Source organism: Drosophila sechellia, chromosome 3R (assembly GCF_004382195.2).
Source record: "Drosophila sechellia strain sech25 chromosome 3R, ASM438219v1, whole genome shotgun sequence".
Lineage (NCBI taxonomy): Eukaryota > Metazoa > Arthropoda > Insecta > Diptera > Drosophilidae > Drosophila > Drosophila sechellia.
Genome location: NC_045952.1, coordinates 25,721,807 through 25,823,209, shown reverse-complemented (window position 1 = coordinate 25,823,209; position 101,403 = coordinate 25,721,807). Strand labels below are relative to the sequence as shown.

Here is a 101,403-nt window from a genome sequence, read left to right as displayed (position 1 = left end):
TGTACTTGCGGTAATTGCAGAGCGTTTTAACTATGCTGGCTGGCCCTTTGTTGCAATCGCAACTGCAACTGCAACAGCAACAACTTGCTGCTCTTACTTGACATATGTCAGTCACTCACTCACAGCGCTTGAGTTTCGAGGTAGTGGGTGCGGAAAGGATAACCAGGATGTGCTGCCATAAATTGCACTATTTGTGATGCACTGACTGCTGCTGCTTGGCACTGCTGATGACTTGGCACTTAAACTGCCAAGGGGACAAGTGCCAGGACATTCGATCAGCTGCGCCCATTAAGCATACGCCGTGTTGGACGCTGAAAATTAGCAACGCCGCAACATCATTTGCATGCAGCGCGGTCTTAACCAAAACCATCTGATGTTGACTTATGAGCAGCCCGTTCTGGGCCGAGAACTTTCTGAAAAACGGAAATTACATTTCGCTCACTTCGTGCGCAATTAAAGTTGGCCAGGTGGAATGGTCGGGTGGCGGGCTCAACTTTGCCCTCTTGCATTTCGCATTTGAAATAGCTGCGCGAGCACACACTTTAAAGTGTTTTTCCCGTTAATGCGAATTTGAAGTTTGATCGATATGTGGGGCGTGGTTGGCGCCGCGTCCACCGCCCACTGGCCACCCGGCATTAGAGGTCACACGACGCGGGCCCATCATCATTTCAACGCCAGTTGCCGCGGCGAACTGTTTGATTTGCCGCATCGCAGCCGCCGGTACACGTATCCGTCGATTGCCACCAACGCATTCCTCTGACCGATGTCCGATGCGGCGGCAATGGCCAGCAGCGATGAGGAGGGCGTGCCCGCCGGGAGCACCAGCGGTCGCCAGCGCGTCCAGCGCGACTACAGCGATGCCAGGTTAGAGCGGGTGGCCGCCTACACAACGACCACAATGCGCCTCAAGCCGGATAAATGGACCAAAATGATGGCCTGCGATGACCTGCGGGTGAGTTGCCACTATAACACAGGGGTGAAATAACGGGAATCAAGGAAAAAACAATACCATCACCAACTTTAAAAATTATTGTACATTAAATAATATCTGAAACTATGAAAGTGAATCAAGTTGTCATTGTTTTCACCACTTTGCGTGCAGCGCATTGTTGTGGAGTGGCAGCATGGCCACAGTCGCGTCCTGGTAATGACTCTCAGTCCTGGCGGAGATCTGGTTCCCAGGAGCTGCCTCAGCGACTTGTACCTGCCGTATTCGGTGCAGAGTGCCCGTGGCTCCGTTCCATCCGCCATGTTGCCCGCCGAAGATGAGGCGATGGCCACAGTTACGGCCGCCGTGTCCGCCGTGGTGTCTGTCACGCCCGGTGCTCTGCTCATCCCGCTGCCGCCCGCCTCCTCCAGCTTCACGACTCTGGACGGCGTGCCACGTGGCAAGTGCGCCTACTTTGTGCGCTGCAATACTTCCGACGGACCCTTGACGGCATCCAATTTTGCGGAGAGCGTGCTGTACGGCGACTTCCCGGTGCACAGCAAAATCGAGACCATGTCGCTGCTGTTCGACGACGTTCTGCAGCCGCTCCTGGAGCAGGCTCAAAGTCAGTGGCCCGCCATTGTGCGCAAGGATATGCAGGCGCGCATCAAGGAAGTGCGGAACACACTGACCGAGGTGGGTCATTCTGGTGGTGCACTCAGGAAAAAGTCGAGCTTACAGCCGGAAATTATCATTTATATTTTATTTTTATTCAATTGAGTTCTAAGTGCAGCGCGATTATGATTTAGTATTTACAACTTTGAGGAAATATCACCCATTAAGAAGATACATTTTTTCCTGAGTGCAGCTGGCAGCTGCGGTATCTCATCAAATTAATCTAATTGAGTGCAGTGGGGCGGAGGCTTCGAGTGGGAACGGAGGAGGCGCGTGCCCAACCGATCCCATTTGGAGCGACTCCGACTCCCGACCATTGTCTTGGAAGTATTTCGCTTAATTCGCAAAACTTTTCATGTGTCTACGGGCGATACGTATACATTCTGTCTGTATATACTTTATTGTTATCCCAACAGATTAAGGGCAAAACCAACAATCGCACAATTTTATCGTTATTAGTTTCGCCAACAATCGTCGAGGAAGTGTTTGCCCACGTGAGTCAAGGGTAAGTTCCGGCCATCGGAGGATGGCCATTGTCTTAGAGTTCCGCCCTGGCCTCCAGCTCCTTGGAGTGCAAGATGTCGCCCCAGAAGCTATCTGGTATTGTTTATGTGGCCAGAGAGAGAAAGGCTTATTCATGATACCAAATTGATTTTCATTGGCATAACTTTTCGCATGAATTGGTCGAAATTTATTTAGCCAGCAATTCCGGGAAAATTCAAGTTGTTTGCCCCTTGGTCATACATACACAACTGGTGGTGTACTTCGATTATTTTCCCATCGTACAAATGCTTTTAATTAAATTACAACTATTAAAAGAAATAGCAATCGTGAGCTGGCCATCAGCATTGTTAAGAAAATTGTCCAGAATTTAGCCAAAATTGCCATCGGTACACACGTCAAGAGCCTTTAAAGTGTATTAAGCTTGAGATTTTTGGTCCAACAACTCACAATGTTCGATTCGATTCAATAAAGACAAAATTGAAAGCAAAAATCAAAATAAACCATCAAGCCATTTTGATTGGTATCAGTTAGCTATTGAAAACTAACTACGGAAAAATGCTAAAAACAAATGGCAACATAAAAAGGGGAAGTCAAGTGCAAATTTTTTGCGAATTAGGTCAATAAATGTTTCCGCTCATTACACAAGTTTTCGCCATGAACCAAAGTTAGTTGTAATAAAATTGGAAATAAAACCAATTTGGGAACTTTAAATCATTGAAGAACAAGTAGAGTATAACCAAACTTCAAATTAGAGTACTAAAATTTAAAGTGCGGACATCTAACAAAAAATAACTATATTTAATTTAACTTTTGCGATGTTTAATGAAGTCTTGATATTTACAGTCACTTAAGACCGGCGCTAGATCCTAAATTCCGAAACCTACTGGAGGAGATGTTCATAAATTGGACTACCCAAATGCACGACATTGTCTTGGAGCACTCCGAGTGCCAGCCACTGGGTTCGGCCAACCAGTCACCCGGACATCAGCCAAAGTACATAACACTGGTTTCCCTGCCCGCCCAGGAGATTGGATTTTGGACGAACCGGAAGCTCAACTTACAGAACATCTACGAACAGCTGCGAGAGTCCACGCACAAGACTCTGGCGCAGATTTTGGAGCGAATCGAGTCGGTTTACTATGAGCCATATGCTACCGCTTTCCGGAAACTGGTGGCAGCCTGGCTGGAGGCACAGGATGTGTCCCTTTGGCTGCAGCCGCTGCTTCGTCAGACTGCCGCATTTAATTCGGTTCAGTTCAGCAATGGTCACGATTTGGTGGCGCCACTCGTCCACATCGTGCATCTGGTATGGAGCAATGCCAGATACTATCGAAGCACCCAGAGGATGAGTGTCCTGCTGCGCTGCATCTGCAACATGCTGGTACATCGAGCCGCTGAGGATCTCGAGCTGCAGCTGCTATTCCAGGGCGATGCCGATGAGGGATTACTGAAAATCAATCGAACCACCGAGGTTCTGGAACTTTTCAAGTAAGATTGCTTTACTTTACGTGATGTTTTATCATAAATTGCATCATTTGGCAACATTTCCAGAGTAATTATTTAATCAATTCATGATTTGTGTAGAAATTAAACAAACTGAAAACATTCATCTCCGTTAAACATTAGCACAATTTGAATAGTATGCAATCCATTCTCCATTATATTCAACTAATCTTCCGCAGGCAACGAATGCTGGACTACAAGGAGCGCTATGCCGGCAGCCAGATCCTTCTGCCCGCTCTTCCCGAAGGAGCAGCTGCGGTGGCTTCATCTCCATCGCCAGATGACCAGCAGCAGTTGTGGCGCTTCTGCCACGAGGATGTATTTGGCCAAACACTCGACGGCTTCTCGCTCCAACTGTTGGAGCTGCGCCAGGTTTTCGAGGCAGCGGTGCAGTTCCAGCAGCTGGAGAAGCTGGAAGTGGGCGGATTGCGGGGCAAACTACTGACTGAGCGCGTCAGAGAGGTGAGCTCAGAACTTGGGTATAAGTTTAATGTGCGATTTTTCTACCCTAGATTTTCGGCGAGTTTAAAGTGCTCTTTGAGCAGTGGAGCAACGTGGACATCGATCTCACCGCCACGGTGGCCAGCAAATGGAAATGCTTTCGACGGGAGCAAAGCCTTTTCTTTAGCCGAATGCAGCTGCTGGAGCAGAAGCTGGCCACAGTTTTGCTGCAGGCCTTTGAACAATGTCACAGCTGGATGCACTTGCTCCGGCTGACTTTGATGTTTGGCTCCCTGCTGCAACGCGAAGCTGTGAGACCGGAATTGGCCCGAGTCCTGCCGCATATCCTCTTCATCTACGACACTGAAATGGAGCAGCTGGAGGATAGCGTGGGGGAGGTGCTGCTGGGCTACGAAATACGTGGCTTGGCCGCATTACCTTTGGCCAACAACTTTCCACCCATTGCGAATGCCATGATGTGGCTGGAGCAGCATATAAGTCGATGCGATGAATTTGGAGCGAAGGAGTTAAGCCAACTCGTTGAGCAGTTGTAAGTACACTCGAAGAAATCATCTAAGCTATGTTATATACACTGAAAATATTAGATTGAAGGAGAAATCGGAGCTGCAGACGCTGCCAATTCAGTGGAATTCCCTGCTCTCGCGTCGCAATATTCTGACCACCAAGCTGAGTAATCTGCAAATGAAAATCTGGACCACATGGCATGAGTGCGTTGATAAGCTCATCGTCCAGGGACTTGATGAATCCGTGCTCTCACGATCTCAAGATCTTAGCCAGCTCCATCTGAACTTCTCGCCAGTGCTGTTTACCCTGCTAAAGGAAACCAAATATTTGTTGGCTCTCCAAGCTACTGGCAGCTTATCCTGCGATCTCTTCCAGCTACCGGAGCCACTGCTCACACTCTATGGCCACCGAGATGCCTATTGGGAACGTCGCATTCGGCTCATCAAGATTGGTGAGTTCTACAATGGCATCCGCTCCGGAGAATGTGCCGCAGCTGAGCTTCAATTAATTCGCAATGACCTGGCGACCATCGACGAGCACGTGGAAGTGGCCTGTCGGCAACTCACATGGCGCAACTACGGTAGGAGCAATCAATATACTGAAGAGAATCGCTGCAGAAATTTATTTAAATAACAGATGATCAACTTGTGGCGGTCATTTTTGAGCAGTGTCGCGACTTATTCGCCCGACTGCAGCAATCGCACGGCAACCTGGATGCCATCCTGGCCAGCATGCGTCGCTGGAGCCGGGAGCCACTGCATCAGCGCAGCTTATACGGTCGCAATCTCCTTGATCTGCGCCACCAGCAGGACCGAGTGCGTCTGCGGTTGCTGCAGTGCGATGAGACCAAGATGCTGCTCAATCGCCTGCTGATTGCCAACTTCTGTCTGTTCTTCAACTATGAGTCGCAGGAGTTTCAGCTGTACTCCAGGGATCTGAGTGTGCAGGAGGTGGGTTTTAAGCACTTTGAAGGGTTTTAAGGTATTCTGTCTTATGTTATTTGAAATGATTATCCTCTATGGCCTTCGTTGCAGTTTGTTCGTGAATTTCCGGAGGAGCAGCGGCGGCAGTACAACAAGTATTTGGCCAGCGTGGATGAGCTGATCTGCCGCGAAGTCCGCGAGGCGATGAGAATAAGGTTTTTAAGCAGCCCGACCCGAACTAGCACTTGAATTTCCCACTACCATCATCATCATCATCATTGTCAGTAGCACTCATCGCCAATCAATTGCACTTCTTCACCAGACAGCCAACTATTTCATTACATTTCGGCACGCTGGCAGCTCCTTTCATGTCTCATCAGAACTAATCAAGTAAATGAGCACGAAATCGCACAACTGCAACCGCAAAAATGAAAGACACCTGCAGGTGCAAGTGCAAGTTGCAAGTTGCAAGTGCAATTGGAATTGCAACTGCAACAACCACACTTTGCGACCGCAGCAATATGGGGGCAAACAATGCCAACAACAAATTGCCGGGGGCCGAGCATTCATGCGTCAATTGCATGTTTCACTTAGCGGCACTTTTCGTGATTGCATGCAGACAACGTCGGCCAAAAATGAAGAGGGGATGGGGCAGGGGGGCACATTGGGGGCGTGGCTGGCTCAGCCTGCAAACGAAATAAGCTGCAAAGCAAACTGAACACTGAATTTAATTTTCACATTACTCATACGCCGTGTAATTCAGTTTAGAGTATTTGTACAAAGAAATGACAGCAACAGCAACGACGACGCCAACAACTCCACCAGTGGATCCTGGCTGTTCAGCCGGCATGGCGAGGTTAGTCCTTCAGCAAATCACAACGCCACAGGCGACATCCACGGCGGGAGCGGGTGCTGGTGGGGCACCGCCCACAGCCAACGATGCTCCACTCTTCGAAGTAAAATTGGAACTGACGGAAACGGAAATACGCTTTTCGCCCGCCTTTGATGCAAGTGTGGAAAATAATTTTCAACAAATTGTGGAGCAGCTGTTGCTCGATATAAAACAGACATGCGACTGCATGCCAAGAATTGTGGCTGACAATGCCCCGTCAGAGGATGATGAAGACGACGACACGGCGACGGTGGACTACGAACAGGAGCTGAGGCGGGAGCCAAAAGAGGACCGAGCACAGGAACTGCAGGAAAGGAAGAACAAGGAGCTGGAGCTGGAGCAGGAGCAAGGAGATCCGAAGCCGCAGGCCGTGCAATTCAACCTGCTGGCTGCCGCCAAGGCGTATAGTCAAAAAATGGAATGCACTGGTAAGGATTTCGCCACCCCGATAAGTGGTCGCATTGCGATATACCCTTTTTCAGGGCATATCTATACTTCCGTATATTTTGTTCCCCTTTTATATTCAATAAATTATTGATAAGTTTATTTTTATGAGTTAAAGACCACAGCTTAGTTCTACATATTCCACCAGGCTTCTTTAGTTACAGTATGGCTCCATGTTTTGCTCAGATCTCAGTTCCTTTCATCCTCTTCTTTTCCACATCCCAGCCGATGGCCTGGAAATGCTCGAGAGGGCGATACGCGATGCCCTGGCGGATACGGTGGCGGCGGCATCGGCTTACGCTGCCAAATTCCAGGCCTATGCATTCCTGTGGACCCAGCAGAGCGGCGAGGTGCTGGCCGCGTGCATGCAAACAGCCAGGGAGCAGACGCACCACGTCAGCGCCGGCGGCTATGCCATCATGGAGACGTTCAAAAAGGAGGTAGGCCGGAAAAGGCAAAGGAAATGCCCCCGGGGTGCCGAATGCCAACAGCTTTAGTGGCTGCGACACTCACACCCCAGTTCTGGGAGCAGATAAGAAGTGGTTGGTGGGAGGAGGAGGCGGACGGACAGACGGAGGCAGACTGGGTCGCTCAATTGGCAGCCACACAATTTACGCCATGTAGCCCCTGAGACCAATAACGCTTGATAAATGCCAACCATTTAGGGTCAAATGTGTGGCAACTGACCGAGCCAAGAAGGAAATAAGCGAAAAAAGGCACAGGATCCCCGAACGAAACAAAGCAAAACACCAAACAACTGCTTAACCACCACATGGCGTCGTTGACTTATGTTCTGGGGGCAATTGGAAGCCACTTCCTGCAGCACAGCAGGCAAATCGCCGACGTATGCGTAATATTTTCTTTAAACAATTATCAAACGCCCCGAAAAGTATGCAATAAATTACCCAACAGGCACACACACACGCAACAACAAATCATGGTCAAAGTGCACGGACATGGCGGGAAATTGGGTGTTGCCCAATAAGATGAGGGAAAGTGGCCAGCAGGAAAGCCTCGAACCGCAAATGGTCTAATCTTAAGCACAAAAGGTTTCAAACTTAACTTCCTGAAAGTTATCAAATGTATAGATAAAAGAGGCACGAGTTTCAATAGATAATTTCCCATCAATAGTTTGTTTTTAATATTGAAATTCCAGCAAAAGCTTCATTTCTTCTGTAATGCCACACGATGATTTTCAACATATTTTTGACATAGAATCTTCCCAGACATAAGTTCAGTGATGCCCCACTTCCGGCATAGGGCACGAAAAATCACTGGCCGGCATTTTATTTATGACTACCCATTGTGTTGCCTCTGAAGCAGCTGGTGCTCTTAATAAACCGACGGCAGCGATAGAACCCACTGTAATATATACACAGCACATAGGGACTTATCCATACGAGAAACACCCATGTGTGGCAAATTAGCAAATAAATTAGGGTAGGGCCAGTCAAAGAAAGTTGTCACTCCATAAACATTCACATTTTCCATAGATCGAGAACTACAACGAAGTGCACGATGCCATTGACCAGTGCGAGAACAGGGAGTGCATCAACGGATGGCTGGCCCTCGATCTCAAGCCCCTCAAGTATGGACTTCTCAATCTGGCCTGCAAGTGGTCACACATGTGCAAGAAGTGGCTACTCCGCTACGTCCAGGGAACTCTGAAGGTGAGACGCACCCGAAGAACTTGGAATTCACTTTAAATGGGGGAAACACTCCATTTGCAGGAGTTGAATGCCTTCATTGCTCGCGGCTACGAGACGCTCCAGCTGCACATCGCTCGCCAGGACTTCGCCACCCTGCTCCGCGTCCTGGCCATCATGTCGGAGATTCGGGAGAGGGAACCCTATGCGGACAATGTGTTCAAGCCGCTCAAGGAGATCATGGGCCTACTGAAGTCCTACAATGTGGAGTTCGAGCCGCAGCTGCTGCGTGGAATTGAGCAGTTGCCGCAACAGTGGCAGCAGCTGAAGCACTCGAGCACCGTTAAGCAGGAGGCGCTGCAGGACACCCGCTTCCACCAGCAACAACGAGTGACCGCTCTCATCGGCCTGCACACCTGCCACCTGCAGCACTATGCCCGGCAGTTCCAAAAGATGCCCGTGAGTGGCGAATGAAATGTGGCTTCCATTATATATATAAATTGGTTCTTACTTCCAGTTCTTTCGCGTGCCCTGCCCGCAAGTCTACGATGTCTGCGATGAAGTCTACCTTCGGTTGCACCGCTTCCGCCGACAGCAGCGCCTCTACACCCGCTGGGCCCGACTTCTTGACATCCAGCCACCCGATCCTGCAACCCTGCAGTTCTGCGAGGTGGAGCTGAGAAGGGTCAAGGTGGGTACATGGGGCACTTAACCATTTTATTTATATGGGAAATATAATCTGTTATCGGTTGGCAACATTTAGTACTTAACAATATTAATGTAATTTTAAGCCAACTGCCTTTGTGGCTCCATAAGCTAGCGCTATAAATGGGGTTGTCTTAACCATATCCTTGTTAGCACAGCAAAACTAATAATTGACCCATCGCCGGCAGCAATTGTGGGACTTTGTGCGCGTCATCGAGTCGTGCATCGTGGCGTGGCACGCCACGCCCTGGCTGCTCATCGACACCGATGACATGGAGCACGAGTGCAAGAAGTTCACCCGCGACCTGCGCACCCTGGACAAGTGCATCCGCGAGTGGGCGCCATACGTTCACATAGTGGGCGTGCTCCGCGAACTGGTCGCCTCGCTAAGGGCCATCACGGAGCTGCAGAATCCGGCAATTACGGAGCGCCACTGGATGGAGCTGATGCAGCTAACAAAGGTGAGCACAATGGGAATGGCGAATGGGGTTGGGGATGTGTGTGTGTCTTTCCAAATGATTGAGCGTGCCAACAGTGGAGCAATGGAGCCGGCAATCTGCCCGCCGGCTGATGTCTCTTTGTGCCCAGTTTACATGGCGGTCACAATGGCGCACATTGGGCAAACACATTAGCGCAGGTGATGTGTTGTTAAACAGCGAGCTGAAAACCTCGGGAGCTGGTGGAGCTGGATCTGCAGGGCCTGTCACAGGTTATGGACACATCTGGTGATGGCCTGTGCTTTAGCCCAAACAAAGGAGCACTGATTACGGGCAGTGCGAATCTTTCAAACTATCCCAGCAATTAGATTGAATCACACAGATCACAGGTCGCATAAATAACTGAAACCTAATCAAAATTCCCGCTTATCTCTTCGTGCTCAGCTGAGTGGACAGCATTCCATGGAGGAGCTGGTAAGTGTAAATCATAATCAGAAGTGTAATACGAAACCGAATCAGTCTTCCTCATTCGGAATCATGTATTAAAATGTAGTTATCGCATTTGCTCATCTAAGTCCAATCAGAAAACGGCCACTAGGCATCGGTCATCCTGGGTTCCGGATTATGTGCATTGTTGAATGGCATTCCTCAAGTTTATGGGGCGTTTGCTCTCCATTACATAATAGCACTAACAACTAACAATTGGCTGATGGAAAGCATAGCTCAGTACTGTTAATTAAATTTGCCAAAATTCGGTCGAAATGTGTGATTAATATTGTGTGCCGAGAGCAACGAGCAAACTTCTAAGTGACATTCAAAGCAATCAATTACACTAGTCTACAAAAATATAGCCATTTTAATATTAGTACCAAATTTCTTAGTCCTAAAAAGTTTTTGGTATGTTAATGATTCTTATCTAACTTATAAATTGCCCGCACAAAATATTTTTTAATTTTTTTTTGTGACAAACAACACAGTGTTTTGCTATTGAATTAATCCCCTGACTTTTGAGACATCCATAAATCCATTGAAATGCATTCAAATTTCGAAATAATTAGACCGACTTGGCGTGTGCGTAATATATGCTTTCCACACTGCAGCTGTCGTACAAATGCAACAAATCCACAAGATTGGCCCAACTGCTGACCCTGCAGCTGCAGCATCACGAGGAGGACATCAAGAACACTGTGGACCGTGCCATCAAGGAGATGACGGTGACCAAAGTGCTCGACGAGATCAGGGCCACGTGGGCGCACCTGGAATTCGAGCTGGAGCAGCACCACACCCGTCCACATATACAGTTGCTGAAGGTATCCGAGGAGCTTATCGAAACCCTGGACGACAACCAGATGCAGCTGCAGAATATCTCAACTTCCAAGCACATTGAGTACCTCCTGGACAAGCTCACCCACTGGCAAAAAGTCCTGGGAGGCATCGATACTCTGATTGTCAACTGGTTCGAGGTGCAGCGCAAGTGGATCTACCTAGAATGTATCTTTATCGGATCAGCGGATATACGCGCCCAGTTGCCAGCGGATGCGGCAAACTTTGAGAGGATCGATGAGGACTTTACGGCACTTCTAGCCAAGGTGGGTCATCACATGGAACATTAATGAACATTTAAGGATTTAGGATTCTGCTACAGGTGCAGGAAGTTCGAGTGGTCATGCAGGTGGTGTTGCGCTACGAGGATGTCCTTGCCCAATTGCTGCAGTTACAACATCGACTGGCAGTTTGCGAGAAGGCCCTAAATGATTACCTGGAGACCAAGAGATTGGCCTTTCCACGCTTCTACTTCATCTCCGCCGCCGATCTGCTGGACATCTTGTCCAACGGTAACAATCCGCAGGTGATTGACCGACACCTAATCAAATTGTTCGATTCCATCCTGCGGCTGCAGTACGAGACCAATACCCCGAATGCCTTGGGCATGCACTCCAAGGAGAACGATGAGTATGTGCCCTTCGTTTCCTCCGATCCGGATCAACCATCGTTTATCGTTTGCGGCGGAAGAGTAGAATTGTGGCTGAGGGCCATTATCCAGCAAATGAGGAGCACCCTGCACGAATTATTCCGACGTGCCCTGCGCGTTTTTGGGGAGAAGCCGCGGGAACTCTGGCTCTACGACTGGCCCGCCCAGGTGGCGCTGTGCTGCAGCCAAATCAGCTGGACGGCGGACGTGAACCGATCCTTTGGCTGCATGGAGGAGGGCTACGAGGGTGTAATGAAGGAGCTGCACAAGCGGCAGATTGCCCAGCTGAACGCTTTGATCAATCTCCTGCTGGGCGAACTGTCGCCCGGGGATCGCCAGAAGATCATGACCATCTGCACGATCGATGTGCATTCCCGCGATGTTGTGGGCAAGATCATAGCCTCCAAGGTGGACAACTCGCTGGCCTTCCAGTGGCAGAGCCAACTGCGCCACAGATGGGACGATGACCAGGCGGGTAGCTCCAGTGGCCGGGCCAGCACGGCCATAAGTTGTGGAGGAGGCGATGAGGATTGCTTCGCAAACATTTGCGATGCGGAGTTTCGGTATGCCTACGAGTATCTGGGAAATACCTCCCGACTAGTCATTACCCCGCTAACGGATCGTTGTTATATCACCTTGACGCAGGTAAGTGAAACGGAAACCACGTGGCGTATACGCAATTCTAATTGAATAAAGGCAAATAACTTGCAAATCCTTTCTAACGAGTCCTGAATTAAATATAAACCTTTTCAACGCCTGCCAGGGGGCGTTAATGGATTTAGCAGCGGAAATCCGCTACAAATGTAAAGTCCATAGCCCGGCATTGAATAATTGAAAGCCAATGTCCCGTGGCTTGAATATATTAAAACCAGCAGCTAGTTAAAGCCAGTTGAGACAAAAACCCACTGATAGCTGTGAGTGACAAGAATGAGAAAGGGCGGAAATTCAATAAATTAAGTGAATTTGCGTGTGCAATAAGCGCAGATTATTGCATTGACAGTCGAATATTTCATGCACGACTGCTGCCATATCAGATGTTATATCATTGACACCCGCGAATCATATTGTTAAAAATGTGTCGGAAAGTTTCACAAAATTAAGGTGTGAAAACTAACATCGAGGGAAATCCAATCACACATGTCAAATGCAATCATGTTCATATTTCACATTACAATAAATATCATATTTCCGAATCATTGGCATCAAGAGCACTTCTCATTGCATTCAGTTATGCTATATCCAACATGTCGCAGCTCATCTCAATTAGGATAGTTTTAATAAATACACATTGGTTACTATAATTACTTTCAAAGAAAAAACACCTATTGATGAGGTAAAAAATCCGTATAGGCAATATATGTTGCAATCCATCTGCGTAGCTCAGAATATCTTGCAGTATCTTCAGTAAACGCCCTATTTCCAAGTCAAGAACATAACATCCTTCAGGCAGCCATTCTCGACAATTGAGAAATACGTTTAAATTGAATGCAGCATAACCAGGTGATTGCACAAAACCGCATCGCATCAGTTTGTGCGGAGCAGTATTCATCGCCGCCTGCAGCAAATTAAACAACTCGTTAGTGGAAAATAAATGTAGCTACCAATTTACATATGCCACCTCTACCAACGAATATCTCTGGGCTTCTTTCCAGTCCCTGCGATTGCGATTGGCCGGAGCGACCGCTGGGCCGGCTGGAACGGGGAAAACGGAAACCACCAAGGACCTGGGACGCGCCCTGGGCGTAATGGTTTATGTCTTCAACTGCTCGGAGCAAATGGACTACAAATCTTGTGGCAACATTTACAAAGGACTCGCCCAGACGGGAGCCTGGGGCTGCTTTGACGAGTTCAATCGCATCTGCGTGGAGGTCCTGTCCGTGGTTGCCGTCCAGGTGAAGACCATACAGGAGGCGATAAAGGTACGCCGCCCGCTTGCAAATTGATTTCAGTCACCTTTCCTCTGTTTCGCCATCCTGCACCGTTCTGCATTGATTGCTCTACCAGGACCTCGCAGTCCGGTAGTGTCCTGTCCTCTACTGCTCCTTCTCCTCTTCCTTGTTTACAGATGCATAAAACCCAATTTATCTTTATGGGCGAGCGCATTTCGCTGGAGCCGTCGGTCGGAATTTTTATCACCATGAATCCCGGCTACGCCGGCCGAACTGAGCTGCCGGAGAACCTGAAGACCCTGTTCCGGCCATGCGCCATGATTGTGCCGGACTTCGCCTTGATTTGTGAGATTATGCTAATGGCCGAAGGCTTCCAGGATGCCCGTCTGCTGGCCCGCAAATTTATCACCCTGTACACGCTGTGCAAGGAGCTGTTGTCCAAGCAGGATCACTACGATTGGGGTCTGCGGGCCATTAAGTCCGTCCTGGTTGTGGCGGGCACCCTCAAGCGGGATGACCACAGTCGGCCGGAGGATCAGGTCCTGATGCGAGCGCTGCGCGACTTCAACATACCCAAGATTGTCACGGAGGATGTGCCCATATTTATGGGTCTCATCGGTGACCTCTTCCCGGCTCTGGATGTCCCACGCAAGCGGGTCTTTGAGTTCGAGAAAACCATCCGGAGGGCGGTGAATGAAATTAAACTGCAGCCGGAGGAGGGATTCCTCATGAAGGTGGTGCAACTGCAGGAGCTCCTCGATGTGCGACACTCGGTTTTCATAGTGGGCAATGCGGGCACTGGAAAGACTAAGATCTGGCAAACCCTACGAGAGACCTATCGCATCCAGAAGCTGAAGCCCGTGTGTCATGTCCTCAATCCGAAAGCTTTGTCCAATGATGAGCTCTTCGGCATCGTTAATCCCACGACGAGGGAGTGGAAGGATGGCTTGTTCTCCTCCATTATGAGGGAGCAGGCCAACATGCCACCTGGCAATCCCAAGTGGATAGTCCTCGACGGCGACATTGACCCCATGTGGATCGAGAGTCTTAACACGCTGATGGACGACAACAAGATTTTGACCCTGGCCAGCAATGAGAGGATATCTCTGAAGCGCGAGATGCGTCTCCTCTTCGAGGTGGGACACCTAAAAGCAGCGACTCCAGCCACTGTTTCCCGCGCGGGCATTTTGTACATCAATCCGCAGGATTTGGGCTGGTCGCCGTGAGTAATCCAAAATAGTCTGGCATTGTAAAAAATATATAAATACTTAAAAAACGGTTTAACACCGTTATTTTCAATTTTTACAATATGCAATAAAATATACAACCAAATTAATTGGACAACCGAATTAATTGGAATGCCAACAGATTTTTATATTATTTTTTACATTTTTTACAATCCTTGCCTTTTTCTTTCATTAGCTACGTATCCTCCTGGCTGGAAACTAGGGTGGACATGATTGAGAGGGGCATCCTCACCACCCTTTTTGAGAAGTACTTTCCCTGCCTGATGCAGCGGCAACGCGACTTCCGGCGCATTACTCCCATCACGGACATGGCCATGATCCAGATGACCTGCCACTTGCTGGAGTGCCTCTTGGACAGCGATGAAGGAAATGCGGATGGTCGAGGGCGAGGAACTGCAGCCGGAGGAGCAGCAAATCCGCACAGTCTGCATCACGGCGAGCTGTCCCATGAGGCGATGGTCTTGGCGCTGGAAACGATCTTTGTGTACGCTACCGTTTGGAGTTTTGGTTCGGCTCTAAGTCAGGATGTAATCATCGACTGGCATCGCGAGTTCCACAAGTGGTGGATTGGCGAGTTCAAGGACATCAAGTTGCCCAGCCAAGGCACTGTCTTTGATTATCAACTAAATGTGCAGACACTAAAGTTTCAGCCTTGGTCTGAGTTGGCCGCCCATCAGTCCCTGGAGGGGCAAATTGATTCAGAGACTCCCTTGCAGGTAATAAATATTATTTTGTAATGTACTGGGGATAGAAGTACCTTATAATCCGTACTTACCAAATAGAATGTACTGATTTCCACTGCGGAGACCATTCGACTGGCCTACTTCCTTAAGTTGCTCATCGACCGCAACCTGGCTTGCATGCTGGTGGGCAACTCCGGTTGCGGCAAAGGTGCCATCTTCCGGGAGCTGTTCGGTCAGTATGCCAACGACCAGGAGCTGCTCGAAGTGGCCGTGTCGGCGGCAACAGCTGGTGACAGCCATCAGCAGCAGTCGGGGAATCCAGCAGGAGGCGGAGTTGTGCGCCGCAAGGCATCCTCCTCAGCCACGCCACTGCTGACCACCGTGCAGGCCACGCACTTCAACTTCTACACCAGCTCGGAGATATTCCAGAAGATGCTCGACCGACCGCTGGAGAAGAAGTCGGGACGCTGCTATGCTCCAAGTGGACCGAAGCGCAGGCTCATCTACTTTGTCAACGATTTGAACATGCCGGAGGTGGATGCCTACGGCACAGTTCAGCCGCACACGATAATGCGGCAGTTCATGGACTACAGGCAATGGTGAGTTTACGCCAGTGTGCCGGCTGTGGTTAATGATTCAGAGTCATCTCCCGACCAGGTACGACCGCCAGCGTCTGCAGCTAAAGGACATCCGGCACTGTCAGTTCGCAGCCTGCATGAATCCTACAGCCGGCTCCTTTACCATCGATCCACGTTTGCAGAGGCACTTTTGTGTCTTTTCTGTGGCACCGCCGGGCGAGGATACACTGCATCACATCTATGGCAGCATCCTGAGCAGTCACTTGGAGAGTCCAATCCAAGGATTTACCAAAGAGATTCGGTCCATTGGTAGCCTACTGGTGCGAGTGGGCATTGCCTTGCACCGTCGTGTGGAATATGCCTTTCTGCCCACCGCCCTCAAGTTCCACTATCTGTTCAATCTGCGGGATCTCACGGGAATCTATCAGGGATTGATGAATAGCATGGGTGCTCCGGCATCGGCGGGTGGTGGTGGTGCATCCGGTTTTGGCGGCACCATATGTAGCAGACCCTCTGAACTGATGAGGCTTTACGTGCACGAGGCCTTTCGCGTCTACCACGATCGCTTGGTGGATCCCTACGACATCAAGTCGTTCAAGTCGTCCATACGAGACATTTTCAAGAAGGACTTCGAGGACTTTGATGAGGATTTTGTGTTTGCCGAGCCGCTGATATATAGCCACTTTGCTCAATCGCTGGTGGACCAGAAGTATATGCCACTGAAGAGCTGGGACTCCTTGTACCAATTGCTAATTGAGGCACAAGCAAGTTACAACGAGGTGGTGGGCTACATGAACCTCGTTCTCTTCGAGGATGCCATGATACACGTTTGCCGGTAAGCAAAACATAGTTTATTCGATTTATTTAATATATTTTTATTTCATTATTGACAGAATCAATCGCATCTTGGAGAGTCCCCGGGGAAATGCCCTTCTTATTGGAGTCGGAGGTTCCGGAAAGCAAACTTTGGCCCGTCTGGCGGCCTTTATATCGTCCTTGAATGTATCCCAAATCCAAATCAAGCGAGGATTCGGACTGCTCGATATGCGTGAGGAAATCGGCAACCTTTACATGAAGGTGGGCCTCAAAAATCTGGCCTCCGTGTTTCTCATCTCGGATGCACAGATTCCCGACGAGTCCATACTGATGCTGATTAATGATCTACTGGCATCCGGTGAAATTCCCGAGCTCTTCAACGACGACCAACTGGACACCATCACAAATGGCATCCGCAACGAGGTGAAACAGAGCGGTACGCTGGACACCAAGGAGAACTGCTGGCGCTATTTTGTGGAGAAGGTAAGGCGGCTGCTCAAAGTGGTGCTCTGTTTCTCGCCGGTCGGCCAAACTTTACGGGTTCGGGCCCGAAAATTCCCGGCCATCATTAGTCGCACGGCCATTGACTGGTTCCATGAGTGGCCCAAAAGTGCCCTGGAATCCGTTTCCCAGAAGTTCCTCAACGAAATCAGCGGTATTCTGGAGGTAAGTGTGACTTGGTATAAAATACTAGAAAATCACTTTTAAGTTGGTTTTTAAAATGTGCCGGGCTCTAATTTTTCGAGTGCACTGGTAGCCCGTTCTCTTATTTATGCGTCTGTCGGGCGCAATTTACAACTGCAAACCGTCAGGCCGGACAGTTTAAGTCCTGGCAACCAGGACGAGTGCCGACTGACCTGATCCATGTGCTCTTTCCGTTTCGCCCAACCGAAATTTCCACACAGCCCGCTCTGGTGCCGCCCATCGGTTGCTTTATGGCTTACGTCCACGGCACCGTGAATCAGATATCGAGAATTTATCTGCAGAATGAAAAACGCTACAACTACACGACCCCGAAAACTTTTCTGGAATACATTTTCCTCTACCGCAAACTGTTGGTGGACAAAAATGGCGAGTTCGCCGAACGCATCGCTCGTCTGCAGAGCGGAATGTCCAAGCTGGCGGAGTGCGCCCGTCAGGTGGACACGCTGAAGGTGAGTAAATGATGGAGTGGACGACCGGCGAATGCGGCACGGCGTCCATATGGCATATGAGAATGAAATGTGCATGCGGTGAATCCGGTTCGCGGGTGCTAATACACTGTGACATCAATTTGGATTGGGGATGAAAATTCATCATATAAATGATATAAAGGATTTCATTATAAGTTGATATTATTGATATTATTAAGTATGTTTTACATAAACGAACGCGTAAAGTACAGCAAAATCGGTAATGAACCACATTGTATATTGATCCCTTAATGTTCAGAGCTCAAGAATCTCATCGAAATCAAATTAATTGCTCATTTGAGATTCAGGCGACTTATTTTCCACTCTGCTCACACAGCAGATTGCGCACACGAATGTGTGTGCGTGTGCCTTCAAATAATACCTCCTGCCTGGATGCCAACAAAAAATACAAATAAAAAGTATTACAATCTCGGCAGAGTTAAAAATTGTGTCTGTCTGCTATCAAATATTAATTAAACACGAACGCAGGGTGCCCGCAAAATCGATCATCATTGGGCATCGGCTTTAAATGGTACACTGCCATTCGATCCGGTGGCGAAGCGTTCGCCATTCAATTAGTGCGCTTAATTGAATTGTTGTTGCAGCAAATCTGCTGTCCACTTGTCCAACTCCAGGCAACATCAATGGCGGAAACCGGAGAGGCGGAAGGTCGCTGCCATTCTTTGAGTTTTTAACGCCGTTTCCGGTTACGTCGCGTATACGCAGTGGTGGCCCAGCGGCATCACGTTTATTTCGTATCGTACTCCTCGCCGCTAAACAACATCCAGTCGACTGCGATGGCGGTGGAGGGAGCAGGCCAAATGTTATTTAAACTAATTGAATTAATTGAATTCGTTTCCCTCGAACAAAAGCCGCTTCATTTTCCCTAGTTTTCACTACTGTTTTACAGCGCTTCTGCCCTTCTAGTGATGGGGTTCACCTGTAGAAATGGTATAGGAATGGGTAAAAAAAGCATATCTTCGACATTGAAAGGAATTTCTAAGCAGTGTTTATTTTTAAAAGAACTTAAAGGCAATAGATTCATTTTAGAATATACTTTTGAAAAGTAAATTTGCTTGATATCTTGCTCATTTCGGTTTAGCCAAGTCTTAAAATCATTATATAACCTACCGATTCCTCTCATCACTTCCTCAATTCACTTGTATTTGTGTGGCTGTGCCCCCAATTTGTGCGCCAAAGTTGCTCTGCGTAAATATTGAGCCATCGTGCCGGGGCTTTAATTATTTTCGCCAGGCGTAAAAGTTTTCAGCTCACTTTGATTTTGGCTTTGAGTTTCAATTGACGCAATTCAGCGGATTTTCTAATTCCACACGCAGCACCAACTGGCCATCCAGGAGGTTCAATTGGCGGCCAAAAACGCGGCGGCCGACAAACTGATTGTGATCGTTAGTGCCGAAAGTGAGAAGGTGAAGCGGGAAAGGTACATCGCATCGGAGGAGGAAAAGCGAGTCCGTATCATCGAGGAGGATGTGTCGATCAAAACCAAGATGTGCGAGGAGGATCTGCGTCAGGCGGAACCCGCCTTGGTGGCCGCCCAAGCAGCTCTGAATACCCTAAACAAGAACAATCTCACCGAACTCAAGTCCTTTGGGTCGCCACCCAAAGCGGTGGTGAATGTCTGTGCCGCCGTCATGGTTCTGCTGGCCAGTAATGGTAAGATTCCGAGGGATCGCAGCTGGAAGGCATCCAAGTTGATGATGGTGCGCGTGGACCAGTTCCTCAACGATCTGCTCAACTACAACAAGGATAACATACATCCTAATATCATTGAGACGCTGCAAGAGTATCTAAAGGTGGGGCAACATATGATTTTACCATTTAAACTATATTTCAATTGATATTACCTTCAGGATCCCGAGTTCAATCCCGATAAGGTGGTGCAAAAATCGGTGGCTGCCGCTGGTCTATGTGCCTGGGTGATCAATCTACACCGCTATCACCAGGTCTTCCTAATCGTGGGACCCAAGCAGCAGGCTCTACAAGACTCCCATCAGGAGCTGCTGGAGGCCAGGGAGCGGCTGCAGTACCTCAAGGCCAAGATCAATAATCTGGAGGCCAAGCTGGCCGAGATCCAGGCCGAGTTCGAGAACGCGGTGGGCGAGAAGCAGAGGTGCCAACGGGAGGCGGACAAGACCGCCTTTACCATCGACCTGGCCCATCGGCTGGTCAATGGGCTGGCCAACGAGAATGTCCGCTGGAAGGAGTCCGTCCAGAGGTGAGTCCTTCGGCCATGTGGTTGCGGGCGTTTGGTTATAGCACTGCATTTATGCGTAATCAATTATTAAATTTAATTTACATTCTGTGTGCGTTCGCCATGGCTGTAATTGCTTCGCCAGCCACTTGACGACGGGGTGGAGAAGTGGTTTTGCACTGAAAAAAAGTATATATCGATTAAGTAGCTTAAGTTAGGAAAGTCATAAAAGAGTGTTCTTATTAAGTTTTATGCTGGGAAATCACTTACTTGCCCTAAACCTTTTGTTTATAAACGTTTATTGCTAATATCACCAGTTAATGTTGAAAAAGCTTTCATAGAGCAATAGCCAATTAAATACTCCCCTGTCATTACTTTCTTTTTCCCAAAGTGCATGAGAACTCCGCTCACTGGCGGGCCATGGCGGCAATAAAGGTCCATAAATTTTATTTATCCGCTCCCATTTGGCGCAGAGTGCTCCGGGGTCCCCGAACCCGGCTCATTCACTCGATTGCGCACTCGTCGGAAGGCAATGAACCGCCAGGAGTGACGGCAATTTGCAAAAATCATTGGCAGTTAACCGAAATGCATTTAAGCAGCTCCACGCCGGAGGCACGTACTCCAAATAGGGGTATGCAAACTTGTCATACCAAGTGGGTTGTGCTGGGCTGTCGCTAATCCCATCTGTTGCAGCTCCTTCTCGTGCTGCTTGGTGCTGCTCCGTGCAGCTCCGATGATGTGAGCCACGAAAATATCGAGCCAAGGTGCCAGGCACCTGCCTAACAAGCCAACAATTGCAGTTGACAAGTGTTAAAGTTGCCACAATGGTGGGTGGTTATGGCGAAAGGGACGAAACCCGAAGAAACGTGGCAGGCAGCGTGTGAGCAGGAGGCAAAGCCTATTAGGATTTCCAAGGACATGGGTGATGGAAACGTGGGCTTTGTGCATCTACCCTTGGGAATCACTGATGCAGACCTTTTTTTTTTTTTTCAGTATTTGAACGATGATGTTTTTATTATTTGATCAACGCACTGTTACCCATGCGGCAACTTAATTTGATCTGCTTAAATTATTTTATTTTACAATATGTCTTGGTTACTTAAGACTAACAGATTTTTAATCCTAAAAATGATAGGGAGAATTATAATAGTTGATATAACATAATAATTACTATTTATTTGATTATTCTAATGAATTTTTAAAACTAAGACTTTCTAGGTCAAAACCAGGTCAGGGAGGTCATGAGGGTGGTGTCGCTTGAGTCTTCTTTTGACTCTAGTCCGAGGGTCAGCATTGACCACAGCTGCAGTTCCTAGCTTCCTTGCTAGGCTGTTGGGGTGTAAACTGATGCAGCCCATGAAATGTACATGATATATCCAAGCGCCTTAAGGTATGCAACATGTCATCATGCGTGTCATAGGGATAATTTACTTTTACAGCTGAACTTCCTTGTGAAATATGTATGAAACGATTGAAAAATATTCTGCATTTAGTTAAATCATCACTACTATTATTTATTAGCAATCGAGTCAGGCAGAAAATAAATAAGTAATCAAATCTTTGAACGGAAACTTCATATTCTTCAAAGTCACAAAAAGCAGAAATACTAATTTGCTTTCTTTTTTATAAAATATTTCACAACTTTTGGCTACAACCCAAAAACACAAAATATTTCATATGTGCATTTAGTTAAAGATCTTTTTACTTTTTGCGGTTTGCATTCATTTGTTAGCTCATGTGACTTTTATATAATTATTTCTAATTAACTGAAAAAAAACTGGTGACAACAACCAAGTTGTTAGTTAATAATGTTACTAGATAATGTTGGTCCGATATATTACGTTGCCAGTTCAATGAGAATTCTGTTTGATCTCGGTCAAAATCAAAAATTACCAAATTTAATGGAAAAACATGCAAGGCAAAAGCAGAGCTCGTGGCAATATTCCTATCAAAGCCATCGCCAGGTGCCAACACCATTTCCACAAAATATGGTTTATCTTTGCCGATTCAAAGGGCCAAAATTATCAGTAATCACCAAACTTGTGCCAAAAACGTTACGATTTAATGGCACCTGAATGGCGAAACTAATGAAAACGCAACCGTTTTGGGGTCATGAATATCCTGAATTTTCATTCAAAGCCCAAAGGATCCAAAAAGCAGTGGGGCGCCCCAACTATCAATTATATAAACCATCAGGCCACATGCAATAAGCATTGGGCAAAAACTTAATCAAATTCATATAGATGTCAATGGCAATATAGCATTCGAACATTCAAACATTCGTACATTCGAACATTCGTGCATTCAAACATTCAAACATTCGTACAACACGCAGAGCACTCCGACACCTTTGGCTGCCCATTGACGACTGGTTGCATTCATTGAAATTCAATTGAGTGCGCGTGCAAGCCAAAAAAAAATCCGTAAAGGGCGTCCATCGATGCTGATGATGATGATGATGATGGTGTGGGTTTTGGGTGTTTTCGGGTGGGCAAAGTACTACATTTTTCGCACCTAAACAACTGCAGAGTCCGCCCACAAACTGACCAACTGAACAACTGAACAGCTGAACAACCCATACAAAATGGGCTGCGTCAGCAGCTAAATCGCCGAGGGATCCGGGTCCGAATATAAATGCATATGAAATACGTATGGAATTACGAAAAATGAAAAATTTCCCAACTGTGTGTGTGTGTGTATGTGTAGGTGTGAGCCTGGGCGATCCTTGGAAATTGAATGCATTGCTGGCAAAGGAGCAACAGCCTCGATTCTGGACTTTGCCAGTGAGAATTGTTCAAATATTTATGAAAATATTATTTGACCCGCTACGGCAAATTGTTTGTACCTTCGGTGGGTGGTGGGTGGCGATGGGCTGCCTTTTTCGGACAGGTGTGTGTGTATGTGTGTGTAAGCTGCTCTGACTTGCATATAAATTTCTGCATATTTGACAATGACATTACACACGCACACACACATTTAAAGGGATCCTCCTGCAGGATACTCGCATTTGTTTGCCAACTTATTGTTGTTATTGTTGGAGCTGTTGGCATAGTTGGTCGTGCTGCCTTCGAAAAATACTATCCGCTCTAAATGAGAATGCTCTTATGTCACCTGACAGGTATTTCAACAAAATTCAACACAATATTTTCAGCAAAAAACAATTATGCCACACACACACACAAATGAAAATGGCAGGCAGTGGCGTGCATATAAATTCACAGCGAGGGGTTTAAATCAAGCATTTTTGATATCATTTTAGGACCCTTCTATCGCAGATGTCTCTGATCCTCCAGCAATTATCAGATTATTCAATTACAAAGCATTACTCGTGTGACTCTTTTAAACATATGAATGTGCTTATAAATGAGCATAAATCATTGTCGTTTTCAGTTTTTAGCAGAGACGTCTGGCGGAGCAGAGTGGTGGCCACTGGGGCTTACTAATTGAAAATAGCTTAAGCAAGCACTACAAAAAGTTGTCCTGCGAGGAGTCTGCCCTTTGCCAGGCAGCAGCTTTGACATAATAAGCTCAAATATTTCAATAAGAGTTGGCATGCAGCAATTTCCGATAATTTATGCAACCACTTCAGCTGCATCTGCAGCTAGAGCTCACCCAACGCCTGTGAGCCCACCCATCATCATCCAGCTTGGTTGGGAATGTCAGCAACAAAGGCAGGAACAACAACTCCTCCTACTTCCTCCTCCTCCTCCGACATCATTATTTTTTCAATTTCCCCTCATTTAAATTTAAATGCAGCGAAGGAGGCGAAGAGGCAGGCTGCAGCGGAAGTCGGGTGATGGTGCAACCTTAAGCTTCCTGCTGCTACTGTAATTTATACGATTTGTTATCATCAAGAGCAGGGGATACCACTTACACTTGTCTCGCCCCCCATCCCTTTATTTCATCCGTAGCCTGCTGGCCAAGATTGGTACCCTGCCCGGAGATATCCTGCTAATTTCCTCGTTCCTGTCGTACGTGGGCTGCTTCACGCGCCGCTATCGTGAGGAACTGCAGCACAAGATGTGGCTGCCCAACTTTCGCAAAATCGATGTGAGTTCGCACTTTCACTTTGCCACGGTTGCAGGAGGTTAAACTTCGTTTCATTTCGGGTGAATAGCCCCACATACCGCACACCGAGGGCGTGGATACCCTGGCCCTATTCTCGGACGACGCCCAGATAGCCGCCTGGAACAACGAGGGTCTGCCCATGGACCGAATGTCGACGGAGAATGCCACCATATTGCAATACTCCACCAGATGGCCGCTGATGATTGATCCCCAACTGTAAGTGTAGGCATTACCAACTATGTTCCCAAAATCTAGATATCATCTCCAGGCAGGGCATCAAGTGGATCAAAAATCGCTTTGGAACCGCCCTGGTGGTGCTGCGCCTGCGCCAGAAGGGCTTCCTGGAGGCTCTTGAGAAGAGCATCTCACAGGGGGACACGGTGCTCATCGAGCAGATTGAGGAATCAATGGATACGGTTCTGGAGCCCCTGCTCAGCCGGGCACTGATCAAGAAAGGACGCTATCTGCGCATCGGCGACAAGGAGATCGAGTTCCATGCCAGCTTCCGGCTCATCCTGCACACCAAAATGGCCAATCCGCACTACAAACCGGAAATGCAGGCGCAGACCACCTTGATCAACTTTACGGTCACGCCAGATGGTCTAGAGGAACAGCTACTGGCCGAGGTGGTCAAGATTGAGAGGCCGGATCTGGAGCAGATGAAAACAGAGGTCACCGTGCAGCAGAACAAATTTAAGATATCCCTAAAGGCTCTCGAGGATGAGCTGCTGGCCAGACTGGCATCATCGGGTGAAAATGTCCTGGACGATCACGCCTTGGTAATCAATTTGGAGAACACCAAGCGAACCGTGGACGAAATCGAAGCGAAGGTGCGGGAGGCCAGGGTTACGACTCTGCAGATCGATGATACCCGGAATATATACCGATCGGCTGCAAAGAGAGCGGCTATATTGTACTTCGTACTCACCGATCTGAGTCGCATTAATCCGATCTACAAGTTCTCGCTGAAGTCCTTTATGAACGTATTCCGGCAAGCTATTGCCATGGCCGCCGAATCCAAGAACTACGAGAAGCGGGTGTTCCACCTCGTGGAATCCATTACCTTGCAGACTTATCGCTATACGTTGCGCGGTCTCTTCGAGGCGGACAAGCTGACCTTCACCTCGCACATGACCCTTCGCATCCTCATAGCCGCCGAGCAGGTGGCCAAAGATGAGACGGACTTTCTGCTGAGATTCCCCCACGATCCCACTACCTTGTCGCCCTTGGATTTCGTGGGTCGGAGCGCCTGGGGCGGCATTAAATCCCTGACCCTGATCGAACATTTCTACGGTATTGACAAGGACATGGAGAACTACACGAAGCGCTGGCGCAAATTCATGGCCAGCGATACTCCCGAACGAGAGCAGTTTCCCGGCGAATGGAAGCACCGCACTCCGCTCCAGAAATTGTGCATCATACGGTCACTCAGGCCGGATCGCATGACCTACGCCATGCGGCAGTTTGTGGAGCAGACGATGGGTCGATCGTATGCCGAGATCCAAACGCCGCCCTTTGGAGCCATCTTTCAGGAGCTGAATGCTGCCACACCGGCGTTCTTTATCCTTTCACCGGGTGTGGATCCCATTAGGGATGTGGAGCGTTATGGCAAGCGACAGGGCTTTCATTCGGAGTCCGATACGCTGGTCAACATCTCACTGGGCCAGGGACAGGAGCCGCTGGCCGAGCAGGCGATAATAGGTGCTCTGGAATCCGGTCAGCAGTGGGTCATCCTGCAAAATATTCACCTGGTGGTTAACTGGCTGCCCACGCTGGAGAAGCTAATCGAACGGATTGTGCTGCAGAGCGAGTCGAAGGGGGAGTCCAATTTCCGTCTGTTCATCAGCGCAGAACCTGCTCCGGATCCACAGTACCACGTGATTCCACAGGGCATCCTTGAGTCCTCGTTGAAGGTACATATTTTTCCGTATCCTATTCAGCTAGATAAATCAAAGTTTAATGTCCAGGTGGTTAATGAACCTCCATCTGGAATGGCAGCCAATCTGCACAAGGCGTGGGACAACTTCTCGCAGGATGCCTTGGAAACGTGCACCCAGGAGGCGGAGTTTAAGTCAATCCTGTTCGCCCTCTGTTACTTTCATGCGGTGGCCGGTGAAAGGCGCAAGTTTGGACCACAGGGCTGGAACAAGGTGTACCCCTTCAACATTGGTGACCTGACCATCTCGTCCAATGTCCTGCACAACTATCTGGAGGGTAGCAATCGGATTCCGTGGGAGGATCTGCGCTATCTCTTTGGGGAGATCATGTACGGTGGTCACATTACCGATGACTGGGACCGCCGGCTGTGCCAGACCTATCTGGAGGAGCTCCTGCAGCAGGATCTCATAGACGGTGACTTTGAGCTGTGTCCCGGTTTTCCGGCACCGCCGAATCTCGACTTCGAGGGCTATCACTCGTACATTACGGAAATGCTGCCGGAGGAGAGTCCCCTGCTTTATGGCCTGCATCCGAATGCGGAGATTGGCTTCCTGACCACCGCATCCGAGCAGCTGCTGCGCACCATTTTCGAGCTGCAGCCGCGGGAGTCGGAACTGAGCTCCCATTGCGGAGCACCGCGCGAGGAGCTGGTCAAGATCATGATCGACGACTTCCTGGACAAGCTGCAGGATGAGTTCAATCTGCAGGCTCTGCTCAATCGCGTGGAACGCAAGACGCCCTTCGTGGTGGTGGCCCTCCAAGAATGCGAAAGGATGAACGCTCTGATCAGGGAAATCAAGCGATCCCTGCGTGAACTGATGCTGGGATTGAGGGGCGAACTCACCATTACCCAGGAGATGGAGCGACTGGATCATGCTATATTTTATGACCATGTGCCGGCTGCATGGGCCCGACTGGCCTATCCCAGCATGTTGGGCCTGCAATCCTGGTTTGCGGATCTGCTGCATCGCATCAAGGAGCTGGCCGGTTGGCTCAACGATTTCAAGTTGCCCTGCGCCATCTGGCTGGGTGGACTCTTTAATCCGCAGAGTTTCCTCACCGCCATCATGCAGGAGAGTGCCCGGAAACACGACTTGCCGCTGGACAGGATGCTCATAAGCTGCGATGTCACCAAGAAGCAGAAGGACGACGTCACGTAAGTTGCTTATTCTGGCTTTTTAATTTTCCAAGAAACTAAAAATTAAGTTTTATATAGATGATAAATATAGAACAGCTTAAATCCCTACTAATCCCTTCAAGATTTATGTATCTATACGATTTTAAACTGCATCTTTGCTTGCCCCTCTCCTGGCACATCCTTCGAATAGCCTGCCGCCCATGGAGGGCGCCTTTGTCCACGACCTGTACATGGATGGCGCCAGCTGGGACTGCCAGCTGAACTCCATTGTGGCCCTGCGGCCCAAAGAGATGCTCTGCGCCATGCCCGTCATCTACATCAAGTCCATTGTCCAGGAGAAGCAGGAGCTGCAGCGCGTCTACGAGTGTCCTTTGTACAAGACCAGGTGGGTGACATTCCCCAAGATGCACCCCAGTCTCCTTTGTCCACACCGACTTCTAATTGACTGGTGCTTTTAGGTCGCGGGGCAATACCTACGTGTGGACCTTTAACCTTAAGACTCGCGAACGCCCCTCGCGATGGATTCTGGGGGGCGTGGCGCTGCTGCTGCAGCCATAGGAAATCAACAATGGAAACTCATATCTTCAAATACGAAGCACACAGCTTAATCTATTGTACTTGTATACCCACCGCATATAAATACATATATACCCGCAAAAATCGACGTCATTCCACAAACTACTCAACGCACGAGAGGCGAGAAAGCCCCCAATTTCACGATATACCCCCATGTATGACTAATCAATTAGTGGATATTTATAACCTTCGGCACATCGATGGACGCGCAACTCACGTGCCTCTGGCTAAATGGTGACGAAATGGAAAAATATTGCTTATCTAATGTTTCAAACATCATGTGCTAAACTAGTTTCTAGTAGCCATGTGGAATATATCGTCCATAAATTGAAATAACTTGTTCGTATCGTGGGCGTAAATGTTCATTCACATTAGCACTTCTAACTGGTTACAGCCAGTTTTATATTTTATTTCTAATAAAATTATTAAATAAATATGATTAAACTATTCCAATAAATAGCAATACAAAATGGCTCATATAATTGTGTCGTCTCATTGTGACGTATCATCTAAAGGTCATTTGCACATATTCATTGGATGAGTCTTTATAGATAGCCTCTTATTTCATTCATTTCAAGAAATGTAGACAATGTCTAGCAGAAATTTCGTATGGAATATTCTCTTTCGAGTTCAGTGGCGTACTTAAAATATATTCGTTTTTAATGAGACTTTTCAAAAATTGCCCGTGAGAAACTGAAATTATTCCAGTTGGAATTTAGTTTTGAATGAGATTAGCAGCTGAACTTAATTTTTAGCAATTGTAAAAGAGCATTGTGAAATATATTTTGCGATTTCAGTGACGAACTAACCAAAGTCCATTCAATGTTAGAGTTAGAATGAAAGAAAGTCATCTAATCAGCGAAGTAGAATTTTAAATTTCTTTATAATCTGATAACGATTATGAAATACTTTCGAGATAACACGTTCTCTCCATTTCGTGAAATTTCAGAGTCATGCGAGAGATATTCCCCTTGAAGTCCACTGGCGATCCCCCACACGATCGTGATTTCTTTTTTTTTATAGACACACATAACTCACATCGAGCACGTCTCGATCGCCAGACCGACCTGGAAGCTCGTGCTCCGTAGGCCCCGGCGACTTTGACCACCAGCTGCCCACGTGCGCATAATCGCCAGACAGCCAACTAATTCCAGATGGCTGTGCCTCTTCGCTGCGATGGGTCAAGCCATTTAGTGCCCAAAGAAATCCAACCACCGCGTGATCACGTGAATGAAGTTCGCCAATCAATTAATGTCCCGTACGCCCACGAAACCGGAGTAAAAAACGTCTGGGCTTGGAGCTGATTACCTCGTTAGGCGAGATAAGGTGTCGCTGCTGGCGGCAAATGCCTTCATTTATTGCGAAAAGGTGACACATGGACACCAGCCGAGGGGAAAGTTACTGACTAGCGGCTAGATTGAGGGGCTCGTCATGCGAACCACACGGCGGATGCGTGATCTGGCCGCTAGTCGACGCGGCTTACGGGCTAAGCACCTCCAACTACTCGATTGCTGGGGTTTATTGACAGTCGATTCAAGTGTGTGCCAACTATGTATATATATGCATTTGTTGACATTTTCCGTTGGCGTCATTGCTCAGAGGAATCTGTGACCCCTCAACCCTTGGAAACGAGCTACGTTTATTTTTCTCAGTGCACTAAGAGGTTTCAACCTGCGAGCGTGTTACCTAATTTTTTCTCCAAATATGTTTGCGCTCGTTTTTTGTGCGAAATTTACGGCATACCGACAGTCTGCTGCGCTGGGAGTATTCCCCCGACCACGACGACGACACGTGACCACGACCGGGCATCGGGTGGCCAGGCGGTCTTAGCCACCCAGAGACCGACCCGCACCCACCCTTTGGGTCGCCTCAAGATCAAGGCGATTCAGTGCAAATTCGTGGGCCGCATACATAGATACATAGATACAAAGTGCTCGTTGCCCGACAACGAAAAGGCGTAGGAATCGGATCGGGAATCGGCCCTCGAGCCAGAGACCAGCAACGCTATCTATGCCCAAAGCAGCGGACGGCGGCGTCGACGTCGTCCGACGGAATGGTATTTAAGCGGGAATTGATTCGGTATGACAAATCAGAAGTGAAATAACTTAGCAACAGCGCGCAACAGGCTGCTAGCCGTTAAAAATAACTAATGACCAAGAAATAGCACAAGGTAAGCGAAAAGGGAGAGTTTAATTCAGTAAAATATGTGGGGCAAATGCCTGTGCCAAGAATTTTAGTCATTTTTATGCGGCGATCACGCTCTGACATCGTGGACTAATGCTCAGTTCCGGTTTTGATTTCAGAACTCCCCCCAAGAAAAACCCAATCACTTGAAGAAGATGGCCACCGCATCAGCACATCTGCCCATTCAGAAGCGCCGGCCGCACGAGCACAATGGCGAGCCCAGCTGCCAGGGTCTGGATGAGGTGAACCGCATGTTCCGCAACTACTGGGATCCCACGGCCTACTGGGTGTGCGATAAGCAGGGCACACGGGCTCGTCTCCAGCGCTGTCCGCAGGCGCAGCTCTACTCCGAGGAACTGGGCCGTTGCGTCCACTATGCCGATTGGGCCTGGACGGATCCCAAGGAGCCGGCTGGCCGAGCCAAGATCAGTCAATCGGTGTCCACAAATTAGTGATAGCTTACGGCTAAACTTAATTTAATGCTAGTCTAAGACAACCAACCTCATTAGGCTTACGTCTATTTTTACAAAATACCTTTATTTTTAATGAAAATAAGAAAAAATCAGTACAAAATCAAAAGTTGCTCGAGTTTAACAATTTTGGGGCATTGTTTACTATTAACTTAGGAATTAACTTGGAATGCACTTCCGGTTGGGAAAAAAGGAATGGAATGTATATAGTGCCTAAGCAAAACAGAATTATATGGTAGTCTAAAACATATAAAGCGTTGCCCGTCGAGGATCATGTGAGCTAGGCCCTCGGCTAGTCTGAATTTAGCTACCTTTCGACTAAAATTAACTGGCCTCGACAGCCTGAGTTGGGGCATGATAAATAAGAAAACTTTGAACATTCCCCAGAAATGGTTGAGATGTTGGAGGGAAAAGATAATAATCAGAATAGGTTTTGACTACGTGAAGAAACTAATCTCGCGTCCGGGAATATGCCCGATAAACTCAGGGGAAGCTGATGCGTCTGCGATCTTAGAGCTCCACATTGACGCCTTGCTTGTTGATGACCTTGAGCTTCTCCTTCTTGGGTGGCTGTGTGTCCGAGGGGATCTCCTCCTCGACGGGCGCGGGTTTCTCAGGCACTGTGCGCTTGACCTTCGGCTTAGAAGGCGCTGGAGTAGTAGTAGTAGTTGGCTTAGGAGTAGTGGTGGTTGTTGTAGTCGTAGATGGCTTAGTTGTCGGCGGCTTAGTAGTGGTTGGCTTCGGCGTGGTTGTCGTGGTGGTGGTAGTTGTCGTTGGCTTCTTGGTTGTCGTTGTGGTAGTGGGTTTTGGCGTGGTTGTTGTAGTTGTCGTTGTGGTAGTGGGTTTCGGCGTGGTAGTTGTCGTTGTGGGTTTTGGAGTGGTGGTGCTGGGAGCCGCCTTAGGTTTAGGAGTGGCTGTGCTGGGTGGCACACCAATGGACGCCTCCAACCCCTCGCCCTCGACGCGAACATTGCGCACCTTCAGCGTGGGCTGTTTGGCCTTTGGCGACTTGACACGCGCCAGGTACTGATTGGTGGGAGAGCCCAGGAACAAGAAGTCTTGGAACTCCAGGACGTGTGATACCGTGGCGGCCGACTTGTCGAAGCCATGCAGCGAGCCCACAATGTTGCCGTTCCAGTCCACACGCACGACAGTCGTTCGCTTGGGCGCCAGCACAGTGATGCTCTCCATGTGTCCAACGAAGTGAACGAATCGCTGTGAGAACTTGTTCGGATATAAGCTGTTCAGGTAGCGGAAGGGCAGCTCGAACAAAGCCAGCATACGGGCCAGGAACAGGCGCACGCTGGGGAAGCGAGTGAACAGGGTGAAGCCGTTGGGATGCTCGCTATCCGCGCTCTGGACCAATGGCACCCAAATGCCCTCGGCGTCGGGCGTCAGGTTATCGGGCAAACCGGGCAGTCCGTCGACGAACACCTCGCTCTGACCGGCCTTCGCACCCTTCAGGTGATACTTGGTCAGACGCATCGCTCCGGTCTCGGCTACCACGATGAAGTCCTCGTTGGGACTGAGGGCCAATCCGTTGGCGAAGGCCAGTTCGTCCAGCAGCACCTCGCTAACATTTTTCGAGCGGTTGTATTTGAAAAGACTGAAAGGTAGAAGAAAGCAAAGGCCGTTAGAGTAACCATTAGACCCGATCGAGAAACCGGTTTGCGTTCGTCTTACAGTCATACTTCTGTAACTTGTCCCTTAATTATAAGAATTAAGCTAACTGAAGTAAGCTAATTGAATTAATCTTAATTGAGATTAATTAGGCGAATCACTCGTGTCCGCTACAAGCGTTTTAAATAATCTTAAATGGGTCACAAAACTCGTTTTGTATAGAAATACAATGTAATGGGCTACCACTGTAGCCCTATTCCGAATAGCTATCACTTTGAAAACTAGCAATATTAGACAGTTGCGCTATAATTTGCGATGAACTCACCGGCCGGAGGGGTTAGCAAAGCTGGCAAAGACGAGGTCTTCGATGGTGAAGTCCGACGAGGAGTCCGTCCAGTAGACGTCGCCCTGTTTGCTCACGGTCACACCGTTGAAAATCTTGGCAGGGCGGTTGATGGACTTGCCGGCAAGCTCCTGGGCGGGCGAGACCAGCAAAGTCTTCTTATTGGTGCCCAGGTCCACCTGCCACAGGCCGTAGTAGGCATCAGCGACGATGAGGTTGTTGCCCTGTGTATCAAAGGCCAGTCCCAGAGGACGGCCGCACCTGGACTCCTCGTAGATATCCTCTGCAAGGGGATTACTATTATAAAATGAAACTCCCTTTATAGGACTCGAAAATACGCACCGCAGGGCTGGCCGATCTTGGTGACATGCGTGACATGGTTGGACGTTAGCTTGATGACCTCACCGCCGTGGATGCCGGTGTAGATCTCGTTGTTGCGGGCTATCAGACACTCCGGGCCGTAGACCCGCCCCTCCAGCAGTCGCTCCGCTCCCTCCAGGTGAAAGTTCGATTCCAGCGCACCCTTCAGGTCTTTGGGCGGGGTCACACTGTACGAAGGGAGATTTCTCCAAGGATTAGCACGGGAATTACGTCAATTGGAACGGCAGGCACTTACATATAGTCCTTGAAGGGGAAGGTGGTGCGCGGCGGAAGACCGGGCATTAGGATGATGAGGAGGAAGAAAATCATGAAGTTCATGATCCTCACGCGCAGCGCGTATAGCAGGCCCATGATTGATTCCTTGTGCGTCCGCCGATCACAAATTGCAGCCGAAAAACCCGCTTAATTTAAGCAATAACCCCGAAGAAAGCGACACGACGGCAAAGTTCAACAAGAAAAAAACGCGAATGTCATCATCCGGACCGGTAGAGGTGGCCGAAATATCGATACAAATATCGTTCGTTGATTGAACGTACCACAACTTACACTCTGCTACAAAAAATTAATTAAATTGAGTTTCTGAAAACTTTGTTATTATGGCTGAACATTTTACTTAATGAAAATAATAACAAGTATAGTTGGTTGCATAACATTATAATTAAGTTACCTTAAATCAGAAAAAATATTTCTTATAAAAATACGATGTTTTAAAGATTCTTTAAAACTATCGCACAATGTTACATGTGACCGTCATATAACGAAGGCTTTTCGCGCTACCTCGCGACGGTCACACCGCTGCTGGTGTTTTTGTTTTGGGAATTCCAAAACGTCGCAGTTGACGATGAGCGATAATAACAACGTGGGGGCCACCAAGGAAGACGTTTTCGGCATGGAGCACGACCAGGACCACAGCAGCAAGCACTACTCGCGGTGCAGCAGTGCGGGCAGCACGCACACTCCGAACTCCTCGGCGCACAATTCAGGTGGGCGAACGCTGGTCAAGATCGGTCACGCTAGCGAAGAGTGCGGGGCGGGGGCAGCTGATAAAGCAGTGGCATTGAATTACTCGCTATCAGCAGCATTTTATTACATTGTACTGTGTCCGCGTCTCATGTTTCGGTTCTGTATCGCAGACGACGACGACGATAGCGGCGATGCGCGCCATTCCACTGCCGCCAATTCCACGCTGAGTTACAAGGAGCGGAGAAGGGAAGCGCACACCCAGGCGGAGCAGAAGCGGCGCGATGCCATCAAGAAGGGCTACGACAGCCTGCAGGAGCTGGTGCCGCGCTGCCAGACCAACGACTCCTCCGGCTACAAGCTCAGCAAGGCCCTGATTCTGCAGAAGTCCATCGAGTACATTGGCTACCTTAACCAGCAGAAGCTCAAGCAGGAGGACGAGGGATCGGCGCTACAGAAGGAGGTAACAGCGTTGCGGATCATTAAGAACGGCTACGAGAACATGCTGCAGCATCAGCAGGCGAATCCAGGACCAGAGGAGGCACGCCTGACCGATGAGGCCAAGTTTCAAGTGGTAAGTATGGAGCTATTAGCTCTATTATAATCTCTAGAATCCCTTCCCCTCCTCCGTAGTTCCAGGCCATCATGGAGGAAATGTTTGAGACCTTTCAGCACATACCCATGGAGAACTTTAAGCAGCTGACCACCGGCATTATTCCCTGGCTGGAGGAGCACTGCAAGCCGCACATACTGCGCAACATACTCAGTCGCACCTTGCAGCAAATGGCGCAGGAGGCTATGGAAAAACAGGAACTGCAGGCCATGGAGCAGGAGTCGAGCGAGGGCTTCAGCTGATCGCGCGGTTAGTTCATTTTCTCATTCGTTATTTTATGGTAGAAATCCCTGTTTGGTAGATACTTTCGTTACGTTTACTGCGTACAAACATTAAATGCGTCATTTGAATAGTTGTAAAAGCGTTGACAAGGAAAGATAACTTTTTGGCTTAATGATTAAAGATTAGATAAAACTAGATTTGCTAATGCTAGCCGAGGGACTCGACGAGGGCCGCTTTATCCGCACTACCCAGCTGTCCTAGCAGTTCCAGCAGCACGTTCCGTGTGTACGGCTTGAAGCGACGAACTCGCTCCGTGACATCCAGCGCGGTGAGCAGCTCTTCAAGGAATCCCTCCAGACGTCCCGCGCTCCACACATGACGTGCTTCGTGTTTTAGTTTGAGCACGCCGGATGTCAGCGTGTAAATCAGTCCCTCGTAGAAGTTCTCCTCCTCCAGATTCGCGGCCAACTTGGCGCTGGCCAGCAGCGCCGCCGGCAGATCGCAGCGGAATTCGTGCGAGCGTACAAAGCAGGTGGCCGCCAGTTGGCGGACCTGATCACATTTGTGCCGCAACAAATGCCAACTGAGTCGGCGGAAGCGAATGAGCAGGGGATTCGGCTCTTTGCCGCCCGAAGTACGCAAGTGCTCGACCTTGGACAAGAACGCCAGAAATAGTATGATGGATGACGTGATCTCCTGGCGGTCACAGCAACTCAGCATGTGCTCGCAAGCCTTGGGCAGCAAACAGCCCAATTCGTCGTAATCCAGCTCACTGGGTTCCCAGGCGGGTCGTGTATCAAACTCGGTAGCCTGGCGCTGTCCCACCAGCTTGCCCAGATTGGCGCCGAAGAGTTGAAGTGCCGCATTCGAAATGGTCCATTCGGGGTTGGTGATGTGCTCCATGGCCACCAGGAGAATCTCATTGTAGTACTTGCTCATAGCTGGCCTCAGTTCTGTGTCGCGCACGAGAACGCAAAGGTAATGCAGTACCAGTGCCTCCCAGCGATCGTGTTTGCTATCGAGGGAAACGGTCTCCGCGGTTTGGTTTTCATTTAGCCTCTTAAGAATTTGCTGCACAGCGCGATGGAGCAGCAGCCGCTGTCGTGGATTGTCGTTCTTCAGCACGTGAAGGAACATTATGGCAAAGCCGGCACCACGCCGTGTAGTGCTCACTTGACGGCTTTCCGTTAGCAGCTCCCGCTCTAGGCAATCGTGAAGCATTTGGAATCCCGAATCGCCGCTATCCAAGCTACTGGTGATGGCACGGGTAAGTCTGCCAATGCTCAAGCCGGCCGCCTCTATGGCTCCTTTGTGCCGGCAAAGCGTCAAAACGGAAACATTAATGTTGAGGCAACGACGCAGAGTCTCGGTGTTGACTGTTTTGGCAGAGGTTTGCAATTGGAAACACCCAATGCTGGTGGCCAGATCGCAACATCCCTGCAGAAGGTTAAACAAATTATTAGTTTATCAACGGTTAAGAATTATATCTACCCACCTTCAACGTCAACCAGAAGCTCATCAGTAAGTACTTTCGACAAGCCTCTTCCTGCCCATCAGACTTGAAAGAGCTTTCGCTGACCAGCAGCTGGAGACTCTCGTCCATGTCCTGAAAACTGGCTGCTGTGGCTGCGTCTTCCTGTCGCCGGGCGTTGGCCACATTGAGGAACTTGAGAATGCCGCTGAGGATTCTCTCTAGCAATGGCAACAAATCCTCCAGAGGCGTCCTCAATGCCAAGCCAGCCTTGACCACCTCGTCCAAGGCGCAAAGATAGCCAAAGAGATGTCCTCCGCTCTTGGCAGTCTGCAAAGGATCTTCAAAGAAGGGATCTAATTTACCCGTAAGCTGCTTCAGGCACTCATCAAATATCTTTGATCCAGCTTGCTCTTTTGTAACCGCCAGTTGTGCGTAGAGGGAAACCAAGGAGCATTCGTCCATATCCGACGTGCGGAACAGTTCGAAGCAACGCTCCACGCACTTTTCACTGTCCACATGGCCCATCTGAATCAACAGGGAGACCGTCAGGTCCAAAGCATCATCGAAACCTTGTGGATTGTTGAGGGTTTCGAAGAGCTGTTGCGCCATTTCCTTCGGACGAAAGACGCCGTGCTCCAGAAGAAATATGCCCATTCGCTGATTTTGCTGGGGACTGCACATTTTCGCATTTTTTGCGACTTGTTCAGCATATAGCGATCGATTCAGGATTTCCAACAACTTGAGGGCAAAGATCTTGGGTTGATAAACCTCGCTGTGGATGTCCCGCTCAATCTGATGCTGAAGATGTGAGAAGAATCGCTTAATATTCTGAGCCAATGCATGCCCACCCACTCCGATGTCCGCCTTGAGCACCTTATGAAAGTGCTTGGCCGTGTGATTGATAATCGTGGGCATCTTGCCCAGCATCGTGTTCCGGAACTCTGAGCTTTCCAGGCAGCGATGTCGCTCTACAAAGCTGTGAAAGAAATCCAGACAGTCTTCGACGGCAAAGTTTCCCAGATTGTCAACCAGAAAGCGAAAGATCAACAGCTGCGCCTCCGTCTCCATCTGGCTGCAGTTGGTTAACAGCTCGGTGCTGATCTTAAAGAAGTGCAGCTTGGAGGTAGCATATATCTCCTTGGCGAACATGCTGAAGATCAGAATCAGACGCAATTGATCGCCCGGCGATCTTTCCTCCTCGGTGGCCAGGAACTCCACAATCTGAGGATTTGCTTGCAGCAGCTCAAACAATTCCTCCCGCTGTTGGATGCGCAGGAACCACTGCGAATGAAAGTTCTGGATCTCGGCCACACTGCCATTAAGCAAAAGCTTTACACTGGCAGCAAGTAGTGCAGAAGAGCGCTGGTTGCTCAAGCTTTTCACGGGATATTGACTAGCGGCCCGAAGTCCCTTATAGCTCAGGCTGAGCATCAGGCCATTGAAGAACTCCTCTTCGCTTTGGTTAGTGGCCGCCAAGAGATCAGGCAGGGAATGCGAGTTGAGAGCGCCGCTCAGCAAATAGTACTTGTTGCGATTCGTCCACGGCCAGAACTCCACAATCAAGCGGAAGTAGGAGAATGCTCTTTCCGGCTGTTTGCAGCAGTGGTTGTACAGCGTCAGCGTTTCCTCGCGGGATCCCGTTTGCGTCTGGCGTTGCAGGCAATGATAGAAGTGCTCCAGCTTCAGCGGAAGGAGTTGCAGCTTGGGGAACTTCTTTACCAGCAAGTTTGTGGCCTTGAGCACGGCCATCAGGCTGGGATTGTTCCGCTGCAGAGCCTCAATTATGGCAGTGGTGCATTTTTCCTCCAGCAGCGCACCATCCAGACGCTTCCAGTGGTCGGTGAGCAGAATGGATTGGAGCATCAGGAAGGCAGTGGGTTGCTCGCTAGTCAAACGCTGGAATAGATCAGCGAAGTGCGAATCTTGCAGCTCGTATTTGTGCACTATGTGGTAGTACACACGAAAGCTGATGTTCAGGGCGGCTTGATTGGCACCACTGCACGTGTCCGCCTGCGCCGCCTCATCCTCCTCCGTCTGGATTCGTTGGGCCAGCTGCAGTGCGGCATCCTCCGGGCGGACATCTCCCAGGCCCTGGAAAGAACACAATATGTTAGAGTTCAGTCCCCGTGCTGCACTCAATTCACCTGCAGGTAGCAGAGGCAATCGCTGGGTCCGATTTTCGGCCGTTTTCCCGGAGACTCCGACATGCCCAATCTCAATTCTCACAACTTTCGTCTTACCCCAACCAGGGCTCCACCAAACCGGCCACTACACTGCGATAATTGCGCGGTAATCGATAATCGATAGCTCTTCGTTATCTAAAAACTTGAAACGCCCAACCGTTATGGATTAGAAATTAAGTTTCTAATTAATGTGATATATTATTTATATATTTATCATGTATAGCGGTACCAAGTACCTAGGTAAGGGACTCAGTTAGTGTTTAAATTTTTAAAACATTTTTGTTATGTTTTGTGCGGGATGGCTGGTAATGTTAACTAGGTACAGGGTACTGTATTCTGGTAAATGAATTTAGAATTTTTTACGGTGTTTTTGAATATTAAACAGATGTTCAATATTATCTTCTATTTTTTAAATAAATTTTATTAACAACAATCTGTTAATATAAAGCTTTCATAAAGCAGCTGTTTAATACAACCGATAAAATTAATTCGATAGCAGAAATTGCAGATAAGTAAGTTCAAAAGTCTTCTTGACAACCAAAGTGTGTACGGTTAACAAAATAAATATATTATTTTATTTTATACAATCGGATATAATAACCCGAAGACCAAATTGGCTCTTTGTTCAAGTGAGTGCTCCCTACAAAAATTTGTTCCATCAAACTGTACTATTAATTCAAAGTTCGATACGATAAGAAAATGCATGTGTTTGTGCAACGAATCCCAGCGTTGCTTGCAAGGTTTGCCTCGCGTTTTGTTTATTTATTTACATACATGAAATTCAGATAAAACGTGAATTTTCCTAGAACTGGTGCAATGCGTAATTAATGCAAAGAAGAGGCTTTCCGCATTTCCCAGCGCTGCGCTGCTCATCCATAGAGCATAGCTGCAGCCGAGTTCAAGTTTCCTGTTCTGGCACCGCTCCCAGTTTGAAAAACTCCAGCTTCCCCGCAACCCATCTTTTCGGTCCGCCCAATACTTGTAAATCTAGTTTCGTCTGACTTCAGCACATGGCTTTCAGATACGATACGAGATACAACCTCTTCGCATTCTCGGCATCTGCCTCCCGGAAAACTTCAAGGAAGCTCGGCTGAATGCGAATTTTTTGAACCAGTATTCAGCGGGTCGCCTATGTACTCGGTGTACATGGAGTTCTTATGCCGCAAAGGGGTAGTTTCTCACCTGTAAGAGGATTCACGAAAACCTTGTTTACCACACAGCTTGCCAGAAGCTCGATTTCCTACTAAGAATCCAATTTACAGTAGGCTCCCGTCGACAGGAACCTGAAATCGAATACCCAAAGGCCTAAGGAAATTCGATGTCTTTGCTATTACACAAAAAAGCAAGTTATTACAGTGGAGTGCGATTATCTGCGTTCACTTTGACTACAGTGCGCACCAAAAGTAATCTCCCGCAAGAACTTTAAAAAACTATAGTTAAATAAATTAAGTCGTGAGTTTAGCTTTATTTTTAAATACTATTACACACAATGAATAGGTTTCTCAGTTGTCAAACGGGTTTAAGTCTCCAAAGTTTCGAACCTGAGCTAATTCTCAATAACTTTATCTACATTATTGAATTTGAAGATTAAAGATAGTCTGAAACTTTCCGCTCGTGTCTTCTTCACTTCACGGTGAATGGCAGTGGACGAGCGGAAAACAGAACTTGAAAAATCATTATACTTTTTGCATCATTAGCTTTTTGCAGTTTTTATTTGCTATGTGTGTGTGTGCGCGCGAACCCATAAATTTATATATTCCCCGAAATAACCCCGTTCTTAAAAAAAGAGCGGAATAAAAACGTAAATGGCAGCGAAAGAAGAAAAGGCGAAATAAAAAATAATAGGCAACTGTCTCTCCGGCAATCTCTCGCAATCTCAAAAACAACTAGCGACCATAACCATTATTTGTACCTTCCGAATACGAATACGAATACAAGTACGAACACGAATATATAACGTCGCAGCGCACACGCACACCAACACAGGTGGCCGTGTATATAGTTGGGTTTTTGTAGGCCCGTTCGTCGCTTTTTCGAGTTTAAAAAATTAGTATTGAAATCGTCGTTAACGGCGACGGTTTGCCTCAGTTTTGACGCTTGAAAACGGTCGTATTTTCCACTCTCTCGCTGGTAAGTGTGTGTGCGGTGAGCGAGCGCGTGCATGTGTTGGTTTGCAAGGTGTTGCTCTGCTTGGGAAATAAATAGTTCAAGTCGAACTATTTGAAACTTATTGGCAGGCATGTGCATTAAGTTATCAACCGTTGCCATTAGCCGATTAGCGAAAAATGCCACACAAAATATCACTTGTCAATATAATGAATGTTAGTCACTGTGAAGGAAAGTTACGTTCTGTTTCTTTTTCTTGAAAAATTCTCAACTGCACATAACAAGCGTAAATTCGTTTGTCCCCGTGCGTGTGTGTGTGTGTGTGGGTGAGCCGAGCTGTGGCGAGAGCAAGACAGCGAGTTTAGTTTACTCTCTCGGCTCTCGCCAACCTGCACACCACCCCCCGCTCCATCTATCGGCTTATTATCGTATCTTTTTCATTACAGTGCTCTGCAGGCGATTTAAATTAAGTTGGCAATTACATTTTCATCTGGGAATTCAGTGGTTAGTGTGCCAGTTTGGAATTAGTTGGTTAATTGGGGCTGCCAAGGAAGAAGTCGCCTAGCAGAGCACACATCATGTGATATGTCATTTTGAAAGCTGCTTTTCTAACAACCCCCAACCACTGTGCGAATCTTGAGCCGTCGCCGTCGTCGTTGCTGGAAAAATACTCAAAATTTGAGATTCGATTCTAGTTTCAACCCGCCACTATGAATCTTTATATGTAACTTGCCCGCTTTCATTCATATTCGTTGTTCTGTACTGGCGGCGTATCATCCTCCGAATTGTACGATGCGTAATCGCTTCTTAATTTCTATTTCTAGGCTGTATTCGGTTTTCGGCATTCGACGCTATCTTGTTTACTTGCATTTGGAAATCACTATCTCGAAAATGTTCTGTTATTGAGCGTGTTCCACTTGCCACTTTGTCGCAGTGTATCTGTGTGCGGGAGAGTTCGTTTTTTACGTTCGCTTTTTGCTGCCATTATTCGTTTTGAAATAATCAAAATCGATAAAAATTATATATATATATATATATATATATACATATAAGTTTCCTCGCTTTAGATTTGTAAGCTCTTTTTCGTGCATTTATTTGGCTACGGTGAGCGTGTCGGTGAGCTGCCACCTTTGATGGGTTTCGATTTCGATTTCGGTTTCGGTTTGGTTTCGGAATGTGTTAAACAGTTGGAAACACGTCAACTTTAGACAACAAATGTGTATGTGCCAGTAAATATCGAGTTGGTGGTGGATTCTGAAGACGAAAACCGAAACCCAACCGAATCCAAGTCTGCCTAACTTTTGACACAAAAAGTCCAAAACTGGATTTTTTCGTTGGCTCGTAGCCAGCATTTTTTTTTAACCATCTGCCAAGTGAACTTCCAGTGGGCAGAAGTATACATATCAAACGGAAGTCGATTTGCTGATTGAAAAGTTCGAATCCGAATTAATCAAGTTTTCCTGCAGTAGTGTTTATAATACATATGTGGTTTATGTAGCCTGCTTTTAGTATAAATAAAATTTGATTACTAAAACAAGATTGAAGTTGTAGTAATGTTTAGTCATAGAATGCCTACTATATGTATATGACTGACAAGGTGTTCAATGTCTAAAACCTGAATTTTCGAGTTTTCTAATACTGGTTATGACAACGGTTGTCAAATCAATATTTCGTGGTTTTCGAAAACAAATTTTAAAACTAATATTGGAATATTTTTTCGCTTGTTTTCCAACAGCATCGGGAATTTCGAACCTTGATCAAAGGGTCTACCTTGAGAGTCACATCCATGTTAATGCCACGCTACTTGGATAGCTCCTCGTCGTCTGGCAGTCACGGAGCTGCAGGAGCGACCAGCACCTCCACCTCTCCGCCGACGACGGTGGCCGCTCACACGAAGATGCGGCTGCTGAGCAAAGTGGAGCACAACATGCGTCAGAGCCAAGGTCACATCCAGAGCAACCAGAGCAACGCGAGCGGCCAGGACGTCAACCACCTCCTGCACACGGCCTCCACGGGCAACGGCGTGGTAGACGATGTCGACGGACTGCTGACGCCCATGCGCATTAAGGCGCACATGTCGCCACCCTACTCCGCCGGCAGTTCGGTGAAGAGCGATTGCCTCGGCTATAGCCCTCGGCCGGAACGCAACCTGTGGAGCCGGGCAGAAATGCTGGAGATGCTGAGCATTATGCAGAATTTAAACGCCCTGGAGCAGCTAAGCGACCGGAACATGAAGAGCGAGCAGGTCTTCCGGCAGATCGAGGAGGTGATGCGCAGCAAGGGCTACGTGAAGAAGTCCAGCATTCAGATCTGGACAAAGTGGAAGTTCCTAAAGTCCACGTATAACACTACAACGCGCCAGGGTACGGGTGTGCCGAAGGTGGTGCCGGAGGAGGTTTACCGCGTGCTCTGCCGGATGTTAAGTGATGCAAATCATGGCGGCAGCAGCAGCAATGTCAACGGCAGCCTAAGTGAATGCGGCAATTCGATGGACAGTTCCAAGACGGCGGGCGATGATAACAAGGAGGATATTCTCGGAGTGGAGCATCCCATATTCGGCTTCCGACTGGGACCCATTAAACCGGAACCAATTGATATAGGTAAGTGGGCTTGTCAAAATGAAAGTATATTAAGAAAGTCATTACTGAGAACACGTACCATTCAATATTTGCAGGCTATGAGACGACCGAAAAACATGATATGGTTTCCGAGCCCGACATGGAGTCGTTCGACTACGAGGCTGGAAGCTCCCATGCCGACAACGCCGACCAGGAGGATGTGCCCCACTTGCCGTTTATAGTGTCCGTTAAGCATGAGCCCGACGTGGATCTGGGCATGGACACCACCAACACACCACCGCCCACAGCGCCAGCCTCGCCTTCGCCGCCACCAGTAACTCTGGATGAGACCGAAGATGACAGCGTCTACTCATCCACGCCGGTGGCACCGCCTCCCCTGCGTGTGGCCTCCTTTGCTAAGGGCGAGTTGAGACGACCCACCCACGGCATACTGCAGATCGACCGCCCGCCACCGACGCTCACCAAGATGGGACAGCAGCAGCCATCCAATCCGGGCCAGATGAGCCGATCCGTGCCGCTCCAGAGCACCAGCAGCATCAACTTTGTCCACCCACACAGCAAGTTAATGCTACCCAGAAGGCAGAATCCGACTAGCAGTCAATCCGGGCTGCGACTGCCCAGGGATATCAGTGCCCAGTCGACAGGAATGCGCATGAAGACGGTGCCAATGAGGGATACGGGCTACTCGCTGCGTCCGGAGCGTATGATTCACGACATCGATCAGTCCACGTCCAGTCCACCGCAGTCGCCGTCCCCAATGTCCAGTCTTCTGGGTCGCGGACCGCCACCAAAGTATCAGATGGCTGGGCAGCAGGCAGGTGCTTCCACCAGCAGACAGGCCCACATGATGTCTTCCCACCAGCTGACACCGCTGCAGCACCAACAGCTCCAGCCGCGAAAGCGTCGATTAGGCCAAAGTCCGGTGATGGGAATGCCCGTGCCGGTGAAACTGCAGCGCAGTAGTAATATGTACGGCTCAGCACCGAAAGACATCCGATCTCACCCTGCGGTTGGTGAGGAGAGCAAAAAGAAGTCCAGCGAGGAGGACACAAAGCAGCGCAGGAAGCGTCAGGACGAGCTGCTGGCCAAGGAACTCAGCCAACTGGCGTCTGCCATGCGCACGGCACAGAAGGAGATGTTGCAGGACTTCTTCCTGCAGCAGAAGGAGATCGCACGGCGGGAGCACGAGTTCCAGATGAAGCAGGACTCGTTGGTAATGCGGACGCTGCGCAGACAAACAGATGCGCTTGTGAGAACCGCTAACGAGCTGGTCAGTGGAGTTTCCGTGGCAGCTAAAATGGAGCCCGACGATAAGGATGGTGTCATTCCCGAAACTCAGATGCCGTTCGAGCCAGAAACCGAGCTTCAGACTCCGGAAAGCGAGGAGGACAATGAAGATGGAGAAGGGTATGCGGACGATGATGTGCAGGAAACTATGGGAGAGCCAGAATATGAAGATGATGATTATGAGCACGATGAGGATGAGGAAGACGAAGGCGACGACGACGAGAACATGGCCAATGAGAGCGACCTGGAAATGTCCAATCTAGCCATGTCCGAGAGCTCCAACAATGCCGAAATCATTAGCGGAGAGCACTAGATGGCTAACTCCCAACTTCCTAACACATCGCCAAGTATTACCCCAAAAAGACAAACACCATTGTTAATACCGATTCATTCCAATCGCATTCCTTAAGCTATATATACTAAACATATATATATATATATTCCTAGAGCCCGCGCATGGTTAAAAGACTTGATTATATTTAAGCATTAATACATAAATGAAACATAAAGTAAATTAAAATGTATTTATTGTTCATCAACCGTCTATGCCCCAAAGTGCTGTAAAGTTATTGAAACCACAAAATACTTAGGTAACCATATGATATATATCAAAATATATATGTACATTGTACATGAACAGAAAAAGTGTTAATTTGTTCGGGTATCGAAAGAGGGCTTTGAATCCATAGTTAAAAAACACATATTTTCGAAATAACTAAATTTCCTAACTCGAAATTTATTAAATAGTATTGCATTAGTTTGGGAAACAAATAAGAAAATACAACTAAACGAAAAACAGAAAAAGTAGAGCGCCCTAAAGTTACGAGAAATTTGATTATAAACCGAACATGAAATAGTTACTAGCTTAAAATGACAATCTGCGAGTGCACTAAATTTGGTAATGCCCAGTTTGTGTGCTGTGCCTGCGCCTGTCCTGTCCTATGGATTAGTGTACCTATACTCTCTGCTGATTAGCACGATCCGTAAACGCCTAAAGCAAAGTGTTAGCAGCTAGTGTTTATTTTACAATTACCATTACGACAACCCCGCGACCCTGTGGATACCACGCCCGTCCTCCCCCTCGACGTCACTTAGTCGGGCCGGTAGATGGGCGTTTTGGGTATAAATTCAATTAAAATAACATACTCCATCATGGAATTGGAATCACATTGTTGCTTATGCAGTCGCCAGTGCAGGCCCAGCTTATGATATAGATGATTGTTCTCCCATTCGAACAGCTTGTCCAGTGTGAGTTGTGTCTGCAAAAGTGAAAAAAGAGTTTAGGCTGGGATCATCACAGATTTTCCAGATTAATCTGAGGCTTACGCGCTTGCTGAGACAGATGACGGGCCAGAGGGAACAACCGAGCGTGCAGCAACAGCAGACGCAGCCGCAGAAGAGCCATTTGACGTTGACGGGCAGGGATTTCTTCAGCACTCCGTTGATCCGGCCCACCGTCGCCTTGAACTCCTCGGGAGCCACGCGCGACAGCAGACCGCAGGGAAACTCCGCGTTGAAGCGGTTGCTCAGCCCAAATCTGCAAGTGTGCGTGTGAGAAAGTTACAATTCGTGTGCAGTGCAAGTGCAATTATTCTGCCCTGACTCATCTCTTATGCAACCTTCCTGTAATTGACTGCTGGGCAGCAAAGGCGCTCCCCCGAAAATGGGGTCAAATAGCAGGACAGGGCCTAGATCGAAATTGGGTGGCGTTAACCTTGAATTACTTTTTAAATAGGCTCATGCTTGTTTCAGACAAAACACTAATTCGTTATCTTTTCTGTATCTGTATAATATTCTATAAGATAGTCTGTTTGGGGCATGTAGATAATCTAAAGGATCTCTGTGGCAACCTTTACTTTACAAAATGAAATACGTAATTCATTGTTTCACTACAGAACTATGGCGTTTTAAAAGTTCTTTCACTATTACTTTGGCCCCAATTGTGATGATAATGGTGTTGTCTTGCTGAATGAGTTTACATTCTTAACTGCTCTAGCTATCTGCTTTTCCGCTTATCACTCAGTCCATAGACCCACTTACACCGTCATGTTGCCCGCGCCGCGTATGATGATGGGCTCCTGGACCGGCGCCACCGTTTGGTCCTGGAAGTGCTCCAGCTCGTCCAACTGCTCATCCTCGTAGATGGCGTCGAAGTCGGAGAAGGACATGGTTGGCCGTGCCTGCGGAGTTTGTACCTATTATGGCGGGCTGATGGGGCGATGCCGCGAGAACGGATGACTAGGTGACCAGGGGGAACAGAGAAGAGCAGCGGGCGCTCCAGCTGTGCCGAGTGGGAGGTCAAAACATGTTGCTGTCTGCCGTCGCTGGCGGGGATCTGGAAGTTCCTTTAGAGCTGTCCTTCAATCTCAGATTGACACTGCTACTTCCGCCATAAAATGTCGACGTCTGCCGCGTTTCCCAGTGATGCGATTATGACGTCTAGCCTCCTCTGTTGACGCAAATGAGTGGGAGAAGCGGTCGGCGGGGCGTTGGTGGGTGGCATTCAAAATAAAGTGCATATTAAAAAACAATAAATGCAACGCGTGTGCGTGTGTGTGTGTGGGGTCTTTCACAACACTGGCCGCAGTCTGCACTTTGTTGTTGCTTTTATCAACAAGACCGAGCGGGAGGGGAAGATACAAAATACAAACTGCAAATACAAAGGAAGGCCAGCTAAATGTTTGCGTCCCATTAATGGCCACTAAAATTGGAATTTCCCACTCAAACAAATATCGTTAAAAGTAAAAACCACAGCGCAAATGTTTTGTTTTTCCCCACACACACACGCACAGATAGAGCACCAAATCACACACACACACACCTTGCAGCTTATTTCGCAATCACTTTTGTTGCACGTTCAGCTGTTCTGGTTTAAGCACGATCGGTTTTCTTGATTTTCCTGTAGTTTGGGACTGGTTTTGAAATGTTCCGAGCAGAGACTACGACTTATACACGCTTTCTACTTTTTCCGAATACGAAAACTCACTGCTCAATTTGTTGTTGCACGACCACGACGAACAGCTGGCCGACCAAAGTTGCCAATCCGTTGCGTTGGTGGCAGCTCAAAATTTTCAAATAAAGTGTACGCAGGTGTTTTTCTAATAATTGCTAAGAATTATACAAATAGACACATTTTATTATTTAATTAAAATGTCACTCTGTTGTAAGTTATGCAATTTGATCATGGCTATTAAGTTAATCGACCTCTAAAAGCAGCTGGATTGGCAGTGCTGCCATCACGTTTTTCTTTTCAAATCCTTTAATTGCGTGGGGTATTATTGATTTATTAATTATCTATATAAATTAATTACTTCTATGTATAAAATACATAGAGCGCCATAAGCTTAAGCCTAAACAAATACAAATTCGACGATCGAGCAACTGAAATAACATTGCAATAGCTTAATTTCGAGTGTTACAGATTAAAATATACATATGTAGCTCTAGCGTGAACGAGAAGGCATATTTGAGAAGGTTTTTGGTTTCCAGTACCGGTGGGTCGATTGACTATAGAAGATTACTTCTTTTTGGCCGCACTGGGACTGGTGGACTGGAACACCGATGAAGCCGACATCAGGTTCTCGATGTACTGGCCGAGCACCTGGTTCTCGGAGCGCAGCTTGAGATTTTCCTCCTTGACCGAATCGACGCGTTGCGACAGGTCGTCCAGGGTGTTCTGCAGCTCCAGGACCTGTGTGATGAGGCGGGCCTTCTCCTCCCGATCGTCCTGGGCCATTTCCATGGCCTCCAGCGAATTGTGCGATGAATCTGGCGTGGAACTGCGGTTGGTGAACGAGGAGCGCAACGAGTCCATGGACCTCCCACTGGGCATTCGTCCCGTCGCCGGGGGCTCATCGTCCGGAATGACCACTGCATTTTTGGGGCGGATTAGCAATTGATAACATCATCACTCGGGGGACTCCACCCACTCCCTCCAATTTTCACTCACCCTGTGGATCCTCGTCCATGTTGGGAATGCTGTCGTCATTGTTTAACAGGGACATGGCTGGCAGTGTTCAAGGGTACTCTTTATTCTATAAAACTTTAACTCTATTAACTCTTGCCAAATTTCTCTTAACAATTGACACGAAAAATAAAACTACCCTTTGGAAAGTTGGCCAACACTAGCTGCCGGCGCTGCCGTTGTTTGGTATGTGCGGCGTTTTCCAGTACTAGTAGAAGTTTAAGGAGAAGAAGAAGAAGCTGTATTTTGTAATCTGTTAACCAATATTTTAGATAAAGTTACTAAGTTAATGTGCAGTTTTAAATATCTACAACTATTCAAAGGATAAACTTTTTTCGTTAAAAGTGTTCCGAGAAGGTAAGCAGCTGTGCTGGATATTGCAAAAATTTTCCTCTTCAGTTTTTTATAATTTTAAGCACACGTAAAGCCGTTGTTTGATATTTATTTAAGAATTTAAGGCTTTTAAGTAGCGTATTTATAAAATAGTTTACACCAAACATGAAAGTCCGCGTTTATTGACCATTTTATTTCCGCCTTTTCAAAATAACCGACAACAGGCGCCCAAAATTCAACGAACAGAGTTGCCACCTGAGCCGTTCGATCATAGAAATTAAAATACACACATGCTTTTGCAGTTTTTAATATTGTTGAACGACAGAACGCTTCCGTTTCGCTGGCAGTGCGTAATGTTTTGAGCTGCCTTAGTTTGCTTACCTGGTGAAAAATGTGCTTAAATTGTTAAGATTTTCCGCCCGATTTTGTTGGCCATTCGTTTATACGCCTGCATTGACGAGGTCGAACGAGCATTAACACCCTCGCAGCAACAAACTGCACTTCATACGGATAAAGCAGGTAAGCCTACATATCCTGGCCCACCTTTCGACACTCGCGACCTGACTTTCTGAACTTCTATCATTCCAGCCGTGTCCGGCAAGCCAACAGCATCTCGATATCCTGGTTTCCGCCTCCTCCGCGGCTGTACATTTCATTTCGCTCCGCGGGCAAAAACGAATCGCGTGCGGGTAAGTCAACAGTTGGATCCTGGCAGCGGAACCTGTAGACTCGCTGAAAGTGAAAAATGTAGAAGCATTCCATGGGCTCTTGTCCAAATTCCTTTCGAACCAAGATAAGGGGTTTCTGTTATTGTGACATTGGGTGGGCTGCTACGTAACATGGGACTGGGAGATCGGATCGGTTTGGCCATCAAGGGCTTGTATATGTGGTCATGAGGTGGGATTCAAAGCCCCAAGGAGCTATTTATAGGGTCAGGTAGTTTTTGAGATAACATAAATCTTTGGGCAGCATAACTAAAAATGGTATCAAAATTCAATATACGTGCAGTGTGGCCGTACCAGGGCAACGGGGTTTTGCCCAATGGCCGCGGGTAAATTGTAAAAGATATAAAAGAAAAAGTAAGCGCGATAAACAGAAATATTAAGGAAAGAGAATAACACAGGTATAGTAACTAATAACTTTTAGCTGCTAAATATTTCCCCTTTTATTGGGCCAGATGGTGATTGGCATTCAACAGCATATATGCATACAAGTTGCAAATCAACTGCTACCGGATAGATATTTTCTGATTACCATGCTTTTGCAGCTTTAAAACCCTTTTATTGCACCCAAAACTAAATCCAACTTAACCTTTTCCAGGTAATAACAAACCCAAGTAACCGTAAATATTTAAAACTAATTCGCAATCTGCGCACTTAAATACCTGTTGGTATATTATCAGAACCGAGAAACACGAACAAGGAAACGCGCGAAACAATAACATTAATTCAAAAACTTAAAAATTTCTGCGATTTCGATTAAAACAAAAGTGATCGAAGAATATACATATATAAAGCACAAATCGGTCCATCCATAACATTACAAATTGCCAAATAGTTTTGTGAAAAGGGGGAATACAAAAAAATACTAAAGCCGGTGCAGAGTGTAAAATGCCAAAAACTTTTGTGCGCCTCAACGTACAAACATTGTAAAGACTAGAATATAAATTCGATTTCCGCTGGTAAAAAATAAGAAACACAAATCCATAGCTCTAAGCCTAAACGATTCAAAATGCTGCCATTGTCGATGGCCAGTGCGGAGGCCAAGCAGCTCCAGCGCAATATATCATTGTCCATGTCGCCAGCGAATGGAGGAGCCATCTCTCCATCTACTGTGAATGGCAATGGTGTTGCCTGCGCCTCCGGCGGAAATCCAAATCCCAACAGCCTCCTCACACTGGCTCCGCGCAAGGAGGAGCTGCGCTTCCTGCCCCTCGCACCCATGGGCGGCAACAAGACCTGCAACATCACCATCAGCAATGTCCAGCCAATGAAAACTAAACTGAAGACGGTCAACATAGTGCCAAATTCCATAAAATCCGCTGGAACTGGTGCCACTGCCGGATCAACAGAAGCTCCCCTGTTCCAGCTGTTGCCATCGCCCATTAATTCCAGCCAACCGTTGGTGGCCATACTGGCCCCCAATCGCAAGACCACGCTGCTCGGCGGAGGTGCATCCAATGCCCAACCGGTGGTCATACGCTCCGGAACACCTATGCACAAGAACAGCCTTACCGTTGACACCAGCAAGAAGCCCATCCAGCCAGGAGGATCGGCTGCAGCAGTCGCCGTGGGAGGCGGAACTGGAGGAGCACCTTTAACGCTCGTGGGCAAAACGGCCGTTCCACCGAAAATACAAACGGGTGAGTGTAGGGTTTCGGTTTCCCCTTCTTCCGAGTTATGTAAGTTATGAGTTACAAGTCGGTTTCTCCAGTCTGAGAGGAAGAGGAAGAACAGATCCCCAGATCCGAGGCCAGTCGGAAAATGGGAAACACTCTTGCAGATGTGTGTGTGTGTGCTCGCGCGAGTGTGTGTGTGTGGGGTGCGGGGCAATCTTTATAGTTTACTTTCGTTGTTCACATCGCTCTGCGGGTTTAGTTTTTAGTTGTTGTTCGACTGCTGCACATTTCATAACACCAATTTAATAGGGTTTGTGTGCGTGTGCCATTTTCGGAAAATATGTTCCAAGCATCGAATTGGGTGGTTGCCATGTTTCATGGCTGGGGCGGTACAAATCGGAGAAGCAACTCGAAGAACTTATTGCTATTTCCAATATATATGATGTATATATGCTGGCTTTATCAGTAGCAGTATGCAAAAGGCGGGGTGCCAGCGAAAACAGCAACAACAACAGCAGCACCAGCAAAGCGACACTGATGATGACGATCAGGTTTTTGCAGCTGCAATAAGAGGAGAAGATTTTGGATCAGCAGTGCCAGAGCGAAGTCGATCGGTGCGGTGGAGGTGCGGCGGTGCGGTGATCGGGTTCGGGTTCGGGTTCAATGGAGGATCCAATCGGATTGCCTTCGGGTGACTAATTAAAGAAAACTCAAAGCTAATTCGTGTCTTTATCTTTCTGCTTTTCTGCTCTCCATTTGGATGCAACCGTACAGCGGCACCTGTCCAGATTCCCAGCACGGGTCCGGGTGCGCAGGTCTCCCTGCTGGCCAATCCCCTCAAGCCACGTGCTCCACTCATACTCAGCAAGGTGGCGGTGGACAAGCTGCGCCTAAAGTTCAGCCAGGTCAAGAGCAATCCGAATGCACTCGTTCTCGGCAAGGCGAATAATGTGAAGAAACTTCTGACATCGCCGAACTCCAGTGGCGAGGATAAGACCAGGAGCACCCAGAACAACAACAAACTGAATACTAGTGCCAGCCAACTAAAGCCAGTTGTGGCACCCAAAGCGGCGATGCCCATTGGCACGGAGGAGCCGACCACTAATAATAACAAAATGAGTCTGATTAAGGCGAAGCCCGCGGCCATCAAGACAGTGCCGCTGCCCAACCAGGAATCGCCCATTGTGCCGGCAGTGGCGCCTGTTGTTACAGCTCCAGAGAAAGTCGACGTTAAGCCCACTGCAAAGCCCTCAATCAAGACAACACCCAAACCAACTCCTAAACCTTTGGAGATTTCCGTAAATGGGCCAGCCAAGGAGAAAAAGGGGCCTGCCAAGGAGCAGAAACAGAAGGCAATGGACAAACCACCAGTGGTCAAGGAAATCACTCAACGCCTGCCATCTGGGCCCAAGGAATTGCCCAAACTGAAGCGCTCGAAGTCCTTTGTGTCCAACCATCCCACTTCGTTAGTGGCCAACAACGAGCGACGTCACTCGGTGGCCATTATGGCCAAGGAGGTGGATGTGATCGAGCAGCCCAATGCGCCAATCGAGACCATCACCATTGAAGATGATGATGAGAGCGAGGAAGAGCAGCAGAAGCCGACGAAGGAGACGCCGAAGCAGAAGCTGGAAAAGGAGACGCCGAAGCAGAAGCAGATCACCATGCCCATTCTGCCCGCAGGGATAACCATTTCCACCACCACCAGTACGGCCAAGAAGAAGGCCGTGAGGAAGAACTCCTCCGTGACGACAATCTCTTCTAGTTCCAGCGACAGTTCGTCCAACAGCGATGTGGAGGAGGTGCCGGCCAGGAAAACCGAGAAGGAACTCAGCCGGCTGCCTGGCATGAGCATCATCAAGGCGGAATCTCTGCCACTGAGCAGGGAGGACTTTGAGCGCTCGTTGCGCTGCGATGAGCAGGTGCCCCATACTCCGCCCAAGTCCTCCGCCTCATCCTCTTGCGGCTCTTACGCATCGGAAACGTCGCCGCCGCCCAAACTCGCCGATCCGAAGCCATCAAGTCCACCTGCAAGGAATAGCAAGAAAGCCAACGACCATGATGCGTACCCACCTCCTGGCAGCAAGACCAATGACTTTAAAAAGAGCATGATTCAGAACCTGAACATGCTGAAATGGCGCGGCCAGCAGCCGGCCAACCTGCAGAACTCCACCGTCCGGTTCGAGCTGAATGAGTTTAATTTTCTGCAGATAAACGAACGCTGCCCGCCACGCCAGGGTCCAGCTTCATACTTCGAGCGGCCTCTGTATGATCGTCCCGGCCGCAGGCCCTCGGGCTGCATCCACCCGCTGCTATACTTGTGCCAGCGTTGCAATTGCCACGGACCCGCCGCCGACTTCCTGGCACCACGTGAGTAAAGAGAGCAGCTTCCAAATCCCTAAACTCTATATATATTATATATTATTTTCTACCACAGATTTCTGCTCCGTTAACTGTGTGCGTCGATCGCAGAAGCGTCGTCTGCCGCAGAGTACGCAGAAGGAGAGCAAGATAAGCCGTACCCAACTAGAGCAAACAGCTGGAACAGCGCCAGATTTGCCACAAAAGCAGCAAACCAGCTACAAACCCCACAAATCTCTGTCTGCCATACAGGAACAGCTGCAGCAACGTCAAAAGGATAAGCCCAGAAAGCAATTCCGCTGGAGCGAGTACCTCAAGTCAAAGGGCAAGGATGTGGCAGCGCCCATCCACCTGTTCCTCAATCCGTTCCCCATCAGTCCCAACTGCTTCGAGTTCGGCATGAAGCTGGAGGCCATCGATCCGGAGAACTGCTCGCTCTTCTGTGTCTGCAGCATTGTCGAGGTTCGTGGCTATCGGCTGAAGCTAAGCTTCGACGGCTACTCCTCCATGTACGACTTCTGGGTGAACGCCGACTCGCAGGACATCTTTCCGCCAGGCTGGTGTGACGAGACAGCACGCGTTCTGCAGGCGCCCAAGGACTACAACTCGGAGCGGTTCAGTTGGAGCCGCTATTTGGTGAAAACGGGCTGCAAGGCAGCTCCGCGGGCGCTCTTTGGTCATCTGAATATGCAGCAGCAGATGGATGTGCGCAACGGCTTTGCTGTGGGCATGCATCTCGAGGCGGAGGACCTGAACGACACGGGAAAGATTTGTGTGGCCACAGTGACGGATATTCTGGACGAGCGCATTCGAGTCCACTTCGACGGCTGGGATGACTGCTACGACCTGTGGGTACACATCACCTCACCGTACATCCATCCCTGCGGCTGGCACGAGGGACGCCAGCAGTTGATCGTTCCGCCGAACTACCAGAGGTCTGTCTTCATTTGGGATGACTACATATCAGAGGTTGGTGGAATGGCCGCCTCCAAGGAGCTGTTCACACCACGCCAGCCAATGGAGTACCAGGAACGCATGAAACTGGAGGTGGTGGACCAGCGTAATCCCTGCCTGATTCGTCCGGCCACAGTGGTGATGCGGAAGGGCTACCGGGTTCAGCTGCACCTGGACTGCTGGCCCACGGAGTACTACTTCTGGCTGGAGGACGACAGTCCCGATCTGCACCCCATCGGCTGGTGCGAGGCCACCTCGCACGAACTGGAAACACCGCCTGGCTATCTTCAGCCCAAGTCCGTGATGCCCTGCGATGTGGAGGGATGTCGGGGCTTTGGCAACGCCAAGCGCTTCAACCTCAACGTCCATGCTTTGCGGGAATGCTGTCCGTATGCGCCGGAGAATTGGCGTCAGTGGCGCTCCAAGACGGTGAAGCCGCCGCGTGTGGCGCCCGAGAATATCAGACGTGGATGGGCGAAGAAAGCAAAGCGAGCCAGTTCGGAGGCCAAGCAAGCAATTAAGGAGGACTCCCAGCTAGAGATTGTCCAGCCGAAGGTCGCGGAAAAGGTGCAAGCCAAGCGAAAGACGCCTCCATGTGAGGAGAAGGTTGTGAAAAAGCAGAAGCAGGAGGATGCGGAGCAGGTGCCGGATGAACGCTCCCTGGCCATAGCCAGATCCTTTGTGAAGGACTACGGACCACAGTTCCTGCCAAACTATCGCCTCTGGCAGCTCAACAGCGGCTTCCAATTGGACGACTTGCGAACCAATCCGCTCCACTGGACCAGCTGGGATGTGTGCGAGTACTTAGAGCGTGCCCTGGATTCCACTGACATTGCCAAGCTGATCTTCGAGCAGGACATCGACGGCAAGGCGTTGCTGATGCTGGGGCGCAAGGAGTTGGAAAAGTACCTGAAACTCAAAGTGGGCCCGGCCGTGAAGCTCTACTCCCTGATTCTGAATCTGCGTATCGCGGTCATCTGCAAGTTTGATTCCAATAACATCGAACTGGATAGCAATACTGCTGATCCGATTCTGAGGGAGATGAATACACCTGTTCCTGCGATAAAGCAGCTGCCGGAGCAGTCCCAGAGCAACGGCTACAAGGCGGACCACGACCTGGAGCTCTCCGAGAGCGCGGACGACGAGGACGACGAAGACGAGATGCTTGACAGCGATGACTTTCTCAGCGTTAAGCCGAGCTCCCTGGTCATTGACGAGGACGCCGATGGCGATGGCGATTGTGAATCCGACGGCGATGTGGAGATGGTGCCGCTGGAAGTGCGCACGCCCTTGCGCACGTCCTCCTAGGACTCCTACGATACCAGGCATACCGCTTCCGTTGATTGATTTATAAGATTATTTTGTTGCACCGGCCTCGGCCCCTTCGGGTATTATGTTTATAGGTAGTATTTATTCTTTAAGCCGATATGAATTCGATTTGTTTGTTTTTCGATCCCTATCCAATAAATGATCCCTCTAGATATGTACACCATCCTGACTATTTTCTTGGGTAAACAAACTCCTACCTATTCCTCCGGCGAAGGTTCGGGTTCTTCGGGCACAACTATGGTGCCATCCACTTCGAAGAGAACGTGGCCGAACAACTGGGTCACCTCAACGAGCTGCTGGAACTGCTCCATGTTCTCGTAGCGCAGGTTGTTCACCTCCTGGTAGTTCTTCAGCGAGGTCAGCAGCTCGTGATCGGAGAGATCTCCATCCTTTTTCAGGATTATCATCAGAGCCTTCAGCTCCTTTACACTCAGCTTGAGGAACGAGTTGTCCTCGAGCACCTGGGTGGCTACAGGGAGGATTTTCTGGAAAGGCATGGGGATTAAGCGAGATAAAAGTGTGGAAATTCATACTTTCGCCACGAGATCCATCAGTGCCGGATGGTGGTGCTCGCTGGCCAGGTGGAAGACCTGCAGAACCACCTCCATGGGCCATTCCTGGTGGGCCAGCTTGTCGATGTAGCAGTCGATGAAGTCCAGCATCTCGTAGCGCTCGGCCAGCAGCATGAGGTCACCGCACATGTCAATGGTCAACGCATTGCACACCTCGTACGTGTAGATGTAGAGGAGCAGCGCCTCGTAGGCGGTGGGAGAGGCGTCGTCCACGCTGATCACTCGCTTGTTCTTCTGGAACTCGGGATCCCTGATCAGGCGCTCGAACTCCGCGGAGGCGGAGATGAGCATCACCTGGTGGCAGCGGAAGATGCATGGACAACGCTTGCCCTCCTTCAACTTGTCCGGTTGCGAAACATGGAGCTCGCAGTCCGACTTTTGGCCATTTCGCAACAGGTCCAGGCGACGTAGCTTGCAGTTCATAGTGACTGGGGATTTTTTGGGGGCTTTGCTCTTACATAGCACAAAATTTGGAATTCGAAATTGGGGTTTCCCTGGCAGGAATGTCAGACTCTGAGAAGGAGGCCGCCGGCAAAGCCCACCAGGGAAGCACCAATCGGTGGGCAGACCTGGAGGAGGAGGATGAGGCGGACGCCCAGGGAGGGATCCAGAACTTGAAACCAGTGCGCAGTTCCAGCTTGGGACCGGAACTCGTGGTGCCCAGAACGACAGCTGCATCGAATGTTGAGGAGGATTTCCCATTGGGTTCTTCAAATGATGGATCCAAGCGCGCGACAAGTAGAAACCGCCGACTGGAATACTTTCGCAGTGGAGCCGATGCCGATTGCCAGGTGCACGTCCTGAGCAACTGCCCTCAATCCGATGAGCCGGCGGTCAGTGTCTGCTACAAGAAGTTTGGCTGCCATCGGATCTTCCTGGCCACCGCCTCCGACAAACTGGAGCAGGACGTGTACCAGAACAAAGACTGGAACGGCGTACTTCAGATAAATGGGGTTTCGCCCGAGAGCGTGGAGATCTTCCTGGAGTTCATATACACCTTCGAGGTGACCTCGCCGCTGGTCCAGCTGAAGCTGGTGGGGGATATATTCATCCTGTCCTGCGCCTACAACATGCCGGAGCTCCTCCGGTCCTTTGCCGAGAAACTGAAGGAGCAGGAATGGCCTCTGGATGACATCTTCCCGGCCTTCGACCTGGCATTCCGGCATAACATCATCGATGTGGAGCGCGTTTGCATCGAGGTGAGTAGATTGGAATACAATATGGAGTCTTACTAACTTAGTTATCTTTTAGAAAATCATAGAGGAAGGCGCATCTTTGATCCAGGAACCCAGTTTGATGAAACTCCCGGTCTATGCCCTAAACTACGCCATCCAGCACTGGCTGGTGACGGATGCAGTGCCTCCAGATGAGCTCATCAATATTTTGAAGCAGTACCAGGAGATGAATGAGATTACATTCGCCAACACGCAAAAATTTTCGCACTTCACCAAGATTATTAAGTATTTCCCCAATGTTCTACTGGATGCCGAAGGATTCATCAATCAAAACTAGAAAACTAAGTGGAACCCCCAAAGCTTCGCGCATAAAACCAAACAATTTTTGAAAATAATGCAATAAAATATTAGCTCTCAAAAGCTTTGTATTGCGTATCTTTTGCATATGGCAAACTGGAAGCTCATCTAAGGAGAAGCTTGAAACAGCTGACTATGTTATAATTTTCAATAATTTCCTATTGAACAAAAGCGACCAAAATTATAGACGCATTTTTCAAAAAGTTAAACGGGCAGTGCTGCCAACCGGTTGCACCACCCACGACGGTATTTTCGAATGCGCCATTTTCGGTATTTTCCGGCAGATACCAGCCAAGAAGCGAACGCGTTATGCGAGGGCCGCATTTGGTACACTGGTGCGCCATTTTACTCGCATAAAGCCGAAAATTCACACAGTGGCCAGAAAGCGAAAAATTGCACAGTGCAAAAAGGTGTTTGGTAATTGATGAAAAGTTTTGCGCGTACCGTGAACCGACCGTTAATGATGTGCCCGCACGCGCAGCGGTGAAAGGCAGTTAATTCGCCTGTGGAGACGCGCTCACCACAACAAACTCGTGCTGTCCGAAAAAAAAAGTCGGCGCTCGGATTGCGGATTATCGAAGTACCGTACGGCAAGGCAGCAAAAAAAGTACGGAAAAGCCGCCCATGCAACGCGGCCAAAAAAGATAATGCAAGTGCAGTAATATTAATTGCCTGGCAGAGCGGCGCATACAGACACACTCCTCCTTTTTTTCCCCCCTTTTTTTTCTCTCTGGAGGCGCATGTTTTGTTTTTTCGTGCACTGTACCGTGGGCTCGGTGTGTGTTTGTGTGCGTCGGTGTGCCTGTGCGTGTGTGTGTACACATTTTAGGCGGCAATGGTGTGGGGCCCTGGCCAGCCGATAGTCCGCCGCGCCGCGAATGTTATCGATAGAAGAGCCCTAACCATTTGTTGTTTGTTTTCCTTTTGTTGCAGTTTTCATGTCTATATAAACAAACGCATAGCGAAAGTCGGTTAAAAAATCAAGCAGCGAAATGGAGGAGATATCCAGTTTGGACTCGTTCGGCGCCGAACAACAGGATCAAGATCGAGAACAGACTACGGCGACAGCCAGTGAAACTCTGGATACGCCCGCCTCGCCGCCAGCGGAGGATGCAGCTGCGCAGGAAAGCAAACCGCCAACGGGCGACGCTGCCAAGGAGGGGGATGACGACTTCGAACAGATCTCCGAGGGATCACTTGACGCCGATGATAACCAGTCGCGGGATAAGGCGGCCAGTACACCAGCGGATCCCGTGGATGTGGAGGAGCCTGCCGAGGAGCCAACGCCCAACGAGGAGCCTCAAGGCTGTGAGGATGAGCAGCCACAAACAGAAGCCGTCAGGGTAGATCCACAGGAAGAGCCAGAGGAGGCGGAGGAGGAGACTGATGCCCTCCAGGCCACTGCGGAGGAGGTGGAGGCAGCTGCCGCCGAAGCAGACGCTGTCGACGGGGGTCAGGCTTCACCGGAGGCAATGGATGTGGATGAAGGGGAAGGCGAGGCGGATGCAGAAGGTGAAGCTGAGCAGGAAGCAGAAGACGACGCAGCTCTGGAGCGAGAGGCGGCAGATGATGTAGATATGCAGTCCGTAGGCGCAGACTCACACCAAGCGGAGGATGCAGAGCCACCGGAGGACCGGGATGAGGTGGACACAAGCCTAGAGGAACAGGACAATGGCCACGATCCTGAGAAAGATGCGCCCGCCGATGAAGATGATCCGGATGCAGAAGGAGATGCGGAATCTGAGCAGGTGGATGAAAATGCGGAGGAAACCGGTGAAGCCGAACATGGGGATGGTAAGTCTTAGTACTTCTTTGATGCATGTTTATGAAAAGACTTAATGAATGAACTATCTACATTACAGACACAGTGGAAAATGTTTTGGAGCCAGAGGAATCAGATGTTTGCCTCATTCCCGACGATCAAGAGACGGAAGTGACTGAAGCTGAAAAGGAACTGGCCCGCGAGAACGCCGAGAAGGCCGCCGAAGAGGAGGAAGCCGAGGAGCGGCAAGCCAAGACTCCCGATAACGATGGAAAGTCCCCTGCAGATGCCGCCGACGATGCAGAAGACGACAGTGCAGCTGCCGTTGACGCCACCGACGAATCCCCAACCACGCCAACTGGTAAGTGCTCCACACTTAGACTTGAAATGCCCTATCCCACATCTACTCTATCCATTTTGCCTGCAGATGCTCAAGCTGGAGCTAAGTCGGCGGCAACAGGCATTGCAGAAGGTGAGCAGATTGGGTTCATTCCTGGGCAAAACTCACTAACTGCTTTATTCGACTGCATTCTATTGTTTTAATTCTTGCTTTAAATTTAGTTTGTTATTACAAAATTGGCTTCGAGCATACGGAATAATTGCTTTTGAAAAAAAAAAATTCAGTTTGACCCTTAGTTTGTAGTTTATCTATGAATTCGCATTTATGGTGGTTGCCTATGATTATTTGCAACACGAAATTGAATGATCCACCTGTTGCTTGTGCCTAAACTAATGTAAATCCCCTTTTCCTGCCAGCAGATGGAGTAGATGCAGCAGCTAACGAAGAGGAGGCCGGTGGCGATGTTCCCGATCCCGACGAGCCAACAGCCGAGGAATCCTCCAGTGCTGGAGCGGGTGAACCTGGTTCCACGCCGAAAATCATCATTAGTTGGATCGTTGGCAGCGTACAGAAGTGCAAACAGTGCGGCGATGAAAAGAATTGTGGGTTCCGGTATAGGAGTCTAGAGGAGACAGAAGAAAATGATAAGGAGAAGGAAAAGGATAAGGCAGAGGAGAACGCTGAGGAGGAGGAGGAGGAGGCTCGGCAAAAGCCTGCTGCTCCCAGAGGGTTCGAGTACATCTGCGACACCGCCTGTGTCGACGCCCTGCTAGACGATCAACCCGGCAAATACTTTGTACGCCGCAAGAAGTTCCTGGTCGAGGAAGTGGTTCGAGAAGAAGGCGCCGACGAAGCGGAGGCGAGCGCTGATGGCGAGGGCGAAGATGTCGAGGAGGAAGCTACTCCAGCCAACACGCAAGATTGCCTGCAATGCAAGGATAAGATGCGGTGCAAGTACTTCATCAAGCAGGACCAGGACTGCTTCTACATCTGCAATGACGATTGTTTCAATCTGCTCAACGCTGAGGAGCCAGAGAAATTCAAGCTGAAGCGGCATTCGATTCGAGTGCGCAACATTGGGGCCACAACGCTACAGCCACCACAAAACTCGCCCAGCAAACGGACCGACGGCAGCGTGGTGGCGCGGACGGTGGAGGAGGCAGAGACGGCGCGCCTGGACAGGATCGAAAGCTTTCGAAGGCGCTGCGCCGACTGCGAGGCGGATATCAATACGGACGAGAAGCAGCTCATGTGGGAGACCATGGACTTCTGCAATGAGGTGTGCCTGGGCAGCTATCAGCGCACCATTGGCTCCACCTGCGAGACCTGCAAGCAGGAGGTGAGCTCCATAGCGCTTGGCAAGTACTGCGTGCGATTCGGTTTCGATGTGCGGCAGTTCTGCTGCGCCGGCTGCCTTAACACCTTTAAGAAGGGTCTAAAGACGTGCTCCTGCTGCCAGAAGGACATCAGCGGCGGGCAGGAGGGCTTCCTCGCCCCGGTGGGTGACAAGGATCAGTTTAAGGACTTCTGCTCGCAACCCTGCCTCCGTCGCTACGAAAGCATGTGCAATCCCCGACGAAAACTGCGCACCGATGTCTGCGGTGTGTGCAACAACCAGAAACCAGTGAGGGTGGAGATGCTGCTGGAGGACAGAGAGCACTACTTCTGCTCGAATCCCTGCTTCTCGGCCTTTAAGTTTGTGAGCAACGTGAACGCCGATCCGTGCGCCATGTGCTCCAAATACTTTGAGCGGCGGAGCGCCGAGTCCTACACCATCTACAACGAACAGCAGTCACCGAAGGTCTTCTGCTCTCGGGTCTGCATCAACGTGTACATCATCGTCAACAGGCACATCGTCTCCTGCCAGTGGTGCAAGGTGAAGAAGTACAACTTTGACATGATCTACCAGATTGGTGGGCCGCACGATCAGGAGACGCTCACCTGCTCCATCAACTGCCTGACCATGCACGGCGTTAGCTGCAACATCTCCGCCAGGGCGGTGACCAAATGCGACAATTGTTCCAACTTCAATACGCCCCAGTATCATTTGACCATGTCGGATGCTTCCATGCGCAACTTCTGCACCTACCAGTGTGTGATGCAGTTCCAGAATCAGTTCGCCCGCGCTCCCCTCACACTGGACAGCGACCTGCCGCCCAGCAGCAGCCCCGGCAGCTCCAAGTCCCAGCAGCAATCCAATCGGGGCAGCAAGAACGCGGCACCATTTCCCACGGGTCTGCCCAAACGTGTCAAACTGAAGCTCTCCCACGTGAGTCAAAAACTAAATTATAAACTTAAAGGGTATACACTCTGTGTTTTTTTTAATTTTACAAACTAATAGTAGCCATGCAATAAGTGTTAAAATATTAAACATAAACGAAGTGTTTTTTGGAGTTACCTGCTCGCTTGATTATTAATCCATTTACTTCAATTTGGCTTTCAATTCAAGTTTCAATTGCAATCTTAATTTCATTCAATGCACATTAAAATAAAAAATAACGTAAATTAATTAATTATCATACCTACGTTTTATATAATTAATGTCCCCCGGTAATTGCAGACTGGAAAAGGTGGCGTTGGAGGCAAGAAATCCGGCTCGGGCACCATGCTACCGGTTATATCCACGGTGCAATCGCTCGCCAGCGGCGAAACCGAAGCCCGGATTGGCAATCTAACGGTTCGTCGGAAGCGTGGACGTCCCCGGGAATCGGGAACCTCATCCCCGCCGCTGTCCATGCCGGGTGTCCATCCGCCAGCACCGCGAGGAAGGCCACGCAAGCACGTTGTGGACTACGCGGCTCGTTCACCATCGCCCACTATGTCAGGCGGCAGCTCCCACATGGGCATTCCAGGCAGGCGAAATACTACCACGACTATGGACTTCGGGCCGGCTACGGTAACGGAGACCAAGATCATCACAGTGCCACCATATCCCAAGTCTGTGCGAAACGTGAACATAAGCTGTAAGCCCTTAACGGTGACCCAGGGCGAGCAGTGTAGTCCGGATGTGCGGGATTGCGCCACCCAGACGGAGAAGGACTACTCCAACAAGGTGCTCATCCCGGTTCCGGTGCCCATCTTCGTGCCGCAACCCATGTACATGTACTCGGCTCCGTTCCCCGTACCAGTGCCCATTCCGCTGCCAATCCCTGTGCCTATTTTCATACCCACCACGCGCAACACGGCGCAAGGTATTCTTAAGGAGATCAAAAAGATACAGGACAAGATGCCAGAGGATCCGCTGGAGGCGGAGTTGCTTATGATGGCCGAGATGGTGGCAGAGGAGAAGCACGAATCGGACTCCGATTCGGACAACGAGATCAAGCCGGATCCGGGCCTGGTCAATCTGCAGTACCAGAACACCCTCGAGTCCGTCGCCCAGCAGCAGCAACAACAGCAAGTGGTGGACGTCAGCGGAGCCGGACATAATCCCTACGGCGACGATATGCTGCAGATAGCCCTCAAGATGGCCACAGGCGACTACGACAATCATCACCAGACCTCGACGGTGGATCTGGAAACGTCGATGACGGCGAATACGATCAGCAGCCAGTCGCCGATGGGTCACGACGGCATGGGTCAAATGGGAGTACATCATCTCGACCAGCAGCATCACATGCTTGATGCCACGCAGCGGTGAGTTAAGAGGGATGGCAATCAGAGATCAATACTCATGTACTTACTTCAATTGTATTACTTTCAGAACACCACGTGGACGCAAGCGGGGCGTAGGCGTCGTCATGGACACACCCAACCGCAATAGCCGCTCGCCGGTGAAGAGGCAGCGCGGCGGCGAGATGGATCACTCGGCCCTGCAGCAGCAGTCCCAGCAGGCACAGCAGCCGCAGGAGAAGCCCGACGCCCAAATGTTCCTGAAGTACACTTTCGGGGTGAACGCATGGAAGCAGTGGGTGATGACCAAGAACGCAGACATCGAGAAGAGCTCCATGCGCCGACGGCCCTTCAAGACGGAGCTGCTTCAAATGACCGCCGACGAGTTGAACTACTCGCTTTGCCTCTTCGTCAAGGAAGTGCGCAAGCCCAACGGGACGGAATACGCGCCGGACACCATCTACTACCTTGTGTTGGGTATGTAGTTACTCCGGGCTTACATATGTACCATTTGATTTTATTCGAATCTCTTTCTTCAGGCATTCAGCAATATCTGTATGTGAATGGACGCATAGACAACATATTCTATGATCCGTACTACGAGCGGTTTACCGAGTGCCTTGACGAGGTGGCGCGCAAGTTCTCCGTGCTTTACAACGATTCGCGTAAGTTGAATCAACTTGAAATGAGCCAGTTCCAGCGTAATCGCATCTTTATACACCTTCACAGAATACATTGTCACTCGCGTGGAGGAGGAGCACTTGTGGGAGTGCAAGCAACTGGGCGCCCATTCGCCGCATGTTCTGCTGAGCACGCTGATGTTCTTTAACACCAAGCACTTCAATCTGACGGTAGGAGTAAATGATGCAGCGTTTGTTGACCTGCTCTAAATTCCGTTTGGCTTTTCAGACCGTGGAGGAGCACATGCAGTTATCCTTCTCGCACATAATGAAGCACTGGAAGCGCTCGTCACAGAATTCAAAAGTTCCTGGCTCACGAAACGTGCTCTTACGATTCTATCCACCGCAGGCGGGTCTGGGTAAGTCCTCAACATTGCTTGGGATGCACAGAAACTGAGCTCTTTCTTGCCTTTTTTCAAACAGATGCCAATCCGCGGAAGAAGAAAGTCTACGAGCAGCAGGAGAATGAGGAGAATCCGCTGCGCTGTCCCGTCCGCCTTTACGAATTTTATCTCTCCAAATGGTTAGTTAGTATGCTTGAACACCTAATGGAATTGATTGCTAATCGTGTACGTACGTTTGTTTAACAGCCCGGAGAGCGTGAAGACCCGCAACGATGTCTTTTATCTGCAGCCGGAGCGCTCGTGTGTGCCCGACTCGCCGGTTTGGTATTCGACGCAGGCTCTGGGGCAGGACGCACTGCAGCGGATGCTGCACCGCGTCAAGATGGTCAAGGAAATCAACATAGCGCTACTAACGACTTAATGTTTAGTTAGGCAGTTATATCATTGTGTACGCGCACGGCTTGTCCTGCAATGACACCCGGAGGACGATTCTTCGGCTTGGTGCTTAGCACATGTTTGTTTGCGGGCAAAACCAAATAGGACTAACCTAGGAGCGAGAGTTGTGCTATATTATAAATTGTTTTAAACTTATTTGTACGCCTATTTCGATTGTCTCCAGTTGCGATAACGTTGATGGAGGTGACCTTGTATAAAATGTGAACGCCAACCAAGCACATCTCACTTTCGATTGACTAAACTTAATCTAGGAATCAACAAATACGAGCAGCAATACACACAACTAAACTTAACACCCACTCACACACGCACACGCACACTCATGTAGACACCCGAGACATTTTCATTAGTTTTAGGATGGTAAGATCGTAAGCCAGACAACCAGGCATCTTTAGTCATTACTTAGATTGTTTAGGCGATAAGGCAAGAGCGATGTGGTGCCCGGCCGGATAAACGGATGCGGATGCGGATAAGTGCATGTATGTATGTACATAGATTGACGATGGATGACCAGACAATGTGTACCATGTGGGCTGTACATAGGATGCGAACCTTAACAATTAGCCGCGCTGTTGTTGTAAGTGTTGAATTGTAAAATGCTGTACACCTTAACTGCAAGATCGAAGTGCATGTACATGTCTATATATAAATACATACATACTTTCAATGAATCAAGATGGTTTTTAATTGCCCAAAATTGGCGTATTTCCCGATTTATATCTGTAGTATACCCATTCAAATCCCGCACTTGTTTGTGAGAACCGCAAGCTCGCAACTTTCACAAATGATTTCAGTTTATTGACACAAAAGTTATGCAGCACTTTAATACATATAATTTAGATGGTTGGTTGCAACACACCCTTTAGCTATCGTAATACAAAACAGATGGAACTAAAATAAGATACAGTGTCGGCCCGAGTACGTTGTTGCTTTCTGTGCAGACGGTGTCGCTTGGTCATGTGGCCCAGTGATGCAGAGACCGGTCTGGTTAGCCATTGTCGTCCAGGGCTGAAGGCGCATTCGATGAGGCTTTTTGTTTGATGTCTTTTGTTAATATATATTCGCTCGCTCAACTGCCATCCATTACCACTCGGCGTCGCCATTCGATTTCTGGAACACGTAGTCCTTGCCCCGCATGTTCATGATGCCATCTTTGAGATAGAATTTCCATTTGTTTCGCGACCTGGTGATCTGCGGAGCAGAGTTCAGACAGACATATAAGCTGCAACTCATTGGAACGAATCTGCGAACTTACCTTATCGTACTGACAAACAATCACGTTATCTGTGTCAAACATTTCGGCAGAGTCTTCGTCGGTGACATCGTCTTCGCTGTTGAGCGGCTCCTCCTCGGCAGCATCCTCGTGCTCCGCATCCTCGTCATCGTCTTTGTCTAGGTCATCGTCGTCGTCGTTGTCGATGTTGTCGTCGCTCTCCTCGCTTTCATCCTCATCGGAGGAGTCCAGGGCACCGTCCAGTTGCTTGGCAGCGGCAAGACTTTCTAATATCACAGAATAATTGTTATAAGTAGGCGGGCGGCTGGAAAGGATTTGAGTCTGCTTACTCTGGTGATTGGCGCTGCTCAGTGCTGCGTTCACATGCTGCTGCAGCACAGACGAGGCCAACGTGGTGGGCAAGGACATAATGGATGAAATCAGGTGGGCCGTCAGTATTTGAGTCAACTGATTCTCTTGCAGCGCTGAGGCAGGCACTTGTATGGTGAGCACTCGAGATTCCGAACTGGCAGAGCCGGCTGGCGATGGCAGCGTGATCTGTGAAGTTAAGTGAATTAAGCTCGATTCCCATGTTGTAATCTGCCATTAACTCACGTTAACTGGCATAATGCGGTTGGGGTCCAGCGTGGCCACAATTGGAATGGAACCCTGTCCACTGCTCGCCGCCTGCTGCTGTTTCTGCATCATGGCTGCTCCCGAGGTAGGATGCAGTGGCGGCGGATTCTGTGAGTTAACTTCCTGCTTGATGGGCACCAGCCCGTTCCTCATGCCGCTGCCGGCGGCCATACCAGCGGACGACTTGAGCCCCACCATCGAGGACATAGAGCTACTGCCGCCCATATGTTGGTGTGATGTGACCGCGGTTGCGGCGGCGGCCTTCTTAGCCTTGGCATTCGCTGCCTGCAAATGAATAGAGCATTAGTGGACTTGATTCTGGAAATTCTCCCGCAGACAGATGGCTTTACCTTGTGGCTCTGCATTCGAAACTTGCGTTTGGATGTGAGGGCGCATGAATATGAATGGTTTTTTGAATGGATTTTGATGATGTGCAAATAGCAGCGCATTAGTCGATGTTGTTGGTGAGGCGCGTTGCATTGTAGTGGTTTAAGTGGTTGAGCATACGGAAGATAAAGCAAGATATCTTAGTTGGAAATGTCATTGGGATGAAGATATCACACATTGTAAGGACCCACTTAAGGACTATGTTAGACAGACACAAGGATTCTCGACCCTAACCCTAGGGCTCCGTTTCGCTTACCTTTGGATTGTTGGCCACGATGGGCGGCGGATGGGAGCCATCGCCGGAGTCCGGGCTCAGCTCGACGGCCTTGCTGGCGAGCAACTTGTTGCGCCAGACCTGCTTCATCTCCTGCAGCACCTGCTCGTCGACGCCCTCGTCCAGGAACGCGTCCCGCACATTTGTGATGACGTCCTCGATCACGGCATGGTACACCTTCAGCTGCGGGCGAGAGGGGATGCGGTTAATTGTGTATAATTAAATCTGAAATGCACGACAAATCTGGGTTTGTGTTGACTTAAACACTCATTATATTATCGCGGCTCAACTCCACGCTATTAGCGCCTAAACAGTTGAGGGTAAAACAATAGGGATTGCTTCGGATACAACCCAAAAAATCCACGGAGAAAGTAAGGGCAAGACGCTATAGAAGTTTAAAATGTGGCGCACAGTATGTGGTGTGCCTTTTGAGCTCCCATTAAAATTCAGACGCAGCTGTAATGTGAATATGCAAAACGCTAATGAGGTATGTAAATTATTTGTTTGCGAAGAATGTTGCAGTGCACATATGTATATACATAGATACCATGCATATACATATATATATGTACAATGTACATATATGTACACCGGTACGCCAATCGCTTGTTTTACTAGTAGTTCGTTTTGCGTTATCAGCGGGCGATAAGGAAGGAGGCCCCGACTTGCAGATAATAGCACAAGCTACGCAGCGTGTATTACTGCTAAATATAACCCCCCGCCATGGGAGTTCCAAGTGCTCCGCGGAAAAGCCGAAAATCGAAAAATCCAGAGGGCAACAAGACTGCAAGGCAACGAACGCACCAATACAACGACAGCCAGACAGATACGCACTCGCACGCACACACATGCACACTCGAGAGGTTGCAGTTTCGGTATCTCGGATTTCAGCAGTAGTAACTATCGTTTTGTAGTAACTACCATGATCACTGGGAAAGCTTTCACTTTCCCGCGTGGGCGGCGAAAGGAGGTGGAGCTGGAGAAAACGGAGAAACTCCTTGGTAGGATGCCATCCATATGTCGGATGCAATGGAGCCACAGCCGCTGACACAATTACCGGATCTCGGGGATCTCGACGGACACTCACCACCGATGTCTGGCACAGCGCCATTTGGACCTTTTTCTCCGCCAGCTTGAGGCTTTTCCGTTCGCTGGTGGTGGGCTAATTGACGTATTTGATGAATTATAAATGGGCGAAGCGAAGAAATAGCGATAGCGATGCGTTCGTGACGGTGGTAGGCGGAGAAGTGTGGCCAGCTGGAGGGACGCCTGAAAACGACGCAAGACCAGCAAACTGCACGGCGCATTTGGTCACACCATGCTTGCATTTGGTCTTCTTTAAAGATATTTTGATAAACAAAATAATGTGCATATTAAAGAAAATATGTAGAAAATATGTAGATAAACCAAAAATCGAGCATTGTAAATAGTTCATCTGCTTTCTATTAAGTTATGAATTTTAAGTTAAGTTCTATTAAGTTATGAATTTAAGTACCTACAACTGTTTCCAGTGTATAATTTGCCAGACATTGGCAGCGTTGCCAGACTGCTTCGCTCTGTTAAGCTGCCATCACTTGTTGCGTTGCTGTAAGCCGCACTGTTAACAAGTCATCCGCAGGTTTTCATCGAATCGAGTTGGGAATTTACCCAAAAGCGATTTTCGTTTCGCTGCAACAGGTTACCACCGTCGCCAACCCCTCATCCCACGGGCACTCTTGCATCCGGAGCCGCATGAATCAGTCGCAACCGGTTGAACCGCTCGCCCAACAGTGAAAGATGAGTGGCGTCCAGACCGCCGAAGCTGAGGCGCAGGCCCAAAACCAAGCGAATGGCAACAGGACCAGGTCGCGCTCCCACTTGGACAACACAATGGCCATCCGACTGCTGCCGTTGCCCGTGCGAGCCCAGCTATGTGCCCACTTGGATGCCCTGGACGTGTGGCAGCAGCTGGCCACGGCCGTTAAACTCTATCCCGACCAGGTGGAGCAGATAAGCAGCCAGAAACAGCGCGGCCGCTCAGCCTCCAATGAGTTTCTCAACATTTGGGGAGGCCAGTACAATCACACAGTGCAAACTTTGTTTGCTTTGTTCAAAAAGTGAGTCAGTTTGAGATAATAACCGCCGAGATACCAGAAATGACTTCTCTTTCCTTAGATTGAAGCTGCACAATGCCATGCGTCTGATCAAAGACTACGTTAGCGAGGATCTGCACAAGTACATACCCAGGAGCGTGCCCACCATCAGCGAGCTGCGCGCTGCTCCCGATTCCAGTGCCAAAGTGGACAATGGCCCGCCGTTTCCCTCCTCCTCGGGTGTCAGCAACTCAAACAACAATCGCACCAGCACAACGGCAACGGAGGAGATTCCCAGTCTGGAGTCCCTGGGCAATATACACATTAGCACGGTCCAGAGGGCAGCCGAATCCTTGCTGGAGATCGATTATGCGGAGCTGGAAAACGCCACGGACGGCTGGAGCCCGGATAATCGACTGGGACAGGGCGGATTTGGCGACGTGTACCGCGGCAAATGGAAGCAACTGGACGTGGCCATTAAGGTGATGAACTACCGCAGTCCCAACATCGACCAGAAAATGGTGGAGCTGCAGCAGAGCTACAACGAACTCAAGTATTTAAACAGCATCCGGCACGACAACATCCTGGCCCTCTACGGATACAGCATCAAAGGTGGAAAGCCGTGTCTTGTCTACCAGCTAATGAAGGGCGGCTCCCTGGAGGCTCGTCTACGAGCTCATAAGGCACAAAACCCACTACCAGCACTCACCTGGCAGCAGCGGTTTAGCATCAGTCTTGGCACAGCTAGGTGGGATTTATCGTATCTTTAGTCGTAACAACCTACTTTAACTTTTCATTTCGTGTCCACAGAGGCATCTACTTCCTGCACACGGCGCGAGGTACTCCGCTGATCCATGGAGACATCAAGCCGGCCAACATCTTGCTCGATCAATGTCTGCTGCCAAAAATCGGAGACTTTGGGCTGGTGCGCGAGGGTCCCAAGTCCTTGGACGCTGTGGTGGAAGTGAACAAAGTTTTCGGCACCAAGATCTACCTGCCACCGGAGTTCCGCAACTTCAGACAACTCAGCACGGGCGTGGACGTCTACAGCTTCGGCATTGTGCTGTTGGAGGTGTTCACGGGTCGTCAGGTGACGGATCGTGTGCCGGAAAACGAGACGAAGAAGAATTTGCTGGACTACGTCAAACAGCAGTGGCGGCAAAACCGGAAGGAGCTGCTGGAGAAGCACTTGGCAGCACCGATGGGCAAGGAGCTGGACATGTGCATGTGCGCCATCGAGGCGGGCTTGCACTGTACAGCCCTGGATCCGCAGGACCGTCCATCCATGCACGCGGTGCTCAAGCGTTTCGAGCCATTTGTTACCGACTAGATGTGCCTTATTATAATGTAACCATTTTATTGACGAACTTAAAATGCTCGAAGGACCATTTACACATTTTGTGATCAATCGCAATATATGTTTTTAACTTTAACATTCCGAAGAAAATTCCATAAAGACTTATTGTTATGATAAAATTGTAAATGCTTAAACTATTGTTAATTACAATTTTTTTACACTTAATTATTAGTTTGATGTTAAAAAAAACTAAATTTAAGATATGCCCGAAATCGGTGATTTAAAACTCAAACGACTCAAGCGACGTGGCCAGTGGAGCTAAGTTTTGATTTTAGCGTCATTTCGGTTATAACTATTTTCATTTTCGCAACACAATCATCGCAAAATAATATTGTTTTTATTCGTGGCGAAGAATTCCGGCTCTACCCATTGACACGAATCAATTTTATAGATATAGCTTTTAGCACGTGATAAATTTTCAATTTTTAATCAAGGACGACCAGCAGACAAGGCAATGAATTTAAAAAATTCCAAGTTTTTCAAGAGGATTCAGGAGCTGCGCCACTTCTCCAAGGAGAAAATTCGGAAGGATCGCGAAAAGAGGACACACGTTGCTCGCGCCCTGGACATGGCTCTTAATGAGCAGCCGTGCTTGGACCGGGAATGGTTCAGTCCGGAGCAATCACCGCCACTGCAGCCCATGTCCCCACGCCGCCGGATGAAGAAGACCCGGTGCCTCAAGAGGAGGGCAGCCGCCGGCAAGCAAGTGGGTGACAACTCCCCATATTACGGACCATCTTCTGGCGAAAACAGTCCAAAGCCTGCTGACGAAGCCAAACTGCAGGGCTTCATTCAACTGAACAACAAGACCTACCGAGTGGAATGCCCCACTCGGGTGCTCAATCCTCCCATGAACGTCGACGAGGAGCGGCCAGCCAGGTGATCTTCCTTAGCTTTGGCTTTGTATAAAGCTTCTAACATAATCCTCCAGCGAAACCAAGAGTACCATCTGCGTGTCCAACTCGCGCTACGCCATGATTGGGAAGATCTCCAAGACGCTGGGCTACAAGTTGGTCAAGGAGTCCAAGATGTGGAACATCCTCTGGTCGGATTCGTTTCCCGGCGTGGAGCTATTCAAGAACATGAAGCGCTTCCAGCAGATTAATCACTTTCCGGGCATGATCGAGATCTGTCGCAAGGATCTCCTCTCGCGGAATCTAAACCGGATGCTAAAGATCTTTCCGCAGGACTACAAAATATTTCCCAAGACCTGGATGCTGCCGGCGGAGTGAGTAAACCCCAACCTCACACTGAGGGTGCTAATCATTGATTGCAACGATTTCAGCTATGGAGATGCCATGAACTACGCGCTCAATCACAAGCGCACGTTCATCCTGAAACCGGATTCTGGTGCCCAGGGTCGTGGCATCTGGCTGACAAACGACCTGAAGACCATAGGTCCTCACGAGCGCCTCATCTGCCAAACGTACATAAACAGGGTAAAGTAGCCCCTGTACCTCCGGAATCCTAACCATCGCATCCACTTTTTCAGCCCCTGCTCATCGATGGCTACAAGTTCGATCTGCGTGTCTACACATTGATTACCTCCGTGGATCCCCTGCGCATCTTCGTGTACAACGAGGGATTGGCCAGATTTGCCACGAACAAGTACGTGGAGCCCACGCCCGGAAACGCCAACGATCTGTACATGCACTTGACCAACTACTCGGTGAACAAGCGGAACTCGCATTACGAACTGTGCGACAACGATGACTGTGGCAGCAAGAGGAAGCTGAGCGCCATCAACACTTGGATGCGGCGGCACAACTACGATGTGGAGGAGTTCTGGAGCAATGTGGACGACGTGATCATTAAGACGGTGCTGAGCGCGTGGCCAGTGCTGAAACACAACTACCATGCCTGCTTTCCGGGTCACGACAAGATCCAGGCCTGCTTCGAGATCCTCGGCTTCGACATCCTGGTGGACTGGAAGCTGAAGCCCTACATCCTCGAGGTCAACCACTCGCCCAGTTTCCATACCAACGAGCAGGTGGACAGGGAGGTAAAGCGACCGCTCATCCGGGACACCTTGAACTTGGTTAGCACGGTCCTGGCGGACAAGAGGCAGATTCTGAAGGAGGATCGCAAGCGGGTCAAGCAGCGACTGCTCAAGATCAGGGGAGACCCGTAAGGAGACTCGATCATCATCATCGGTAACCCACATATGTACATATTTTCAATTTCCAGACCAGTACAACGTCCGCGTCTTGGTGGCGGCACCTCCAAGCCCAAAATTGATGTCCAGAAGGGCAGTCCGGATGCCCAGCCCGTGGATGTTGAACCCGAAGCTGAGGACCATGGCCCACTGGCCCAGCAAATCGCCTGGGAGGAGAGTCATTTGGGCAATTTCAGGAAGATAATGCCGCCACCAGACCTGAGCAAGCTGGACTACTACACTCGCTTCTATGCGCAGTCGAACCAGGTGTCCATCTTTGCGGAGACGGCGGCCAGTAAAAAGCGCGAGGATCTCGCGCGCAAGATGCGCATCCAGATCGAGGAGAAGAAAGCCAAGCAGCAGCAGATGCTGAACGGGAAGGCCAAGCGGGATGCTAGGAAACGACACACCGTGCTGCTGCCGCGGGCGGTGCGCGAGAGGAACCGGATGAACCTCTTCCGGCTGAGGGAGAACTGGTCGCCGGGCTTCATATCGGATGCGGAGGAGCGACTGCGCCACACCTGGCTGCACATGCGGGCGGAGGCGATACGAACGCTCAAGATCACCGAAAATGTAAGTCGGTTCACTTCCAAAAAAAAAAAGATACATTTACATTTAAGGAAGATACTCGTCCGCAGATCTACAGCAATCTCTACGAAACTGGACTCCTGACCAACACGGACATGGTCGTCTATCCGCATCTCTACCACAACTTGCAGCACGGCTACGACATCAAACATGTTCCATAGTCAGTCATTTGGCCCAACTCCAGCCACACAGACTACTCACACTCATCCACAATGTGTTATTAAAATTCGTTGATTAAATTTAAATTGCTGCTCGTCACAAGAAATGTAATAAAATGCTTTCGAATCTTTAAAATAAATATTTTTTTAAATATTCGGCGCGGGTAGATTTTTAAGCACATTCCATGGGATTTCTAGTTTTTTAACCTTCAATAATGCGTGTTAATTTGGAGATTCACATTAAAATTTCTTCGATTCATAACAATTTAGATACTCTCCTGTTTGGATTGGAATCGCATCTGGCGGATATTTGCATCTATATCGTGTGTATTTGGCTGGCTGCCCGGCACACAAGCATCGTAAACATTTGCCTCAATCGGATGGGGAGAGCTCCGCCGTCGCGGAGATCGAGAATCTGGCATTCCGAGAGCATTGAGATGGAGAGCAGCGAGTTCAGTCGGTCGAAGGAGCACGCCCCGGGCAGTCGCCAATTAAATTGGGGGAAACTATTTGGAAAATTCTTTAAAAAGCGATTGAAATTCCAATTGGAGAAAACATCAGCGGCATGTTCAAAGTGTCACAGGAGATGCGTCTGAACACGCAGGCCGCCTCCTCCGCCTCCGCCTGCAGTTCGAGTGGGAGTGGTCTTGAGGGCCATAGTCCGAAAGAGGGCGGTATTTTTGGACGCTACCAGCGGACGCCCGATGCGGGTGAGTAGCGTCGAAAGAGGAAATAAACATCGAACCGGCTATTTATACACTACGAATCTCGCGCGCCCCCTCCTCCTTAGATGCCTATCCCTCGGAATCGCCGCGCGTCTATGTGGCACCCGAGCTGACCGACGCCGGCAAGGTGCAGTTGCTCCACTTTCCCAGCGGCGCGTTGAGGGTGAACAGCCCGCTGGGATTCATCATCAAGCGGAACGGGGTCAAGGGAAACTTCGAGGTGCGCGTCGAGGGTCCCAGTGGCCAGCCCATCCAGCCCGTTCGGCAGCAGCAGTTGGATCCGGAGCGCTTCCAGATCGATTGCCAGCTGGCCGCCGGAGCGGGTCTCTACAAGGTGCACATCAAGTGCAATTCCGTGACCCTGCCCCGCTCCCCGTTCATCATCGTGGCCATAGCAGGAGCTACCGAATCCATCGAGGGCAAACCAGCGAGTTCTTCAGGTAGGATATGCCAAGAAAAGTGCACCCAAGCTGGGATAATCAATTGGCATCTTGTGTGCTTTAGTCGCCATCTCGGACTCGGATGCCAGTCGAGTACAGAGCCGTGGCCTGGGCCTCACCCATGTCAGCTTGGTGGAGCGCAACGAGTTCACCGTGGACTGCGGCCAGGCGGGTAGCAACATGCTCCTGGTGGGCGTGCTGGGGCAACGCGGTCCCTGCGAGGAGGTGGTGGTCAGGCATCTGGGACGCGGCATACACAGTGTCAGTTACCGCGTATGCGATCCCGGTGACTACATCCTGGTGGTCAAGTGGGGGGAGCAGAACGTACCCGGATCCCCGTTCAGCTTAAGTGCGGATTAGCCGTAGAAAGTAAATGTGCCTGCATAAATCAGCTGACCTTGATGGGGAGCTACTGCCACCCATATGCCTCCCTGCTCAATGGAATCCTGCGCAGCTCCTCCGGCGATGTCTCCCCACCTAATGATGATTGCCGATGATAGCGTTATGGGTGCTCCAGCCATGCTCCTTGCTGCTCTTTCACCGCCACTAATGACGTTCGCATTTGGAAGCTGATGCTCTTGGCGCCTCACAACCTAATGATGATGACCGGCGAATGTGGAGAATGTGGGTAAGCTGAGTATGACGGGGGCCAATATGTTGTAGTAATGTGTACACTCGAGGTTAGTGCAATAGTCACAAGTTTGGTAAGCAGTGTAATATACTTAAGTAAAAGTAATAATACATTTTAAACACTAGCATGCATTTACCAATAAAAATATATTATAGCTTATGATGCACTAATATACAAAATAACAATTATATAAGAGAGGTGCCATCTTAAAATTATATTGAAAATGTTATATGCACAATAAAGTAAGATAATTACTAAACATATGATTGTAAAATATGATATGATTTTAAGGGTAAATATCAAACTGCCCATCATTGTTTATAGAAATGATAAAAGGTGGGGGCTGCACGATGTTGTTGTTTGTAGCTATTAAAATGTTGCGTTCTCGAAGATGATGACATATTCATTTTGTATTCCTAAACAACCTGTGCTAAGTAACAAAAGAAAAACATATTTGCATTATAGAAACTTCCAAACACTAAGGAAATAATTGATGTAAAATAATGCATTGAAGGTGTGAAAATAGATTGATATTCAACTAAAACCTATTTGAAAGTAAAAATATGTGTCAATAACTAGCAATTTACGTAATATATTTTTCAAAATACAAATAAACAATATTAGTTTGTATGTCTATTATTAATTATCTCAAAGTTTACTATTTATATAGTTGTCTAGGTTTGTAGATAGATTTTCAAATATTTGGTGACCTTGTTATTGGGATTTCGCTTCTCCCAAGTTCTTCTTCTTCCGCCTTGCCCCGCCCCCACCGACCACCGCCCCGCCCTCTATCACTTTTTCAACGAGACGATGTGCAATTTAATGATGATTACCCCAACTGACGACGACTTTGTGGCAGGCAGCGACATTATCATTTTTTGTTATTTAGCCCGCTAATGACGTTCGCTTTTGTTGTTGTTGCTCCATCGCACAACCTAATGATGATGATGATGACCGGCACATACGTGTCGGTGTGACTGTGCCAGTGTGTGTGTGCATTATGCTCCAAGAAAAGCGATTTGTTGAACGGGATGGGGGTAAGGTGGTGATGATGATGATGAGCGATGAAATGCGCTTGCTTTGTTGCGCCCTAACGAGCCGAGATTGAAGCAAGAGTACTGTATTGAGCACGATAAATGGCAGATGACTTGGTTCTATTTCCCTAAAGCCGCAATAAAAATTTTCAATTTCCCACCTTTTGGCGCTGTTCGAAACCCCAACGCACTGCACCAGCGACAGTCTGGCAACGCCATGGCACAATAGCTGCACCGCTCACACCATGTTGCTCTTGCCCTGCCCTGTCTCGCTCGCGCGGAGAACATCATTATAGAGTCGATTGGCGAGAGCTGCGCAGCGGAGGAGCTACAAACTACGTTTTTCGTGTGTTTCCCTCTTGAAGATAATTAAAATTTAATTATTTGAGTTATTATTAAGTTTTGTGCCCCCGCTGTTGGCGTCGCAGTGTTGTTGTTTCGCCCGTTGGTGCATGGAGCAAAGCGAGAAACGTAACAATAGAACGCAATCAACGCAAGAAAATCGGATGTGGCTGCGATGTGAGTGTGTGTATCTCTGAAATGGGAAAAGTGTGTGCGTGTGTGTATTTGAGAAATGTAACCTCTCACCCCCCCCGCGAACTTACATATATGTACATAGGCTCCAAATGCTGCTACCCCGCTGCCGCGGTCGCCGTCGCCGTCGACGTCGGCGGAGCATCTTCATCCGCATCTGAGCCCAACTCCCTTGTACACTTGAGTTACCGCTTCACTTCGATTCCAAACGTCGCCGCATCCACTTCTCATCTTCTGCTGCTGCCGCTGCTGCTGCATGCAAATCGCAACTTGTTTCGCTCGCACAATTAATATTTGTTTACCGTTTACCGTTCGGTTTGCATTGCATGCGTGTGTGTTTGTGCGGGAGCGGCTGAGCTGCGTCGGTGTGTGTGAACCGGCTTAATGAGAATTGAAAGCTAGAAAAGATACAATGTACAACGACTAGTGGATACCCTTTAGTGCCAGAAAATGTGTTGTAAGCCATTGGGATTACTGATGGGCTTTACCATTTACGGTACAAACAACATGGGATCGACAAAACCATTGGCTGCCAAATTTAAAACAATTCCTATTGCATTTTAAAAACACTTGTGTTTTAAACGTTCAAGCTGAATTTCTTTGAATCCAAACTGTGCTGCAGATTATTAGAATGTTATTATATATTGAATGTATTGCCACAATATACCCTTTAACTGCCGCGAGAACCCAGTAAACTCAGAAATGCAATCTTTCGTAATACCTTTGTGGGAAGGTATTGGGATTCAAAAGATTAATTACCATTTCAATGCAATTAAATAGTCGTCAAATAGGTTGCAGACCATATGTTGGGTAGTTTATTTAAGTGTGGTTCGCACTTTTTAGGAAATCCCTGAAAATCATAGGGATTGCGATATTAATACTAATACAAATAGTAAACAATGGCACCTGCACGGTAACTAATCATTTGATTTATTTCAGGAGCGAATCCGTGTACAATATGCCAGCCCACTAGATAAACCGCTTCATGTCCTCCATCAGCTGGCAGACGAAGATTGTCGGGCAATCCCAGTTGTCGGCAGCAAGACCCATGTGAAATGCCTGTAAGTTATCTTCGGAATCAGTATCTTTGTCACCCATATAATGGTATACCTATTCGCAGTATGAAAAATTCAACAAAAAGCGCCGACAATGGGAGGATAGTGGTGTTCTAGAGCTGATCAAACTATGGAAAGTCTGCGCCTATGAGCTGCGCACCATTAAACGCAATGGCCATCTGTATGTGGCAATGGCCAAGCAGCTAACCTCGCTGGGCGTCCCTGTTACCGCACTCGAGGTTCACTTCAAAGTCAACAATCTAACGCAGCGCTACCGACAGGAGCAAAAGACCTTCGAGACCACAGGCATCATCAGCACCTGGAAGTTCTACAGTCAAGTGGATGATGTGTTTAAGAGTCTGGCCGCACACACCGGTTACAAGTCAGTTGAGATGAATAAATATTTGCAAGATGGCAATTTCGAACTAACAAAATATCTTATTATTCCGCAGAGACAAACGCATGACAAGTGCGTCCAATACGAGCAGCTTACCATCTACATCCGAGTCACCAGTTTGGAAGAATCCAATGTCTCAGCAAGAGTTTAATAGCAACAACACGGAGGGGTTCTATAAGTAAGCACTAGCATTGCAACCCCTAGCTCACAACATGTTTAAATAACGATTGGGATTTGCAGGACCGAGTACGGCATGCATCGGCACTTTATGGACCACTCCCAGCCACCACCCAATGCCGGCAGCGTGGACAACTTCATGGCCTCCTCGGCGGCCGTGGCGGCGGTAGCTGCCGCTGCCTCGGCCCGCCTGGCGGATAATAACATGGATCAGCAAATGAACACGGCTGCCGGTGGAAGCGGCGGCAGTGGTGGTGGCGGTGGCAACACCAATGGAGGCGTGGCCAACTACCAGAAGATCAAAAAGTCGCACGAGGACTACGACAAGTTCGTGGACATTGTGAAGAACATCGTGGACACGCACAAGAGCACTCCGGACAAGGTGGACACCTTCGGCGACTTTATTAAATCGTACATGAAGCGCTGGCCGGAGCGGCTGCAGGACGAGGCCATTAACCACATCACCAACTACGTGATCGTGAAGAACATGGAGCACAGCATGGTCAGCAGCCACAATCCCGAGGGGGTGAACAACCGACAATAACAATACAAGCAGGAGCCCAACAACTGAACGAGTTGTTGGACGACGCAGCTCCAGGAACCAGGCACAGAAGCCGAACAAAGTGAGACGTCAGGCGAAGATTACTTAAGTTGGCGCGCAGTTACTTAACCGCATCTGAGTTGCGGCCAAGTTCGTTGGACACACACCCGGCATACAGTATTTTTTGTATAGTTAAAATATACATTGGAGTTTTAGTTCTCGACGATCGCGCCCTCGATACAGAGTTGACTTCCGTAAAGAGGGGCAGGATCGATCAATCCGTGCATAGAGATCCTAGGGAGTACATTACATTTAGACACCATTTCCTACTGTTAGCTGTAAACTATTATATATAAATTAATAAATGCTTTAATTTAACAATGCACTATTGTAACAAGTTTTCTCACGAAAATTTTACACTTTACAATTTGAGCACATAGTCTAATTACTTCTTGCTACTCTTGCAGATCTTGAGATTACCTAGTGTCCGTCTAACTCCACAAGGTTTTCATCCGTGTAATCCAAAACGCGACTCTGCATACGGCGGATGTATTGGTTATGCATGAGGTACATTTTCAAGATTCCCTTAATCGCTATGAAAGTCAATCCTCCAAAAAGAGTTTGTTGCAACTTATCGTCGACAGAGCTGTAAAGAACCCTACCCACGTACATGGATATGGTGGGCAAGAGGATGGCTCCACAGAACACACGCGATCCCGAATTTTCCTTCATTGGCGCAGGAGGAGGGTATGGTTCGGTCTGGTCATATTCCGGTCCTAGGCAGATCCTTGGAAGACTTATAATGAAGCGCAACAGGGCATCTTCCCAGGGAATCATGCGTCCAAGTATCAGAACTACCGATATACATGGGAATACGATCAGAATATGCAACAGGTCTCCCGACTGAATTATTTGATGAACGCGACCTTCCTGACCAGTGATCTGCATATATGTTATTGCTCCGAATGAAGTCGCTGACAAATAGGCAAAGGCCACCGTGAAGACAATGGCCAGGCAATTATAAAAGTGTTTTAGGATAAGACCGTTGGTCAGCTTCAAAGCCCTGTCGAAAATCCCGAGATTTGGGTATGAAATGTTGTACTCCGTTACGCAAAAGGGGCAGGAAACGGGTTGCAGATCGTTGTCGACTGTTCGGGTCATCTCGTCGATCATGAGGGAAACGCAGCTCTCGTGCACCCACTTATCGCAGAGACATGGATTCACCCAAGCCAGGCCACCGTCCTCCTTATCGGTCTGAAAACACATCCAGCAACGGCGCTCCACTTCCATAGAATCTCCTCCAGCTAAAGCTTGTGGCGCAGCAACGTTTCTAGCCATTGCTGATCTTGTTGTATATAAAACTTAAGTCTGAGAATACTCCAGGGCATATGTTTAATGTTTACAAACAATACAATACCTACTTTGGCACAAAATAACTAATGCTAGTTTGTGGGGTTGGTTGAATGAAAAAAAAAAATGACTTTTATGAAAAGTTATGACAAAGTAGTGTTTATTATATTAACTAATAATATTGTACTGATCTTATTACCCTACTCAATGCAAAATGAACGATAGCGATATTTTCCACTATCCTATCCTTATCATCATCACAAAGTGGTCAGGTTAGATGCGTTGGACTTGGCACGCCACACTGTTGAACATGTTGGCTGGCTTTCCCGGCACCGAAGGCGCCACCAGGAAGCGGGCGAAAGTGCCGCCCTTCTTGTCCGCGACACGGCCGGGATTGATCACCAGGCAGTCGTTGACCAAGCGTACGAAGTGCCGCTGGTCGCTGGGCAGGATGAGCACATTTGGCAGCTGTTTGAGCTGTGCATATTTCAACGCCAGCTGGGAATCGTAGGCCATGTCTTCGTCCGCCGGAGGATACAAAGGATAGAAGGAGCCCTGGTGGAACAAGTGGTTGATGGCCCTGTGCATCCGCTCGCCGGCATTTACAGCAAACTCGTGACTCAGCAGGTGATCCACCACGTCGGTTGAGGTAACGCCCAGCGTAAGGCCATCCAAGTCCACCAGAGATGGATCGGGCAGCATGTATAGATTTGGATAGGTTCTGCGCAGAGTGGGTGGCGGCGTTGGATATACGGAGAGCGCCATGGCGTCCTTCTGACTGGTCACCACCAGCACTGCGGTGTGACTACCAATCGCCTCCATTATTCCCCCAATCATCTTCTCGAAGAATGTATCGAAGGTCTCGGCCAGTTCGCCGACCATCTTGTGGTCCGCATCCAGGAAGGGTCCCGTAAGCACCAGCACGTCAGGTCTGTGATCCTTGAGGTACTTAAGCAGGTCGTGCAGCGGTTCGTAGAAGAGATCCGTACTGTCCGTAAAGGGTCCGGAGGCCACCACAAACTGAAGCTCCCTGTCTATTTGCAGAGGCGTTGCTGGCGTCAGTTTGCGCTCTGTGTGAATCTCCTCTACCATGAAGGTTTTGCCCCTGGGTATGAACCCTTTGGCGAGCACCACTTGACCTGGGAATATGCTGGCAGACTTGACCCTGGAGAAGTTGAGCGTGAGCGTTGGGTCCATTTCATCTTCTATATCGTCATCTAAAACAGCCATAAATGCGGAGTGGGCGTCCAGTGGGCCATCGTCCTCGGAATGAATCATTCCCAACGCGTGGAGTCCACCTGCGGACTGCAATACCTGCCTATCCTGCGGATACCAAATGCACTCGGCTGCGCCTGCTTGTCCAAGTTTCTTGTCCACCAGTGCAGGCCCAGTTTGGTCAAAGCGGACGCGCAGGTTGTGACATCGGTCGGTCAGCAAGTCGTTCATGTAGCCCAAATTGGCGATGGTCAGCGAGGCTTCGTTGTGCAGCAGTTTTTGGGTTACTGGCACCGTGTGCTCCATTTGCGACTGCCAGCTGGAGCCAGCCAGGAGTTTGGGATGTCCGAAGGTGTCGACTATGTCGCCCGGCTTGCCGGCCACTGAGTTGGATGGTGTTTCTAAACCTGCTTTCCTCTTTGCCGATTGGGGTGTATAGCTGGCGGGGCTAAAGAGCACACCGCCCTTGAGATTGGAGCTTCGAACCGACTCCTTCTTGGCCTTGGGCGTATGCAGAGCGGAGGAGTCCACTGCCGATTCGCTGACATAGTCATCAAGCATGCGATCGTCCTCCATGACGCCATATGTAACCAGTGAGTTCGTATCCTGTACAGAGGGCGAACCATATGATTTCACCGTCTGGCCAGTTGTTTTGGAGCACGCCTTGTCCTTCCGCAGCTGGAGCACCTTCCGCTCGAAGTCGCCCAGATTCTCGATCGCAGGATCTTCGCCATGAAGGTGCGACAAGCTGAAGGCCATCCACTGCTCCACGAACTCTGTGGCGTCGTGGATGTTGTACGTAATGGCCAGCTCCGCACACCTGCCCAAAACTGAGTCCGCTGGCTCCACGCCCATCTCGTCGAACTGCTGCTTCAATTCCTCCTCCATTCGTTGTCCTTTCGCTCGGCGTGTAATTTTCGTAAATAAACCTAGCAATTTATTTTGGCGGTAAAACTGGACACAGTGTTGCCAGATTACGATGCTTTTAGCACCTGCTTGAGTTTTCTTATCGATAACAAAGTCAGCAAATGTGTATAGTTTTGATATAGCTTCAACTAAAGCTTAAAAATGTGTTTAATAAACGTCTTTAATAAACGTTATGTATGTGGTTGCTTTTTAAATGTGTTTACTAGAGTTCGATAACATAACATACCCGTCAAGCTGCCATAACCGTGATCTGTGACCAGTGATTGTTATCGCCCATCCCCAATCGCAGTGCAACAGCTGTTTTAATTTTGTATTGACAAAATTTTTTGTTTACTCCGCGTTCAAGTGCAAAACAAGCGAAATTAGCGCCTTTAATCGCGTCGTTTTGATTCATGTGAGCCCGCATAAGTGTCCCAATAATCGTCGCGAAGCAAGTAATTCGCCATGAGCACGGACGATCTGCTGGTGCGCCGCGAGAGGAGTGAAGACTCCCAATCCTCGAGTGTCTCCATTCCGGTTACGCCCACCATCGGAGGTGCCGCGCCTGCGCCCAGCGTCTCTACATCATCGCTGGACCGCCTGCGGAACACCTTCTGGCGCACGGAGAGCATCTCCTCGCAGATCTTCAGCCACATATCCACGCAGTTCTCGAATGCGGCCGCAGCAGCCGCCTCCTCCGAGGTAATCGATGGCACCACCACGTACCCGTATCCCGACGAGCCCGAACCACCTGTTGTACCTGTTGCGCCGGACACGGTAGCGAGCGCCAATGCTTCATCCCCGTCGCCATCGAAACTGAAAGCAAAACGACTGAAACGCGGTGAGTCCGAATTATTATTCATTTGATGATAAGCAGCTTTGGTTTCCATTGTACGCTATCAATAAAAACTATTAAACAAAGGAAAATAAATATATATATAATATTTAGAAACACAAAAACCATTGTAAAATTTTTTTAATAATTAGTATAAGCAATTTCGTGGTTTGTGCTGTCGTTTAAATATTTCGGTACTTGTATAAATAATATAATTAAAACTAATATAAAAGTGCATTGGGAAAGTGTCAAAGGTGATTTACGCACCACATACAGCGTGACCATCGAGAACACCCCCAACGAAAGCTCGCGAGGAGCTTTGCGCACTGGACAAATCAATAGGATAAAGAACTTTTTGCCAGTCTTACTCAACGCGTACACAACAGGATAACGGTGCAAACTCAAAGCGGCGAGAATTTTCGGTTATTTGGTTATTTTAGAAGGAAAACCCTCTGGAAAAGAGGCTTACAAAAGGAAAAACCCCTCTAAGGTAAAGAAAAAACAATTGAGGGAAAGCGGCAGCAAAGGAAACTCCGAACTTATTGAACAGCTAATATCGATATATGTATATATCTGTATTTTTATGGACGCCCACGCACACACTCAGGCGTACTTTGAAGCAGCAGCGAAATGCGTGGACTCGTCGAGGATACGAAAAGGACCAAGTTGTCGTCGGCGAACAACAACAACCTGAGCAGCACCAGCGGCAGCAGTCGCATCAAGTCAAGCAGCCTGGCAACAGGATCAAGTGCCAGCGGCAGCAGCTCGAAGCCCTTGAGGAGTTCGGCGAAAACGCCAACCACGGGCAGCGCGACGTCAGTGGCGGCAGGAACAATGGCGGCCAAGAAGGCGCCTCAAACGGGTCAACAACAAGTAGGCAAGTCCGCAAAGTCATCGACGTCAGCAACTCCAATTGGCACAACAGCAGCAGCAACTGTTGGAACGGCAACAACAAAGGCGCAAGCAGCAGCGGCGAAGAGCCAAAAGGGTCAGAATCCACCCCCACAGCAAGTGCAGCCGAAACAGCAGCCGCCACAACCACAACAGACACAGCAGCAACCTCTGGTGTTGCAGCAACAACAGGCGAGCAACAGCAGCAACACGATTGCTTTGCCAAAGGCCTCGCATGCCAACACCAGCGAGGAGCTGGCCGGCGGTGTCCAGGACACCATTTACCTGTGCAATTTCCGGGTATCCGTCGATGGCGAGTGGTTGTGCCTCAAGGAGCTGCAGGACATTGATGTGGCCGGCGGAACGGCCAACCAGGCAGCTCAGACCAGTGAGAAACTGGCAGGCGGCAGTAGTTCCCAAACAGGCTTCGGGTCCAACTACAATGTGGGCTCCAGCTCCAGCAAGCGCAACAGCAAGCGCTTCTCCGGACTGTCCACCGGCAGTGGAAGTGGCGGCAACGCCGGTGGAGGAGGCGCCTTGGACATCACCGACAATGGTATTATGGCAATTGAAAACCTTATCGGCCGCCGGCTGTGCGACATGGTCCACAGTGGCTCCGCGGCACTCGGCCAGTCCCAGTCGCACTCCCAGTCGCAGCACCAGAGTGTTGGCCTCTTCGCCGAGTGGTCGCATCTCTGTAGGTCGCTTCTTGATGCCTCTGTTGCCCAGCACGCTTCTACTTTGTAGTTTCTCTTCATTTCTCGTTAGATTGCAAGGGCCATAAAAATCATAAGAACTCGAAGATTCAAGTCATCATATTCTAGAGGCTTTAGATTTTTCTACGTTATTACTTTGCTTAAAATATTGTTTTTTTTTAACATCTAAGTATGTTTAGACAATAGCTTTTGCTTTGCTGTTCTAAGTTATAGAACACGACCGATTCTTATCTAGCCGAAAGTCTTTAAAATGTGTGAGTGGATAGATCTTGGTTCTCGATTATATTGGCCTTTGTAATCTTCCATCTAGTTGCATGCCTCTTTGCATTGTTGCACATTTAGTTGCTTGCTCTTGGTTAAAAGTTACGTGATTTACTTAGGAAATACTTAAATCTCAGCTTTGATGGAGGATATCAGTGTTAGGTGTCCATTAGGCAGATATATCTAATATCTCGCTTATGATTTTATTGCGAACTTCATTTTCCTTTCAATGGAGAAATGCAAAAGTTAAAAATCAAAGGGTTTATTAAATCTTATCAAAAAATATACACTTAAGAAATAGGTAGTTAAAAAACAAAACAGGTTAAAAAATTGCCAACTAGTTATCGTCAAAAGTCGTTTCCCAGCTGGGAGAGTCCTTTAAAGACTGAAAAACCTTCAAGATCAATATTTTGGCATATTGCATATTGCAAATCCCACTCACCTCTGCACCGCCCCTCTGGCGACCGGCAGGGACATCTGGTTTCTCCTGCGACTTCTTCCTGTGCAGAAGAGGATCATCGGATGTATCGTGCTTTTCCGGCGTTGCTTTGTGGCAGTATCAAAGGATTAAGTGAATGAGTCGATTAGACCTAGGAAACAAGCAGTCATCCACTTACCTATCCTAACTTGTTTGGACGATCGCCTTTCAGGTGATGATGGCTTTTTGTCTTCTGAGGATTTGGTCTGCTGGTGACTCTGGGTTCAGGATCTCAAAAGCAGGCGGAGCACTGATAACTTACCTCTTTCTTTCGACCCGTCTCGAAGTCCGTATGCTTCTTCCGCCTGGCTTCTTCGCGGTCATGCCTATGTCGATGTCTATTCTCTCTGCTGTCCAGTTCGCTGTCCGACGAGGGAATGACGGATAGGGTTGACTTGAGTGCGGGCTTAGAAACGTCCCTGTACGGCGCTCGGCTAGGAGACGAATCATCGGAAAGAAGTTTGAGGGGAGAGACCTGCTTTCCCACCGGATCCCGGCTCTTGTCCGGTGCATAGTATTCCCCTCCTTTCGCTCGGGAGAACTTCAGAGGCATGCACTTCCTGTTGAACTGACATCCCAGCGACGAGGATGAGGTGAAGGAATCTAGCTCGGGATTATTCGCATATCCTGTAAGCTCGAGCGGTTAGATTTAGTTGGCACAAACTTATTTGACTTACGATTGCTCGGCACCGATCTTTGTGAGGTGGAGCGACCAGAACCGGAGTAGTAGTACCTGCGAGAAGCATCAGTTTCGTCTTTTTCGTTCTTTTTTTCTCTTTCCTTTTCTGGCTCCTTGGCTTTCAGCGGCTCCTTTTCTTTCCTGGGCCTCTCCTTCGGCGGAGGAGCCTCTGCATCCGTTGGGGCAACCCTCTTCTTCTTGCCCCTTCGCATGCAACAGCAGATGATGAGCAGAATGAGGAGAAGGAGCAGGGTCAGAAAGGCGGCAATGCACCAGATCAGTGTCTCATCGTTGTCGCACTCGCGGCACTCTTCCACTTCCTCCGGCAGATTCTGAACCTTATTCAATCCGGTGAGCCATTCGTCCTGGTGCTCTGACTCCTGCCCCGGCTCCTGAACTGGTTCCGACATCTCCTGCCAGTGAATGGCGGAGCGACTCATCTTGCGGGAGTCCTCTTTGGGACAGGGTGGTGATCCCTTCCCGTCATCCTTATTGCATGGTGCCCGGGCCTCCTCCTCCGCACTCTTCGCCTCTCTCGACAGCCTCTCCTGGATCTGCAGTATTCCGCCCAGACCCGGGTAGAATACATCATCGCTGTAGTGCATTTCTAGATTTTCCTTTATCCAGGCGAGCAACTGGCGATTGTAATTAGCCTGGCTGATTCCCTGAAACCGATGGCAGTTGGTTAGGGTTTGGAAGAACTTCACCACGATGAACTCCGATCTGGGAGATCGAAGATTGTAGATGCGTCGCTTTCGAAAGGGCAGGTATATGTTGCCCATATAGCCATTCTCATCGAGCGTCTCCAGTCGAGGCAGGCTCACAATCATGCTCCCTTGATCCGGCTCTTGGGAAATGCAAGTCTGATCCAGTTGAGCACAGCTGGAGGCATCCTCCTCGGAATGGCAGCTCTTGGGCAGCTTGACCGGTTCGATTTTTCGCACCTTGAACTGCGACAATACATCCTTGTCCGGAGCTCTCCACCCATTTCCATTCGTATTGAGTGTCGTTTTGCACTGCTGATATATGTTCACCAAGCGCTCCACGGTGTTCAGCTTGATGCGTCCGGCATAGTAGGATAACTGGGCCATGGGCACCAGATAGTAGCGCAGGTAGCCACCCAGGGCATCGTAGAATGCTCTCTGCATGATGAGCCGCGTATCATCGTCTGACATACGCTTCACGATCTGGTTAACAGTATTGAAGTACCGCAGCAGCATGTAGACAAGGCTGTCGGTGAGGAGGCACTGCGGAAAGGATTTGGGCACCAGCAGCTCGAAGTCCTTGCGCGCGGATATCATAGCAATGTCCTCCGTGGAAAAGCAATTCTTGCGGTAGTTGCCAAACAGATTGGTGCCCAGGAATGAGTCCGATTCTGTGGCCCTCCTCCTCGTCGCCTTTTGCAGCTCGCTGGGCAGATCCTTAAACCATTCATGCTCTTGGTATTTGGGCGGCGGGGAATAGGGAGGATTGGTCACCTGGTCATCGACCCTATCGATCAGGCCATTGCGGTAATCCCGCAGCTCCGAACTGAGCATGGATTGCAGGGTCAGTTCGTTTTGGAAATCGTTTGTGGGCACCTCCAAAGTAGCCAGGTCGATGCTGTATATGGGACAACCCCCGGGTGCCAGAAAGAAAAGCAGCCAGGAGAGCACATGAAGTTTCATTACTCAGTTAATCAGTTGTCAGTTGTTTTGAAGCAAATTTCTGCGCCGGCCGAGTCTTTAATCTGGGAACCACCGTTCCTCCTTTTGCAGCTCGGGACACGGCGGAAATCGAGCGCAGCAATCTGGTGAACATCTGCAAGCTGGTGGTCAAGGAGCTGTTGGAGCAGTCGCTGCGATATGGTCGCATGCTGGACTCGGATCACCTGCCGCTGCAGCATTTCTTCATCGTCATCGAGCACGTCCTGGGGCACGGATTGCGGCCCAAGAAGGGTCTGCTGGGACCGAGGAAGGAACTCTGGGACCTGCTGCAGAGCGTCGAGCACTACTGTCCGGAGGCGCAGGATATTACGGCGAGTGTAAGGGATCTGCCCACCGTCCGTACCCACATTGGCCGCGCTCGTGCCTGGCTGAGGATCGCTTTGATGCAAAAGAAGCTATCGGATTACCTGCAGGCGCTCATCGAGCACCGGGAGGATTCACTCTTCGACTACTATGAGCCACATGCTCTGATGATGAGCGATGAGGTTAGGCTGCAAGCAATCTTCTTAAGGAACCCCTTTAACCCATCTCTTCCTGCTTCAGATCGTTGTGATAATGGGCATGTTGGTGGGCTTAAACGTGATCGATTGCAATCTGTGCGTGAAGGAGGAGGATCTGGACTCACAGCAGGGCGTCATCGACTTCTCGTTGTACCTGCGTTCCAGTTCGAGAAACGCCGATGCCGCTCCAGAAGACAGTGCTCCGCCAGCTCTGCTGGATGCCACTGGGCAGGGCAACATGATTGCGGTGCTGGATCAGAAGAACTACATTGAGGAGCTCAACAGGCATCTAAAGTGGGTTTCGCCTGTTGTTATGAAGTGCCCCCAGCTAAGTTATTCCTAATTTTTCAGCGCCACTGTCGGCAATCTGCAGGCCAAAGTGGAGTCCCTAACGACCACAAATGCCCTGATGAAAGAGGATTTGGCAATCGCTCGGAACAGCCTGTTGGCCCTGCAGGCCGAGAACCAGGCCATGCGGCAGTCCACGCCGGCAGCGGACAACCATTCAACTGGTTCGGGTGGTTCCTCCGACAAGGACAAGGAGAAGGCGTCCGAGGAGCTGGCTGAGGAGCGTCGCAAGAACAGCGAGCTTGAGAAGGAGCTCAAATTGCAGGTGTCCCTCAAGGCGGAATCGGACATGGCCATGAAATTGCTGGAGAAGGACATCCACGAAAAGCAGGACACGATAGTCTCACTGCGCCGCCAACTGGACGACATCAAGCAGATCAACCTGGAGATGTACCGAAAACTGCAGGTTAGTAGACTTCATCAAAATGGGTCAATTTTGGTTGACTGCTGGGTAATCTGCACTCGATTCCTTGGCAGGACAACCAAAATGACTTAGTCAAACACTCATTACACTGCTCACAACTCATCTGTCCACATTCATTCGCTTATCTGGTTCGTAGCTCTGGTATCATTTCACTTTATGTTTTAAGCTTTGGTTTATAGTTTAGTCATTTGCTCCAAGTAAATCGGTTTAAGCCCTTAAGTCAAAAAGTAATCCCGTCTAAAATTTAACCAGGAATGTGAAGATGAACTCACACAGAAGGGCGAGATGGTCTCGCGTCTGCAAACGAAAGCCTCACAAATTGGTAACATTTTACAATCGCTAGAAAAGAAATACGAATCGAAGCTCATCGACCAGCAACACCATGGACCGGGATCGGGATCGGGATCTGGAGCTGGAGCTGGGAACGCAGCCATTGGCGGAGACCGATCGCCGAACACGCGGCGACAGCAGAATCTGGAAAAGTTCGAGGCGCTCACCAAGAAGCACAAACAGGACACTGGCCCGCCCATGAAGCGTATGCACCTCAAGATGGACGCCTTTCCGCCCTTCGATCCCAGCAAGTATCGCAAGTCACCGCGCCAGCCGGATGCGCCCCATCCGGAGGAGCAACAGGAGAGCAAGGATGCCAAGACGCCCACGTCCGCCAAGTCCCTGAACGATGAGCTAGCCGAGGCGGCGGCTGCGGTGACCCAGCACTTTGGCGTGGATGCATCCCAAAGCGATTATGTCCTGTGCCGGGAGCAGGCCGCCGATGGAGAAACTTAAGCTCTAAGCAGCTAAATAAGAATACTTAGGATACTTAATTTATAAGGCCAGTTTCGGTTTTCACAAAATGAGTTCTACATAAATGTATTAACTTGTTTGTCTTTTTCTGAAATGACCCCTAATCTGAAACTAGTTTAATATATTTACTCAATGTATTTAGTGCCTGACTGCATTTAAACCTAAGCTTAAATTCATTTGTTCAACTATTATTTGGCTTCCTCAGGAGCCCCTTTATGAAATAATGACCTATGTAATGTCTGATCCAAAAATCAGTCCACTAAAGTTGGCATGTGAAAATCGGAACGGCCTGTATTTCTCTCAACATTCCAAGCACCTGGATGGCCACTCAAAGTCCGGCTCCAGGTGCCGAAGGGAACTAGAAACTGCTTAACAAGACTCTCATTTCGGGAGACCACAACTAAATAAACACCATAGACAGTGTGTACCATATAGGATGCCTTTACTCCGTAGACCAGATCCCTTTAGGGGAAAGTATACCAGATACCAGAATTGTTAAAGGTTTTGAATAACTAATGTGTATGCAACCTGTTAGCTAAATTATCTACCCAGAGGCCCCGTAAACAAAGATTATATATGTACGATTATATTGTAACCATACGTCGTTGTATATATGTATAGTGTGATTAAGAGGCTTCAGATGTTTATTATACATATGTATGTATGTACGTATGGATACCCACGTAGTCGCTTATATTGTAATTATACACTCATAATTATAATTATAATTATAATATTATTGTAATTATATACTATGAATAAATATCGAGACTATATGAATCTACAAATCCATGCAATGTACTATACGCGTTGGAACTTCTGCATATATTCCAATCCACGTACTCCTCCAAATCGATCCCAGACAAATAAAACTTATCCGAACCACAAGTCTTTCATTTTCCACCATACTAACATCGAGATTAGAGTAAGCGACGACGGAGTCATGACAACGTTGGTACATCCGATTATTTTCTTCGTTGGCAGGACTGCAAGGCGTCGTTAACGCACAAAACGGAGCTGATGACCAAGCTGGAGGTGCAAAAGGAGGACATGGCCAGCACCATCGATCAGCTGGAGAAGAAGTAAGATGGCGGGGGAGTACTGATCCGGAAATAATTCTGTAGCTGCTGCATCATGAAGTTACTTTTCAAATATCCGGAAGATTAAGCAATTAAGTCCTGTTTTCCCCTCCGCAGGTGGAGTCATGACAAAAGCAACCTGGGGGAGATTCTCAAAACCACGTCGCAAACACTGACCACCCAGGTGACCGCCAGTGAGGAGCGGGCTGCCCGGGCGGAGGCCGAGTCGAGGATCGAGCGCGAGTGGCGGTTATCGCTGCAGGAGAAGGAGCTGAAACTGAAGGAGAAGATAGCCAATCTGCAGGGCTGCCTCAAGGAACTGTCGGAGGAGAAGGAGAGGAACGGCAAGCTCAAGGCTGATCTGGAGAAGGTGCGAACGCAATGGTCAGAGGCACAAACGACGCTGGAGGAGCTCGGCATCCAGCTGAGCGTGAGCAAACTGAAGGTGTCGGAGATGCAGGATCAGGAGCGTCGCCAGCGCCAGCTGCTCTCCGGCTCCGCCCAGTCGCTGCAAGCCATGCCCGAGGCAGTGGGTAGTCCAGGGATCTGGGCACCGGACTCCATTGCCACCCATTGCACCGCCTGCGAGCGGGAGTTCAATCTTACGCGGCGGAAGCATCACTGCCGCAGCTGCGGCGAGATCTTCTGTAAGGCCTGTTCGGAGCACACGCTGCCACTCCTCAATGCCCAGGGTCAGCCGGGGAAACCAGTGCGTGTGTGCGACAATTGCTACGCCGCCAAATGATGATGTGCTCTGCATGCTGGACATGGTAACTGGTTCGACTAGGAGTTGTGGGGGCGGGCGAGATTTTATATTTGTAAGCAGACATCCTGTTCCATTTAATGGTAATATAGTGCTCGTATCTTATGTAAAAATAATGGGATAATTCAAATATTCCTAAATGTTTTTGATGTCAACCGCCCCTTCAAGAATCGCATCCTTTGACCACTTGACCTTATGATCAATACCCTTTTTGGGGATGTATGTATATTATAGGACATTTATGAAGTTGTGTAATCAGATTATTAAAATTATGTTACAAAACTTATTAAACTAAACAAACAAACGTTGGAAAATCATTCATAACTATTAAAAAACCATCGAAATGCTTTTCGAAAACACAAAACATGTTAAAACTACTGGGCAGTTTGGGTCGCTCCTTCTGCTCGTCAGCCAAATCGGGATTCAAGATCCAGCCAAGTTGTATTTCAAGGATTTGGTTTGGTCCGATGCCCAAGGATTCGAATTGGATCAAACCAGGTCGACTTCACTACATAGAAAACGATGTGGAGAAACAAGTGGACATTATCAAAACCATTGATGGTGTGGTGGTGGTTCTGTACAACAAAGCGCGGGAAAAACTAATCTTCGTGCGTCAATTCAGGGGAGCAGTTTACGAGGGAATACATTCGGCTGGATCACCGGACATGTCTAAGGGAGAAGCTGATCTGGAGCAGTTTCCTCCCGAAGTGGGTGTTACCTTGGAACTTTGCGGTGGCGCCGTGGACAAGGACAAAAGCCTGGCGGAGATCGCCAAGGAGGAAGTCCTCGAAGAGTGCGGTTACGAGGTGCCCACCGAATCCCTGCAGCATGTCTACGACTATAGATCGGGTATTGGTACCTCAAGTAGTGCCATGTCCCTGTTCTACTGCGAGGTGTGTGATGCTCAGAAGGTCTCGGCAGGCGGAGGCATTGGAGAGGAGAAAATCCAGGTGCTAGAAATGTCCTTGGAGGAGTCGAGGCAGCTGGTCCAAACTGGGGCCACCACCAATGGTGGACCCACCTGTTTGCTGGGGCTGCTATGGTTCTTTCTGCACAAGGCACCCAAGGTTTCAGCATAGCATAGTAGTCTCAAGCACTCAAAATAAACTAAAATAAATAAATAATTTATTTTGCTTGCTCAAACAAACTTTTCAAATTCGAATAGTATTACCATCTGCTGTCTGGCCTTAAACGTCAGAAAAGCTCTCCCGTAAAAAAAGCTGCAATCTGATTGCCGGTTAGAGCTTTTGCAATCAGCTGATTGCAGTGCCACTGCCGTGTTTTCGTGCTCCAAGTCCACTAATTCAGCATGGAGAACGTTTCCAAGATCTGGCTGGGTCCCCTGCCCCAGGATTCGCCGTACGTGAAGCCCTTCCGGCTGTACTATGTCCAGAATGGCGTGGAGAAGAACTGGGACCTGCTGAAGGTCCACGATAGTGTGGCTATCATCTTGTACAACACGTCTCGCCAGAAACTGGTTCTTGTCCGCCAGTTCCGACCGGCCGTCTATCACGGCATCATTTCCAGCGCCAAGGGCACCTTCGATGAGGTGGACCTCAAGGAGTTCCCGCCCGCCATCGGTGTCACCTTGGAACTGTGCGCCGGCATCGTGGACAAAAACAAGAGCTGGGTGGAAATCGCTCGGGAGGAAGTGGTCGAGGAGTGTGGCTACGATGTGCCCGTGGAACGGATCGAGGAAGTCATGGTCTACAGGTAAATGGGTGTGCATATATTTAATATAAATAGAAGAGGATATAAAATTTAAAATATCTTAATTGATTTTTCAAAATCTTCCTTCACAACTTGCTTTATGCATAACCACCTCAATCCTTTGCAGATCTGGAGTTGGCTCATCGGGTGCCAAGCAGACCATGTACTACTGTGAGGTGACCGACGCGGACAAGGCCACAGGTGGCGGCGGCGTGGACGACGAGATTATCGAGGTGGTGGAGCTGTCCCTGGAGGAGGCCAAGCGGATGATCCAACAGGGAGCCGTCAACAACAGCCCGCCCAGCTGCCTGATGGGCCTGATGTGGTTCTTCGCCAACAGGGCACCCGGTGCGAAGGCCTAGAGGCGAACGTTGCTGTTGATTCACCCAGATAAGCGGCGGCCGTGATAAGATGATAAGATGATAAGATGCGTCCGCATCCGCAGCGTTGCCTTATACACGTCTTTTAGTCAACACCAACCAATTCGAATGCTTTCCAACCGAGCGCATTGTGAGTGCGCCTAGCGCACACGAGATAATACTGAAATTCCCGTGCCTGTCGAGGCTTACCTTATGATATGTATACCGTGTAATATGTAATAAACCCTGGCCAGCTGTCCGCTCATGAGTTCGGTCAAGACGTGTCTCCCACTTCCATCTCAGCTGCGAGTTCCACTCCCACCGCGGCTGCCAAGTGCATAAATCGCCTATAAATCAAAATGCCGCAAGACGTTGCTGCCGCAGAAGCTCCAAACGGGTTCCGCTTTTCTCCGATCTAAACCCATCCGATCCGATGCGATGCGATGGGATGGGACCTGGTACTGTGGAGGACCCATACCCATACCCATACCCATCTCATCCGCAGCGAAGCGAAGCTGTGTGCCGTTTTTGGGCCCCTGTCGGGCAGCGTGTTGCTGGGATCAGGTTACTTATTTATAAACGGCCAGGGACTTTAGCTTCCATGATCGCTCCTGGTACTCCTGATCACAGAGAAAGAAATATCACTTCGCCAGGGAATCATCCCTATATCTATGCATTCATTCTTTCATTCATTTCATGAGTTTAATATGATATGGTTTTGTCTTATGCCTTATATTTAAATGATAATACTATATTATAGTCTGTAAAATCCATTTAAGTAATGGCAGGAAATATGATTCATCATATAATCCTATATATACATTTTCCAATTGGTAGTGACATATCCCGAGATTAATACTATTATTTTATATATATCATGCACATAAAAGTCTTTTAGCAAACAATACTTTTGTATTTTAATTTATCAAGCAATTATTTTCGGTGCACCAGCATCTATCCATCCTCCAGCCTCGGATCCATCCTCCATTTCCATCCATCCCGGTTCAGCGGTCATGGCGAGTGGCGGCGTGGAAATTTATTTACCCCAGAGCCATGATTTGGCAATATTTCAACATTGTAATAGAATTTCTTTCGGCCTATTCAGACTTGACTTCCTTTTCGGCGGATCCCCCCTGCTCCAGCCCGCTGTCCCAATACCATATACCCCTGCTCCAGCTGCAGCTTCAGCTCCGACTCCAGCTCCCAAGTACCGAATCCCCTCCTGCATCCTTCGCATGTGCGTGCATTCGATTTGCCGCTGATAATCAAGGCCGGTTCTTTGTTGTTGTCTGCTTGCTGTTCGCTTGCGTGTTAACCTCATGTAAATTATGGACTCGAGGCGGAGGAGCCGTCGGCAGCAGAGTCAACAAAAATGCGAGTGTTGAAATTATATTTAATTTGCATATGTTGGCGGACGACGCTGGCTGTCCAGGAGTCCCCTTTGGGGAATCGAGGATGCAAATGAGTTGAGGGAGTTCCACGTGGATCAGGTGTAATGTCGACAACAGGGATTTGTCACGAAAGCAGTCACTCTCAAACTGTTGCCACAGTGGCTCTACAAAGGTTGCTGTTTGAGAGGCACTGAATGTTATAACCAAGTGAAATGAAGAAGAATTATGAGTTGAAAATATTTGGCTTTTTAAAATCAATGTATATTTTATGTATTTTTATTAAAACCTAAATAAGATTGTGTTCATTTCAGTTCCCTTGAAACCTCCAATGAATGAAAGCCCGTTTCCTTTGCGTTAAGTTAATGGCCATTGCGTATTCCAGAGCGATTTCTTTTGATTTGTCTGGCGACAGTTTCGCGGCAGCAGCCCATTACTGCTGCGTTCGCAGTTGCTGCTGCAGTTGCAGTTACAGTTGCAGTTGCTTCCTCATCGCCATGAAATGCATCTGTCGCCTGTCACCTGCTCCCGTTTGAAGTGGTCGCTGTTGCTCCCCAAGGTGCAAATCGAAGTCATCACACAATCTGATTGCCTTTACACTCAGAAAAATATCAGTATAAATATAAATTCGGTATGTATATACGAATGTATGCAGACAAATCAGAAAAATATGTAAACAAGATAACTTACTATAAAGTATTTAAATACAATAATGTATAAATTTAAATGCTAGATCGATTCAAATAATTCGTAGTTATTTTCCGTGTGGCTTTACCTTTTGGCTTTGCCCAGTTGCGCAAGTCCGAAGTACAGAATTGCAATTATTTCATAATCACGTCCCAATTTATGTGCTGCCGGAGCAGCCGGAGCGGCGATAGGCCAGAGATTGCCATTTCGAATCAAAGCGTCTTTCTATTCCTGCGCACCCAACTGACCTCCAGTGGCTGTGGGGCTATAGCTTTGCAGCTCTGGCCCCTGAGAATCCAATCCCAATCGCAAAATGGCGTCCGCACACGAACGGGAGCGAAATGTTGCAGGCGGGGATCGGATCGGGGCATGGTCGGATCTGGGGGGGCGGTGCGGAGACCGCTCAGTTCTGGGATGGGATGGGAAGACGGAAGATCAAGAAATCGCGATCATGGCTCGGTTTCCAGTGCGCATGCGAAAATTAAGTGCAGCCAGCAACAATCATAACAACAACAGCAAAATTACCTGTAAAACAGTTATGGTTTTTGTTGTTGCTGCTGCCGCTGCTGCTGCTGTGGAGCAATAATGAAATTTTTTATCGGATTTGATTATAAGTTGCCCAGCTACAGCTCGGCCACCCCGCCGTCGTAATCTGCCAATAAGAAGAAAAGTGAGCGGGGTGGGTACACTGGGAATAATAGTTCCAAAACATCCTCTTCATATTCTACAGAATAATTGCTAGTACTAAGGTATCACATCATGTTTCTATTTGTTTCATTTTCTTCAAGGCAAGTGAGTAGAATTTTCTTTCAGTGCTCCGTGCTGGTAGCTGCCTAGCAGGGAATGGAATTGGGTTGGCCATTCGCGGGGCTTCGGAGGAAACTATGTAGCCGCCGCTCATTGATTCCGCCTGCCGTCCATTGGCCGTTGTCCGTCGTGATGCACTTTAATGAAATGAAATCTTATACTATCATGAGGCGCATGAACTGTAAAGCCGAAGCTGTAGCTAAATCTGCAGCCAAAACCAAAGACTCCGAAGTGCAGTCCGCGGCCGCAGCTTTGCCCACTCAAAATGTATAATTATCTGGCGGTTTTATCCGTTTGCCAATATTAAATTTCTCATCACGCCCAGAGAGAGGAAAATGCAGTTGCAGTGGCTGCTCCCGTAGCGGCCGCTTCACCTGGGTTTCGTTCTTGGCGGTGCCTACAGGTGGGTGGGGTAGGGGAGCAGGAGGCATCGGAGGAGCTGCGGAGCGGAAGGTGGGGGAAGGCGATGTCCCGCTTCATGGGCACGGGCGCCGTCAAACAATTAATAAAAGGCCAAATGTCTGCAATGAAATTTATGCGGCTGCCTTTGCCAACGAGTTATATATAGGCTTCGGATTTCGGCCTGAAGTTTTGCTTTTCCGCTCCTGACGCGCCAGTGGCCAAAAGGAAAAGGCTCCGTTGGCGGCTTTACCGTTGCACTGCTCCATGGACTTTCTAAAATCGATGCCACCAACTTCGGGGTCGAGGGCTTCTTGGGGCGTTGTTCCTGCACCTTGCTCTCCGGTCGCCGAGATCCGGAGATATGTATGTGCTCCGCAAGGTGCGGCATCCGACAGATTGGGCACAAGAACTGCCACAAATGTGTGTCAAGTGGCTACACAATGCCTGAAAGCAAGACAACGAGCGAACATAATTATGGTTATTAGCAGCGAATCAGTTTAGAATTAATAATTAATGAAGTTCGTTGTTGCACAGCACTGGAAATAGCAAGTTCGTGTTTTAAGTCTTTTGATTTCGTCACGAAAAACAAAATTAGCTCAGTGCGATACAAAATATACTGAGCAATGATTGAATTGTTTTTTTTTAACGTAATCAAACTATTGATATAACTATTTATCTAATTTAAAGTATTTTTTTATTTGTTGTCTTATTTATTTTCCTTACATTAACATTATTCCACAGTCCACTAACCTTTAAATTTTGATCTATTTCCCAGCCTCACTGAGAAATTTGGCACTGTGGTTGGCTCTTTGCACGTGTTGCCATTTTAATTGCCTGCCAAGTGCGAAGAAATATTTTTGGCCAAATGCGTATAATTGAAATTAAGTCATAAATGGTTAAAAATGCCGACCGAGCGCGGCACATTGGACATGGCTAGCAAATACTAATGAAGCCCGGCCAAGTCGGGCCAGATGGCGAAAAAATTTCACACTCTTTGCCTTGATTTATGACACTCCGACATAGCACATAACACACCACGGACAACTTCCGTGCAAGGAAACCCGTCGTCCAGTGGCTCCAAAACCGCCGCACCTGCCCAACTGATTGATTTGCAGGCCTTTTGCACTCGAAGCCAGCTTTAATTACGCGCACTTTTTGGCCTCCTCAAGTTCCCAAGTTCTCTTTGTCTCGATCCATTCTCCGTTTCCTCAATTGTTTCTCTTGGCCTGCTCTTAAATGGGTTACCTCTTTGGCCGTCGAAAACTCTCTTAGCCACTCGTTAGAGCCGACTTAGATGTGTGCTCCGCCCCCTTGGAGCGCAATCCGAGAAACCACAAACCGCAGGCCGCCAAAAAATCCACAAAGAAAGTGCCAAAATGGGGCGATACGAATTTACATTGCCGTTGGGCTTTAATTAGTTGTTTTAGTTAAACTGGCTGCCATGTAAGTGACTCATGGCCTTTCTGTGTGGTCCAAAATGGGGAAGTAAATTCACAAGAACTAGGACTTAATTAGCAATGAGTAATCAGACATTTCTGCCGTTTTAACCATTTAAACCTATTCACTATATTGTTTTTATTTTCTTGTCTATATTAAGTAATCACTGACAAGCTTTATAGTCTAACTTGCATTCCCTATTTAAAAGATATATCTACATCGAGATTTAGCTGATAAAAAAACCTTTTTTTAAAGAATTTCGTTCGAATAAGTCACGTGAGCATTTAAAGGGTTAACAAGAAGGAGCGACCACACAATTAAAAATCATTTGCATATCAAACAATAAAACAAGCAATCCAACGAGAAGCCCACCAGATACAGATACATCGATGACTAAGGACGGTCGGGCTGGGAAGTCGGCGAGGGAAAAGTGAAACTCGGCCTGATCTGGCTGATAAGCCGGAGGGAAGGCCGCCTGCACGGACACACACACACACACACCGAAGTAATGGCGCATTAAAAGTCAAAGTCAAAATCAACAAAGCACCGAGATGGCCTAAACAAGATCCTGATAAGGAACCAATACCAATCATGATGATGGCAAGATGCGGTCTGCGGATCGGGGATTCGGGTATTCGGGCAGCTGCCACCGGCGACGTCCGGCGATCTGGTGATTCGGCGGTGATCTCGACGACAACGTTGACCGCAACAACTTTGTTGCCGCTCGCCAGTTGTTGAACTTAGCGCGAAATCTTTCCGTCTGGGAAATTAACTACAGTGAAGCCTTGTTCTGAATCAGAAAAAATCTCTATAATGGGTGATCCATCAAAGTTTTACTTATAAATCGAAAGCAAGGTCTAATCTTAAGAATATCGTATAACATATGGAATTCAACTTATCTTGGTTCCACTGTCTTAACAAATCTCAGGAAAAAAAGAGTTCATCTTCTAAACGGCAGCACATTTCGCCAGGCACCAACTTCCACTGGCAAGAAGTCTGTAAATGTCTTAGACTTCGTATGCATTTTGAAGGAGTCGAGTTGATCCGAGGTGAGCTGAGCTGAACGGACAGCGATCGTTGTTTCTGGTCGGTTTGACTGGGTTATCTGATTTTAATTAAACGGCATCGCATAATAAATTATCTTCATTAGGGTTGAATCACTGCGATGGGAGCCTCCTGCCGATGCCGAAGCCGAAATCAAACGGAATCGAGTTGGGGTCTGGAGCCTGACGAAATATTCGAGCAATCGACTGGCCTTACTTACTTCCACGCTCCTGGCCGCCTGGTTATCCCCTCCCAACCCCATTCCTATGTGACCATAAATCAAAACAAGCCCATCCACTGATGCAGTGCGTGTGTTCCACTCCTAGTCGCTCCCCTTTCGGCCATCAATCCGCCGTGGACTCATGTTCATTAATGAAAAACCGGACCAACTGTCAAACAGAATCTGCAAATCATTCGACGCGACGGCTGTGCGCCGTTGACAGTTGGAAAAGCGCTGCCGCCGAGTCCGGGAAAAATCAACACATGCTTAGATAATAAAAAAAAATGGTTAAATAAAAAAACCTGAAGTAAAAAGTGAACTCGATTGTGTGGCTAATTGGTGTCAGTCGAAGACTGAATGTGCTTCCTATTCAAGAACTTCATAAACTCAATCAAGCAAGGAATAAGTTTAATTCAATCTGAAATATGATATATGGGATATATGATATTCTAATGACAAACCGATTACCAAGTAAATAGTATTTTGTTATAGAAGCATCTTGTCTTAAATATATGTTGTATCTTAGAGATTTTGGAATGAAAAATGTAAGAACTACATCGCATATTTCTAGAGTTATTGTTATAAGAAATAATTTGTACAAATCATGTTCTGACAATACTTCTCTGAAAAGTCACGTCAAATGAGTGGTTAACAGGCGTAATCTTCTAGATCGTATATCTTTCCGTGAAAGAGTGCTTACGATACCGGCTAGCTGATTTAACCCCGCGATGAGAGTATCTGAGGGTATGTGGAATCAATCGGGAGAAGATTTAACTGGAAGTGGAGCACAAACCGGTTGCACATGGTCAACTGATTGACGAGTTGCGTACCTCAAATGTGCAGCTAACACGCACACAGGTGCGTGCCCCTCGAGGAGCGTCCAAGTGTGGATGTGTGGGTATTTTATTTATTTTTTTTTTCAGCTTTTTGTTTATTTCCTTGCGATCATCAATAATGCCAGCCAAAGGAAGCGCATGTACATGTCCGTGTAGCGCTTAATGATCTTGAAATCGAAGTTGCATTAGCATTGAATGTGCGCATGCGCAGCAGTCGCAAAATGTTTCAATTATTTGTGGGCATTCGAGAGATAAAGCAGCGGCCAGCAACAA

The 101,403-nt window shown here is 48.7% G+C and overlaps 23 protein-coding genes across 43 annotated transcripts; 14 read left to right on the top strand and 9 right to left on the bottom strand.

Annotated features, from left to right (window-relative positions):
- The first annotated feature begins 763 nt into the window (after positions 1–763).
- LOC6617174 (dynein heavy chain 17, axonemal) lies at positions 764–28,394 on the top strand. 3 transcript variants are annotated; one of them, XM_032720537.1, is made up of 33 exons: positions 764–952; positions 1,103–1,624; positions 2,020–2,108; positions 2,951–3,595; positions 3,790–4,072; positions 4,123–4,601; positions 4,657–5,156; positions 5,213–5,526; positions 5,611–5,714; positions 6,263–6,819; positions 7,061–7,275; positions 8,329–8,505; positions 8,566–8,940; positions 8,999–9,172; positions 9,375–9,647; positions 10,068–10,097; positions 10,724–11,212; positions 11,269–12,240; positions 13,248–13,514; positions 13,661–14,706; positions 14,907–15,447; positions 15,514–16,013; positions 16,072–16,827; positions 16,886–17,474; positions 17,714–17,962; positions 19,318–19,794; positions 19,852–20,216; positions 24,104–24,242; positions 24,310–24,476; positions 24,529–26,173; positions 26,228–27,354; positions 27,527–27,721; positions 27,795–28,394. In XM_032720537.1, exons 1-33 carry the CDS (start codon positions 764–766, stop codon positions 27,892–27,894), a joined length of 14,550 nt encoding a protein of 4,849 aa, XP_032576428.1. In that variant the 3' UTR covers positions 27,895–28,394. The 3 variants fall into 3 exon arrangements, with proteins under 3 accessions (XP_032576428.1, XP_032576429.1, XP_032576430.1); XM_032720538.1 differs by lacking the exon at positions 27,795–28,394 and having other exon boundaries at positions 27,459–27,698; XM_032720539.1 differs by lacking the exons at positions 27,527–27,721; positions 27,795–28,394 and adding an exon at positions 27,415–27,507.
- A 1,576-nt stretch (positions 28,395–29,970) lies between these two features.
- Positions 29,971–30,675, top strand: LOC6617173. The gene is made up of 2 exons (XM_002041464.2): positions 29,971–30,082; positions 30,216–30,675. The coding sequence occupies exon 2, from the start codon at positions 30,252–30,254 to the stop codon at positions 30,546–30,548; it is 297 nt and encodes a 98-aa protein (XP_002041500.1). The 5' UTR covers positions 29,971–30,082; positions 30,216–30,251; the 3' UTR covers positions 30,549–30,675.
- LOC6617172 (adipocyte plasma membrane-associated protein) lies at positions 30,615–33,392 on the bottom strand. The gene is made up of 4 exons (XM_032720540.1): positions 33,146–33,392; positions 32,872–33,077; positions 32,512–32,812; positions 30,615–32,172 (listed from the first exon to the last, which is right to left on the bottom strand). The coding sequence occupies exons 1-4, from the start codon at positions 33,259–33,261 to the stop codon at positions 31,077–31,079; spliced, it is 1,719 nt and encodes a 572-aa protein (XP_032576431.1). The 5' UTR covers positions 33,262–33,392; the 3' UTR covers positions 30,615–31,076.
- Positions 33,393–33,704: 312 nt separating this feature from the next.
- On the top strand, positions 33,705–34,859 carry LOC6617171 (max-like protein X). The gene is made up of 3 exons (XM_002041462.2): positions 33,705–33,893; positions 34,044–34,444; positions 34,504–34,859. Exons 1-3 carry the CDS (start codon positions 33,752–33,754, stop codon positions 34,723–34,725), a joined length of 765 nt encoding a protein of 254 aa, XP_002041498.1. The 5' UTR covers positions 33,705–33,751; the 3' UTR covers positions 34,726–34,859.
- Positions 34,777–38,514, bottom strand: LOC6617170. Its single transcript, XM_002041461.2, has 3 exons — positions 38,324–38,514; positions 36,201–38,270; positions 34,777–36,142 (listed from the first exon to the last, which is right to left on the bottom strand). The coding sequence occupies exons 1-3, from the start codon at positions 38,384–38,386 to the stop codon at positions 34,913–34,915; spliced, it is 3,363 nt and encodes a 1,120-aa protein (XP_002041497.1). The 5' UTR covers positions 38,387–38,514; the 3' UTR covers positions 34,777–34,912.
- A 1,533-nt stretch (positions 38,515–40,047) lies between these two features.
- LOC6617169 lies at positions 40,048–44,971 on the top strand. Its single transcript, XM_002041460.2, has 3 exons — positions 40,048–40,492; positions 42,204–43,068; positions 43,143–44,971. The coding sequence occupies exons 2-3, from the start codon at positions 42,255–42,257 to the stop codon at positions 44,645–44,647; spliced, it is 2,319 nt and encodes a 772-aa protein (XP_002041496.1). The 5' UTR covers positions 40,048–40,492; positions 42,204–42,254; the 3' UTR covers positions 44,648–44,971.
- LOC6617168 (cysteine-rich hydrophobic domain-containing protein 2) lies at positions 44,845–47,389 on the bottom strand. 2 transcript variants are annotated; one of them, XM_032721906.1, is made up of 4 exons: positions 47,321–47,389; positions 46,375–46,783; positions 45,661–45,871; positions 44,845–45,593 (listed from the first exon to the last, which is right to left on the bottom strand). In XM_032721906.1, exons 2-4 carry the CDS (start codon positions 46,500–46,502, stop codon positions 45,426–45,428), a joined length of 507 nt encoding a protein of 168 aa, XP_032577797.1. In that variant the 5' UTR covers positions 46,503–46,783; positions 47,321–47,389; the 3' UTR covers positions 44,845–45,425. The 2 variants fall into 2 exon arrangements, with proteins under 2 accessions (XP_032577797.1, XP_002041495.1); XM_002041459.2 differs by having other exon boundaries at positions 47,156–47,373.
- A 208-nt stretch (positions 47,390–47,597) lies between these two features.
- On the bottom strand, positions 47,598–48,470 carry LOC6617167 (short coiled-coil protein B). Its single transcript, XM_002041458.2, has 2 exons — positions 48,284–48,470; positions 47,598–48,204 (listed from the first exon to the last, which is right to left on the bottom strand). The coding sequence occupies exons 1-2, from the start codon at positions 48,336–48,338 to the stop codon at positions 47,852–47,854; spliced, it is 408 nt and encodes a 135-aa protein (XP_002041494.1). The 5' UTR covers positions 48,339–48,470; the 3' UTR covers positions 47,598–47,851.
- Positions 48,471–48,960: 490 nt separating this feature from the next.
- On the top strand, positions 48,961–55,771 carry LOC6617166. Its single transcript, XM_002041457.2, has 5 exons — positions 48,961–49,150; positions 49,220–49,320; positions 49,952–50,993; positions 51,744–53,339; positions 53,407–55,771. Exons 3-5 carry the CDS (start codon positions 50,363–50,365, stop codon positions 55,590–55,592), a joined length of 4,413 nt encoding a protein of 1,470 aa, XP_002041493.1. The 5' UTR covers positions 48,961–49,150; positions 49,220–49,320; positions 49,952–50,362; the 3' UTR covers positions 55,593–55,771.
- LOC6617165 lies at positions 55,676–56,947 on the bottom strand. The gene is made up of 2 exons (XM_002041456.2): positions 56,147–56,947; positions 55,676–56,098 (listed from the first exon to the last, which is right to left on the bottom strand). Exons 1-2 carry the CDS (start codon positions 56,885–56,887, stop codon positions 55,811–55,813), a joined length of 1,029 nt encoding a protein of 342 aa, XP_002041492.2. The 5' UTR covers positions 56,888–56,947; the 3' UTR covers positions 55,676–55,810.
- On the top strand, positions 56,903–57,697 carry LOC6617164. Its single transcript, XM_032723023.1, has 3 exons — positions 56,903–56,923; positions 56,977–57,384; positions 57,437–57,697. The coding sequence occupies exons 1-3, from the start codon at positions 56,903–56,905 to the stop codon at positions 57,695–57,697; spliced, it is 690 nt and encodes a 229-aa protein (XP_032578914.1).
- Positions 57,698–58,053: 356 nt separating this feature from the next.
- Positions 58,054–65,582, top strand: LOC6617163. 5 transcript variants are annotated; one of them, XM_032721885.1, is made up of 12 exons: positions 58,054–58,324; positions 58,651–59,511; positions 59,580–59,840; positions 59,907–59,951; positions 60,236–62,088; positions 62,380–63,455; positions 63,523–63,908; positions 63,971–64,096; positions 64,161–64,282; positions 64,341–64,470; positions 64,535–64,634; positions 64,702–65,582. In XM_032721885.1, the coding sequence occupies exons 2-12, from the start codon at positions 58,710–58,712 to the stop codon at positions 64,874–64,876; spliced, it is 5,076 nt and encodes a 1,691-aa protein (XP_032577776.1). In that variant the 5' UTR covers positions 58,054–58,324; positions 58,651–58,709; the 3' UTR covers positions 64,877–65,582. The 5 variants fall into 5 exon arrangements, with proteins under 5 accessions (XP_032577776.1, XP_032577777.1, XP_002041490.2 ...); XM_032721886.1 differs by having other exon boundaries at positions 58,054–58,366; positions 60,239–62,088; XM_002041454.2 differs by having other exon boundaries at positions 58,054–58,366.
- A 105-nt stretch (positions 65,583–65,687) lies between these two features.
- Positions 65,688–68,676, bottom strand: LOC6617162 (transcription initiation factor IIA subunit 1). 3 transcript variants are annotated; one of them, XM_032721898.1, is made up of 7 exons: positions 68,509–68,676; positions 67,404–67,604; positions 67,111–67,131; positions 66,740–67,045; positions 66,475–66,682; positions 66,167–66,411; positions 65,688–66,102 (listed from the first exon to the last, which is right to left on the bottom strand). In XM_032721898.1, the coding sequence occupies exons 1-7, from the start codon at positions 68,530–68,532 to the stop codon at positions 65,995–65,997; spliced, it is 1,113 nt and encodes a 370-aa protein (XP_032577789.1). In that variant the 5' UTR covers positions 68,533–68,676; the 3' UTR covers positions 65,688–65,994. The 3 variants fall into 3 exon arrangements, with proteins under 3 accessions (XP_032577789.1, XP_002041489.1, XP_032577790.1); XM_002041453.2 differs by having other exon boundaries at positions 67,111–67,119; XM_032721899.1 differs by lacking the exon at positions 67,111–67,131 and having other exon boundaries at positions 65,692–66,102; positions 68,509–68,675.
- Positions 68,677–68,986: 310 nt separating this feature from the next.
- Positions 68,987–71,015, top strand: LOC6617161 (serine/threonine-protein kinase pelle). The gene is made up of 3 exons (XM_002041452.2): positions 68,987–69,517; positions 69,576–70,241; positions 70,304–71,015. The coding sequence occupies exons 1-3, from the start codon at positions 69,198–69,200 to the stop codon at positions 70,821–70,823; spliced, it is 1,506 nt and encodes a 501-aa protein (XP_002041488.1). The 5' UTR covers positions 68,987–69,197; the 3' UTR covers positions 70,824–71,015.
- Positions 71,016–71,110: 95 nt separating this feature from the next.
- Positions 71,111–73,891, top strand: LOC6617160 (tubulin polyglutamylase TTLL13). Its single transcript, XM_032721896.1, has 6 exons — positions 71,111–71,729; positions 71,782–72,078; positions 72,136–72,289; positions 72,343–72,977; positions 73,038–73,578; positions 73,644–73,891. Exons 1-6 carry the CDS (start codon positions 71,305–71,307, stop codon positions 73,752–73,754), a joined length of 2,163 nt encoding a protein of 720 aa, XP_032577787.1. The 5' UTR covers positions 71,111–71,304; the 3' UTR covers positions 73,755–73,891.
- Positions 73,892–74,200: 309 nt separating this feature from the next.
- On the top strand, positions 74,201–76,129 carry LOC6617159 (filamin-A). Its single transcript, XM_002041450.2, has 3 exons — positions 74,201–74,461; positions 74,542–74,916; positions 74,981–76,129. Exons 1-3 carry the CDS (start codon positions 74,317–74,319, stop codon positions 75,274–75,276), a joined length of 816 nt encoding a protein of 271 aa, XP_002041486.1. The 5' UTR covers positions 74,201–74,316; the 3' UTR covers positions 75,277–76,129.
- A 737-nt stretch (positions 76,130–76,866) lies between these two features.
- Positions 76,867–79,666, top strand: LOC6617158. 5 transcript variants are annotated; one of them, XM_032721901.1, is made up of 5 exons: positions 76,867–76,927; positions 78,055–78,176; positions 78,236–78,552; positions 78,623–78,745; positions 78,808–79,666. In XM_032721901.1, the coding sequence occupies exons 2-5, from the start codon at positions 78,171–78,173 to the stop codon at positions 79,286–79,288; spliced, it is 927 nt and encodes a 308-aa protein (XP_032577792.1). In that variant the 5' UTR covers positions 76,867–76,927; positions 78,055–78,170; the 3' UTR covers positions 79,289–79,666. The 5 variants fall into 5 exon arrangements, with proteins under 5 accessions (XP_032577792.1, XP_002041485.1, XP_032577791.1 ...); XM_002041449.2 differs by having other exon boundaries at positions 76,880–77,100; XM_032721900.1 differs by having other exon boundaries at positions 76,880–77,106.
- A 4-nt stretch (positions 79,667–79,670) lies between these two features.
- On the bottom strand, positions 79,671–80,682 carry LOC6617157 (E3 ubiquitin-protein ligase MARCH5). The gene has a single exon (XM_002041448.2). It carries the CDS (start codon positions 80,621–80,623, stop codon positions 79,766–79,768), a length of 858 nt encoding a protein of 285 aa, XP_002041484.1. The 5' UTR covers positions 80,624–80,682; the 3' UTR covers positions 79,671–79,765.
- An 84-nt stretch (positions 80,683–80,766) lies between these two features.
- LOC6617156 (DNA polymerase alpha subunit B) lies at positions 80,767–82,829 on the bottom strand. The gene has a single exon (XM_002041447.2). It carries the CDS (start codon positions 82,736–82,738, stop codon positions 80,909–80,911), a length of 1,830 nt encoding a protein of 609 aa, XP_002041483.1. The 5' UTR covers positions 82,739–82,829; the 3' UTR covers positions 80,767–80,908.
- A 232-nt stretch (positions 82,830–83,061) lies between these two features.
- LOC6621063 (protein RUFY3) lies at positions 83,062–92,544 on the top strand. Of its 6 annotated transcripts, none has more exons than XR_004362086.1 (7): positions 83,891–84,081; positions 84,199–85,038; positions 88,374–88,807; positions 88,866–89,116; positions 89,174–89,576; positions 91,383–91,537; positions 91,595–91,656. XR_004362086.1 is itself a non-coding variant. In XM_032721889.1 (7 exons), the coding sequence occupies exons 2-7, from the start codon at positions 84,222–84,224 to the stop codon at positions 92,220–92,222; spliced, it is 2,631 nt and encodes an 876-aa protein (XP_032577780.1). In that variant the 5' UTR covers positions 83,900–84,081; positions 84,199–84,221; the 3' UTR covers positions 92,223–92,544. The 6 variants fall into 6 exon arrangements, 5 of the variants coding, with proteins under 5 accessions (XP_032577784.1, XP_032577783.1, XP_032577781.1 ...); XM_032721889.1 differs by having other exon boundaries at positions 83,900–84,081; positions 91,383–91,480; positions 91,595–92,544; XM_032721892.1 differs by lacking the exons at positions 83,891–84,081; positions 84,199–85,038 and adding an exon at positions 83,063–83,597 and having other exon boundaries at positions 91,383–91,480; positions 91,595–92,544.
- LOC6617154 lies at positions 85,706–88,339 on the bottom strand. Of its 3 annotated transcripts, none has more exons than XM_032721894.1 (5): positions 86,615–88,339; positions 86,200–86,564; positions 86,077–86,146; positions 85,902–86,005; positions 85,706–85,844 (listed from the first exon to the last, which is right to left on the bottom strand). In XM_032721894.1, exons 1-5 carry the CDS (start codon positions 88,281–88,283, stop codon positions 85,797–85,799), a joined length of 2,256 nt encoding a protein of 751 aa, XP_032577785.1. In that variant the 5' UTR covers positions 88,284–88,339; the 3' UTR covers positions 85,706–85,796. The 3 variants fall into 3 exon arrangements, with proteins under 3 accessions (XP_032577785.1, XP_002041481.1, XP_032577786.1); XM_002041445.2 differs by having other exon boundaries at positions 86,077–86,143; XM_032721895.1 differs by lacking the exon at positions 85,706–85,844 and having other exon boundaries at positions 85,914–86,005; positions 86,077–86,130.
- A 36-nt stretch (positions 92,545–92,580) lies between the features above and the next one.
- On the top strand, positions 92,581–93,462 carry LOC116801553 (uridine diphosphate glucose pyrophosphatase NUDT14). Its single transcript, XM_032721904.1, has one exon. It carries the CDS (start codon positions 92,606–92,608, stop codon positions 93,317–93,319), a length of 714 nt encoding a protein of 237 aa, XP_032577795.1. The 5' UTR covers positions 92,581–92,605; the 3' UTR covers positions 93,320–93,462.
- A 38-nt stretch (positions 93,463–93,500) lies between these two features.
- LOC6617151 (uridine diphosphate glucose pyrophosphatase NUDT14) lies at positions 93,501–94,589 on the top strand. Its single transcript, XM_032721905.1, has 2 exons — positions 93,501–93,953; positions 94,078–94,589. The coding sequence occupies exons 1-2, from the start codon at positions 93,550–93,552 to the stop codon at positions 94,310–94,312; spliced, it is 639 nt and encodes a 212-aa protein (XP_032577796.1). The 5' UTR covers positions 93,501–93,549; the 3' UTR covers positions 94,313–94,589.
- The last annotated feature ends 6,814 nt before the right edge of the window (positions 94,590–101,403 follow it).

Excerpts from the sequence above, each read along its gene's own strand:
- LOC6617151 (XM_032721905.1), top strand. The coding sequence starts at position 93,550 with ATGGAGAACGTTTCCAAGATCTGGCTGGGTCCCCTGCCCCAGGATTCG. Across the intron at positions 93,954-94,077 it reads GAGGAAGTCATGGTCTACAG|ATCTGGAGTTGGCTCATCGG; the intron begins GTAAATGGGTGT and ends AATCCTTTGCAG.
- LOC6617171 (XM_002041462.2), top strand. The coding sequence starts at position 33,752 with ATGAGCGATAATAACAACGTGGGGGCCACCAAGGAAGACGTTTTCGGC. Across the intron at positions 33,894-34,043 it reads CTCCTCGGCGCACAATTCAG|ACGACGACGACGATAGCGGC; the intron begins GTGGGCGAACGC and ends TCTGTATCGCAG. Across the intron at positions 34,445-34,503 it reads ATGAGGCCAAGTTTCAAGTG|TTCCAGGCCATCATGGAGGA; the intron begins GTAAGTATGGAG and ends CCTCCTCCGTAG.
- LOC6617165 (XM_002041456.2), bottom strand. The coding sequence starts at position 56,887 with ATGGGAAATCCTCCTCAACATTCGATGCAGCTGTCGTTCTGGGCACCA. Across the intron at positions 56,099-56,146 it reads TGATGGATCTCGTGGCGAAA|AAAATCCTCCCTGTAGCCAC; the intron begins GTATGAATTTCC and ends ATGCCTTTCCAG.
- LOC6617173 (XM_002041464.2), top strand. The coding sequence starts at position 30,252 with ATGGCCACCGCATCAGCACATCTGCCCATTCAGAAGCGCCGGCCGCAC.
- LOC6617169 (XM_002041460.2), top strand. The coding sequence starts at position 42,255 with ATGTTAATGCCACGCTACTTGGATAGCTCCTCGTCGTCTGGCAGTCAC. Across the intron at positions 43,069-43,142 it reads ACCGGAACCAATTGATATAG|GCTATGAGACGACCGAAAAA; the intron begins GTAAGTGGGCTT and ends CAATATTTGCAG.
- LOC6617174 (XM_032720537.1), top strand. The coding sequence starts at position 764 with ATGTCCGATGCGGCGGCAATGGCCAGCAGCGATGAGGAGGGCGTGCCC. Across the intron at positions 14,707-14,906 it reads CAGGATTTGGGCTGGTCGCC|CTACGTATCCTCCTGGCTGG; the intron begins GTGAGTAATCCA and ends TTCTTTCATTAG. Across the intron at positions 17,963-19,317 it reads GTCAGGTGGACACGCTGAAG|CACCAACTGGCCATCCAGGA; the intron begins GTGAGTAAATGA and ends TTCCACACGCAG.
- LOC6617172 (XM_032720540.1), bottom strand. The coding sequence starts at position 33,261 with ATGGGCCTGCTATACGCGCTGCGCGTGAGGATCATGAACTTCATGATT. Across the intron at positions 33,078-33,145 it reads TTCCCCTTCAAGGACTATAT|TGTGACCCCGCCCAAAGACC; the intron begins GTAAGTGCCTGC and ends CCCTTCGTACAG. Across the intron at positions 32,813-32,871 it reads CAAGATCGGCCAGCCCTGCG|AGGATATCTACGAGGAGTCC; the intron begins GTGCGTATTTTC and ends ATCCCCTTGCAG.
- LOC6617166 (XM_002041457.2), top strand. The coding sequence starts at position 50,363 with ATGCTGCCATTGTCGATGGCCAGTGCGGAGGCCAAGCAGCTCCAGCGC. Across the intron at positions 50,994-51,743 it reads TCCACCGAAAATACAAACGG|CGGCACCTGTCCAGATTCCC; the intron begins GTGAGTGTAGGG and ends GCAACCGTACAG. Across the intron at positions 53,340-53,406 it reads CGCCGACTTCCTGGCACCAC|ATTTCTGCTCCGTTAACTGT; the intron begins GTGAGTAAAGAG and ends TTTCTACCACAG.
- LOC6617156 (XM_002041447.2), bottom strand. The coding sequence starts at position 82,738 with ATGGAGGAGGAATTGAAGCAGCAGTTCGACGAGATGGGCGTGGAGCCA.
- LOC6617160 (XM_032721896.1), top strand. The coding sequence starts at position 71,305 with ATGAATTTAAAAAATTCCAAGTTTTTCAAGAGGATTCAGGAGCTGCGC. Across the intron at positions 72,079-72,135 it reads ACCTGGATGCTGCCGGCGGA|CTATGGAGATGCCATGAACT; the intron begins GTGAGTAAACCC and ends CAACGATTTCAG. Across the intron at positions 72,978-73,037 it reads CTCAAGATCAGGGGAGACCC|ACCAGTACAACGTCCGCGTC; the intron begins GTAAGGAGACTC and ends TTCAATTTCCAG.
- LOC6617158 (XM_032721901.1), top strand. Across the intron at positions 78,553-78,622 it reads GCCGCACACACCGGTTACAA|AGACAAACGCATGACAAGTG; the intron begins GTCAGTTGAGAT and ends ATTATTCCGCAG. Across the intron at positions 78,746-78,807 it reads AACACGGAGGGGTTCTATAA|GACCGAGTACGGCATGCATC; the intron begins GTAAGCACTAGC and ends TGGGATTTGCAG.
- LOC6617159 (XM_002041450.2), top strand. The coding sequence starts at position 74,317 with ATGTTCAAAGTGTCACAGGAGATGCGTCTGAACACGCAGGCCGCCTCC. Across the intron at positions 74,462-74,541 it reads CCAGCGGACGCCCGATGCGG|ATGCCTATCCCTCGGAATCG; the intron begins GTGAGTAGCGTC and ends CCTCCTCCTTAG. Across the intron at positions 74,917-74,980 it reads CAAACCAGCGAGTTCTTCAG|TCGCCATCTCGGACTCGGAT; the intron begins GTAGGATATGCC and ends TGTGTGCTTTAG.
- LOC116801553 (XM_032721904.1), top strand. The coding sequence starts at position 92,606 with ATGTTAAAACTACTGGGCAGTTTGGGTCGCTCCTTCTGCTCGTCAGCC.
- LOC6617157 (XM_002041448.2), bottom strand. The coding sequence starts at position 80,623 with ATGGCTAGAAACGTTGCTGCGCCACAAGCTTTAGCTGGAGGAGATTCT.
- LOC6617163 (XM_032721885.1), top strand. The coding sequence starts at position 58,710 with ATGGAGGAGATATCCAGTTTGGACTCGTTCGGCGCCGAACAACAGGAT. Across the intron at positions 62,089-62,379 it reads TCAAACTGAAGCTCTCCCAC|ACTGGAAAAGGTGGCGTTGG; the intron begins GTGAGTCAAAAA and ends CGGTAATTGCAG. Across the intron at positions 64,635-64,701 it reads GAATTTTATCTCTCCAAATG|CCCGGAGAGCGTGAAGACCC; the intron begins GTTAGTTAGTAT and ends TTTGTTTAACAG.
- LOC6617167 (XM_002041458.2), bottom strand. The coding sequence starts at position 48,338 with ATGTCCCTGTTAAACAATGACGACAGCATTCCCAACATGGACGAGGAT. Across the intron at positions 48,205-48,283 it reads CATGGACGAGGATCCACAGG|TGGTCATTCCGGACGATGAG; the intron begins GTGAGTGAAAAT and ends CCAAAAATGCAG.
- LOC6621063 (XM_032721889.1), top strand. The coding sequence starts at position 84,222 with ATGCGTGGACTCGTCGAGGATACGAAAAGGACCAAGTTGTCGTCGGCG. Across the intron at positions 85,039-88,373 it reads CTTGGACATCACCGACAATG|CTCGGGACACGGCGGAAATC; the intron begins GTATTATGGCAA and ends CTCCTTTTGCAG. Across the intron at positions 89,577-91,382 it reads AGATGTACCGAAAACTGCAG|GACTGCAAGGCGTCGTTAAC; the intron begins GTTAGTAGACTT and ends CTTCGTTGGCAG.
- LOC6617162 (XM_032721898.1), bottom strand. The coding sequence starts at position 68,532 with ATGGCGCTGTGCCAGACATCGGTG. Across the intron at positions 67,046-67,110 it reads TTCGAATGCAGAGCCACAAG|GCAGCGAATGCCAAGGCTAA; the intron begins GTAAAGCCATCT and ends ATTCATTTGCAG. Across the intron at positions 66,412-66,474 it reads GAGCAGCGCCAATCACCAGA|AAAGTCTTGCCGCTGCCAAG; the intron begins GTAAGCAGACTC and ends CTGTGATATTAG.
- LOC6617170 (XM_002041461.2), bottom strand. The coding sequence starts at position 38,386 with ATGTCGGAGTCTCCGGGAAAACGGCCGAAAATCGGACCCAGCGATTGC. Across the intron at positions 38,271-38,323 it reads ATTGCCTCTGCTACCTGCAG|GGCCTGGGAGATGTCCGCCC; the intron begins GTGAATTGAGTG and ends TGTTCTTTCCAG. Across the intron at positions 36,143-36,200 it reads GCTTCTGGTTGACGTTGAAG|GGATGTTGCGATCTGGCCAC; the intron begins GTGGGTAGATAT and ends AACCTTCTGCAG.
- LOC6617168 (XM_032721906.1), bottom strand. The coding sequence starts at position 46,502 with ATGTCCTTCTCCGACTTCGACGCCATCTACGAGGATGAGCAGTTGGAC. Across the intron at positions 45,872-46,374 it reads GGCGCGGGCAACATGACGGT|ATTTGGGCTGAGCAACCGCT; the intron begins GTAAGTGGGTCT and ends GCACACTTGCAG. Across the intron at positions 45,594-45,660 it reads TCATCTGTCTCAGCAAGCGC|ACACAACTCACACTGGACAA; the intron begins GTAAGCCTCAGA and ends TCACTTTTGCAG.
- LOC6617154 (XM_032721894.1), bottom strand. The coding sequence starts at position 88,283 with ATGAAACTTCATGTGCTCTCCTGGCTGCTTTTCTTTCTGGCACCCGGG. Across the intron at positions 86,565-86,614 it reads AAGATCGGTGCCGAGCAATC|GATATGCGAATAATCCCGAG; the intron begins GTAAGTCAAATA and ends TCGAGCTTACAG. Across the intron at positions 85,845-85,901 it reads GCCAGAGGGGCGGTGCAGAG|TCTTTAAAGGACTCTCCCAG; the intron begins GTGAGTGGGATT and ends AAGGTTTTTCAG.
- LOC6617164 (XM_032723023.1), top strand. The coding sequence starts at position 56,903 with ATGGATCCAAGCGCGCGACAA. Across the intron at positions 56,924-56,976 it reads TGGATCCAAGCGCGCGACAA|GTGCACGTCCTGAGCAACTG; the intron begins GTAGAAACCGCC and ends GCCGATTGCCAG. Across the intron at positions 57,385-57,436 it reads TGGAGCGCGTTTGCATCGAG|AAAATCATAGAGGAAGGCGC; the intron begins GTGAGTAGATTG and ends GTTATCTTTTAG.
- LOC6617161 (XM_002041452.2), top strand. The coding sequence starts at position 69,198 with ATGAGTGGCGTCCAGACCGCCGAAGCTGAGGCGCAGGCCCAAAACCAA. Across the intron at positions 69,518-69,575 it reads TTGTTTGCTTTGTTCAAAAA|ATTGAAGCTGCACAATGCCA; the intron begins GTGAGTCAGTTT and ends CTCTTTCCTTAG. Across the intron at positions 70,242-70,303 it reads ATCAGTCTTGGCACAGCTAG|AGGCATCTACTTCCTGCACA; the intron begins GTGGGATTTATC and ends TCGTGTCCACAG.